The following is a 144,179-nucleotide window of genomic DNA, read 5'->3' as shown; positions in this document are numbered from 1 at the left end:
CTAAGGAGCAGGATGAGAGAGGGATTTCATAATCAGGTGGGATGTGAATGGAGCCTGCGGTGAGCTATAACAGAGGTAACCTTACCTTGTCTCCAAATGAGGATCTATATTTGCTTTAAGCCATGGGCGAGAATTCTTTAGAAGTCCTTACAGAAACCTTATGCAGTCTCAGAAACCCTGTCGAGTAGGGTTGCCAGATTCAACAAGTAAAACTACAGGACACCCAGTGTAAATTTGAGTTTCAGATAAACAACAGTTAAATATTAAGATTTTTTAATAGGAGAAATATTTTTAAATTTTTAATCATTTGCTATTTCTCTGAAATTCAGATTTAACTGGGCATCCTGTAATTTATTTGACAGCCCTGCCTCTAAGCTTCCTTAGAGGCCCCATGATGGCCATGGACCAGCAGGTGAGGACAGATAGGAGCATGGCGTGGATGCAGCCCCCTCTCGCGGCCACCATCACTCTCCCTTTCATAGACACAGCGCACATCACATCCTTCCGACAGGAAGGCACAGAGAGCTGAACAGGTTTGCATGGTAAGGCGTCGCTTCACCCAGGCAGCGTTACTGGCCAAGGACAAAGGTATGTGGCTCCAAGTTAAAGTAAGTCTCTGCTCATTTCTGGCCCTGGAAGTTCCTGAAGGTAATGTGTGGAACGCTCTAGAAGAAGTTTGGAATGGGGGTGGGGAGTGTCAGGCAACCTAGAGAAATGTTCTCCCAGCCCAGGTAATAAACGTATTCCTTTCCCCCAAAATACCGTTAAAGATGCTTTAAAAAAAAAAAACCTTAAAAAAAAAAAACCCTTTAAGCTGACCTCCTGCCAAAGTACACATCAATTATACAGCTTCAGTCAGGCGGATGCTCGAGGAAAGGGGGATAATGTTACACCCAGCTGGGCACTTTGTAGTTAGCACAAATGTAATATAAAGCACAGCAGAGTTCGTCAAGTGTCTGTCTGGATTTTCAGTTTTCATTAGTGCTATAATTAAAACCACATTTTCAGCTCTATTACCTGTAACAAGAAAGGAATGAGAAATGAGGTTGTCAAGGTCAGGCTTTTCCAGCTATTTATACTGAGGATCTGCAGGCCACAAGTTGTTGGATTTGGTGTAAACCAGAACGATGGCTGAATGTCGCACAAGGACCCATCCTGTGTGGCTTGAAAGGCACACTGATGAGGTCACTTCCTTTGAATGGCCACGGGGCTGCGTATGTCCACAGCGCATGAGAGCCTGGAGGGTGGGAGGTTGGGTGAATCCACTCTTGGCCACAGCCACCGGTCCCTGAATGGGTCTCTATCCCTTTGAGACCAAACTGGTCACACATCCTAAAACAGCCCCAAAGGCAGTCCTCGGACACTCTTGTTGAGGGCAAGAATCCTAAAAATCTAAGGCCATCTTCTTCTCACCTCGACTGTAAAGGTGCAAGAGGGCTGGATGGGAATGTAAATGTTAACCCTGCCCCCCCAGTCACTCCCCAACCTGCGCACACGCTCCGCAGAGGCCCGACTCTGTGCAGCAAATCCTGTTGGCCTGGCCTTCAAAACAGACCTAGAATCAGGCCACTTCTCACCACCACCTGGTCCACGGCACCACCATCTCTTCCCTGAATTCCAGCAAGAGTCTCCCTCCTAAAACCGCGGTGGGGTGGGGATGGTGGTGTGCTGAATTGGGCAATTGGGATTGACATGTATACACTGATGTGTATAAAATGGATGACTAATAAGAACCTGCAGTATAAAAAAACAAAAACAAAAACAAAACAAGAAAAAAAGAGTCTCCCTCCTTCTGCTTCACACTCCCCATGATGGTCTGAAAGTCTGTGTCCCCCCAAAATCCATATGTTGAAATACTGACCCCTAAGGTGATGGTATTTGGAGGTGGGGCATTTAGGAGGTGATAAGGTCATGAAGGCAGAGCCCTCATGAATGGGATTAGTGCTCTTATAAGAGAGGCCCCAGAGAGCTCCCTTGCCCCTTCCACCATGTGAGGACACAGTGAGAAGTCAACCATCTATGAACCAGAAGGTGGGTCTCACCAGATACCAAATCTGCCAGTGCCTGGATGTCGGACTTTCCAACCTCCAGAAATGCAAGAAATAAATTTCTATTGTCTACCAGCCGCCCAGTCTGGTGGTACTTTGTTATATAAGCCCAAATGGACGAAGACACTCCTCTCGCCCCCCCACCGCAAACACACACCTCATAAAAGCAGCCAGACCACGTCACTCCTGGACACAAAACCTTCCCGTGGTTTCCTGCTTGCTCAGAGAAGAAGCTGGAGCCCTCGCTGTGGCCCTCAAGGCCCCACTCCTCCTGGCCTTCTCCTACTTCTCCACCTGCACCACCCACTACTCTCTCCCCTTTCATTCTATTCCAGGCACACTCCTTCCTCAGGGCCTTTGCACTGGCTGTTCCCTCTGCCCGGAGTTCTCCTCCTGTTATCTGCATGACTTGCTCTTTATTCAAAAGCTAACTTTTCTCCCAGTGAGGCCTTCCCTGACCACTCTACTCCATAATGCAAACCACCAGCCTCCCACCCGCACTGCCAACCATGGCATTCCCTATTTCTTGTCTCACCTTTATTTTCCTCCTCGGCACTTATCACCAGATGGTCTATGACGCTTTTTAAATTTATTTGTTTTCTTTAAATGTCTGTCTCTCTTCACTTCCCAGAAGGTTAAATTTCTTGAGAATAGCAATTTTTGTCCGCCTTTGTTCACTGCCGTTTCCTCAGAATTAGAAAGAGCCTGGCACATAATAAACATTCAACAAATGTTTGTTGAATGGATAAATGAATGCAATCCAGAGATGACTCAAGCCAGCACCAAGTGGGTCCTCTTTGGGTGAGTGATTACTAGGTCCCTGAGGCCCACCCAGCTAAAAAAGTGGGCCTTTATTAGGGTCACTAAAAAGTGGGGTGCTCACATACCCCCTCCCCAACCAAAAGATGGGTCTCAGGCAAGTGCTTGTTCTCTGGACAAACCACACATTCTTAACCACAAGCACTGCCCTTGGGGAGCCGACTGGTAGTAACTTACAGTAGATGGGAGCTGGAATCCCCTCACCAAATGAGAAATAGAAAGTTCTCCAGCAATACTGCCCTCTTTGCATTCCAGCCTAGCCCAGGTTGGACCCAAGCATCAACTACGGGCTTTGATGGTTAATTTTATGTGATAACTTGCCTGGGCCACAGGGCTCAGACATGTGGTCAAGCATTATTCTAGATATTTCTGTGAGGGTACTTTGGATGTGATTAACATTTATATTGGTGGACTTTGAATAAACCACTCTCCCTGTGGTAATGTGGGTGGGCCTCATCCAATCAGTTGAAGACCTGACTAGAACAGAAGACTGACTTACCCTGAGCAAGAGGGAAGTTTGCACAGATGGCATTCACACTTGAACTACTATTCGGCTCATGCCCGGGTCTCCAGCCAACCAGCCCACTCTGCATATTAAAAAACAAAACAACCCTCTCTCCCTTTCTCTCAATCTCTCTCTCCATGTATATATATGGAGAGAACCCTGACTCATCTACTGCCTAAGCTGTTCAGAGGCAGTTCTCCTGGGGATCAACCGTCCTGCAGGAAACCACACTCTTCCAAGTGCCAGCTGCTCTGGAAGCATGAACTGCTGTCCCTGACAGGAATCCTTCCCTCCATCCATGCACAAAAGCTAACACAGCCCCAAGGCATTCCAGACAACACTAGCTGGTCACATCCCTAGCCCAGAGGGCAGCAGAGAATCCCATATAACAAAGACTGCTGCTCTGCTGCTCTGCTAAGAACTGCAAGGAATATTTCTTTATTTATGGTATCATTGTTGTGAACAACCTTAACAATGCAATAATATTCACATTTCATGCAAACATTACGCTGAACTTTGAGCAAACACATAGCTGTAACCTAAGAAGCTGAACAGAGAGTAAAGCGGTTAAGAAAGTGGGCCCTGGAGTCTGACTGCAAGACTCTAGTCCCTACTCTGCCAAGAGCCGGCTGAGTAAAATGTGTCTACTCCCTAGGCCTCAGTGCTCCCATCTTCAAAATGGGATGATAATAGCAATACCTATCTCACAAGGTTGACATAAGACCATTGAAATAAGTGGAAAAAAATGCAAATAGCACACGCATCTCCATGCCTGGCCCGTGACCCATGCTTCGTGAATGTTACTGTTATTATTGCTCCGGCATGATCCCAACCCTCAGAGTCTTCTAGAAGCCCAGTGTGGCACTTTGTTGAATGGGATTAAATCAGTTATGACCTGTGGGTTGCAAGTGAAGAACAGAAAATACTTGGGGAAGACCTGGAGCCTCAAAGAGCTGCTCTTGGAAATGTAATGAGTAAAAAGATGTTGCACAAAAGTGTAGGAGCTGTGAACTAGAAGACCTCTTAGAGCTCATCCTGCCCCAGGAGGACTCTCTTCTGCAAGAGTCCCAGGGGTGATCACACCACCACATTGATTCACTCCCACAACAAGAGGCTGAGCTCACTGCATTGCTAGGCTGACTGAATAGGAAAAAAACTCTACTCATATTCATGGAGCATGAGAATATATGATAAACAAGGAAACAAATGCACGTGTGCCACATATATACAATGGAATATTACTCAGTCATAAAAAGGAACGAAATTGAGTTATTTGCAGTGAGGTGGATGGACCTAGAGTCTGTCATACAGAGTGAGGTAAGTCAGAAAGAGAAAAACAAATACCATATGCTAACACATATATATGGAATTTTAAAAAGCGGTACTGATGAACCTAGTGGCAGGGCAGGAATAAAGGTGCAGACATAGAGAACAGACTTGAGGCCACGGGGGGAAGGGGAAGATGGGATGAAGTGAGAGAGTAGCATCGACATATATATACACTACCAAATGTAAAATGGATGGCTAGTGGGAAGTTGCTGCATAGCACAAGATCAACTCAATGCTTTGTGATGACTTAGAGGGGTGGGATAGGGAGGATGGGAGGGAGGCTCAAGAGGGAGGAGATATGGGGATAATGTATACATATAGCTTTGTTGTACAGCAGAAACTAACACAACATTGTGAAGCATTTATACTCCAATAAAGATGTGAAAAAAAAAAATGTATGTGTGCCAGAAAGGAAACAAACAGGGTGCTTTAACAGTTCAAACGAAGTGGGTGTGAAATGTCCAGAGTAGGAAAATCCATAGGAACAGTAGGTAGATTAGTGAATATGAGGGGCTGGGAGGAATGCGGGTGAGGAGTGACTTCCTAATGGTATGCAATTTCTTCTTAGGGTAATGGAAGCGTTCTGAAGTTAGGTAGTTATGACAATTGTACAATCTTGTGAATAGACTAAAACCTACTGGATTGTACACTTTAAATGGTGAGTTCTACACTATGTAAACTGTTATGTGAATCATAATGCAATTCAAATTTTTCTAATAAAAAAAAAAGCTGGGTGCGGAAGGACCTATTTTAGGTAGGGCAGACAAAGAAGAAGACCTCTCTGGGGAATCTATATGAAGCAAGGGACTGAGAAGTGGAAAGAAGCCAGCCATAGGAAGACGGGTGGATGGGCTCAATGAGCAGATAGAGCAGCAATGGAGGAGGACATTGAGTGTGGACCACTGAGCATGGTACATAAACTGTCCCGGATTCGGCCTGGACGGCAGGGAAGGAAGACAGAGAGAGAGAGAGAGAGAGAAGGTTGACAAGTCGAAAGAGGCTATATCCTACAAGGCCTTGGTCAGCACAGTAAGAAGGGGGCGGGGGGGTTCATCCCAAATGAGATCAAAAACCACTAAAGGTTTTTATGCAAAGAGTGTCCTGCTCCAGTTGCCATTTTTGGAAGATCACCTATAGCTCCCTGCACACACAGTATCAGTTATCCAGGGGCAGGACCAACACAAGGTATAATAAAGAGGAGAATTCTCACTGGGCGGGGCTGGTGCACTTTTAACAAAACTGTAACCAAAGGATACAAATTAGATGAGTTTATTCGTAAGAAGAAAGAAGTTAGAGAGGTAATATGAAAATTAAATGCACCTTATATCCTTTCCCATAAAATAATCTAGTAATAAAAGGTTACTCTCTTCCCACCACCTCACTGCTGCTTCTAGCAGCAATGGCAGTGCTATTATTAAGACATGAGCGCCCTCTACAGTTATGAGCCTAGATTGCTTTTTACTATTGAACGGACTAAGCTTGGGAAAATGTCTACTTTTATTAATAGTGTGACTGAAAGATTACCATCCCCAAAGCCCATACCACCCATGATAAGCTAGCTCCTCCAACACTTTCCTGAAAGTGAAAAATATAAAAAGGAAGTGAAATTGGCAGCTTTCTTGGACAGTCATAGTGTAAACAGAGATTTGACTCTCTCTGCCCTTTGGGGTAATAAGCTCCCTCCACAGACCAAAAGGAGGGTTTGTGTGTGTGTGTGTGTGTGTGTGTGTGTGTGTACACATATACACATATATTCTCACTGCCAACATTCCATCTCATTATGTAATTGCAAGGACAGAATATGTGTTTGAATGATCGTCTCGTGTTCATCAAAATACTTGGTAGCAAGTCAATGAAAAGCACTTGCCATAAAAAAACAGATCAAGGAGGTAAGGGACTGACTTCCCCTGGCCAGTGACAGTGGCAGGAGGCCAAGGGGAGAGCTGGCAACCACCAGGTGAACATGGTATGGACATGTTTGAAAATGCAATGGAAGTCTGAGAGGGTGGACTCGAGTGGGAAAGTGGAGAGATGAGTGGAGAACGAAGATCTGTGTAAAGTGGTAAAAAATAATACCCAGGGAATTCCCTGGTGGTCCAGTGGTTAGGACTCGACGCTTTCACTGCCGGGTTCGATCCCTGGTCGGGGAAATAAGATTCCACAAGCCGTGCGGCCATAAAAAATACATATAAACATTTTTTTGAATTTTTTAAAAATAAGAATATCCAAGGAAGGGATTTTTTAAAAAAAACAAAAAACAAAAACACCTAGAGAGAGGTACCATGCAACAGCTGGAGGGGGCGTGAGGAGAGGCTCTCTGTCCAGATTAATGCTGTTCAACTGGGGCTGAGCAACATGGAAAGTGGGAAATCAGAATTAGTGAAATGCTTTGATTGCTCCCTCCACGGTCTACTCCTCACCCCCAATATTCTTAGGCAAAGTTTATTCGGGAAGGAGAAAGAACGGGGAGATGTACTGGGCATCTAAACAGGGCATGCGAGTTCAGAACCCAACTCAGTTTATAAAGCTTCCAGGACACGGTAAGTACCAAGAAAGAAAGGGGGAGATGTCCCTAGGAGCCGGTAGAGACGTGGGCAAGGGGGCAGAAAAACAGACCCCTTCCCAGCGCTGCTTTCCGCTGACCAGCACGGCCTTTAAAAAATGAAATCTGTTCCCTAGACAAAATAGAGTCAAGCATTCCTGCGCGCTCCATCCTTTAAGCAGATTTAAATATTGGCCTGTCTTCTCCGTGTTTGTTTTGGTTCCCTCAGCCCACACTGGAGTCCACGGGCTCTTTCCCTCACTCATCATCTTGCCTCCCGCTGCTTTGGCCGAGAATGGAGTAATAATTCAGCAAGCTGTTCGGGGCTTCCCATCACGGGTTTTCACAGTCCCACATTCCAGTGGCGCTCGGCTCCCCGGCCAGCAAGCCGCGGGAGGGACCTTGCTGCAGTGCGCTCTCCTGACGAAGTGAAAGCAATTTGGGAAACAGAGTGAGGAAAGCGCTTAAAAAGGACATCAATTTGCCCTTATCGGCTCTCACAATTTCTTAGGAAGCTGGACTGTCTGTAGCTTACACTTCCATTGCCCCAGTGGGGAGGGGGTCAGAAGCAGCTTTTAAAAAAATATACAATCATATCTCAATAAAGCTGGGGGAAAAAGAAAAAGTGAAGATCATGTAGAGGCTGGTTGATAGATGGCTTAAAAATAAATGACTGAGGGCCTGGGCTTCCCTGGTGGCGCAGTGGTTGAGAGTCTGCCTGCTAATGCAGGGGACATGGGTTCGAGCCCCGGTCTGGGAAGATCCCACATGCCGCGGAACAACTAAGCCCGTGCGCCACAACTACTGAGCCTGCGCGTCTGGAGCCTGTGCTCCACAACAAGAGAGGCCGTGATAGTGAGAGGCCCGCGCACCGCGATGAAGAGTGGACCCCGCTTGCCGCAACTAGAGAAAGCCCTCGCACAGAAACGAAGACCCAACATAGCAATCAATCAATAAATAAATCTTAAAGTGTACAGTGGTTTTAAATAAATAAATAAATAAATAAATAAATAAATAAATGACTGATTCTCTTTTCCTGAGAGCAACGTGCCATGGCCTTTGGAGTGCTTCTTTCCTGTCCTTGCGAGCCTGCTGGAGTACCACCTTTTGGTTTATCACCCAGCACATCCTTCTCCCTTGGAGGACGCAGGAGCCTGATATTCATCGCCATTGGAGGATGTGTTTGTACCCAGAACTCTCCAGAATAAAAAGGTTTCCAAGTGCTTCACTATAGTGATTTAGTCACAAATGAATTTTGACATGTGAGAAAAACATGAGTATTTTGGAAGAAAAGGCAATCCTCCCCCCACCCCCCGTTAAAACAGAAAGAAGCAGCATCTGAGCTCTGTAATACACTATCCAAAAATCAACGTAATACCATTTTAACAAATAAGGGCCTAAATCAAGCTCGGCAGGGGCCTCAGGTCTGGTGATTTCCTGAAGAAGACTTAGTATCATAAAAAAAGCTTTTTCCCAATGTAATGTGGATTTTTTAAAAATGGACTTTTTGTTTATGGTTTATTTGGTTTTGGTGCCGGAAAAGAGACCAGGGACTCAGCTCTTTTCACAGGGCTAAGCTTTGAACTTTTGCATAATGAATGCAATAAGAGAACCGTGACTGCCTGAAAATCATGAAGAACAGGAAAGTAGGATGATCAAGAGAAGAGCTGCACCAATGTTCACTGCAGCACTATTTACAATAGCCAGGTCATGGAAGCAACCTAAATGCCCATCGACAGACAAATCGATAAAGAAGTTGTGGTACATATATACAATGGAATATTACTCAGCCATAAAAAGGAACGAAATTGAGTCATTTGTTGAGACGTGGATGGATCTAGAGACTGTCATACAGAGTGAAGTAAGTCAGAAAGAGAAAAACAAATATCGTATATTAACGCATGTATGTGGAACCTAGAAAAATGGTACAGATGAACCGGTTTGCAGGGCAGAAATTGAGACACAGATGTAGAGAACAAACATATGGACACCAAGGGGGGAAAGCCGTGGTGGGGTGGGGATGATGGTGTGATGAATTGGGCGATTGGGATTGACATGTGTATAAAACTGATGACTAAGAAGAACCTGCTGTATAAAAAAATAAATAAAATAAAATTTTAAAATTAAAAAAAAAACACTAATACTAAACTTTCTTTGGGTTATTTGTATGGAAATATGTTAATATAAATGTTTCAGACATTACATGAAATTCCTAAAAATCTTATACGTTCTGGTATAATGTTATAAGTCATAATTCTAGTTATTACTTTAAAATGTATATCTCAGAAATAACTAAATTTCCTTGTCAATTGCATTATTATGAACTTTCATCAGATCTTTAACCGTGGTCATTTTCAAGTCTTTTGTCATTTACAGACAGTTCTGGGTGTACTCTGATGCTTTTGCAAAAATGTTCCTATAAAAGGGTTTCATCTTCAGGGAATTCATGGAAAGACTGTGACAAGTACAGGTTTCTGGTAACTGACTATACTGCTGAACTGAATGAATAAGCATTTTCAGAACTCTAATGGAAAACTGATGAATTCATAAAAGTGCTAACAGAAGATCAAGATAAAAAAAAATTAATTACATGGGACTGAGTGAACTGATGAGGATGATTATAATTTTTGTGACTTTCTGTTTGAATAAAAAAAAAAAGAGAAGGGCTGCAGCCAGTACTCAGGAAGGCGGCCAATTCTCTAAAAATCACTCTGACAATAATTAACTGGCTGAAAGCCAATAGTACAGGATTATAGTAAACATTGATAGACACTAACCGTAACTACAGAATTGTGAAGGGTAAAAAAAATATGGTTAACAATCCTAAAAATGTTAGAATGGGCAAAATAAGAATGAACAAGGAAGCCACAAGGAAAACTATATCACATATAATATTTTGGCTACTAATTCCTAGCAATAACACTTACAATGATACAGCATTATCAAATTGACCAATAAATCTTTGAAACTACTACAAAGGTTTACTGAACAGGAAAGGTGACTGAATAGGAAATATTTTTTTGTGTAATATATATAGAGAGAAAAACAGAGAAAAGGTGAGAGAGGGGGTAACAGGAAGACTACCCACTGTGGGTAAGTTGATAAAGTTAAGCCCATAAAGGCACAAAGTTGAGGGGGAGATCCAAGCGACCCTCCACCTGCAAAGACCCATAAGCCACGCCTGAAATACCAGTCAGCCTTGTGGTTGTGGTTGTCTTAATTCACTTAGCAGGCAGTCAATATTTACTGATAATTCAGCTTTAGCAACAACAGTAGGAAGTGTCAGAAGTTTCACTGTTTCTTAAATTGAAAGCTCCAAAGGGCAGGAGCTCTGATTTCCTGGTTCACTTGTGTGGTAGCACAGTGCTGCAACAGATGAGGTTTTCAAGCATTGTCTTTATTTTCCCATCACTTTCTGTTTTTCAGCTTGTTTGCTTGAGGTATGTATTGATATGTACATATGTATGCATTTTGCAGATAATGAGAGCTAACATTTATTGTTCGCTGTGTGCCAGGCACCATCCTAAATGCTGTGCACACGTCAATTCATTTAACGCTCACAATAACCGTATAAAGGAGGGACTCTGAATGACCCCTCTCTTTGCCAGATGAAAAGACTGAGCTCCAGAGAGACTAATAAGTCTACTCCTCATATTCTCTATCTCAAGTTCCCATTCCACCTGCTGGCAGAAATTACACTTCTGGCTCTCAAGGACATTTAGCTATTTCAAGTTTAAAATCAGTCTGGAGTTTCTCCTCCCCCTCCTTTTCCCTGGGTGGTTTTCAAGCTCCTGGGGCTCGTGCAGCATCATGACACCTGGAGAAGGCATCCCGTCCCGTGTTGCCATTATCTGCCGTGCAACGGCTTCTGCTGAGATGTTCAGCCCCGTCTGGTCCTCGGCTCAGATGGATGACCCTGCAGGCCAGCATCTGCTGAGGAGGCTGAAATCCGATCTGGTCCCCAGCCACACAGCACATACTCTCACCACGGCTGGTCTCCTGACCAAGAGACCCCTTCAGGCCCACCTGCTCTCGCTCTGCTTCTTGGCGATCTCCCAAGCCCTTCTAGAGAGATGTGAAACCGTGTCTGCTCTCCTAAGGCATGCTCGGCCAGGAAGCCAGGCAGGCAGGCTGTGGAGGCCCTCTCTGTGTTGACACATTCTGTTGCCTTATCTACATATCCTCAGGGACGTCTCACCAGTGCAGTAGGAAAGCCTTGCTTTCTCAGACCCAACCCTGTACATAGTCACAAGTTCCCTCCTTCCTCATATCCCCTTACACATCTGAATGTCCCAGTATTGCTGACCCTCCCCCAGCACATAAAGCGAGTGGGAGGCAGCCGCTGCTCCTTTCTCTGGGAACACAGTGGCATCTGATCCTCTCATTTCTGCCCCTAACTATCAGCTCATAGGGGAAAAAACCTGACTCCTTATATATGCTTCGCAAATCTTACTTATACCCATAAAATGGCTTTTGAATATAAAGTGAAGGATCAGACACTTGTGTCCTCTGATTTCACACCAACAACCTTTCCCTAAATCGATAGCGACTAATTATGCAGTGTGCCCAGGCTCTGGGCAGGGCCTCAGTGTAAAACTGAGGAAGTTCAATGAAGCAGAGGGAGACGGGTACACACAAGTTAGGACCCCAAAATATCGTACCCCCAAAGAACCATTAGGAAAACAGTTTCATAAGTGATAGGGACTATTGAAGGCACCCATACACTCTAAAAGCAAATATCAAAACATCTCATTGAAATCAAAAGGCTACAGACTATATGATTTCATTTACATGACATTCTTGTAAAGGCAAAACTATAAGGACAAAGAAATGGATCATATCCATACAATGGACCAGTATTCAGCCATAAAAAGGAATGGAGTGCTGGTACATGCTACAAAGCGCATCAACATCCAAAACATTAGGTTAAGTGAAAGAAGCCAGACACAAAAGGTCACATACTGTATGATTCCATTTATATGAAATATCCAGAAGAGATAAATCCATAGAAACAGAATGCAGACTGGTAGTTGCCAGGGGATGGGGGAAGGAGCGAATGGGAGAGAACACTGCAAAGAGTTTTGCTTTGGAATAATGGAAATATTTTTGGAACTAAACAGAGATGGTAGTTGTACAGTATTATGAATATACTAAATGTCACTACATTGTTCACTTTAAAATAGTTAACTTAATATTATATGTATATCACAATAAATTGTTTTAAAAAAAGATCAGTGGTCAAGGGGGAGGCTTGACTACCAAGGAGCCCAGGGAAATTTGGGGGGCAGGGGGACTATGGAACTGTTCTGTATTGAGTGTTATGGTGGTTGCACAGCTGCCTACATTTGTCAAAACTTGCAGAACTGTATACCAAAAATGGTGCATTTTACTGTCTATAAATTATAGCTTAATTTTTTTAATGGGGCAAGAGAACTATTTAACATATAAAAGCTAAATAAATATTGTTTACTGAAATCTGCCATATATTATTTTGCTAAAGAATGACTCCTCTATAGAAAGGACCATAGAAAATCTTTTCTACAATTTCATTCTAATGAAATGAAAAATGCACTGGCTACTACAGGATGGAATTTATACTGGCAATTTTTCATCAGCATGTTATTCACTGTGTAAGAATTTGATGTGTATGAGCCTGTCAGAAAACTTTACTAAGATTTTTTTATAAATATGTAAATCTATCAGGAGTATATAACTCTCCAAATGAAGGACACTGCACATTTAAAAACTCTCATTGAAGCATGAGGTCTAGTACGTTCTCTGTGAAATAATGTAGCACAGAACTCCAAGGTCAGTTGTAGCAAGTTGGGTTAAACTATCCTTAACATAATTATTTCAAGCACAAGATTTTATTCACTTCTAAGATGCTCTGGCTATTCATCGCTGTACAACCATGGCAAAACTTAATTGGCTTAAAACCTAATTGTATCTCACACAGATTGTGTGTTGAATGGGCTCAGCTGGGCAGTTCTCACTTGGGATGTCACACAGTTGCACTGCAAAGTTGGCTATGGCTTCCACCTGCAGGCTCTGTTGGGCTAGATGTCCAATATGCCCCACTCCCATGCTGGTGGTTGATGCTACCTGTTGGCTGGGAGCCCAGCAGGGGTCTATACATGGCGTCCTCATGTGACTTGAGCTCCACACAGCACAGCAGCTGGGTTCCCAGAGAGAGTAAAAAAGAGCAAGAATTCCAAGAAACTCAGGCAGAAGCAGTAAGACCTCTTCTGACCCAGCCTTGGAAGTCATACAGTGTCCTTTCCACCTCATTCTACTGATCAGAAAGCAAGTCAAAGGGCCAACCCAGGTTCAAGGGGAGGGGGAACCACACAAGGGCATGAATACTGGGAGGCATGTTCATTGGTGGCCACCTTTGGAGACTGACTTGCAGAAGAGGCATCAGTATTTATGAGGATTCTGGAATGATATTTTCAACTATAAATTAACTTTTTGGCACTTTTTGATAAAAATTAAAGTGAATGTCAATTTTAGAAAGTATACATCTTGGCAACTAACTACTGTCTAGTTTATTCACTCAACAAATTTTTATTAAATGGCTACTCTGTGCCAATCACTGTGCAAGTCTTGAGGATATATGGATAAATTAAATACGGAACCTGTCCCTTTGGAGCTTAAAGTCTAGAGATTGTATCATGAAAACAAATAAAAAAACAAAAACAAAATTCCATAAAACCTATTGGAGTGCAAAAGAAAGAGAGTTGGTTCTCCCTAAAATGGGGTGAAGGAATGTCAGGAAATGCTTCAGAGAGAAAGGACCTATAGGGGAGTCTTGACAAATAAGGAAAAATCCCAAATTCCTTAGCATTTCTTTGGAAGAAGAGTGTGGATGGGATGGGAGGAGTGTGGGGAAGAAAGAGGGCATTCCAAATGGAGCAAGCCAGCAGAAACAAAGGCGAGGAGGTATAAGACACTTTTAGGGCACGGGAAGCAGTTGCATGCAGCTGAGATACAGGATGCAGGGGGAGCTTACAGACACAGGCATCAATCATGCACCATCTTATACAGGTGTGTTTACTTTGGTCCACAGATGGTTTGTTTTTCTTTTTCACTTTCATAGTGAATTACCACATGATGTTTTTTTAATTTTTAAAATTAGTTTCTAACATTTAATAAACAGAAAGCTGAACACACACACACAAAAAGTTGATTTGATTTGACTGTACTGTGCCCAAATTTCCACCTGGCAACAACTGGCTGGAGCCAAAGAGTGTCCCCTCAAAATGGGATTCGAACTCTCTAATTCACAACACCCCCACCTGGTCCCCACTGTCCCCTCCACTGTAGGTCTCTGGGTCTGAGATTCCCCCAAGAAAGTTAAGATGCATAGTTTAGGCAAGGGAGCCAATTAACAATCTTTTATGCTGTGCTCAAGGGTGGAAAAACGCACAACGTAGGAGCTGTGAGTTCAGTTTTATTTGGGGCTCACTGAGGACTATAGCATGAGAGACAGCCTCTCAGATGGGTCTGAGGAACTGCTCTGAAAAGGTTTGGGGGAGGTCAGTATATATATGATTTTGGTGAAGGGGGGATACGTGCAATCAAGCACGCATTTCAGCAGAAGTTTGCTGCTAGTCATGAGGGAGCAGATGTCCCTGTTAATGATTTTCGTGCTTTTCTAGATATGAGAAGATGCAAGAAGTTGGTTCATAAAATTTTCTCCTGAAAACATCTAGCTATCTGAAGGCCTGTTCTGCCAGTTTCTCCCGAAGCACAGAGTGCCTCATTCCTGATCTCCACCCTGAATTCCATTCAGGGTGTGCTGGAGGTCAGCAGCTGCAGTGGCTAATGACCTCATCTTTCTTGAGCTGGATGGCGAGTGATTTCCTTAGTTGAGACTCTCACGAGTGGGGAATAGTAAAGGGTATTCAGTAGGGAAGTGACATGATCAAATTTGCATCTTAAAATGATCCCTCTGGTATCAACAAAAGATCCAGGTGGAGAATGCACTGGTGAAGTGTATGAGCAAGAGAAGGAAGGCAGGTGGGAAACTGTCCATGTTACAGGTGAGAAGTGATAAGCTCGGATCCGGGGCAGTGGCAGTGGGGATTGAGAGAAGGGGGCCAAAACGAAAGGTAGTAAGGAGTTGAAAAGGCAACACTTGGCCGCCAATTAAATATGGGGTGAGACGGGGAGAGCTAGAATGACCCTCAGGTGTGTGGCTACAGTGAGATGGAGGAAAAGCAAGTTTGAGGAAGAGATCATAATTTCAGCCCTGTACCTCTTCAGCTTTACTGCCTGAGGGCCATCAAGGTGGAAGGCAACTAAGCACATGAGTCTGAACTCAGAAGAGGTAAGGGCCAGAGGTGGATATTAGGAATTCATGGACTTATTGGCAGTGGAAGGACCACTAAGGCAGCCAACGGTGAGTATGGGGAGTTAGAAGAAAGCCAAGGAAAGGACCCTGAGGAAGGCCGAGTTTCCAGGACAGAGGAGGAGGAATTGGAAAAGAGTAGCTAGGAGAACTGACAGCTGCAGAACTGAGGGAAGAGGGACTTTCACAAAGGGATGGGTCATCATAATCAAAGACCACAGAGAAGTCACCGGCGGTGTCCACTGCATGGGACAGGAGGATGTCATCAGGAGGGAACCTGCGCAGAGCACATCAGAAGAACTCCAGAGGTACAGGCTGGCATTCTGAGTGGGGCTGACTTGGAAGGTAATTCTCGAACGAGATACTGTGTTGTGTTTAGGATTCAGGGGAAAAAAACAGAAATTACTTTATAAGGACTCTGTCATGGGAGGAAGAGAGCATTTAGAATTGTTCCCTTTAACCAGGAGGAGTTTATATGGCCTTTCTATACCTTTTTCAATAATGCTCGTTAAGAAAGATTAGCAAACATCCTGCTGGTTCACTCTGTTCTTCATCAACTGGTTCAACTGAAGAACCATCATTTCTTTTCACCTAGTCAGTCCCTCAACCTGAAAACAAACTCCAGTACAAGGGCTCCAGATGTGTATTTCCTCTTGGGTTATAAACAAGTTTTACAATAAAAGATTGTTCTTGTATTTTTCTCTTTTGTTGTCAAGGGATTTTGCCAGTGGAAAGTTCTGTGATGACAAAATGCAAGGTGACTTGGGATTTATGCTCTTATCCTAAGAAATCTACCTAGCAAGGAAGAAAAATGTCTGGTTCCATTCTTAAAGGAGAGACATATTTTCTGATTTTGTATCTTCCTTCTGAAAGAACATTTTTTTCTTACTGAATTTTGCAAAGGATAATAGATTAAAAAGAAGTGAGGGCTTCCCTGGTGGCGCAGTGGTTAAGAATCCACCTGCTAATGCAGGGGACACGGGTTCGAGCCCTGGTCTGGGAAGATTCCACATGCCGTGGAGCAACTAAACCCGTGCGTCACAACTACTGAGCCTGCGCTCTAGAGCCCGTGCGCCACAACTACTGAAGCCCGCGCCTCGAGCCTGTGCTCCTCAACAAGAGAAGCCACCGCAATGAGAAGCCCGCGCACCGCAACGAAGAGTAGGCCCCACTCACGTCAACTAGAGAAAGCCGGTGCCCAGCAACAAAGACCCAATGCAGCCAAAAATAAATAAATTAATTAATTAAAAAAAAAAAAAAAAAAAGAAGTGAGACGGTAGAATCTCTGAATACGGACCTTTCTATTGAAAAACTAGGCTCTAAGGGTAAAAGTGATATGGAGCAAGTTTGGAGGGGCTGGGGAGGGGTATTTGTTTTGGTGTATGGGTGTGTGTGTGTTTGTGTGTGTGTGTTCACGTGTGTGTGTGTTGTGTGTGTTTTAACACTGGAAAGACTTGAGCTCTTCTATGGGCTCTGCGGAAGTCAATAGTGAGGAGCTGGCAGAAGAGAGGGAATAACTGGTGCTACAAGATTCCACAGAAGGGAAGGAGTCTGTCTTATATAGAAGGGATTCAAACTAGGGGAAAAGAGGCGAGCATTGCCTTGGCCACATAATGTTACAGGTGCAGACAAAGGAAGGCCAGGCCACGTGCTGAGCCGAGAAGCAGGGCTACTTCTAGAGGAGAGGGGTGAAGGCTGGGCGAGTAAGGGAGGCAGGAGGGATGAGTGAAAAGGTTGACAAGTGCCTACAAGGCCCCCATCAAGGTGGCCATATTTGCTTTCAACTTGCCCCATTTGGTAGAGTAATGCTTTTAAATGCCTTCTGCATAAACTGAATAAAAACAGAGTGAGAAAACAAAAGAGAGTAAGGAATGGAAAAGATGATATTTACTGTGCAATTAAGAAGAAGGTGGGTGGACTTCTCTGGTGGCACAGTGGTTAAGAATCCGCCTGCCAATGCAAGGGACATTGGTTCGAGCCCTGGTCCAGGAAGATCCCACATGCTGTGGAGGAGCTAAGCCAGTGCGCCACAACTACTGAGCCCATGCTCCGCAACAAGAGAAGCCACTGCAATGAGAAGCCTGCGCACCGCAACGAAGACCCAACACAGCCAAAAATAAATAAATTAATTTTTTAAAAAAAGAAGAGGGTGGGCTTATAATTATTTATTCACTTATTTATTCATTCAACAAATATTTACTGGGTGGCTCTTTCGAGCCAGATGTTGGTCTAGATGCTGTTCACAGTCATTGAGAGACAAAAATTCCTGCCTCAGAGAGCACACATTCTCGTCCTCTCCAGATATGCCAAGGTAGTCCTAGATCAAATTCCTAAAAAGTGTTAAGTTTTTGTACCAGCTTCCACTGCTATACAGAACATACCACGTGACAGCCTCTCTTCCTAATAAAGGGCCGCAGCACAAAGAACAAGTGTGAATCAGCTACAGTGGAGGGCAGGTTGGTTAATACTCATACAAATTAAAGTGGAAGGACATTTCAGAAAAAGAACGCCATGACTCAGTTCAGGATTTGGCCAGGACTCCAGATTTAACAGTCTCTGAACAAATTAGCGTTTTCTCATAATCCATCTGACACGTTATGTTCAGAATGTGATTTTCTGATTAAGGCGCTAGGCACGGAACTACTTCTGGATAAATCCGCAGACAGACGCTGTAAAGCACACGCAAGGTCCCCCAGGTGTTTGCTGCAGAAGCTGAAAGGGGCAAGGGATGTGGCCATATCCTTTCCGGTCAGGTTTCAGGATAAATAGATTTAAAGGATAGAACTGTAACCAGGATTTGGCCGTCTTGGGAAGGAGCATGGTGTTTGAACAACATCCTTCCCAGACTGAAAGTTGTTCAGACATGGATCGTCATTCCAGGCGCTTGGCACACTGGTTTACACTAGCATCCAAGTGCATAATTGCCAGGAACTGGCCAAATCCCCGGAGACACCAGTCACTTCTGAATGCTGAAAAATGTTTGTAATATACCGTAATGAATGTAAGCCTGACTCATTTAATCAGATCTGAGTCCCACACTGGGGATTTCTGCATGGGAGGAAGATGTTTTCTGAAATCTTACTTTTCTCGCCTGCTATCTCCCATTCCAGGAAGAACAGAACTATAATAGGGTTGGCCTTGCCAATTTCTGTTTTATATTTTAGATCATTAATATGGATGCTTATAACATACCTGTTTCCAACTCATTTTGAATTCACTTCGATGTGATGAAAATAATGCTCTTTCTCCTTATTTTAGATTCTATTTTTCTTTTTTGGACCTTTTTTCTTTTTCTTTTTAAATTTATTTATTTTCGGCTGTGTTGGGTCTTTGTTGCTGCACGCGGGCTTTCTCTAGTTGCGGCGAGCAGCGGTGCGCGGGCTTCTCATTGCCGTGGCTTCTCTTGTTGCGGAGCATGGGCTCTAAGTGTGCAGGCTTCAGTAGTTGTAGCGCACGGGCTCAATAGTCGTGGCTCGCAGGCTCTAGAGTGCAGGCTCAGTAGTTGTGGAGCACGGACTTAGTAGCTCCGTGGCATGTGAGATCTTCCCAGATCAGGGATCGAACCCGTGTCCCCTGCATTGGCAGGCGGATTCCTAACCACTGGGCCACCAGGGAAGTCCCTATTTTAGATTCTATTGAAAATGAACTAAGTATTACTGAAAGACAGAAATTTAAGACTCTTTTCCGTTCCTGGCAAATTTCTCAAACTGGTTTCCCAAAACCAATGAGAGAAGATGGGGGAAAGGTGCTAGTGACACTCCCCTGTGAGAAGCTGTCTGATTCAAGGCCTCTCTGGGCTGAAAGCAACTGGGACAGGTGAATAGCTCCGCTTCAGGAGCTGGCCAAACTTTCTCCTAACGTGACAATGGAAAATCCAGACAACTGTTCCAGGCTCTCTTCCCCAGCTTCTTTTTTGTAGAGGCTTGATTCCTCAAGTTCAGAAATCTGACTTCCCAAGGATTATTCCAGCCCCAGATAACTGATTCATAACCAAACAAACTCACTAGGAAACCCTCTGAGCTCAGAAGTCAATTCATTCATTTTCAAGCAGCGATTCCATTCCACATGCTACAGATGAGAAGATTGCAATTCAGGTCAGCTGATTAGGTGATTAGTCCAAGGTCACACAGATCATTGCAGAACTAGGACTTGAAGCCAGGTCTTTTGACTTCAAGGCCCTCTCCCTTCCTGCTAGAGCACCCCGCCTTCCTGGTGGGAACCCAGCATGCAAGGGCAACCAGAGGTTACAAAACGGCTTCCAAAGAGCAGAGGACACACTGATGGGGTACAAGCAGGCAACAGGGTAGGACAGGCTGTGTTGAGAAAGCTGGCCGTGGACAGCAGAACCCATGTGACTGAGGGTCAGGAGCCAGAATTCAGGTCCAGGGCAGGCCAGGGACAGGGGAAATGGCAAGAGATCATCAGGGCTCCATTCAGAACTAAGATATGATCGAAATAGAAACTGTCTCAGGAAGACAGCAAAAGCCAGATTAGCAAAATTGGGCCCAGGCCACGCCAGGCAGGCCCCCCACCGCAAGTATTAACCTCCAACTGAGTTTCACAGCCTTTTATTCCTGCTCCTTCTATCTCCCTGTGAAAAGAAGAAACCATCTAAAACTAGAGCAGAAACCAGCCTGTAGGTGGAGCCAAGTGGCTGCCAGCCGTGGGGCTGAGAGGAAAAGCAGGGGCAGCAAACTAGCGGTAGCTGCAATGCCACACCCAGCCTTTGGCGTTCAAAACCCTTTCCTCTATAGTCTATTTCTTGACTGTTCTAAAATGTGCTGTTGATTCTGTTTTACCTCTGGAAAACTTTCCTAAAGATGGCTGGAGAAAGAATGTCCATATAATTTACTACCCCACCCTGGACACTTTTGAAAGTAAAAGAGAGAGCTGTTAATAATTACGTCAGAGCAAGAAACAGTCATAAACCAGGACTAAGGTTTAAACCGGACATGAGGTCACCCCAGCTTGAGACTAAGCACTCGGGACTCAGACATACCTGAGCATAGCTGGCAGAGGGTGAGATAACCTTGTCAGGATTGCTTCCCGGAGAGGCCAGAGGACTCCTGGGAAGAAACTCACCCTAAAGGAAGAGAAAGTCAGAGTACACAAACTGGGTTCCATGACATCAAGACAGAGCCAGACGGGAGGGACAATTCTCAGTACTGCCCAGTGTGGGCCACCCCCAACACCCTGTGACCCAAGTTCCACGGCTGTAAACAGCCAGTGAAACTAAAAAGAGCTATTTCATTAAAATCTTCAGGGGACATTGAAGATGCAAGTGTTAGCAAAATCCTGTGCCAGCAATTTCAGCAGCTACAGAGAGGGTGCAGTTGGCACTGCAGATGGGGGGGACGCCAGTGGTCAGCGGTGGTCCCAGCACCTTCGGTGGGTGTCAGCATAGTTGCCGCTCCAGGTTTGGGCAGTGACCCAACAAGCAAGGGGCAGCAGGAGCGCCAAAGACAGCGGGTGCCTTGCTCTTGCCTTTCCGAGCATACGGGAGGTCATCCATGAGTACGCCCTGAACTAGCATGAGGAATAAGGAGGGGCTGTAATTTCATAGAGTAGATAGACTAGGAACCAGAGAAATATTATTTCATGAAGGATGGTTATTGTGACTTTAATTTTAGCCCCAAGCTGGGGATGCCTGGGAAACTTAAATACTATTTCTCCCATCACAGGGCGAGGTGCTCACTGATGAGGCCTAAATTTGGGAAGCTTCCTAAATTGAGGGCCGCTCTGTTCATATCAGTAGTTTATGGTCTAAAGTAGGCATGTACCCTCAAAATATAGACACTGCAATGACATGGACATTTATAAAATAATGCATAAAATATTTACACATGATAACATAGTACAAAAACATTTTCCAAAAATTCCTAAAAATTATGGAACTTTTGCTACCTCTTAAAGAAAGGCATCTACTGATTCTCTCTGACAGTCAACTGATTAGTGTTAGTCTCTTGACAATTTGAAATTAGCACCCACTGAATGGCTAAAATGAAAAAGACAGGCAATACTAAATGTTGGCCAAAATGTTGACTTAGAATTCTAACACAGCCCGTGGGAGTGTGAATTGGTACAACCTCTCTGGAAAACTGGCCATACTGAGGAAGGATGAACATATGCACTTCCACTCCTAGTATGTACTCAACAGCATTATGTACATATGTTTACCAAAAGACGTGGACAAGGATATTTTTAGCAGCACTATTCATAATAGCCCAGCCCTGGAAACTACCCAGTGCCTATCAACAGTAGATGAGATGAATAAATTATAGCACATTCATACAACAGAATACTGCCATGAGAATGAACAAGTACAACCCCACACAACAGCATGAATGAATCTCACAAACACAAAGTTGGGCAACAGAAGCCAGACACAAAAGATTCCATTTATAATCAGCTTGTAAGCAAGCAAAATTAAGCAATTGTTTCAGGAATCAAACCAGAGCTAACCTTTGGGGTGGCTAGTGGATGAAGGAGACTTCTGGGGGCTGGTAATGTTCCATTACTTGATCTGGGTGCTGGATACACGAGGATGCAATTTTATCAAGCTTATCATTGATCACTTTAGTATATTCTACCAGTCAAACTAGTCACTAAGGCCAGCCCATATTTAAGAGGAGTATTATACTCCGCCTCGTGACAGAGCATGGCAAAGTCACAGGACAGAAGAGTCTGTGGAATGAGCGAAGTTGTTACATCCATTCCCACTATAAAATACAGTAGCATTTTAAAATTTAAATAATATTTTAAATATATTTTACAATCTACTCCAGTTATCCAGTGCAAATTAGAACTCATCATCATTCTGGGGTAAAACAGAGACCTTAGGAAGGTAAAGAAGAAAATAAGAATACCAGCAACCAAAGCACACAAGACAAGGAAGGGTGCTCCAGTTGGGGTCACATGCATTCCCTGGACCATTAACTGTGACCAGAGGAATAGGGTACATTTATGGATCAGTCCTAGTCACATGCCCAACAAGACTGCATGAAATGAGACAGGAGCAACTCACCAAAGGAAGAAGCAATTGGAAGACAACATATGCCTACTGCAGATGTTATATACTGTAACCGATGGTCAGCACAAGAGAGATTTTTAAACTTGGCATGTCAAGAATGGGGAGGTATGATCTCTCCAAGTTGCAGTCAACTCTAAGATTCCAGTGTTCTCTCCCTAACACACATGTCAAATCCATTAGCATTAATGTTAAAATATTTTTAAAATATGGATCTATTTGTAAAACATACATCCAAGTACAACCTCTGATGGCAATCATGTTTCATTTCTCTTTGAGCATCTCTAAAGATACTCATCTGTCTATGAACATATGTTAACACTTTTCCCTCTGATGGTTTGGATAAATCCTCCACATTGTTTTGACCACACACATTTCTGTTAACAGCCGTGAGTCACACACCAAAAAATTAACTGAAGACTACAGGTGTGGCAGGCTGAACTTCAGCCCCCACTCCTCCTCTCCAGGGAGAATCTTGGGGATTAGAGAGAAACTAGGTTACTATGATGCCATTGAACCAGATAGTTCAGCCATGGCCCTTGTCAGTTTATGTGGGACCCCCATAATGACGGGACCAAGCCGAGCAGAGGAGAATGTTTTAGCATAATAAGGCCAGGATTCTTCCTTTGCAAGAAACAGAGTTAAAATCATGTTACTAGAAGAAATATACATTTCTCTCATAGACTATATCACAGGGGTGGGCAAACATTTTCTGTAAAGGACCAGAGAGTAAATATTGTAGGTTTTGCAGTCCATACAGTTCCTGCTGCAACTACTCAGCACTACCACTGTAATGCGAAAGTAGCCACAGATAATGCTTAAACAATCAGGGGGCTTCCCTGGTGGCACAGTGGTTAAGAATCCTCCTGCCAATACAGGGGACACGGGTTCAAGCCCTGGTCCGGAAGATCCCACATGCCGCGGAGCAACTAAACCCCTGCACCCCAACTACTGAGCCTGCGCTCTAGAGCCCGTGAGCCACAACTACTGAGCCCTCGTGCCACAACTACCGAAACCCACGCGCCTAGAGCCCGTGCTCCGCAACAAGAGAAGCCACCTCAATGAGAAGCCCGTGCACAGCAACGAAGACCCAATGCAGCCAAAAATTAATTAATTAATTAATTAAAAAAAAATACTTAAACAATGAGTGTGGCTGTCTTCTAATAAAACTTTATTTATAAAAACAGGCCTGTGAGATTTGGTCCATGAGCCATAGCTTGCCAAACCCTGGACTAGACAAAAAAGAAAAAAAAAGAAAACCCTATATCACAGAGGTGAGATGTATTTGTCTCTGGGTAGAGAGAAAGCCTAGACCGGTCCTGCTGGTGGAGAGAACACAAATTGTAATGCTCCCAGTTTACTCCAGCCCTCCACCTTCTACCCTCTTCCTACCATGGGACTGGAGCTCATCATCCCCTCTCTGCAGAATCAGCAGGAGCTAGAACAGATTGAGACTATGTTCACATCCAGCTGAGGCCAGAGGTGGCACAATTTGTACCATACTCGAAGGGGCTGGGATTTCATTAATTCCAAGGCAGGGAGGTATGTTCTGAGGAAATGGAAGGGACGTCTGATATTGAAGATTAAAGAGATTTGTGGAGACAACACTGGGAGAAGTGGAAAGAAGGAGAGAGTTAGGGAATGAGGGAGTATCAAACATCCTGAAGCCCACCCAGAGAGTACGTACCTGGAGCCCAGATCCCAGTCTTTCCTTGGACCCTCTCTCAATGCTTCAGCAAAGAGGCTCTTAAGCCTCCCACAAGGCCCTGCTTCATTGCCTACCTCTCTCAGCCTCACTCAATCAGCTTCTCCCATACTGGCCTCCCTACTGTTCCTTGAACACACCTAGCACGTTCCCACCCCAGGGACTTTGCACCTCCTTACTCTTCAGGCAGACTGAAAACTCTTCCTCTAAATATTCAAATGGTTCACTCTCTCTCTTCATTTGGGTGTTTCTCAAGTGACAGCTCAAAGATGCCTTCCCTGACTTTTCTATCTAGAATAGCATCCTCATCAGACTCCACTTGTTTTAATTTTTCTTCACAGCACATATCACTACCTGACAGTCTCCCCCAGCAGCATGTGAGCCCCATAAAGGCAGGGACTTTGTTTAGTTCACTCAGATATTCCTTGCACCTTGAATAGTACCTAGGACACAGATGATACTCAATAAATATTTTCTGAATAAATTAATGAACCAAGTTCAGTGATGATTGGACCTGTCTGATGGCTAATTTTAGGTGCAAACTTAGCTGGGCTATGGTGCCCAGATATTTGCTCAAAATGTATTCTAGATGTTTCTGTGAGGGTGTTTTTGGATGAGATTAACATTCCAGTTGGTGGACTTTGAGGAAAGCAGACTCCCCTCTATAATGTGGGTGGTCCTGATTGAATCAACTGAAGGCCTGAACAAAAAGGCAAGTGGGCATTTTGGAGCAGACGGCCTTTGGACTTCACCCGCAATATCAGGTAGTCCTGGTTCTACAGGAGATTGCATTTGAACTCCAACTACAACTTTTTACTGAGTCTCCAGCCCCCCCTAGTCTCCCCTATCAGCTTTTGACTTGCCAAGCTTAAAATAAATCTCTTCATGTACATATCCTATTGGTTCTTTTCTCTGGAGAACCCTGACTAATACAGTCTCTAAGTCAAACTGTGCTATCTTCTTTACTAAAGAATTCTTCCCATTAGCTCTCTACTCACTGGTTTCCACAACATGAGTCGGGGAGCTGAAAGCTCTGCATATTTTTGTCAGATCTGCAGGTAATATTGCTCCAGGTGACCTTCTTCCCCATGGCCAACTAAATGGGGACTGGAGAATGGGGGAGAGAATAATGAAACATATTTTTTAAAGATTATAGCCAATTACTTAGAAACTGGCACTTAAAACCATCTGGAGACTTTATCTCCTCTTCATAACATACTATTTCATTGATATTTCATTAACTGGAAGGTTGATCTACATCCTAACCTGTATATATCCTGGAATGGTAAGGAACATAAAATATCAAACATACTAGGTGTGTTTATATTCTGGATTTTTGGCGGTTCCCATAGTATTTATATGACTAGATTTGACCACAATTATAAAGTCTACAGCATGTGGTGTGTTTTCACAAGATGCTCCAGGTCAATGCTTCCCACCACGCCCTTAAAAAATAAAAAATAATTTTAAAAAACAAACAAAATTCCCTACCCTGGTACCATTTCGGATCCTGCCACGAGAAAGTACCGCTTTCCAGCATTCCCCACAGCGCTAGGGCGGCCTTTAGAAGATATCGCTCCGCCCCTCTCCCCGCCCCACCCCGCTCCCAACCGGGGGGTAGGAGGGCGCCCCCCAGCCAATCAACACTCAGCAGGGCCCTCCTCCGGCGCGTGTTTCAAAGGCCCCCTAGGAACCAATGAGCGGTTAGAGGCCGAACCAGGGCAACGGAGTAAGAAACAGGGAGAGTGTCCGATTGGTTCCAAGAAGAAGCCTCGCCCCACCTCATAGAAGGATGTACCAATGAGCTGAGCGGAGGGGCAGACGGTGCGGGGCGGAGGCTGAGACGCTGGTGCTGCCCGAGGGAGGAGGAGGTCGGTCTGCGTGTTGGGCGGCCAGTTATGAAGCCGGTGAGTGGGGTCGGGGATTGGAGGAACAGAGCCGCAGGGATGGGAGCGGTCCCGAGGCCAGTTATTGAGCCCGGGGACAGCCCCAGCCTGGTCGCGACACGACTCGCGCAGTAACCGTCCAGGGAAGGGGAGGTGGCGCTTCCCGGGACCTGCGAGAAGGATGGCAGCGAAGGAACAGGGTCGGAGGCGGGCGAGGGGAAGACGCACATTCGCTGTGCGCCTGTTGTGGGCTGTGAGCTGTCGCATGCGGGGTCTCCTAAGCCTCATGACAGCCCTGCCAGAGAGGGCTGAGCCCCGTTTTACGAAGGAACTGAGGCATAGAGAGCTTAAGTGTCTCCGTGCATCATTCAGCCTGATACCCCAGCCCCAAAGCATATCCTGGGATGCCCTGGGCCCCCTGGGGAGCAATCCTCTCCGCGGACGGGGAAATCTTCCTGAAAGATGATTAACACCCCCCGCATGTGGTGTGTCACCACGGCCACCATCCCACGGGGCCACCTGGCACTGCGTCCCTTTCCCTGGAGTTAAGAATCTCTGGGCTTGGGGAAGCGGAAACATCCAACTCTGTTAGGATTTGTAAAGCTGGCTGGGAGACCCTGAGTGAATGGGCCACACAAACTGAAACTCTGGAATCATCAAAACTGCCTTAAAGGAAAAGAAAGAAAAAACAGGCTTAAGGAGCTGAAGCCCCACCTGACTGACATCACCTACCACCAGAGCTGACAACCTGTTGAAGGGGCTCCATTTGAGTTGAGTTGATAATAATAATACGGATAGATCCAAAGCAACTCAAACCCATGGCCTAAATTGGCTCTGTAAAGTGATCTGGTAGTTACAAACAAGACCATTATAGAGTAGAATATAGCTTCAGAGCTAGAAAAGACATTAGGCAGTTACACTTGCTAATCCCCATATTTCCATGTGGAGGAACATCAGCTGTCCTTCACTCCTGGCCTCTTTCTACACTTGTCCACAGAAGGGGAAGAGTGAGTGATCTGATCTCTGAGTTTGGGAGGAACTGAACACAAGTAGCTCAACCCTTCCTTCCCTTCTCTTTGCAGAGAGTACCAGCCATCTGGGGTGCTCTCTGCCACAGGGGAGCCATGGGTTGTCCATCACTGCGTGTGCCTGGGTGGATAAGTCCAATTCTGGAGTGAAGAATTGACAAGCCCACTTGACCTCAGCTTTAAAGCCACATCCTCCATCCTCCATCTGACACGCAGTAATAAAACTGATATATTGATCTCCATTTGCCTCTCCATTGTCTCATCCCTCAGTTGGTTCCAACTAGGAAGTAGAAGAAAGGTGTGTTTTTTATTGGTCCTATAACACATCTTCCATGTAGCAGTGCTTCCCACGTGATTTTCAACTGCTTAGATCAGCACACAAAGTTCATCTCAGTCTCTCTAGTCCAGTGGTTCACAAAGTTAGGGACATGTTATTCTACCTATACTCCCCACTCACCCACCAACCAAATTGCTAGGCTGTTTGGGGGTTATTTATTGAGAAATGGGGTAGAGAAAACTACTTCTTTAGCTTCCTCTTCTCTGCTCTGATGTCACAGTTCCTGGATACAGTCAGCTCTCGGTGTCCGTGGGTGCGGAGGACCAACTGTCCCATGTTGGTCCGTTTTATGTAAGGGACTTGAGCATCTGGGGATTTTGGAACCCGCGGTGGGGGGAGAGGTCCTGGAACCAACCAATCCCCCCCCACCCCGCGGACACCAAGGGACTATACTGTACAAAGCCCTTTCTCTTTTTGCCTTAATTGCCTTAACTTCTCTATCTGCTTAAAAACCTCCTGCTCATCAGTCAAAACCCAACTAATGGATCTGTCCTCTGTGAAGCTTTCTCCAGCTCCCTAAGCAGTCAGTCACTCCCTTGTCTGCTCTGAAGGGCATAGTGCCATTTTAGCACTTCTAACTTTTTTGAATCTATTTACACATTGTCTCTCCAATTATACTGAAGGCAGGCTATTTATTTTATGGATCTTTGCATCTCCAGAGCTTGGCAAATGAAGGGGTCCAAGAAATGTTTGTGAATGAATGAATGAATAAATCTCCTTGCTTTATAGTTTTGGAAAACTGAGATCCAGTAGAAACTGACATCACTTGTCCAAGTTTATACAGTAAGTGGCAGAGCCAAGACCAGAAGACAGGTTTCTTGGTTCCCAATCCAACACTCTTTTCCACTACATGGGGCTGTAATTATTAATAGGACAGTAAACAGCAATAGCTTATTATTGATATCGCTGATCTCTCTGATATTCCAGGTTGAGTAAATTGCAAATATGCATCAGTTTGTCTTTAAGCAAGGATCAGCTATACTAAAACTATATGTAAATATTCTTTACAGTTATTTAACATAACTGATTTCTTTTGAAGCCTAGTTCAGTGCAAACAAGTGAGTTTGACTCATCAGACGAAGAGCCTATTGAAGATGAACAGACTCCAATTCAGATATCATGGTATGTTAACCTTTCTGATCAATGATGAGCTAAAATATTTGATGGGTACATAATAATCGTTGTAGAATTTAGTCTACATATTGAAAATGATTCTCTTCTGCTGATTATATAATTCTTATCTTTCTTATCTATGGTAGAATAAAGCTTTTTTGGGGGGGGGTAGGGGGAGTGGTGGGAGTTCCTTCCTTATACATTGAGAAAACCATAGTAGAAACAAGGAGTTAAGATTGGAATGATCTCCCATTTAGTACCAAAACCTTCTTATTCTTTTACGACAAAAGAATAGTGTACCAAACGTAGGATGAGATATCCTATGTTATCATTTATTCCAGTCCTAGAACTACTTGCCACAATAATGCATCTATCAGCAGACCCTGTTTAAGATAAAAGCCACATCACCATAGATACAATAACAAAAACAAATGTTTTTATATAAAATCAACTTCTGAATTTTGGCAGTGACTTACGGTTACAGCAGGTTCTCTACAATCCCTGTAAGTGTAATAATCTCTCTCTTTAAGCACTGACCCTGCCGTAGGAAGAGAAAAAAAGTGTTGTCCCTATAGTTCTTTTGTTCTGCCATCAAATAGCAATTAACTTTCATTTCCCCTTCTAAGCCCCCTTCGAACTCAAAAACTCATCTAATTTTCAAAGTCAGGTGGTATTTATACAATGCCCCATATTTTCCTCTAAATTCATCTTCTGTTTTGCAGACAAGGTGAGCCTCTGCCTGCTTTGTCCCCAAGTACTGCAAATTGGGAATAGGATTTCTTGAAATTATTTCATTTTAACCAAAATCCATTACAACAAAGAATAGTTAGCCTGTGGGTTTTATTCTATGAAATTGTGTCTGTTTAAGGAAGTCCTATAAAGAAATCTTAAAATAGTAATTTCAAATGAATGCTGGAGATGAAATTGTCAAATGGTCATTTTCCAGCTTATTTCCTAAGGTTACTAACACAAAATATCTCAGGTAACAAACCACAGGGTAACTTAAGTACACTTTATACTAGCTGTAAGCAACCTAGGCATTACTATCTTTAAGTTAGTTTAAGTTGGCTTGCCACTTTTAAGACTTAAATTGCAACAAAGCAAATGATAAGTTCCTATTTCAAAACTCCTAGTCTTTCTAAGCCTTTTTGTGACCAATACATTGATATTTAACTATGAATTTTTGTTTTGTGACTGCTGTAAAACTTTAAAACACCTTCATTTAGTGGCAGGCACACACGTTTGTATAAATGTCCATCTATAACTTTAAATTGAACTAAACTTGATAACGTTTTATTCCTTTCAGGCTACCCCTGTCACGAGTGAATTGTTCTCAATTTCTTGGTTTATGTGCTCTTCCAGGTAGGTGACACTATTGATATATTAGAAATTATTTTTTATATAATTCTCTGTACTGAGCAGTAAGAGAATTTCACAGACTATCAGCATAAGAACTCAGTTCTGGAAACCCTCTTGGTGGGCTGTAGATAAAGGCACATAGACCCACTCTTCAACCCTTCCACATCCACATTCACAGTTCTGCATTTCTGATTTACCTATTTTAATAAAATGTAACACAGGGGTACGATGTGAGGCTAAGGACTACAGCCAGGTACTTGTTACAGAAAGGACACAGAATAAAGAATCCTTGGATTAAGAGTTCCTTCAGCTGGGATCTATGAATCCCTGGAATTATATTCCTAAGAATATAAGAAATTTAAATTCCCATTCAGAATGGAATTGAAGCGTATAAATGATCACGTGTAATGACTTTCTACAGTAGCTATATATGTGTTTAATATACTTGTTATTTATGACCAGAAACTGACTCTTTCACTTGCCTTGTTACTACTTACAGGTTGTAAATTTAAAGATGTTAGAAGAAATATCCAAAAAGATACAGGTAGGTGTAATATGACAGAACCATCTTAATAGGTTCTTAAAAAATACTAAAAATCTCTTTGTCCAAAAGAACAAACGGTAGTCTCTTCTGAATTTTCCAAAAAAATGTTTGGTATTTCATAAAGTTTCAAGCTATAGACTTATTCTAATATGTGAAGAGGTATTTGTGAAGGGCAAAGAAGACTCATAATTTACTAAACATAGTGTTGCTTTTCACTGATTGTTGTAGTTCTATACATAAAAACTGCATTTGTGTTGTAATGTATAAGTTGGAGGGGGAAAAGTATGTAAATAGAAAGCTGACATTGCACTGCCCAGATCTTTGAACATACTGTTCTTTGCAGACTTGACTGTGTTACTGGAAATTAAGCCTGAGCTGGGAACCCAGAGGTAGTATTAAAATTGTCCATCCCACATAGAAAATTTACAGAACCAGTGTCTAGGTGGAAAAGATGGAATAGGGTCTGATCTCTGCATGCCCAAGGGTGTTCTTAGCCTCAAGTCTAATAATCCTACAAATATCCTGATAATCTGTCCCAATTTGGAATTTATATATTGTATGATACTAACAAATTTAGACTTTCAAAATATTTTATTCTGGTTGGCCTGGAATGTCTCAAGCCTAATAGTCCTACCAATGTCCTTATGATAAACCAATACAAAAATGTATATATTGTTTGATTCTGACCACTATAGATTTTATAAATCTTAAAATTCTGTCCTAGTTATCCTAGAATATCAATTTGCTAATATACTTTCTTTAATTTACCTACCAGAAAAGACTTAAAGGACTAATAGATTAGTTGACCCTTGCAGTATTTGTAAAGATTTTCTGCTCTAGAGATACCCACCATGGTAGGAAATTTCCATCTGGAGAACATTCAGTTATGAGCAAAATATCATTTAAATCATTGGTTCAAGAACCAATCTTGCACATTTTGGAAAGCCCTATTCATTTAGTCTCTTTTATAAAAGGAGTTTCCAATTTTTTACCAAACCTCTTTTTTCTTCCAATGAAATCTTAAATGGAATCCAATACACAAAATAGATGACAGTGTCTGAAGGGGGAGACCTAGACTCTCCCGGCAGCACTTCTGTGTCCGTCCTCAGAGTCTTTTCTGGGAAAGTTGAAATCTACTATAAAATAGAAATTATTCAATGCGTGCAAGAGGCAAATAGGAAATTACCTACTGTCTTAAAAATGGTTACGGATGTCAACTGCAAGTTAAACCCTTTTACAAGTACAAAAGCATAATAGTATTATCTAGAGCAGCACTGTCCAACAGAAACATATTGGGAGCCACAAATAGAAGCCATATATATACTTTTGACATTTTCTAGGGGCCACATTAAAAAAGTAAAAACAGGTAAAATTAATTTTAGTAACATACTTGATTTAACCTCATATAGGCTAAATAGTATCGTTTCAATGGGTTTTAAGTATAAAACAAATTATTGAGATAGGAGTTTTTTGGTACTTGGTCTTTGAAATCAGATACGTATTTTACATTTACAATACATCTCAATTTGGACTAGCCATATTTCGAGTACAGGTTTAGAGTTTCATGATAAAAAGTACTTTGTACTTAAATAGCTAAATGTCCTAGGATTTAGTGGGTGGGGAGAGAAAAAGGGGAATCAGATGAGTCAGAATTATTCATTATGAACCAAATGCTCTGTAGTGAATATTGCCCTAAGGAAGCTCCAGTGAACAGAATGGCCTGCAGTACTCTCGCTTGGTTCATGTCATTATACTGAAATTCGCTAAGTCACATAATTTTCATACAGCTAATGCTTTATTTCCTAGAAACCTAGTCCATAAAATTAAATACATAATGGTGCGGTACAGTGCAAATATAGGTGACAATACAAGAGCTCTGGCACCATGGCTATGCTGGAGATTTTATATACAGTGCTTAGGGTAAAACAAAATAACAGAGACTTGTACACAGCAAACACCATTGATTTGGTGAGAAGAAAATGGGAAAAAATGTGCTATCATTCCTTCATATTTTGAAATATTAGGTGTTTTACAGTTTATTTTAAAGCAGTATTATAAAAAAATATTTTTTTCAAAACAGCAATATAATGGATGTCTTAAAATCCAGTAAAAAAACATTTTGACTTATAAAGTCAGGTTTCATTTTAATAACCTTTTGGTTCAGATGTTTCGAATTACTATTTTGTGCTTAGTGACTTGGTTTTTACCCTAGTTTGAAGACAGATCAGTATTGTTTTAGATTATCAATGAGCACTTCAAAGGTTATCGTTTGTTTGGTTTAAGGAACTTAACTCCATATTTTCCCTCCTGACTGTATTTAAATTTGTAATGTTTTGTCCATGTGTGTCCTTGTGTATCTTGGTCTATTGGCAGAAGAACTAAAAAGCTATGGTATACAAGACATATTTGTTTTCTGCACCAGAGGGGAACTGTCAAAATATAGAGTTCCAAACCTTGTGGATCTCTACCATCAGTGTGGAATTATCACTCATCATCATCCGATTCCATTTGGAGGGACTCCTGACATAGCCAGCTGCTGTGACATAATGGAGGAGCTTGAAATCTGCCTTAAAAATAACCGAAAAACCTTAATACAGTATGTTTTCCTTTTCTCCGTATATTACATGAAAAATGTCCCAGTCAAAATGATTTCTCAAATTATTGTATCCTTATGCAGTTATTACCTACCTTATAGTTTGTTGCAAGGATCAAAAGGAGATAGTACATGAAAAGTACTAGCACCATGCCTGGCACAGAGCAAGCACTCAGATATTTGCCATTATTACTTTTGAAGAGTAAGGACAATAAATGAGTAGATTAGGAAATTTTTAGGATAGGGTAACAGGCTTTTTTTTTTTTCTTTCTTTCCTTTTGTCTTAGACCTTTACTCATAATTTTGGGACCTTCTCCTTCCCAAAAAGGTGAGGGCATCATTCTTGTTATGTAACACTGTACCTACTGGTCGGCCTTTCGGTTGTTTAGTTTCTTCCAACAGCAAGAAAGTCCATTTTTTAAAAATTAGCAGCAAAGGAATTATCCCTAAGCAATGAGCAATCCTAAAAACAGGACTTGAAAATTATATTTGATGATATGAATTTGCTACCTGAATGAAGGAGGGACTCTCATCGTTTGTCAGTGGCTGTAAATAAGCTGCTGGTATGAAAGTTTAAAACAAAAGAAAATGGATTAAGGGGAAAAAATGAGGAGAAAAGAAAAAAGTAGCTTGGAGAAAGGAAGAAGAAAGTGACAATCAGCAGTAGACAGTAGCATTGGAAAGACTCTAAGTGGTGCCATGGAAAGGAACATTAGTTACACCAGAAGTGAGACCCACAGAGCAGAGGGGAGCCGGCCACAAGGAGAAAACTATAGACTTATTCTAATATGTGAGGAGGTATTTGTGAAGAGCAAAGAGAACTCATCATTTACTAAACATAGGTCTTTGTGCGTATTGGGGTTTTTTTGTTTTTTTGGTTTTTGGGGTGTCTTTTTGTTTGTTTGTTTTTTGCATCCTAATCTTCTTAATCCTTTCTGGAGCAAGATAGAGCATTAAGTAGTGTAATAGCTCAAAAGCTCTAAGGTCATTGCTTTGAGCTAGAAAGTATACAGACTATACCAAATAACTGAGTAGTCTCAGGCACCTAGGAAAAGGGAAAGCTCAGCCAGCTTCTCTCTCCTTAGACCAAGAGCCCCGGGGCTTCATGCCAGTAGCTCATGTTCTGAAAGCAAACCAACGAGTACAAGGGTCTTTGGGGACACATATCTGTTTGTGACCAAACTAAACTCTGATATAGAGAACTATCACCTGCAAAGTAGGGGAAAAAGAACTAGAAGCCATCCTACATCCTACAGTTTCCAAACTTTATAGAAACACATCATCTCTCATCTAGTACTAACTGTAGAAGCAAAATTTTAGAATAAATACAGTTGCCTGTGCTAAATGTTCTGATAAATCTAAGTAAAATAGCATTAGGTGGTTAGATGGAGCTAGTGAAAAATATTTTACAATTTTTGAACCCATTTTCAAACCAATTCTGAGATTTTTTTTTTTCAAACGAATCTTTGAAAGCAGGCTCTACTGAAAGATTACTAGAGATCAGACTAGCTCAGGTTAGAAAAGCTGAACAAAATCTACTCTAGCAAGTTCTAGCAAACCAAATGCTCTGGTGTTTGAATACAAACAGAATGGAAAGGTGGATGGGCAATCTTGCATATGTCAAATGCTTCAGGCTCCCATAAAATAAAGCATCTGATGACTGGAAATTTTCATTGTCCTAGAGCTTTCAAAGGTGTTCCTACAGTGACTAATGTTTGTTTGGACAAAGACGATTTTCTATCCTTTCTACTATCTTTGGGTGCCCACACTGCTAGACAGCTCTAGAGTTTATCCCTCAGGAACAGGGTCTGGTACATTTTTTTCCCTGTTCTGTTGTCTGTCCTCCCTGGACATTTTTGTTCCTTTATAAAGTCAGTGAACACTGCTCGCCTATTTTGTTACATCATTTCCTGCGGCTGTTGTAACAAAGGACCACAAACTGGGTCGCTTAAAAAACAGAAGTTTATTCCCACCCAGTTCTAGTGGCTAGAAGTCCAAAATCAAGGTGTCAGCAGGGCTATCTTCAGTCAGAAACCCTGGATAGAGTCCTTCCTCACTTCTTCCTAGCTTCTGGTGGTGGCCGGCAATCCTTGGCATTCTTTGGCTTATGGCTGCATCACTCCCCTCTGCCTCTGTCATCACATGATTCTCCCTCTGTGTCTGTGTTTTCATATGGTGTTTCCTATTATAAGGACACCAGTCATATTGGATTAGGACCCACCCTAATGACCTCATCTTAACTTGATTATATCTGCAAAGACCCTATTTTCAAATAAGGTCACATGCACAGTACCAGCGATTAGGTACATATCTTTTGGGGGGGGGCACAGTTCAACCCATAACACCTACTGTGTATGAAACATTGTGAATATAAAATACACACTCTAGACACAGTCCCCACCCTCAAGGAACCCACAGCCAATGACACTATCATGTAAGTGTAATAATACTCAAAACAGGTGTATACGAGGCAGTACACAGGATGGCAGTGGTTCCTATGGGGGCACAGAGGCATTTCAGAAGTTGAAATTTGAGCTAGGTTTTGAAGGATGAGTAGGAATCAAACAGGGGAGGAAAGATAAAGCTAGCAAGATACAAAGTGGTAGGGCTTCCCTGGTGGCGCAGGGGTTGAGAATCTGCCTGCCAATGCAGGGGACACGGGTTTGGGCCCTGGTCTGGGAAGATCCCACATGCCGCGGAGCAACTGGGCCCGTGAGCCACAATTACTGAGCCTGCGCGTCTGGAGCCTGTGCTCCGCAACAAGAGAGGCCACGATAGTGAGAGGCCCGCGCACTGCGATGAAGAGTGGCCCCCGCTTGCCGCAACTAGAGAAAGCCCTCGCACAGAAGCAAAGACCCAACACAGCCATAAATTAATTAATTAATTAATTTAAAAAAAAAGATATAAAGCGGTAATCTTTTTTTTTTTTTTTTTTGGCTGCATTCGGTCTTCGTTGCTGCGCGCAGGCTTTCTGTAGTCGTGGTGAGCAGGGGCTACTCTTCATTGCGGTGCGCGGGCTTCTCATTGCAGTGGCTTCTCTTGTTGCGGAGCACGGGCTCTAGAGCGCAGGCTCAGTAGTTGTGGCGCACGGGCTTAGTTGCTCCACGCCACGTGGGATCTTCCCAGACCAGGGATCGAACCTATGTCCCCTGCATTGGCAGGCAGATTCTCAACCACTGCGCCACCAGGGAAGTCCCAAAAGTGGTACATCTTAATCTTGAAGAAAGCCACTAAAATGTTCTACCTCTCTCTACCTTTATACAGTAGAGCCTCGTCTCTGAAACAGGCCTACAGCTGGGACACTTTGTAGAAAGCAAGTTCATCAGTTATCCAGGGGTCAGTACCTGTTTGGTCCTCTGTTTCACATCCTATCACAAGACGTGTATCTACAGCTCCATCTACAAATACACCACAGTAACTGATGCTCATAATGAGTTGTCAGCACTGAATTAGGATCAGTACACCCTCTGAGAAAGGAAGTATGGAATACACTTCTTTAGGATCTTTGAAACTGATTAAAGTGAATGGTTTTATTGCTTAAGAATCAGTCCTTGTTTTTCTAGAAAATCCAGTTATACAGAACTGCTCATTTCTTCACAATGCTACATAATAGCAGCTAACGTTCATTTACTTCTTACTCTGTGCCAAGCTCTGTTGTGAGGTTTACAAATGTTATCTCATTCAGTCCTCACTGTGACATAGGTACTGTTGCTGGCCCCATCTTATAGGTGAAAAGGCTGAGGCCCAGAGAGGTTAAATAACTTAGGTTCACACATCTAATAAGTGACAGATTCAGGATTCAACCCCAGGCGGTGCGGCTCCAGAGCCCAGGCTTTAAACCTCTAGGATACACTGCCTCTTTACTCTTTCTAGATGAATGAAGAATTATCATACGGACCTGTCCCATAACCACTAAGGTTCTGTTTAGAGAAAAATTAAGTGGCAGTTGGTAAAAGTAGTCTGATTTCTATCAATTTAGTAACGTGTTCCACTCCTCAGATGTTTAAAGAGGTCAATAAAAAGGCCCTGCCTTCTTTGTTCCTTATAGGTGTACGGAATACCTCCCAACAAACAAATAAGCACACTTTGCTCTTGATTGATTTATTCGAAAATATTTATTAATCTCTGGGTATAAGGCACTGTGCTAGGCATTAGAGTAGAAATAGAAGGCAGAAAGAGCAAGTCTCTGGTTGTAATTGTTGGGATGGAATGAAAATGTACAAACTTCAAAACTGTACTTCCCTTTCAGCTGTTATGGAGGACTTGGGAGATCTTGTCTTGGTAAGAAATATATTTCTATTATTCAGTTTGTTTTTTTTTAACCTATAAGTATGAAAACTCGTGTTTCTGGGCCATATGCTCACTTTGTATGAAAATGAGACGAAACACAATATATGTCTGCTAAGACCCAAAGGATTATTTAAGGACCTAAATTTGGTGTTCCCTAGAAAGGCTGGGTGGGAGTCAGAGGTATTTTCAGCATTGTTTTGGAGGATTCTACAAAACATAATTTACAGGTCTTAGCACCTGCATTCTTGTGTTTTGTTTTGTTTTCTAATGTTCTCCCTTTGCAGGTGTTGTTAAGATATTGACAGTAACTTCTAAATAATATCCATGGGTAACATAAGCATAAAAACAAAGTTATATATGTTAACTTTAAACTTTTAAAAAATGTATTGGGGGGGAAAGAAAACAGCTAATGAAATACCACAGTGGGAGTAAGAGTTATTCCTTTTAGTGTTGGACAATATCAAAATAACAAAGTTTTGTGTTTTAAAGACATTATCAAAATGAAAAGACAACCCACAGAATGGGAAAAAAAATACTTACAAAACCATATATCTGATAAAGGACTTACCCAGACTATATAAAGAACTCTTACAACTCAATAGTAAAAAGACAATTAAAAAATTTAAAAATGGGCAAAGGATATGAATAGACATTTCTCCAAACAAAATATACAAATGACCAATAAGCGCATGGAAGAATGCTCAATATCTTAGTCCTCGGAGAAATGCAAATCCAAACCACAGAGAGATACCACCTAACACCCATTAGGATGGCTGTTACCCAAAACATGGAGAACAAGCTTTGGAGAGGATGTAGAGAAACTGGGAGCTAAATACACTGCTGGTGGGAGTGAAAAAGGTGCAGCTGCTTCGGAAAACAGCCAGGCAGTACTTCCTCAAACAGTTACACACAGAGTGACCATACGATCCAGCCATTTCACTCCTAGCCATACACCCCAAAGAAATGAAAACAGGTCCAGACAAAACCTGTGCACTAACACTTAGAGCCACATTATTCATAATAGCCAAAAAATGGAAACAACCTAAATGTCCATCAGCTGACAAATGGTTAAACAAAATGTGTAGCCATACAATGGAATATTATTCACCCATAAAAAGGAATGAAGTACTGATATGTGCCACAATGTGTACGAACCTTAAACACATGATGCTAAGTGAAAGAAGCTAGTCACAAAAGACCACGTATGATTCCATGTATATGAAATGTCTAGAACAGGCAAATCCATAAGGACAGAAAGTAAATTAGTGGTTGCTTAGGGGAGGGGTGATGGGTGATAGAGGGATGATAACAGAAGTATACAGGGTTTCTTTCTGAGGTGATGAAAATGTTCTAAAACTGACTGTGGTGATGGCTGCATTTAACTGTGAATACACTAAAGTCCACTAAATTGTGCACTTTAAACGAATGAATTGTATGTGAATTATAATAACTCAATAAAGCTGTTTAAAAAAAAAATGAAGCCAGCGTTAAATTTTAATTCAACCACAGTCATTTAAAATCATAATTTGTCAAAAACACATACTAAAAGGCCTCAGTCTTTTAATTCATTTCCCAAACTCAGTCTTCTCCACCAACAGAAGTCTGAATTAAGTATAAGCATATCATTAATTTATAATATACTATAAGAATATATATTACACGTAGTATACAACTTTTGTCTCATGTTCTGTTTAGTAGCTGCTTGTCTCCTCCTATACCTGTCTGACACAGTGTCACCGCAGCAAGCCATCGACAGCCTGAGGGAGCTGAGAGGGTCTGGAGCAATACAGACCATAAAGGTAAGGCGGGTGACCGTTCTCGTGAGGCTGTGGAGGGGGGCAGACCGTCACAGTGTTACACCTCATCCAAAGGGTAATGAAAATCCAAAGCATTCTATTTTTCATGTATCACCTGTTTATATTTTGATTTTTTTTAAATTTACATTTAAATATAACCTGGACGTCTGAAAAAGTTCAGTTTTTCAAACAAAATAATGAAAAATTTGAACTTTCCAGTTTACTCTTCCAAGATCCACTACTGTTCAGTGTTTGCCCATTCTGTTCTGGGAATGGATCCTCTCACCTGGAAAAATGAGGCAGTTACTATAAACTTGGTAGTTTCCTGGGTATATTTTTGACCAAAAAGATCTCATGACGATCCTATTACTGTATCACCAAAACATTTAACAAAGATAGATGAATGACTATAATAGAAAAAAATGTAAAACCATGCTAATTACCCTTTGCTGTGGATAACCTAAGTGACATCGTTCACATTTACTTTCTAACACCAAAACACTGCAGTAGCAAAGCCCCAAGGATGTTATTGATTTATAGCTCTGTAAAGCTAACTTGCCTTCCTTTCCCAATTACCCAGTCTCAACTTTAGGACTAAGTCTGAGGAGCGGGTTCTGAAAACAGAGAAGCAGCTCCCTTTATTATCTGTTTTTAACAAATGCTGCTTCAAATTCAACATGTTCCCAAGTGTCTCTGTGACACAAAACAAAATACATGATCAGACATATGTATATGCATGTTTTACATCTTTAATCGTAGAGAGAATTAAGCCCACATTAATATGGGCTGTCAATTTATCACCTCAGCATTCTGGGGCAAACGTGCTTTTTCCATCTCTGTGCTGATGTAAGTTAGCAGTATGCAATTTCAATTTCTGAACAGTAATACAAAATGAGATTCTTGGCAGAGTGAGAATATCCTCTGGGCAGCTATTAAAACTCCAAATGAATTATTTATTTAAAGATTTTATTTTGCTTATCTGTTAAGATTAGTGATTTTATTTTAATATTATCTACTATGAAAATTGTTCCAAATGGATTTTATCATCACAAAAAGCAGAAAACTAAGGCTTCTGTAAATTAAGAAATAGATTTTCTTGAATACGCTGCTGTTAATTGCTGCAGAAAGTGCCCTCTCCCCTGTATTTACTCCCCAGGGGAAAATGCATTAGCAAAAAGAATATCTTTGTGTGTTTTTAATCTTATTTCCTCCTGCCAGTAAAGGGAGAAAGGATTTTAAAGATTTATAAAACATTGCTGTTATTTCATGCTACCTCCTAATTTTTAGAGATTTTTAAAACAAGTTTTTCACACTATATGTAGCTTTATTGAAAGATAAAACTTCCTCAAGATATAAATACCTCCTTATGCAAAAGGATGTAGAACTGTTTTTATCAAGTATTTTTTTGATTCTCGATTCCGACTAGTATGACTACTCTGGTAATTAGCTTTCTACAATGTATTTCAATATATCTTTACTTTTTTCAGCAATATAATTATCTTCATGAGTTCCGGGACAAACTAGCTGCACACCTATTATCAAGAGATTCACTATCAAGATCTGTATCTAGATAAAAGAATTTCAAATAGCATATATATATGACGATGGCAGAAATTTGAGTTCTCTAATATTTGTATTGAAATGAAACTACTATTGTTATCAAATTGAATGTAATGAATGTAGATGTGTATGTGCAGATATTCTTAAAGCTCTTATTGACAAATTTCATTGTGTCTCTTTCATCTCTTATAGGAGATAGAAAAACTGCTATACAATTTTCCTTTTAAAAATGCACTAGCTGCTCTGATATATTTTACCTGGAGGCAATGCTGAAAAAAGCATATGGAAAAATACATATATTTTTTTTTACCACACTCTTACCTCATATTATCGGTAACTACTGGGTAGCATATGACATAGTAATACATATGAAAATTGGTATGAGTAGCCATGCTAAAATTATTTAAATAACTCTTACTTCTTTATTCCTTTGAAAATTTCTCCCACTGTTTTCTCTACTTCATAGACATACAGAATTGTGAGGGATCCTATGAATCATCTCGTCACCTCCCTCCCAATACCAGATCATCCCAACAGGTGTTTATCCAGCATTTGCTGGAATTTTCCAAGATGAGGAATTCATTGGTTCAGACAGCTGCTGTTTTTACAGCATTCATTTTTTCACCCTAGGAACTACACAGAATGAACTTAATCCCTCCTCCAAATTTATTTTATAAAAGCACTTATCTACAGATTAAGTCTCCAGTTCTCACACTCCTTCACTTCACTCTATGCTACTGAACATGTCTTTTTGTCTTTAAATTCCATGTTGAGCTACCGAAAATAGTCATTTGTAGACAAGGATCATACAGTGAGTCAAAGTTAAGAGACCTCAGTGGTTTTACTGCTGCAGAGTGCCATGGCTCTCTTGGCTACTGGAAGTCACAAAGGTGACCAACAGTCAGAGGCACTTCCACACAAGACAAAGCAAATTTCACTACATCAACCCTTAATTTTAAATAATCATATAATTACCAAAAGTCTTACTCTCTCACTCTTCTTGCTCTGATGGACTACTTTAATTTCATTAGAGAATAAAACAATTACTAGTGCTGTTTGGGAACTTCAGACCAGAGAGCCAGCATGTACCATAATATAAAATCAATGTTTTAATACTTTTATATACACCGTGCTTCTAGAACTTAAGGTTTTATAAGACTATTAAGGAAGGTGGGCGAATCGTATATCCCTAGGGATTTCTTACCCAAGGTAATAAATGCCAAAAGTTATAGCTAGAAAGTTATTTATTTTTTTTAAAGTACAGGCTGCAATAATAGACTGACCTTCCTCATGATTTTGGTATTGTAACCAAATACAGTTTAAAAATCACAATATTCCATTAAACTTTAAACAGTCGTTGAAATTGACATTACCAAATCTTGTATTAGCTTTCTCCCAGTATAAACATATAGCTTACTCATGAATACTTAAGAAAATGGAAGACAAATATTGGCATGGACTAATCAAATCCTTTAATAATCAACTGAATTTTCAAAGTGCATGCATCTCTTAATTTCCACTGCAAGTGCTTGTTAAGCGTTCCACATTTAAAATGCTTGACTAAACTATTTTAATACTAGGTATAAGGAAAAACATCAATTATTCCATAACAAAGAAACATGGGATGTCACTACTCAAATATAATTATCCAATTAAGTTTAATAACATGTAATTCCAACACTCTTGGAAAAGCATTTTCTCTGGTTAATCTGCAGGACAGCCCTCAAAACAATTGGGGAAGGGAGGCAGAGAGACCAGCCAGAATCCTGGTCATACACAAGCCAGTTAGTTGCTGAAATAGAATCAACACACAAACTCAACTGTTACCCACAAACTACACAAGGAAACATTTGAGGCAGTTTTTATTAAATATACAAAAGCAAAATCAAGCAAGCAAGCTCTAAGAAGGCAGGACAACATAAGGGCACTGTCTTTGGATGGTGTACAGCACCATTAAGGTTAACTTAGATTTTAAATCTAACAAACCATGAGCACAGATGGCTAACTATATTCTGTGTTTCCCTTAGTAGTTGTAAGATCTACCTAGTCATCAATTTATTATTTAAGAAATTTTTCTTCTCCAGAATATAAGAACATGATAACCAAAGAAATTTAGGAAAGCACTGTACGATGAACGTTAACTTATTCATTCTTTTCCATGTCAAGATGTTCTCTACATCTTCCACAATGTGCATTAATGAAACTAAAGTAGGGTAAAACCTTCACTCCAATCCCACAGATCACCTTAGGTGGTTAATACTATTTTCCAAGAACAAGCAGAACAAGCTACAGAGTTGTTTACTCCTTTTAGACATTTAGCTTTAAAACCATTAATTTTAATCAAAGTAAAATTGTTCTAAGAAAGCTATTCAACATATCCAGAACCCCATTTTCTCTCTTAGCATCGCCCCAGAGTATTAGTTCAGAACCATCTGCTAAGCTATAATACTAGTGCCAGAGACTCATTAGCTGCTGGTCTGACCACAGATCAATGACTGGTTTGAGCAAAAGAGCTTAAATTATTTGACATTACTATCTTTCCCCTTTGAAAAGAGTGTTGTTTTAAAATATTTCGGCTGTCAAAACTTCTGATTTACAATTATACTGTACAACTGATTATTGAAAGATGCACATTTTAAATAAGTAACTTAGATGAAAACTTTTAAATAGATTATTTTAATGGGCTTGATGCTGCTATGCTATTTCATATCTGAAATGAAAGCCCACCAGAAGAAATCCACAGAAGTCATTCTTTGTACTATGGCAATAATATTCCATGAACACTGTTCATAAATATATATAATTGGAGGAAAAGAGAAGTGTTGTATCAACGAAAATAATTTGCTAGTTTCAAAGTGTATCGATATCTCTTATTTCCTTTCTATGCAATTATCTGAAACATTTTCAAAATATGTTGTTGATCTGCAGAGAAGATGAGAGCTATTAACATTAAGTGGTCCTCAAGCTGGAAAATACTTAACAGGCTTTAAAAGACACATACTACAAACTGTCATGCACTCTGCTGCTTTGTGTAAGACCATTACCTGGGTATCTAAATTTGACTGGTAGGTCTGGCAATTCATGGTGTAATCCATGAGGCTTCTCAAATGCTTCAGTAATACCTGGTATGTGTCAAAAGTGGATCATCTGGTCATTTCCTATCACTACCCCCTTCCCATGAAAAGTAATTCAAACTTCAAACAAATTAGCAGTTTATGTACAGCCTGTGACCCAACTCTCCTCTATCCTGGGATAGGGAGTGGGTACTATCAGTTAAAATCATCAAACATTGTTAATAAAATTCAGATTCAGGCATTCAAGTAAGTTTCTACCCCTATACCTCCTTAACACTAATAGGACATGATGGCATGATATAGTATTGTTACTAAGAATAACTGCTAAATAGACTACATTTGTTATATAAGATTTTTAATGCAGGAGAATCTGTACCAACAGCAAGGAGTTGCTGATACAGATAAAAACCACAGTGTGTTACACTAATGGTTTCAGAGAGTTGGAATGCTCTTAAAGATAAATCAAAACACACAATAGCAAAAGTAATTGTAACAAGGGAAAAAAGAATTCCTAAATAAACAGCTGTGGCTACACAGGGTGCAGTCTGACTAAAGCTGGAAAGGATTACAAACCCAGGCTAACTACGTTTCAGCTGGGCATGCAGGAGAAGCAGAAATATGGCTAGGGCCACCCAAACCAGATTAATGGGGGGAACAAAGCAAACTCAGAGCAAGGGAAAGAACAAGTGGGATACTATCAAATGCAAGTATTATGTTTCTGCTTTCTCTTAGTAAGTGACTTAATTTCATAAAACACTGGAAAAGGTAAAGATGAGTAGATATTATGAGAGCATCCAGGTACCCAATCACATGCCTAGGAACTAACAATCTACCACTGAGATGGGTGAACCTCAATTGTCAGTCATTTTTGAGGAATCAGCTAAGGACTACATATCTAATTTCTGAAGCATGAGAAGGTGGCCTCCACAAATTACAAGCAGTAAACCTTGCATTAATCCTGGAGAGTATTGTGGAATACATTATTAAAAGTATGTTAACTTATAAAGGAAAGTGGTGTTTGCTAAGAGACAGCAAGGGCTCATGAAAATCCTTTGACAGGAATACAAAAGTAACTGCCCCAGGAAACCTATGTGAAGTACAGAAGACTTGGCCAAGTCTCTCATGATCAAAAGTTCTTGTGAACAAGAAAGAAAAATGAGTGCAAGCTGGTAGAATTGGGTGGATTAGAAACGGAATTACTGCTTATACTCAGATCATGAGTCTTCAGTGCCTAGCAAGGGCTCAGTAAACAATTTACTGCATGAACTGATGATCCCTCGAAGCGTGCTCCAGACTACAAAAGACAAGGTCTTTAAAGCGTCTCTCATTATGAAATGGTTGGACTCTCCTCACTCTTCTGGTTCTACATCCTCTTCTTCAACGTATTCACCCCCATTACCCAATCTCAAAACAGTAACAGCCATTCTCCCAAAGGTGGAGAGGCAGTTTTTCACTAGTAGAGAATTAAACAGTGCAGCGTCTAATTCAAGGGGTACTTAGAGTAAGACTTCCACAGACACATCCATAAACTCCCTTGATCATTATGTGGAATTTCTGCCTATGGTTTTCTTTCTTTGATCCTTGAAGAAACTTTGAACCACTTAAACTATTTTCATTTGCCTTAACTTCCTCATCCCAAATAAAGCACAAGAATGCTTACGGAAACAGGCAAGCCATAATTATAATTTACCTGCCTTACAAGCAGCAGCAAAAAAACCAAACTTACAAGTCATTTTACCTTAAAACATGCTGTTTCAAAAAGGAAAAAAATATTTTAAACATTTTAAGCTTCACAATAATTTTTTTTAACTGGTAAGAAAAATGATGGTGCTGTGCCACCAGCGTTTATGAATCTTGTCAAGTGACACAAGAAGGTAACGTGCTTAACCATTTAAAACTCTTCCTTTTTAGATCCAAGCATGGTATTAAAAAAAAAATGTAATACTCTACTATCTTTTTAAAAAATTGACAGTGATATGTCTTTATTTGGAATAAGCAAGTTTAAGAATAGCTATTGGTAATCTTTAAAACAATGCACTGAAAATAAGTCTTAATTTCAGAGTTTTATTGTATTGCACTAAAGGAACAGCAGGACGGTTATACAATGTTCTCTCTCATTCAGTTTTGAAAATCTAAAGTACTTGCAAACTCTTAAGAATATCTTTACCACCAGATCAGAACACTAAGTATAATAACCAATTTCTTAATAAGTAATGTCTCACAAATTAAAACACATTTAAAATAGCTTTAAATGCATTCTTCACAAGTAAGTCAGCATATATTTTTGTATCATGTTCACTTATGCTTAAGAATTAAAGCAAGTATATTACTCTGGTGGAAATATGGGAAATCTCTCATTCATGCAATATACAGGGATAATATTTCAAGTCAAAGGGAAAAAAAATCCCACTCATTTTTTTAATGCATCCATATATAATCACCTACATGATAGATGAGGAAACCCATGAAGTTTCCACAGGTCAGATATATATTTTCAATTTATCAGAAGCACCTGATATCTACAGCTAATTTATAATTAAGTGGCATTTCAATAAAACCAAAATGAGGCCTACAACTTCTATAAACAAAAGCTTCCAATGGACTAAGGACAGTCAATAATTAATGAAGTCATTCAAGGGATTATGGCTGTTCCTTAAGGAGTGCAAGTTCAAACCTGTCAACACCAGAGGTATCATTTTATATTAATTTATACGTGATTCCATTTAAATTCTTTATCCGAGTATAACATATGAAAACAGTCTTTCCACAAGCAAAAAATGTGGAAACATTTAAAAAATAAGGAGTCATTTTTTAAAGTAACTGATCAGATTCCATAGGCTACTCTTGGAAACAGGATCTTGCTGGATAGAATCCCTTCGTTTGGTGGCTTTTTGCATGCACTTAACTGGACCAGTTCTTCTGAGTGTTGTTCTAAGAGCTCACCAAAACATAGATCATGCTGAAAAGAAGAAAAAGGCTATTATTAACTCAAACATTCCTAATTATAAAAACTAAGAGCACCAAAAAGTTGAGTCTGCTTTATATAGCAAACTAGTTTGTGATATCACACCATCACAGAAAATGGAAAGACCAATGAATGACAAGTTCACAGTATGATTTTAATCTGCATTTATGGACTTTTGCCTAAGGTAGGATTGGCTCAGTGCATGTGCTGTAGTTGTCCCCTATTTCCTTTCCAATTTTAGCAAGAACGGCACAGCTGAAAGCTTAATGGGGATCAGGGCTTAGAGAAGCAATCCAACAGCACACTGCTCCAGAGCTATGTCTAAGAATAGGAGTGAGCATCTCCAAGGGCTCACTTCATGCCAGGCCTTCTGTTAGGTCCTAGGAAGTAGGGTAGGTACGATTATCCCCATTTTACAGAAAGGAATGATCAATCAAGGCACTTTCCCATTAGAGAAAGGCTCTAGGCAATAGCAGCAAGGTTAAAAAAGAAAAGGGGACCAACAAGCAAAATAAAAAGCAATAACCATTTGATCCTACATGAAGGGCAAGGTGGGAGAGGCATGGTTCAAAAGCATGTGTGTCTAAACGGAAATACAAAGCAAGGAGGTGTGCAAACTTGATAGACTATTTTTTGTTATCATTATTTAATTAATAGACTTTTTAAAAGAGCAGTTTTAGGTTTACAGAAAAATTGAGCTGCAAGTAAAGAGACCTCTCATGGACCTCCTGCTCCCAGCACACAGACAGACGTACAGACAGACACACACACACAGTTTCCCTTATTACATTAGTGTGGTATGCTTATTACAACTGAACCAATATTGATACATCATTATTAACTAGAGTCCAGTGTTTACATTAAGGTTCACTGGCTGTTGTACATTCTACAGGTTTTGACAAATGTATATTTGCTTGACAAACGTACCCACCCTTAGAGTATCATACAGAATAGTTTCACTGCCCTAAAAATTGTCTGTGCTCTGTCTATTCATCCCTCCCTCCCTGCTAATCCCTGGTCACCATTGATATTTTTACTGTCTCCAGAGTGTTGCCTTTTCCAGAATATCATATATTTGGAATCAGACAGTCTGTAGCCTTTTCAGACTGGCTTCTTTCACTTAGCAACATGCATTTAAGTTTCTTCCATGTATTTTCATGACTTGATAGATTTCTTTTAATCTCTGAATAATATTCCATTGTCTGGATGGACCACAGATTAAATATGATGCTTATCCATTACTATTGCTTTTTTTTTTTTTTGGCCCCGTTGCCTGGCATGCGGGATCTTAGTTCCCCGACCAGGGATCAAACCGGTGCTCCCTGCAGTGGAAGCGCAGGCTTAACCACTGGACTGCCAGGGAAGTCTCTACTATTGCTTTTTAAAGAAAGACAATGGGCTTCATTGTAAGGGCTGGGCTCACAGAGGTTCACAGACAGCCTGGGAGGGGGCCCAATGGGTCAGTGGTCTTGGTGCTCGGCCTGAGGACAGATGATGGAGACAGAGTGAACTTGTGGGCTCTCGCGATCTGGGCGATTGTTTCCATTCTCCTCGTGCAGACAGCTGGCTGTCCCTGGCTCTTCTCAGAAAGGCCTTTCAGGTGGGGGGTGATACCCTCCTCCATCAATAGGCCTGGGACTTAGTTTGCTGCTCTTATGGGGGCTCCTGGCTGATATGACCCCCAGACTGGGTGTCTGCCCTTCTCTTTCTCCTCAGCCAAGGCACTGTGTTGGCTGGGCCTCCCGCCTGGACTCGTGTGTGTGTGCATGTGTGTTGATAGACAATTTAAAACAAATGAATGATGTAGTGCCACCATCTCCTGGTGAACATTTTCCCACAACTCTACATCTCCAATTTTATCATTTATTCAAGCATTCATTTATTTTCCTTCTTTCAACAAGTATGTTTTAAGTGCCTACTATATGCCAGCACTGTTCCAGACACTTATTATAGAAACTAAAAACTGAAAATTAACAGAAATTAAAAGGACACATGGAATTTCACTTTTCAGAACTTTTTCACTATCTTTGTTTCATGTATGAACGTCTCTAGGTGTACTACCGGACACTCATTTTTCACAAATATAACGTCTAAAAGCATAAAAATACATTTTCCATAAATTTAAGTCTAGCACTTCACCCTTTTCCATAATGGAAACTAGTATGATGTAAACAAGAAATAAGCAAGTTTTCAAGTAACAGAAAGGAGAGGGAAGAGAAACTTAATTACTGCCAAAATTTCATCTAATACAACTAATTTTCTTCATATTTTGACAATCAGGTGGCAATTCCTCTCCAGTTGAATATTTATCAATAAAAAATGGGAAAAGTGTATTTATAAAGCTTAAAGAAAAATTATAACTCCACACTTGCCCGTGTCCATTTCTAGTTTTAATAAGCAGCTGTTTTCCCCCACCTACAGTACACCTAGAACAGTGCCTCCCAACCAGGGCTGATTCTGCCCCACAGAGGGCATGTGGCAAACGTCTAGAGACATTTCTGGTTATTATGACTGGGGCAGAGGGAAGCTACGGCATCCAGTGGGCAGAGGCCGGGGACGCTGCCAAACATCCTACAGTGCACAGGACAGCTCCTCACAGCAAAGATTCATCCTGCCCAAAATACCAACAGTGCCAAGGTCAAGAAACCCTGACCTAGAGGAATGATGATATGAGTCCATCACAGTACAAAGGGAGGAAAATCAATAACTGCAGCATCGGGACTTCCCTGGTGGTCCAGTGGTTAAGAATCTGCCTTCCAATGCAGGGGGTGCGGGTTCAATCCCTGGTCGGGGAACTAAGATCCCACATGCCTTGGGGCAACTAAGCCCGCGCGCCACAACTACTAAGCCTGTGCGCCTCACATAGAGAGCCCGCTTGCCACAAACTACAGCGCCCTTGCGCTTTGGAGCCCGTGCGCCACAGCTAGAGAGAAGCCCACGTGCCATAACGAAGATCCTGTGTGCCACAACTAAGACCCGATGCAGCCAAAAAAATAAATAGAAAATAAAAAAAATAAATAACTGCAGCATCCTATATGATAGAACTTTTCTTTCCTTCATCCCATTCGGATCATGCAAACCAGAAAATAAAGGGTAGAGCATACAGTTTATGAAGAATGATAAAGAAAAATTAAACATAATCTTGAGACAGACACTGAAGCCAAGCAGAAACTTTTTTGCAAACGCACACAGCCATATCCTCTTGCTCTGCCATGGAGAATGAGGACTGTCCTTCACTGACTGTCTGAGACTTTGGAAGCAGCATCCCTGACACGACTTTCTGCCTCTGACTGCACATCAGTTGGCTGCCTTGACAAGTACCAGCTTATTCAATGTGTGTGAATTTGCTGGTGTGCACTGTGCCGTTACCAGTACCACCGTTCAAGACACGAGTTACTCTTCAAGTGGATTTTAAGGTATTCAGACCATAACGTCTGCAAATGTTTCTGGCAGCAAAGTGAAATCATATTCTCGTTTTGTTTTTTAAACTTACCCATATAGGTAGTAAAAAAATGCTAGAAGATAAAAAGCTAATTTGCACCATCCTTCTTTCTGACAATATGCTAGAATATCTGCATTCATGATGGTTGTAGGGTCATAGAGTCCTGGTCCACTCATCACTGGTCTACTCATATACCTGTAATAAACACAGTTGATTAGCCACTCAGAATGGAAGCTAACCTTCAGGATGGAAAGGAGCATTCTCCTTCTCAAATAATATTTGTTACAATGAGAGGTGGTCCACATTGGGAAGCATACTTTTAGTTCTAGGTGGAGTTCTTTCCTTTTATCACCTTAATTTTAAAACTGGAGCCCCTACAGAGAACAAGGTGGTTAAACAAGTCATATCTGGTCTCCTCTACACTTTCAGAAATCCAAGAAAATTAAGAATAACTGTAAAAAGGAAATACAATTTTTTCTTTCAACTTTTCATTTTAACATAAAGAACACTTCACCAAGATATTCCAAATGTTCACATTTACCACACAGCTTTGTCCTTCTCTTTTCTGTTCTCTCTCTAAATACACGTACATTTTTTTCTGAGCCATTTCAGAGCCAGTTACAGATGTGAAACCACTTTACTCCTAAATACTTCTTCCGTATGTATGTCCTAAAATTAAGGGCAATAAGATTTTGACATGCCTATCTAAAACAAAACACTCTAATGCTATATAGATCAGATATAACATTTAGAAGTTATGAAATATGAATCTTTTATAAATAACCAAATTTAAATTCACAAAGTAAACATGGAGGAAGAAGTTAGACACACACTGTACAATTTGATTTATATGAAGTTCAAAGATGGACAAAACTAATCTAAGCTGCAAGAGATCACTGGTTCTCCTGTGAAAGTACAGGGCTAACTGATTGGAATGGGACACAAGGGACTCTTCTGGGGGCTAGAAGTGCTGTATATCTTGATCTGGGCGGTAGTTTCACAAGTGTATACATATGTAAAAATCCACTGAGCTGTACACTTTAGACGTGCACACATTATCGTATGTAAGTTATACCTCACTTTTTAAAAAACCCTTTAAAGAATAATAACATAAGCTCCATAAGAGGTATTAAAACAGTTATTTGTGCATCCATGTGGTTTTAAAAATAAATGCCAACTACTTTTGTTTAGGTGACTAGCATGTAAGATAACCATATCAACCACAGTATAATTAAAATTTAATTAGGAAAAGTATTAGAAGTGTATCTAAATATTACCTCCAAATATGATATGCCAAGAGGGGCATATTGAGACCCAGTGTAAGCCACTCTGCTGCACAAAGAAACATGACACAGAAGAAAGCATGGATGAGGTACTCTGGAAGGACAAGCTGGAAGAAAAACACAAGCCAGTTATCAAAATGCCTTGGCATTAAATCAACTGCTAATTTGGAAAGCAGGTGGCAACTAAGTTTCAATAATGAAAAATCACTGTTTTCCTAGAATCAGAAATGAAAGATGCTACTGAGCTTTATTTCCATATTAAGCTTTTGAACAAAAGCAAGATTATATGCCAACTGACCAGAGGATATAGCTTGCACTAAAAGAATAAGATATAACTTAAAATTTAAAACCCAAACTCTTAGAGCAACAGGTTAAATTATACAAAGTTACCACCCAGATTGTTCACAGTTATTTGCTAATCACTCAGAATATTCTTTCTTTCCACCATTCAAGAATGATGAAAATACAAAAATGAAATATCTGATCACATGCAACATGATATAAAAAAATCCACAAAAACAAAACTCCCCTTTAGAAGTTTACACATTAATGTTTTTAAGCCTTTAAACAGAAACCAGGGATGTTACATATACAATATTTAGCAAACCACATCACATTACCACAAAAGTAATTTTTCAATGGAAAGCCAACAGCCAATAATCTCAGCACAGTCGGGGGGAAAGAACATTAATATGCACAGATGCAAACGATGTGCTTTCTGCAATGTAGGAGGGAAAAGACTAAGATCTGAACCATGAAATTGGACTTCTCCCGGTTCCTGAGCTCCCATTCCTACAAGGCCTTCTATTTCTTTCAGCCTGCTTTCTCCATTGAAGGACTACAAACACAGCAGACCAGTAGGAGCTCAGAACTCAAAAACAAAATACATCTTTTGATAGCAGGTAATATTAAGTGAGGAAAAATGAGTTCAAGCAAAACACTTTTTATAAAATGACCAAGAGTTCATGCTTTAAATTATCTTTCTCATCCTACAGATTTCAGCCTAATGACTCTGTTAAATATAAATACCAAAACCTTTCATTTCAAGTTTCAGCCAAAGAGCTTCCTACAAGTCACAGCTGCAAAGCCAGTTTCTCAAATGTGCTGCACTGTCCCATCAGATCTTTCCTGAGGGGAAACTATAGCTGTAGAAATAATATATTACTTATTCAAGTCGACTTTCTAGTACTCCCAAATTACTTTTCCCATTCAAAGCTGTAAAGCAAAGTTTTTAATTAATACTATTTTAAATAAAATTCCAGTAAAACCAATTAATCTATACCACTAACCAGATATTTTCTACAAATTTAAGTAATATAATAACAAGATAAACTCTGCACATATATATAAACATGTAAATAACATGGACCGTTAAGCCAGCATTTAATTAAGATCAAAGTTAAACATCTGCAAGAAAACAAGAAAATATCCATAGGAAAATCTTTGGAACACAAAGACTACAACCAGGACAAACCAAGAAAAATATATAATACATTTTATTAGGAGTTCCACTGAAGCTGCTGTTTATAATACTAGTTTAAATTACAAGATTTTTCTTTAAAATATAATGAGCCTATTTCGGCCCTCTAAAACCAAGTGATCTAACAATACAAATCATCATCCAAGTTTTCCAGACTAGGGTATGGGGAGAAAATGATCTTGAAAGCATGATCCCTACTGCTCTTAAACAATATTCTTTAATAAGAGTGATTATAAAGATAATCTGCAACTCTACCAGTTTTAATATGAAACAAATGCCACACTCCCTCCCTTCTCCTCAAAACAGTCCAGATACTTTTACTATGCATCTCTCATAAAGACCAGTCCTCTTCAATCATTCTTTAATCATGAAATTTCCCCATTAGTGGCACAAAATGATTCCATTTAGGAACCCACATTTACACAAAAACTAGTATCCATAAACACCTCATGCAAATATGGCTGAAATGATAGTACTTAAACATGCAAATCATAATATTCTGTAGTTAAGGTTCACATTTTTAAATATAATGGTATTTGTCTTCCCCCATACTTTGGCAGAACTGTCAAAACAAATTTTCAATAGGGAAAACTGTCAGATGCACTGCTATTAAGCCAATTATCGGCACCCTATCCAAAACACAACTTGTGCTGGTGTAGAAACTTCCTTCCAATCCACTAATCCACTGCAGCATTAGGATGTCCCAAGCACAAAGTAAGAATTTCTTTCCATTAAAAAAAAGCCAAAAATCACACTCTATATTTTAAAATGAAATTAGTCCCTCTCAAAGTTTATAGTAAATTAGGAAAATACAAGAATCTGAACCTAAAAAAATCAGGCTGTCTGGGTTTGAATTCTGACTCTATGTTAGCTGTGTGACCCTGGGCAAAGTGCCTGAACCTCACTAAGCCTCAGTTTACTCTCCTATTCATGAGTATAATATACTCACCTCTTAGGATTGTCATGAAAACTGAATGAAAAAACCCAGGTAAAGATGCTTAGCACAGAGCCTGGCACCCAGGAAAGCCCTCATCTGATTTCGGCTATTATCATCTTCATCATCATTTGGTTATTTGAAGTAATGAAAAGCCAAAGCAGATAGAATACTATTAATAAACAGCCATCAAAAGGAGAAATTTCAGTTTCTTAATTTCTTGGTAACAATTAGTTTAAACAGTAAGTTAAGATGTTTTACAATGAACATTATTACCTTCCAGTGAGAAAGCAAATTCATCTCATATTTTGCTTCATAAGAGTAGAGAAACAGTAAGTTAATACTTTTAATTGTACCTACATCAAGTCTTACTGTAGCAGTTCTTTAAAGACAAATCAGGAATCTATTCCATCATGGCTATTTATCTAGGAAACAATGATAAAAGTAGCAAACCAACTTTATAGACCCTTTCCAAACAAAATCCCTCTAGCATGCTAGTGCTTTACAGTTTTACACAACTAAAGTCTATATATGTTTTCATCTTCGTTAAGTAATTTTTAAAGATGAATTATTACATTCTATTTCTTGAAGACATACTCACTGCTTTCTTACAAAAAACCTTTCAGTTTCTGACCAGTTAGGCAAAAATCAAATCTACAGGCTACAGGAGAATCTTCCTGTAAACTAAATGAAGTCAAATATATATATAAAACCCCTAAGCACAATGGGGCCACATTATAACTAAATCCAGAAGAGCTCAGAACTTAGTGTAAGACAGGTCTGTTTTAGAAACTTAGAGTGGATATATACTAGAAGTAACTATGTAGACATTTGTATACAAATTGTTATCCACAAAATTCTGACAGCATGAATCCAAAGGTAAGCCTTACTGCAAGATTCCAGAGCCTAAGAACAGAGCTATCCACCTAAAAGGCTCTGAATAAACAGCTGCTGAAAGAATAAATTCCAGAATAGACAAAACCAAAGATAAAAATAGATATGGTACTAAAGACTCCACCTACAGACTACCTCAGAGTAAGTTACAACAAAAGAATAATCTCACCTATTAAAGTCACTTCATGTTAACCAACTTTCAAACACTGCACCTGATAATTTAATATCGAAGTGCCTATGGCTGTAACATTTTTTTAAATGCATGAGCATTTAACAGCTTTCCCTACTTGACTGGGCCAGCAAGCAAACATTTGCATAAAATATGAAATTTCATGAAATCATAAACCTCAACAGGCATATGAACAAGCACACTGAACAGAACAGTTTACAAATACAAATGCCCTAACCCTCCCCATGAAATGAATGTAGCATTAAAACATTAAACTAAAAAGCAGTACACACCTTTAACGCAATTTTGACTCTTTTAATCTTTTTGACCTTTTCAACTGTCTTTGGCCGACAATGTAAAAAGCAGATTGGAAGAATGTTAGTATGACAGCTGACAAGATCACCAGCAGATTAATAATAGAATAGTCAAGCAGGACAGGAAAAAGAATATTTTTTAAAATTCTGCCTACTTCAAAAAGTACAAATTTATCATGCTACTGAGAATATTGGCCATTTTCAAATTATATCAAGTTAAAAGCAAAAACAGTTTAAAAATCTAGAGAAATAGCCTATATTATAACTTACAGGATTCAGGGTATTACACTGGTCTATAGGATTCTTGTAATCAGTCTTCAGCTCATCAAATGCTATAATCTAAAATAAAAATAAAGTAGTTAGGATCGCTCACTTTAATAAAAAGCAGCAATAAACCTGCCCCATCAAACATAACTGAATAAAGTTAATAGGACAAAAGCAGAAGTGTAGCAACTTTATATGTACCAGTTTACAGTAAACTCAGTATATGGTAATTAATAAATAACTAGAATCACATTCAAAGAACTGAAAACACTTGTATATTGTTATCACTAAAATGATCTGATATCACTGTGATAAATATCTTCAATTTTTAATTTTTTCAATGCCTCCACTAAAGTTATTTTCTCTGCTTGAAATAGTCTTTCCCCCAGCCATAACTATTTACGGAAGCTCCTCTTTATCCTAAAAAAACACTCTTCCTATGTCAATTCCTCCCTGTAGGTCTCCCTAACTCCCTTGGGCAGAAATAATTGCACGCCCGTCTAATCTCCACATAGCACAAGGCTTTATAACACTATCAGGCTGGCATTTCTCATACTGGAGGAGAGGATTTAAGTTCAGGTTTGTGTCCCCCACTAGACTGTGTGCCCCCCACTAGACTGTGTGCCCCTCAGGGTGAAGTGTTTTTAATCATCTGTGCATGTCCCTCCCTTGTCACAGTGTTCAGCGGGACACTAGAAATGGACTTGTATGCTTCAATTTGTTCCCATTTATACCTAAACACATACATTGCACGGTCCTGCTTCGATTTGGAAGTTCAAGAAATAGCCTCAGAATAAAGGAACACTAAGAGATTATTAAACTTCACAGCCAGGATCACCACATACAGTACTGCAGTTTCTGCACAGAACAAAAGGCCAGGTGGAGGCACAATGCCAGGCACGCTTCTGCTGCCAAGCACCCTGGCATGGGCTCTGCACCAGGGGCTATTCAGGAGGGAGGACTTCTCTAATCCTCTGCCTCAAGAGGCATCTTATTCTAATTCGCCTTAAGGCACCACATAGGCAAGAGCAGGCCTGTTTAAGGGCAATGCAAAAATGATCAATCGGACCTCCTTTCATGTCCTCTGTATATTCCTACCACATGCAGGTCCTTTCATTTGGTCACCAAACTAGACTGAAGAAGGGTAAAGCCCAGGTAAGGCCAGCTTCTCATGGTGTGATGAGTGAAACAGTTATAAATATGATAAGGGGAGAAAGATCTCATCCACTTAAAATGCATTGCAAGGACTTCCCTGCGGTCCAGGGGTTAAGACTCCGTGCTTCCACTGCAAGGGACACAGGTTCCATCCCTGGTCGGGGAACTAAGATCCCGCATGCCATGTGGCGTGGCCAATAAATAATAAATAAATAAAATGCATGGCAAGAGTAAATCAACTATACTTTAATATAAGTAAATAAATAAAAATTTTATATCATACCATTAAAAAAAAAAACAGCAAGAATCAAGAATGTTTCTGTCCACACTGAGAAGAAATGTGGCTTTAACATTTAAGGTCACTGAACACAGAACTTCAAAGTCAAAATGCACTAAAAATCAAATAGGGGTGACACACCCCTTTTTATGTCAAAATAAGAAGCCAAAGGCCCCAAGTTTATGGGAGAGCTATTTTAGTTGCTGCCACCAGTCACCCAGGGGACAAAGAATTTAATCTGCCCTTCCTCTGGTGGGTTAGGACTAGTATTTTTATATGTGAGACAGTGCTACTCAATATTACCAGCAATCACTGAAGTCATATATTTCTAGCTTTTAATATACTGGCTTACCCTGTTAAAATTCTTAGCTTCATAAAAAGATGAGTTTTTTTAAATTTCTAGAATTTTATAAAATTACCAACCTGGCCTAATAAAAATTGTAATGAAAGCAGAAATAGAAGGGAAATAATTAAACATTAAAATGTAAGTTCCATGAGAGCAAAGATTTTTGCTGTGTTCACTGCTATGTCCCAGGGCTTAAAATAGTGCCTGGCACCTATATAAGTGTTCAATCAATATTTACTGAATGGGACTTCCCCGGTGGTCCAGTGGTTAAGAATCCGCCTTCCAATGCAGGGGATGCGGGTTCGATCCCTGGTCAGGGAACTAAGATCCCATGTGCCCCGGGCTTCAACTACTGAGCCTGCACGCTCTAGAGCCTATATGCCACAACTACTGAGCCCACACGCTTCAACGAAAGACCCCGCATGCCGAAATGAAGATCCCACCGGCCGCAACTAAGACCTGACGCAGCCAAATAAATTTAAAAATATATATATTTACTGAATGAAAGGGGGGAAAAAGGAAAAAATAGTCCTATGCTTAAAAAAAAAGTACAGAACTCACCAAAAGGCATTGTCCTTTGTTAATGACCCCTAACACATATGTGTTAAAAATGTAAATGTACAATTAGAAGATGCTAATTTCTGATTATTTATGGATATAATCAGTCAATCACCTGACATTAGCTGTGATATATTCCCAATGCATTTTAGTAATAACATTTAAGACAAGGACTGTGATCTCAAATACAATTACTTCCCTATAACAAGATCCAATTTACTAGCAGAGGATGAAACTTGTGCTTTAACTTTTTTCCTACTGGACGGTTTCCGGTTTCTTCAGGTGATTTCAAAGGATCTTTTAATGAGTATGTTACTGAATGGGTTTCTGTTTGAGTGCTATAAGCTAGAGTTGTCAAAACTCTTCTGAAAAGATTCTTAAACTAGTGGTTTTCAAATCTTCTGTGACTGTGGGTCTGGACAAGGACGTTCACAAAGTTTTCCACAAAAGTGCAAAAACAAAACAAACAAACAAACAAAAATCCCTAAAGGTAGCAAACTACACAATTCAGGATACCTTCAAATTCGATGCACATATCTGGGGAATGACTTCTGCATTTTTAGCTTTCAAACAAATCTATGCTCCCAACTCTATTCTCCAAAAAGCATCAATCACATGAATTAGGACTAAACTGACAGACGTAACCATCAGCATAAAAAAATCCTCCATACAACAATTAACATAAACTGGATTTTCTGAATTTATACTTGAAATTTCCAGATGAGTCTTCTGACGGATACTTAAAACGACCTAAGAAAATAAACCGGGGACTTCCCTGGTGGCGCAGTGGTTAAGAATCCACCTGCCTAATGCAGGGGACACAGGTTGAAGCCCTGGTCTGGGAAGATCCCACATACTACGGAGCAACTAAGCCTGTGCTCCACGACTACTGAGCCCGCGTGCCTAGAACCCATGCTCTGCAACAAGAGAAGCCACCTCAATGAGAAGCCCGCGCACCGCAACGGAGAGTAGCCCCGGCTCGCTGCAACTAGAGAAAGCCCGCGCGCAGCAACAAAGACCCAATGCAGCCAAAAATAAATTATTTTAAAAAAATTAAAAATAAAAAAATAAAAGTTTAAAAAAAAGAAAAGAAACTGAAGGTTACATAGTTAACAGAAAAATTAAAACTATATCTTTATTTAGAATTTTCTATTTTTTCCCAAAGGATGCACAATCCTCTGAAATACTAGAAATCCCTAAGGATATAAGCTCTCCACTAATCTGTGGAGTACAAACAAATTTTTAATTCTGTAACAGGACTTAAAATCATCTACTTCACCCAAACACATATTCATTTAAATTACCCATTTTTTTCTTTAAAGTGCAGTTCAGGTTTTCTTAGCAAAACACAATCTAGTCCAAAATGTAAGCCATCCACAGCTCTCTTCTAAGAATCCTCATCAGCTCAGAAAACAGAGTGTCCATCAAGCAGGAAGTGATTAAGTCCTCATCTACAAATGGCAGGGAACCACACATTTCAGTTTCATCAGAGGCTTACTAAGGCAGAGCTAGTTTGCATCCCCAATTATCTTTACTTATTGTCTTTATTCCACCAAAGAAGAGCCCAAAATGCTCTTCAAGTTATGGTTTCCTACTGACAAAGCATTTTGAGGGAGCAGCCTACATAAGCATTCCCCCACTACACAAGCAGTTGGGTTTCAAATAATTATAAATGTAATTACACTCCTTGGCAAAAGGGAATGGATTTGAGAAATTTTTTTTTTTTGCACAAGACACTGCTGCCACGTAAATCACTCTGCCCCTGTATGCTCCATAACAAATCTCTGCTATGGGAATGATGAAACCTGACTGAAAATTTACATGAGCACGAACATGCCCAATCATTCAAACTAAGACCAATATTCCAGAAGGTACTAGAATACGGAGGGCAGAGCAAAAATAAGATAAATTTTTAATGAATGCTGATGTCCAAAAGGCTGCTTCTAATTTTGTGTTAGAGAAACAGGAATCCTTAAAAATCTCTTGTATTTCACAGGGAACTTAACTTGTTCCTTACAGGGACCAGTAAGGATGTGCTTCTGTCCTGTAACATGATGTGAGTAAAAGAGAAAAAAAAAAAAAATTATCCTAGAGAAGCGTAAGGTTTCTGAGCATTTTCAAAATCAAATTAAAACTACCTCTACTAAATCAAGCTACTCCGAACACAGAGGTGGCTAGGAAGTCTCTCGAGACACTCTTGTCAGTCAAAGTATGATTTAGGGGGAAAGTTCGGAGATAACGGTCAACAAAGTAATCAATTCAACCGGCATCAAAGTTCACCAGGAGACAATGCCGGGGGCGGGGGGGTGATTCTACCTGAAGAGCACCCAACAAGTGCCTGAAAAGTAGAGCTGGAAATTTATCTAAAGTAGGTTATAACTACCCAATTTGGGCCACACTCCTGTGGACACCAGAAAACAAAGGCAATCTGCATTAAATAATAATATTTCGGCAAACTTCATTCCGGCTCAGCACGTAGCACGCCCCTCTGCGCCCTCGACATCTCCCGAGGGACGCGGGAACGCGGGGATGCGGCGCCGGCCAGCGAAGCGCTGTCCCGCAGGGCCCGCTAGGACCGCGGCCGCCCCACCCGGCGAGGGAGGAGTAGCGGCGCGCGCGGCCTGCGCCGGGACACAGCGCGCGCAGCCAGCCAGCCGCCGGACGCCTCGGCTCCTCCGGGACCTGCAGGCCCCGGTTCGCAGACCGAGGGCGCGCAGGGCCCTGGCCGCGCGGCCGGCACCGCCCCGGCCTGGCCCCATTCCCGGGCGTGCGGACCTCCGAGGGCCGTGGCCGCCCCGACCACGGGCCCGGGGCGAAAAAAGGCTGCGCCGCCACCTCGCCCTTCTTTCCCCGGCCCCGGCTACTCACATGCCAAATGGCGAAGAAGATGAGTGCGGCGGTGAGCAGCAGCGCCAGCATGTAGCAGAAGGCCGCGAACGTGAACGCCATGGCCGGGGAGGAGGAGCAGGGTGCAGCTCCGGTGCCAGCGGAGAAAGGCGGCGCAGGGCCCTCTGGGTAAAACCATTCACTTCCCGCGACCACAGCCCACACCGCCGCCGCTGCCGCCGCCGGGGCGCCAGCCCTCCCAGCGCGCCTGCGCACCAGCCCCGGTGCAAGGCGCCCTCCGGTGGCCGGAGTCCGCCATGCACTTGTATTGTCTGTATAGAGGATTAATTTATTTTGCCTACTTCGCTCCTTTATTCTTTGAACAATTATTCATTGACTGAGTGCCAGTATGTTCCAGGTATTGTGCTTCTCCTTTGAGATACAAAGGTGAGTAAAATAGTACTAGCACGGAAAGAAGTTAGTATAGTGCCGGAAATGAATACGTAAATAAATCATTACAGCATTATTACCCTGTTAACGGAAGTCTGCAGAATGTTATGAAAGGTCAGAGCAGGGCGCCGAGCCCACCCTGGAGCGTTCAGGGAAGGATTCCTGGAATAGATGTTTCTTAAACTGAGGCTTACATGATGAGTAGAAGTTGTCCAGGCAAAGAGACGGTAGGATCAGCCGTCCAAGCAGAGGGTTCAACGTGAGCAAAGGCACAGAGATGAAAGAAAGAAAAAAATTTCGGTGTCTTAGGTGAAACCACCTAAGCAGTTCTAAATTAGTGGACAAGACAGTGCTGAGAGTTAGGGATCATCAAGGGTTTAGATCATAGAAGGCCTTATATGCCTGGTTAAGGAGCTCAGACTTCATATCCCATAAGCCCATGTTTTTCAATCCCTTTTGCTCTCCACACACAATTAGACTTTTTCATTACAACACAGCAGAACATCATACACACGTGGAATTATAGAGACATGGACATCTGGATACAGAGACAAAGAAATACAGATATAACAAACAAAAATTTCACAAAACTAAATATCCACGAGTACTTGCCATTCTATTCTTTTCTGCTGTCTTGTTTTTGGAGGGTTTTTTGTTTTGTTTAGTTTTTTTGTTTGTTTCTTTTTAAATTATTCTTAGGTGGTTTTTATTTGTTTTTTTAACATCTTTATTGGGGTATAATTGCTTTACAATGGGGTGTTAGTTTCTGCTGTACAACAAAGTGAATCAGCTATACATATACATATATCCCCATATCTCCTCCCTCTTGCGCCTGCCTCCCACCCTCCCTATCCCACCCCTCTAGGTGGACACAAAGCACCAAGCTGATCTCCCTGTGCTATGTTGCTGCTTCCCACTAGCTATCTGTTTTACATTTGGTAGTGTATATATGTGCATGCCACTCTCTCACTTCATCCCAGCTCACCCTTCCCCCTCCGGGTGTCCTCAAATCCATTCTCTACGTCAGCATCGTTATTCTTGTCCTGCCCCTAGGTTCTTCAGAAACTTTTTTTTTTTTTTAGATTCTATATATATGTGTTAGCATACGGTATTTGTTTTTCTCTTTCTGACTTACTTCACTCTGTATGACAGACTATGTCCATCCACCTCACTACAAATAACTCAATTTTGTTTCTTTTTATGGCTGAGTAATATTCCATTGTATATATGTGCCACATCTTATTGATCCATTCATCTGTCAATGGACACTTAGGTTGCTTCCATGTCCTGGCTATTGTAAATAGAGCTGCAATGAACATTGTGGTACATGACTCTTTTTGAATTATGGGTTTCTCAGGGTATATGCCCAGTAGTGGGATTGCTGGTATGGTCGTATGGTAGGTCTATTTTTAGTTTCTTAAGGAACCTCCATACTGTTCTCCATAGTGGCTGTATCAATTAACATTCCCACCAACAGTGCAAGCGGGTTCCCTTTTCTCCACACCCTCTCCAGCATTTATTGTTTGTAGATTTTTTGATGATGGCCATTCTGACTGGTCTGAGGTGATACCTCATTGTAGTTTTGATTTGCATTTCTCTAATGATTAGTGATGTTGAGCATCCTTTCATGTGTTTGTTGGCAATCTGTATATCTTCTTTGGAGAAATGTCTATTTAGGTCTTCTGCCCATTTTTGGACTGGGTTGTTTGTTTTTTTGATATTGAGCTGCATGAGCTGCTTGTATATTTTGGAGATTAATCCTTCATCAATTGCTTCATTTGCAAATATTTTCTCCCATTCTGAGGGTTGTCTTTTCATCTTGTTTATGGTTTCCTTTGCTGTGCAAAAGCTTTTAAGTTTCATTAGGTCCCATTTGTTTATTTTTGTTTTTATTTCTATTTCTCTAAGAGGTGGGTCAAAAAGGATCTTGCTGTGATTTATGTCATAGAGTGTTCTGCCTGTGTTCTCCTCTAATAAGAGTTTTATAGTGTCTGGCCTTACATTTAGGTCTTTAATCCATTTTGAGTTTATTTTTGTGTATGGTGTTAGGGAGTGTTCTAAATTCATTCTTTTACATGTAGCTGTCCAGTTTACCCAGCACCACTTATTGAAGAGGCTGTCTTTTCTCTATTGTATATTCTTGCCTCCTTTATCAAAAATAAAGTGACCATATATGTGTGGGTTTATGTCTGAGCTTTCTGTTCTGTTCCATTGATCTATATTTTTGTTTTTGTGCCAGTATCATACTGTCTTGATTACTGTAGCTTTGTAGTATAGTCTGAAGTCAGGGAGCCTGATTCCTCCAGCTCCGTTTTTCTTTCTCAAGATTGCTTTGGCTATTTGGGGTCTTTTGTGTTTGCATACAAATTGTGAAATTTTTTGTTGTAGTTCTGTGAAAAATGCCATTGGTAGTTTGATAGGGATTGCATTGAATCTGTAGATTGCTTTGGGTAGTATAGTCATTTTCACAATACTGATTCTTCCAATCCAAGAACGTGATATATCTCTCCATCTGTTTGTATCATCTTTAATTTCTTTCATCAGTGTCTTGAAGTTTTCTGCATACAGGTCTTTTGTCTCCTTAGGTAGGTTTATTCCTAAGTACTTTATTCTTTTTGCTGCAGTGGTAAATGGGAGTGTTTCCTTAATTTCTCTTTCATATTTTTCATCATTAGTGTATAGGAATGCAAGAGATTTCTGTGCATTAATTTTGTATCCTGCTACTTTACAAAATTCATTGATTAGCTCTAATAGTTTTCTGGTAGCATCTTTAGGATTCTCTATGTATAGTATCATGTCATCTGCAAACAGTGACAGTTTTACTTCTTTTCTGATTTGAATTCCTTTTATTTCTTTTTCTTCTCTGATTGCTGTGGCTAAAACTTCCAAAACTATGTTTAATAATAGTGGTGAGAGTGGACAGCCTTGTCTTGTTCCTGATCTTAGTGGAAATGGTTTCCATTTTCACCATTGAGAATGATGTTGGCTGTGGGTTTGTCATATATGGCCTTTATTATGTTGAGGTAAGTTCCCTCTATGCCTACTTTCTGCAGGGTTTTTATCATAAATGGGTGTTGAATTTTGTCAAAAGCTTTTTCTGCATCTACTGAGATAATCCTATGGTTTTTCTCCTTCAATTTGTTAATGTGGTGTATCACATTGATTGATTTGCGTATATTGAAGAATCCTTGCATTTCTAGGATAAACCCCACTTGATCATGGTGTTTGATCCTTTTAATGTGCTGTTGGATTCTGTTTGCTAGTATTTTGTTGAGGATTTTTGCATCTATGTTCATCAGTGATATTGGCCTGTAGTTTTCTTTCTTTGTGACATCTTTGTCTGGTTTTGGTACCAGGGTGATTGTGGCCTCGTAGAATGAGTTTGGGAGTGTTCCTCCCTCTGCTATATTTTGGAAGAGTTTGAGAAAGATAGGTGTTAGCTCTTCTCTAAATGTTTGATAGAATTTGCCTGTGAAGCCATATGGTCCTGGGCTTTTGTTTGTTGGCAGACTTTTAATCACAGTTTCAATTTCAGTGCTTGTGATTGATCTCTTTATATTTTCTATTTCTTCCTGGTTCAGCCTCGGAAAGTTGTGCTTTTCTAAGAATTTGTCCATTTCTTCCAGGTTATCCATTTTATTGGCATATAGTTGCTTGTGGTAATCTCTCATAATCCTTTGTATGTCTGCATGTCCATTGTTACTTCTCCTTTTTCATTTCTAATTCTATTGATTTGAGTCTTCTCCCTTGTTTTCCTGATGAATCTGGCTAATGGTTTATCAATTTTGTTTATCTTCTCAAAGAACCAGCTTTTAGTTTTATTGATCTTTGCTATTGTTTCCTTCATTTCTTCTTCATTTATTTCTGATGTGATCTTTATGATTTCTTTCCTTCTGCTAACTTTTTGGGGTTTTTTTGTTCTTCTTTCTCTAGTTGCTTTAGGTGTAAGGTTCGGTTGTTTATTTGAGATGTTTCCTGTTTCTTGAGGTAGGATTGTATTGCTATAAACTTCACTCTTAGAACTGCTTTGGCTGCATCCCATAGGTTTTGGGTCGTCATGTTTTCATTGTCTTTTGTTCCTAGGTATTTTTTTATTTCCTCTTTGATTTCTTCAGTGATCTCTTGGTTATTTAATAGTGTATTGTTTAACCTCCATGTGTTTGTATTTTTTACAGATTTTTCCCTGTAATTGATATCTAGTCTCATAGCATTGTGGTCAGAAAAGATACCTGATATGATTTCAATTTTCTTATATTTACCAAGGCTTGATTTGTGACCCAAGATATGATCTATCCTGGAGAATGTTCCATGAGCCCTTGAGAAGAAAGTGTATTCTGTTGTTTTTGGATGGAATGTGCTATAAATATCAATTAAGTCCATCTTGTTTAATGTATCATTTAAAGCGTTTGTCCTTATTTTTATTCATTTTGGATGATCTGTCCATTGGTGAAAGTGGCATGTTAAAGTCCCCTACTATGATTGTGTTACTGTCGATTTCCCCTTTTATGGCTGTTAGCATTTGCCTTATGTATTGAGGTTCTCCTATGTTGGGTGCATAAATGTTTACAATTGTTTATATCTTCTTCTTGGATTGATCCCTTGATCATTATGGAGTGTCCTTCTTTGTCTCTTGTAATAGTCTTTATGTTAAAGTCTATTTTGTCTGATATGAGAATTGTTACTCCAGCTTTCTTTTGATTTCCATTTGCAAGGAATCTCTTTTTCCATTCCCTCGCTTTCAGTTTGTATGTGTCCCTAGGTCTGAAGTGGTCTCTTGTAGACAGCATATATACGGGTCTTGTTTTTGTATCCATTCAGCCAGTTTATGTCTTTTGGTTGGAGCATTTAATCCATTTACATTTAAGGTAGTTATCGATATGTATGTTCCTATTACCATTTTCTTAATTGTTTTGAGTTTGTTATTGTAGGTCTTTTCCTTCTCTTGTGTTTCCTGCATAAAGAAGTTCCTTTAGCATTTGTTGTAAAGCTGGTTTGGTGGTGCTGAATTGTCTTAGCTTTCACTTGTCTGTAAAGGTTTTAATTCCTCCATCAAATCTGAATGAGATCCTTGCTGGGTAGAATAATCTTGGTTGTAGTTTTTTTCCCTTTCATCACTTTAAATGTGTCCTGCCACTCCCTTCTGGCTTGCAGAGTTTCTGCTGAAAGATCAGCTGTTAACCTTATGGTGATTCCCTTGTATGTTTTTTGTTGCTTTTCCCTGCTGTCTTGTTTTTAATGTTGGTTGTCACCCACAAAATTGGCTCACCACCTGCTAAATGATCGCTGCTGATGGAAATGGATATCACTGAAGGCTTTTAAGCAAGAGAGGGACATGTTTAGCTTTGTGCTAAAGATCGCTCACACCAGCAAACTGTATAGAGAATGGTTTAGAAGCAGTCTATCCAGTGCTGTCTGACAGAACTTTCTGCAATGGTGGAAATTGTCTTTATCAGCACTGTTCAATATAGTAGCCAAGAGCCACTTGTGACTATTGAGCACTTGCAATGTGGCTAGTATGACTGAGAAATTGACCTTTAAATTCTACTTATTTTAATTAATTAAAATTTAAAGAGCCAGGGCTTCCCTGGTGGCGCAGTGATTAAGAATCTGCCTGCTAATGCAGGGGACATGGGTTTGAGCCCTGGCCCAGGAAGATCCCACATGCCGCGGAGCAACTAAGCCCATGCGCCACAACTACTGAGCCTGTGCTCTAAAGCCCGCATGCCACAACTACTGAGCCCACTTGCCACAACTACTGAAGCCCGCATGCCTAGAACCCATGCTCCGCAACAAGAGAAGCCACCGCAATGAGAAGCCCGCACACTGCAACAAAGAGTAGACCCGCTCGCCGCAACCAGAGAAAGCCCGCACACAGCACGAAGACCCAATGCAGCCAAAAATTAAAATAAATAAAATAAATAAATTTATTAAAAAAAATTTAAAGAGCCACATGTGGCTAGTGGCTACCATATTGGATAGCCATGAGGATTATGTGGCACCTTTATGCAAATTACAAAGGTACTCTCTCCAGATAAACAGAGCTCCTGTACCAGTGCACAAGAATGCAGGCGATACTTCAGCCCCACTAACCTCCTTGGCCAGCCACCTTTTGCAGTATACAAACTGCTCAACTGGACGCGATGACCCCCATTAGAGAAGCATGAGACTGGAAGCAAGGAGCCCATAGCAATGATCCAGGCAAAAGTTGCTGTGGCTCTGACTAAAGCTGTGGAAGCTGGGAGAGAAAGGAGTGAATATATTTGATAATATTTAGGAGATAAGCTCAGTAGGACTTGATTGACTGTATGCAGTGGTGAGAGGAAGGAAGGCATCAAAGAAGACATATACAGTGCTACTGGCCACAGAAGCATGGCAAAATACAGCATTGGGCAATATTGTCCAGGGGAACTCATGATCTAATGAGGGCAGAGGCAGTTTCCTGATGTTGGGGGAAACAAGAGTTTACGTGGAATTGTCCAAGCCAAACCATGAGATCCAGCCACCTTCTTATAAATGAATCCCATCTACACTTTGGAAAATAATGTTTCATCACCATATACCTCGAGGTCCTACCTTTTGGCAAAAAGTTCCTCTCCAGCTTCACTTGTGTAAAAAATTAATAAACAGAAACCTGAATTAAATAGGGCTGGGAGACCAGCAAGGGAGCTCTCATGCCCTGTGATAACAGCAGAGCCCAAAAGGAAGATGAAAGACTCCTCCTCTTTCCTGGCAAGGACTCAGCCAATTAAAAGCCGTGGGCTCTTTGTTTGCCATAGTCCTCCCAACTTCCTTTTCCCCTCTATAGAAGTGTTCTTCTTCCCTTGCCATTTGGGGGACTTGCATGTGGATGCAGATCCCAAATCGCAATTCTCTACTGATCTGGAATAAACCCATCTTTGCTGGAGAAACATCTGGCAATCTATTTCAGGTCAATACTTGAAATGTATCTTTCCCTTGCCTGGTAACTATGTCCAGCACCTTATCACACAAAGGGGAACTGTCTCCCGAGGACTCACCCTCAGTTCTAGAAGGGACGACTCACCTGAGAAAGTAGAAAAAATGGGCGAGAGAAATTTTAAACTTCATTCAAGGGTAGCATTTTAGGTGTCTCGACAAAGGTTTATTCTACGTCAGATAGAATGCTGACTGATTCGCTCAGAAACTGGGGCAGTGTGAAGCTCCCTTTACATTTTACCAGAGCACACAGGTAAATTTTAGACCTGTGTAGTCTAATACAGGAGCCGTTAGTCACGCGTGGCTGTTTAAATTGATTAAAATTAAATAAAATTAAAAATTTGGTTCCTCAGCTACACTAGCCATATTTCAAGTGCTCAATAGCCTCATGTGGCTTCTGGCTACCCTATTGGACAACGTAGATAAAGACTATTTCCATCATCGCAGAAAGTTCTGTTGGACAGCACTGCTTCAGACAATATTACACAACTATAATCAGTTAGAAAATACACCGATTTTAATGAGGGCAAATGGCCAATTAGATGAACCAACCATAGACAAGGCAGTCGTCGAGGAAAAGAATGGGTTTACTTGACATTTTGGAGGACCATTATGAGCAGAAAGTGCAAACAATTCTCAGTATTTTTAAGAAGTTGCATTAACCCTTTTTAGCCCATGGGAGTAATCTTGTAGTAGATGGTGAATTAAGTTCCTGCTTCTAGTTACATATGTGGATGGGGCTGGATGATATTGCAAAGAAAGATTAATCCTATGCTCGCTCACTCACTCCCTCTCCCCCCCTTCACTTCTTCCCCCACTCAAATTTCCTTTGTTCAAGTTGTCTTTCCATCAGTTTGCCTCTACTCCCATGCCCTCAGCCCAGACAGCTAGGCGGAGATCAGCCACCAGAGAGCTGGAAAACAAAGCCCACAAATACAAAGCATGTAGTCTAAGAATTGGATCCAAAAAGTTCAGATACACACCTGAGAGGACTTTCCAGCCCCTTAGACTAGATGAAGAAAGCCAGTGCTGAGGAAGAGGGAAGAGGAGGCGCTGAGCAGTCAGGAGAACGTGAGCTCAAGCAAGCTGCAAGCTTCCCTGGGAACCAGCACCGCCTTGCCAAGCTCCAGCGAGCGCCTGGCAGCTGAGCTCAATTTGCCTTTCCGTTGGTGTCTGTTGAGAACTGCCATTCGACAGCAGGTCGTCTTCACACATCCATCTTCCAAGTGGGAGTGACGCTCACCACTCCGCTCGGCACCACATTCGGTCCCTGCCGAGGAGACGTTCCTCCTTCTTTGGCCCAGGAGGCTCGTAAACCACGCACCCTCTCCGTGGAGAGGGAATGAATAGGCTCCTCAAAGACACGGTGGTAACATAAAGGGAGAGTCCCAACACTACTGTGAATTTGTCCTCAACCAACTCAAGGTCTCCCACAGGCATGGAACATGTCATCCAGATGGAACAAGAGGGGAACATGTCATCCAGATGACATACACCATAAGGAACCTATGATGTTTTGGGAGGACCTGGGCCCTTACGTTGAGTAATGAGTACAGAAAATGGTAGGCCGGAGGTTCCCAATATTCCAGAAGAGGTTTGCATATCTGGGGGAAAATCAATTTCACCCGGTGATTGCGGGTGGCACATGGATCTGGAAATGTGTCTGAGATGTAAGCCTTGGAAAGAATAGCCGTGGAGCTGAGAAGAATGGGAGGTATAGCAGAAAGTATTGGTTGACCCTCACGCCACTCCCACTTCTTTCTTGTTGGCAGAGTTCAGAGTTTGTTCAAGGGTTCATGACCCTCATCCCATGTGCTTCAAGGAGGAGCCCTTCCCCAGCCCAGGGTTTTAGGAAAAGGCAGCTCCTGCCTTCCAGAGTGATGTCTGACTCCCAGCTGCTCTGTATGGGGCAGAGCTGATGGCTGTTTGTGTTATTTTCTGTTTACCACATACATTTCTAAATCATTGGGTTAAGGCTGCATACAACTTTTTTTTTTTGTGACTGCTCCATATCTTAGTTCCCCGACCAGGGAGCCAACCCACACCCCCTGCAGTGGAAGCCCGGAGTCTTAACCACTGGACCACCAGGGAAGTCCCTATATACAAATAGCATCAGGCTGTCCAGCAGGATGTGGTTTCTCACATCAGGTGGCTGTGTTATCCACCTTGCCCTTTGCCCTAGGAGTGCCTGTTATACAACCATTAGGAGAGGAATCAATGTACAAAAATGACTCAACAATCTCATGTGTGCAAAATATCTCTTTACTGGTATTCTTTTTTTAATGTGTGCCTTTTTTATATAAAGCCACATGAAGGTAAAATTTTTAAATGGTGAAAAACACAGATCTTAAGTGTATAAGGAGTTTCAGTACATGCACGCACGCATGTAACAACGACCCGCAAACAAGATAGAGAACTTGGCCATCACCCCACAAAGTTCCCTCATGGCCCACCCCCAGAGGCAACTACCGTCCTGCTTCCTAGTAACACAGATTAGCTTCATCTGTTCTTGAACTTCATTAAATGGAATCCTGTGATATGTATTCTTTGTGTCTGGCTGTTTGGGCTCAGCATAATATTTGGGGGTTTTCTTTGAGACTGTTCCACAGTTCTTTTTTTTTTGGCTGCATTGGGTCTTTGCTGCTGTGCGTGGGCTTTCTCTAGCTGTGGCGAGTGGGGGCTACTCTTCATTGCGGTGTGTGGGCTTCTCATTGCAGTGGCTTCTCTTGTTGCAGAGCACATGCTCTAGGTGCGTGGGCTTCAGTAGTTGTGGCACGTGGGCTCAGTAGTTGTGGCTCGTGGGATCTAGAGCGCAGGCTCAGTAGTTGTGGCGCACAGGCTTAGTTGCTCTGCGGCATGTGGGATCTGCCCGGACCATGGCTCGAACCTGTGTCCCCTGCATTGGCAGGCGATTCTTAACCACTGCGCCACCAGGGAAGTCCCAAGTTTACAACTTTAAAAGAACTCATTTTCCTCCAGTTCTATTGCACCAGCTCCATTTGTTTCTCAGAGAGAGCCCCAGGTGAGTAGAACAGTAACGAGATTCCACCTCTCACATCCAAGATTATAAGGACTCTCCTTTGGAAGCTGGGCCGCATCCTGGCCAGGCCAGGCCGGGGCAGGTGTCAGCTTGGACACGCACCACGTTGCAGTGCACTGGGCTGTTTGCAGTGCTGTGGGCAGGGCTGAAGGAAACTAACAAGGGGGCGTGCAGTACACTGCAGCCGGAAATAGCCAGGAGCCGCTACCACCCCCAGGCCAAAAAGGTGGTAATAGGAACTGAATCTGAATTCATAATGAGAGTGGCTATGAGGCAGGAAGGACTAAGATGATTCATGAGTAAAGGGAAGTCTAACTGGTTTTGAGCAAGCCAAAGTGGTGAGATTGAGAAAAGGCTAATAGAGTCCATGGTCAGGCAGTTCAACTGCAGCAACAGTGGAATAGGCAGAGAAGTGCTTTATTACCCTAATGGAAGAGGATCAACAAACTTCTGCATTTGACGTGAAAACCAGAAAATTCAGTCTTGCAGGTCGAGCTAGGTGCTTCCAGTTCCTGGGCCATATTCCAGTCTCAATGACACTCACCTCTTCAACCATCCCTGGGTCAGGTACTTCTGACTGGGAGCAGTTGGGAGGAATCTCACGATTAATCCCATGACTAGAGATGGACTAAAATGAATACCCAGCAGCTTCAACAAGGAATGTGTGCCACCAATATGGAAAAAAAAAAAATTTGATACCACTTCACTGAGAAAAATAAAAGAACTAACTGAAAGAGCTTCCTTGATTGAAGTTTAAAACGATGTCATTTTCTCCCAAATTAATTTATGTTACCATGATTGTAATCAAAATGAGATTTTGAACATTATTTTAAAATTCACCTTAAAGAATACTTGAAAATACCAAATAAATATTTGAAAACAAAGGAAGATGAAAAGAAATTAGCTTTATGAGATTTGAAAACATTTTACAAAGCAGTAATAATTATAAGTATGATTGAGGCACAAAAATCAACAAACATATCAATATCTTAGAATAATTATTCCAGAAAAAGACCCAATTCCACATAATAATTGAATGCTTTTTAAAGAAGGCATCCCAAATTATTGGAAAAAATATTTTTCGTGATGTTAAAACCTTTGTCGAGGTATATTAATAATTTAAATTCTCTCTTGATACCATATAATTAGGTAAATTCAAGGTTAGCCATTTAAAATAAAGGAACGCATAGATCAGAACGTCAGATCTCCGGGCGTGGCTGTACTTTTTAAACTAAAACCAGTCTGTTACATCTTACACGCACACACACAAAAACCCACCCAATCAACAGAGTCAATTACAAAATAAATAAAAATTTCAATATATAGAAAAACACCAAAATAAAGAAGAAAACTGAAATACTCTCAGTTTAAAAAAAAAGACAAAGGATGAATAAGTACACTGAAAACTCTCTAAAAATGAACTCTAAAACCCCCAGTTGATAAATGGACAAAGGGTAGGATCACACAGTTTACAGTTGTAGTTGATTAACAAACATATGAGAAAATAAACTCTAGTATCAAAGAAAAAGCCAATTTAAAAATAAAGATTACCATTTTGGTAAATCAAATTAGGTAGTACTTTAAATAAATGAAAGTATTTGGTATCGGCAAGGCTCCCTTGTCCATAGCTTCTCAGTATAATAACCCTGTTGAAAATAATCCAAAACATGGAAAAGCCTTTTGCACAAAAATATCTCTAGCAACAGTATTGGAAACCACCAAAATACCCAACAATAAAAGAATTGTTATGTAAACCGTGACATATGCACTCAGAAAAATATTATAAAATTATCTAATTATGTTTATAAATAGTTCCTTTTTAAATGGAGAATGTATAATTACATTACTCATGAAATTGGATACATACCATATACAATTATCTTTTTAAAATACATGGGAAATGATTGAAAGGAAACTAATATATATTAAAATGCTTTTTCCAGCTTTATTGAGATATTATTGACTTATATGTAAGTTTAAGGTGTACAACATGATGATTTGATACACATACATTGCAAAGTGATTATCACAGTAAGGTTAGTTAACACCTTTATCACCTCACATAATTACCATTTTTTTGGTGTGGTGATAACATTTAAGATTTACTCTCTTAACAGTACAACAATATATCAAAACATTCAAGTACATAATACAGTACTGTTAATTACAGTCACCGTGCTGTACATTAGATCCCCAGAACTTAGTCATCTTATAGCTGGTAGCTGGTATCCTTTGATCAGCATCTCCCCGTTCCCCCCCACCCCACCCCACCCCCAGCCCTTGGCAACTAACTTTCTACTCTCTATTTCTATGAGTTCAGCTGTTGTAGATTCCACACATAAGTGAGATCATACAGTATTTGTCTTTCTCTGTCTGACTTGCTTCACTTAGCATAATGCCCTCAAGGTCCATTCATATTGTTGCAAAAGATAGAATTTCCTTCTTTTTTATGGCTGAATAATATTACTCTGTGTGTGTGTTTGTGTGTGTGACATTTTCTTTATCCATTCATCCATCAATGGACACTTAGGTGGTTTCCATGTCTTGGCTGTTATAAATAATGCTGCAATGAACATGGGGATGTAGATATCTCTTTAGGAAAGTAATTTCATTCCCTTTGGATAAATACACAGAAGTAGGATTGCTGAATCTTACAGTAGTTCTACTTTTAATTTTTTGAGGAACCTCCATACTGTTTTCCATAGTAGCTATACCCATTTACATTTCCACCACCACTACACAAGGGTTCCCTTTTTTCCACTTCCTTGACAATGCTTGTTATCTCTGTCTTTTTGATGATAGCCATTCTAACAGGTACAAGGTCATATCTCATTGTGGTTTTGATCTACATTTACCAGATGATTAGTAATGTTGAGCATCTTTTCTTGTACCTATTGGCCATTTGTGTGTCTTCTTTGGAGAAATGTCTTTCAAGTCCTTTGCCCAATTTTTAATAGAATTGTTTGAGGTTTTTTGCTACTGAGTTGTATGAGTTCCTTATATTGGTTATTAATATATATATTGGTTATTAATCCCTTCTCAGATAGATGGTTTGCAAATATTTTCTCCCATTCTGTAGGTTGCCATTTCATTTTGCTGATTGTTTCTTTTGCTGTGCAGAAGCTTTTCACTTGATGTAGTTCCTCTTGTTTATTTTTGCTTTTGTTGCTTGCACTTTTGGTGCCATATCCAAAAAATTGTTGCCAAGAGCCAATGTCAAGGAGCTTTTTCTCTATGTTTTCTTCTAGGAGTTTTATAGTTTCAGGTCTTACATTTAAGTCTTTAATCCATTTTGAGTTAATTTTGTGAGTGGTGTAAGATAGGGGTCCAATTTCATTCTTCTGCATGTGAATATCCAGTTTTCCCAACACCATTTATTGAAGAAACTATCCTGTCCTCACTGAGTATTTTTGGCTCTCTTGTCAAATATTAGTTGACTATATATGCATGGGTTTATTTCTGGGCTCTTGATTCTGTTCCATTGGTCTATGTGTCTGTTTTTATGCTGGTACTATACTATTTTGAATACTATGGCTTAGTGATAAAGTTTGAAATAAGGAATGTGATGCCACCAACTTTGTTCTTCTTTCTCAGGATTGCTTTGGCTCTTTGGAATCTTCTGTAGTTCTATATGAGTTTCAGGATTGTTTTTATTTCTATTTCTATGAAAAATACCGTTGGAATTTTGATAGAGATTGCATTAAATCCATAGATGTCTTTGGGTAGTATGGACATTTTAACAATATTAATTCCTCTGATCCATGAACATGGGATATGTTTCCACTTACTTGTGTCTTCTTCAGTTTCTTTCATCAATGTCTTAATAGTTTTTCAGTGGACAGCTCTTTTACCCCCTTGGTTAAATTTATTCCTAAGTATTTTATTGTTTTTGATGCTACTGTAAATGGGGTTGTTTTCTTTTTTTTAGATAATTTATTTTTAGTGAATTGAAATGCAACTGAATTTTGTATCTTGGTTTTGTATCCTGCAATTTTACTGAATTCCTTCATTAGTTCTAACAGTTTTTTTGTAGAGTCTTTAGGGTTTTCTATGTTTAAGTTCATATCATCTGCAAACAGAGACAATTTTACTTCTTCCTTTCCAATTTGGATGCCTTTTATTTCTTTTTCTTGCCTAATTGCTCTGGCTAGAACAATCAGTCTCAAACAGTCAGCTAGGCTCTTCCAAATAAGGCAACTGCTTAAGTACGTATAACCAGTCAAATAATTTCCTTGTTTTGCTTCAGCCTCTATTCTATAAAAGCCTTTCCCTTAGAAAGCTCCTAATCACTTTCAGTTTCATGCTGCCTGATTTGAATCACCATTTGCTCAAATAAACTCTTGTCAATTTTAACGTGCCTCTGTTTATCTTTTAATGGGAATATGGAATCCACTTCATATTCCTCACTGGGAACTGATCTGGAGTTTGTTCTAGACTTACAGGGTTCCAGGTTTACAGGTGGTCAAGGATATCACTTCCAGGCAGCCTGGGAACAATGGCAAACTTTGGAGATCTCAGAAAAAGAGAGGTACTTGCACGTTAAGAGATAATGCAGATGAAACTGGAGAAGAGCCACCAATCCTTGGTTCCTGGGCTTACATGAGATGATAAGGGCAATTCAAGGGAGAAAGAAAGCATTAGAATAGCCTTGCCACCTTTTAGGAAATCTCCAGATAGAAGTTAACCCGTTGGCATTTGTAGTCTTATAGCTCTAGTTTAGTTGATCATAGAGCAAGGACAACAACCTCCTATTAATCAACACCTCCTATTACATCTATCTAAGTAAAACATGCCACACAGAACAGAACATTCACGATTTAAAAGCTCATATCTAGGGACTTCCCTGCTGGTGCAGTGGTTAAGAATCCGCCTGCCAATGCAGGGAACATGGGTTTGATCCCTGGTCTGGGAAGATCCCACATGCCACGGAGCAACTAAGCCCATGTGCCACAACTACTGAGCCTGTGCTCTAGAGCCCGTGAGCCACAACTACTGAGCCCACGTGCCACAACAACTGAAGCCCACATGCCTAGAGCCCATGCTCCGCAACAAGAGAAGCCACCACAATGAGAAGCCCGTGCATCGCAACGAAGAGTAGCCCCCGCACACCGCAACTAGAGAAAGCCCGCGCACCCAGAGAAGACCCAATGCACCCAAAAAATAAATAAATAAAATAAAATAAAAGCTCATATCTACAAACTACATGAAGAGCTAGTACTGAAAGTATGTCATGGTGAGATTTTGTTTGGAGATTCTTCTCTAGAATAGAAAACAGGTTTAAAGAGAAAATATCAATATGTATACAAATACAAATATTGCTGGCAACTATGATTGTGTATGTATCATATAAATTAAGCCTATACCTAATTTGTACCAAATAAATAATGGGAAATAATTTTCCTCAAACTGAAGAATATGAATCTCCAGATTCAAATGGTCCATCAGATATCTAGCACAATGAATGAAACCAGATCCATACCAAGTCTCATCACAGAGACATTTCACAACACCAGAAATAAGAAGATCCCAAAAGCTTCCTGAGAGGAGAAAAATGTAATTTATGAAAGAATTGGAGTCCAACAGGCATCAGACTTCTTAACAGCACATTGAAGGTAGAAGGTGGAGGAGCAATGACCTTAAAATTCTGAGGGAAATTGATTTCCATCCTAGAATTTAATACCCAGAAAAGAGATGGCACTCTAAATTCAAATAATTTGAGGGGGTTTTGAAAAAGGGCTATTACTAAAGAGTGGGAAGGGATGCTGGAGTCCTCAGAGCTTTGCTGTTCCCATCACCAGGCCCAAGGATGAAGAGGAGGTGGGGGTTACCAGGATTCAGAAAAAGCAGATCATGTAGAGAGAACTACCTTGAGTGCAGGAATGACTTTCAGTGGAGGGCCATAACCTGCGGAAGAAGCCCTAATGGAGTGATGGAGGGAATAAATACCCTCTCCTCACCCCCTATCCTTCTTAGAGATTGGCTGAAATCAAAAATAAACCAGAAGGCAAAGGAGCCAGTTGATATAGTTTCTAAACATCAGCCTCCTTGAGGGCAGAGACAAGGGTGGAGAAGGGCAGAGAGTGGGTCTGGAGAAGCAAACCAAAAATATCTGGCACACCAGCCAAACCACAGATTAACTGTGAGTATGGAGGAAAAACATTTTCAGAAACACAAAAGCTCTCCTCCCATGTGCCATGAGCCTCAACGTAATAAGTTAACAAGACAGGGAACACATGGGATCCAACCGAGGGGCTCCAACTAAGGAGCAAGAGGGGGAAACTTCAGGATGACATCTGGCTTCATACCTATAGAGCATCCAGTGTGTGTGCAGATTTAGAGGGAAGATGGGAGGCAGGGAAGTAGGGCACCAAGGAGAAAAAGGGAACTGACAGCTTTTCCTATGTGCTGAAGTATTGGGAAGAATTGCTCTAGACATTTTATTAATCTCTTGGGGTATTTGGGCAAAAAATAGCAATGAATACATTAAAAACTAAGAAAATGGGGGAAAATGATACTTATTAATCCAGTAAAACAAAATTTGTAGAAAGAGTAATCATGAAGAAACCCCCAAAAGACATCTAAAAATCTGAAAGATGACCCCTAGGAAAGAATCATTGTTTGAATACTTGTCCCACTCTTGGAACCACAGCCAGTTGGTGTTAAATAAAGAAGCAATGACATCCAGAAGCAAGTAACCTACTCACCAGCAGTACGGGATGGATGCTCAAAGAAAGAAACCCCTCCAGGAGAACAGAGTCAGCTTGCCCTGGGCAGGTGCATTAGCTAACATCTTTCCTGGTCCTTCTTCCCCATCCCCACGCCAGGGGGATAAGTGAGAGTGGCAGTGCAAGGGGACTGAGGACGGGCGCTCCCCACCACCGCCAGCCACAAGTTTAGCCTGTGCTGATGGGGAGAAAAGGTTTGAATCAAATCTGAGACGGAATTTTTAAGAGGAACAGAACTGAATCTTAGTAACAGAAAAGGCACTTTTAACAACTAAGCGACTGACGTGTTATGGAAATATATCATTAAGGAAGCTTTCTAACCAGAGGGAAAAAGAGAGGCTTGACAAGGAACAGAGGTAACAGTTTTAAAAAAAACAACCAAAAAGTTGTTATAATATTCCGTTTGAGAATCCTTCATCAGACCAGTTACATAAATTAGAAAAATATCAGATGGTGGTTAAGAGCTACGCAGAGAATGAGAACAGATGGGATGTGGGGATCAATGTGTTGCCACCTTAGGAAGGATGATAGGAAAGCCTCTGAGCGGCACCATTTAAGCTCAGTTCAGAATAAAGGAGCCAGCCACAGGAATATTGCAGGGCATGGGATGAGGGGTGTGCAGAGGGGAGAGTGGGCAATCTTCCCAGGAAGAAGCTACAGCTAGTGAGAAAGACTGAGCTTGCTGTTGGAGGAACAAAAATAAGGCAGCTTGGCTCAGGTGTAGTGGGCTAGAATAGGACAAAATGAGATCAGAGAGGTATGCAGGGCTAGATCTAGATGGCAGAACGAGAGAGTTGTACCGTCCCTGACGGCAGCAAGGCAAAGACACGTGTTTCTTGCAGGCCCTGCTCAAAATGCCAGACTGGAGAAACAAAGGGAGGGTAACAGAGTTGACTGCTAGAAGCCAAGACCTGGGAGGGACGGTTGTAAAGTCACCAGCCATAGGGGGCACGACCTGAGTCAAGGGTCTTGCAGCCAAAGCCCCCACTGGGGGAATTGGCAAGGAACCCATGAAATCATTCCATGGGGGAAAAGAGTTGGTATTTGACACTGGCCACGCCAGAGGACACCAACTCCAGGTTACATCTGTACCAGGTTAATAAGTCTTTTCCTGCTCCCTTATGTTGCCCCTTTCCTCCAATCCCCAAGGGCCCAAAGACAACTAGAGAATGGAGGAGCAAAGCAGGGCAATAATGCGGGACAGGCCACACCCCACGTCGCACGGTGGGTTTCCCAGCCTGAAACAAGCTTGAAGGAGGTGGAGTAGAGGAAAGGGAGATGGGAGGGAGGGAGCTTTAAAGAAAGTAAGATGTTGAAGTTCTGACATTAGACTAGACTGGAATTTGTATTACCTGAAAAACTGCACATAATTCCATAATTCTTAAGAGCGACCAGAAAAGCTATGGAGCCGGAGAATTCCTCCAGAGACAAGAAAAGAGATAACCAAAAATGGCACTGGATTTCTCGGAGTGGTAGACCTTTTCTACCTTTTGCTTAGAGTTAGGCGCTTAGTTGGCATTTCTGGAGCCATACTGCCATCAAGCAGAGATTGTTTCTGTCAGAGCAGTTACCAGGTCTCAAGGGATGGAGACAGCCACAGGGCTGGAAGGAACTGGCCCTGTGGGGACTGCCGGCAGTGGGGGGTGGGTGTTTTGTCCTGAGGGTGCACCTGGGCGATGGGCTCCTGGCCGTAAAGTGTGTGTGTGTGTGTGTGTTTTAAGATGCTATATTTAGTCCAACAAACAGCAGACTTCATGGTTTAAATGGCATTTGAGATGCTTTTTGAAGATCACTGATTTTGGCAGGCGGCAGCAGCTTGGGGAAAAGGTGTTTCTGTTGGTGGGGGATAGGGCCAGGGCATGTTTGTATAAAAGCTGGGCTGGAGATAGTGTAAATGTAGGGAATAGGGGCAGATGAAACCAGAGGTAGCACTGGGGTTAGGTACTTTACGCAAGTGAACAGACATGTCCATATTGACTTAAGTAATGGAGGGAGGGTTTCTAGTAAGGACAGACACGCAGAGGAACCCAGAAAAAGCTGACCAACCAACCAGGCCTCAGAAAGAGGGGGACTCTGAAGAGTGGCCCTGGATCAAAGGAGGCTCTAGGAACCTAGAAGCCAGGAGGGTGGCCCTTCAATTCAGGGCTCCATCTTTAACATGATTCAGCTGCTCACTGCACACCTGCTTCATTCTATACCTCCCCAGCTGCCATCTTCTTTCCCTCTGCTCTGTAGGTTGCACTTGGCCTCTTCTCCATCTAATAGCGTTCTTCCAAGTTCAGCTCCCACTGCTAACGGCCTCATTCAAGAGAATGAGATCATCGTCCCAATATCAGGAATTGAACTATAATTGAATTGTACCTCTTTATAAAGTAACAAGACTGACACTGGGAAAGCAATTGGCCCAGCTCAGTGTTTGGTACCAGTTAGGCAACATCTTAGAGGCTGGTGGCCCTTGGGAGAGATCCTGTGTGTACTGACGATGGGGAGGGAGCTGCAGACAGGAAAGTACAGCCATGTGGGACAAATCATGGCTGCCTAAAGGCTTGCCCCTTCAGCAAGGAGCAGTGGCAGGGGTATTTCTACCTAACAAAGGTCTGTGGTGTATTGGGATCTGCCATTCATTACAGGTAAGGAATAGGTCACAATACTGCAGGACTTAATTCCAGGGTAACAGAATCTATACTCAACTGTGTAGGTAACAGTGTCTAGAAACCACCGCCCCCCCCCCTCGGTGACACACACACACACACACACACACACACACACACACACACACACACACACACACACACACGGCCTTCCCCCTGCTTTGTCAGGGCACCACAAGGTGGCTTTTGGATGCAACCTAGACATTCTGCTTTTTCTTTCCTGTAATTGGAAAAGAGGGTTACCTCAGCAGGGAGCTTTCATGTAGCCTAGGGGCAGATCTCAAGCAAAGGATGAGAGAACTCCCTGATGCTCAGCGATAAGATCTTTCATCTAAATGGCTTCCCAACATAGCTAAAAATACACCCCACAAGGAGAGAGTATCCACTCAGGGTGCGCCCTCATGCAAATGAGAGTGGGCCCTCACTGAGGGTAAGTGATTAGAAATGCTTTTTGCTGCTGAAAACTGAAAAGGACAAAAAGACAGTGAAGGTGAAAAAATTTAGGAGCTGGCCGTTTGAGTAGCTAAATGGCTAAATTTGAGAAATAAGGAAGATGTTTCTTCTGGCCAATTCTCCTTGTGAGATTCTTGAATTAGGAAGGCAAAAATAGCTCCTTTCACAACTGTAAACAAACTGTGACTACTACATAGTCAATCACAAGAAGTATATGGTAAAGTCTAAATACTATGTAAGTACTGTTGATTTGTATTCATTCAATAGATACCCACGACACACAAACCATGGACAGTAGTCTGTGATATAGGCAGAATGGGTCTTTAACGGACGTTTAATAAATGGTGATAAACTATATTCAATAAAAGATCCTTCAATTTAATTTGATTTCTTACAAAATACACAGATCCTCTAACTTAGTCTTCCCTTTGAAAGCAAGGGTTCATCATTTGAAATAATGCCCTCTGCCCCTACAAACAAACCATTTTAGTATCAGACCAAGTTTTAGAAATTTTTATAATCTCGTTATATTTTCCCTCCCCCCTTCCTACTTTTGCCAAGTGATCCGCTTACTTTGCCTCTTGGTTTTTCCAGATAAAGTAAACAACTGAATCTGTGTGGTTCACACAGATGCCACAATTGAGCCAGGCAGGTAACAGTAACTCCAAAAGGGAAAGAAGGCGAGTAAACAATGAAAAGCTAGAAGTCCTTTCATGTTAACATTTTATTTAAACCAGTACAAGCACCATGCTTAACAGAAGACTGTCCAAAATAAACATGCAATACGAACTCGCACAGACTGAAACCACAGCTTCAGAAGTTGTGCCAGCTGTTGATTTTGTTAAACGATGACAGGAAACTGTTAAAATTCACAAGACTAAACCATTAATGTTTCAAGCCTCCTGAATGAGATTACATTGGACCACCTAAATCAGTGGGAACTACCCTGGCATGTTAGTGATCTCAAACAATATTCAAGTAATTACACATGTATGAACTATACTCCAAAAAGCAAGAAAACACAGTTTCTATCACAACCTTAATGTAGTTGTTTTAAATATCATAGGAAGATGATCACTGATTTGAGATGTCAAATGGCATAATAAGAAACAAGTTTCTCAAGAATATTCAACTTGGGAGCACTGATGTTAAGTGGCCTAAAAGAGTTACATTTTTCCAGAAATACAAAATAAGATTTGTCCAGAAATGTTGAGACACTTCTTCACATAAGTTGTAAAGGCTCAAATTCTGTAGATTCCAGTATTATCAGTCTATTGAACAAACAGGGAAAGCAACCGTACTAAGAATATTTGAATTGATAGATTACGAGTTACTCTCTACTTCCACCAAATATCAGCATTGAAACTCTTATGAAAATATCTTTTCATCACTAGTCCACGTTATGGATTAATGACATTGCTCGTGTTTTAAGGTAGTCCAGACATATTTTTAAGAACGCCTTCCTTACTATCTATATGAGTGGGGAACAAAGACAGCCAAATTTAATTTGGCAATAAACTCCTTTAACTGGAAAATTTTTAAAGTGTCAGACCAGGATACAGTTTATGGCTACGTTCGACTCCTGAAAATAGGAGACAAAAAGGGAGAGAAAAGTGCTGACGTTTTGCTACAAAGATCATTTAGTAATGACAATACAAAATTCAGCAACACCCTCTTAAACAAGAGTATGTTTAACTGCACTAGGCATTTAGTAAACTTTTTAGAAATAGACAATTTGAACATTTATTTTAGAAGTCAATTGAACAAAAACAGCCAGTCAAACAACTTTTTTCCTAACATAATTGCTTCAATACCAGAACAAAGTGAATACTATTCAAAACTCTTTGACATTTTGGAATTTCAGCATAGTAACCTGAGAACAGTTTTCTTCATATGTCATTTATGTTGCCACAAAAACCATATAAAAACATGCTGTGATTACGAGTCAGTTCTATTTTGACAACATTAGATGCTATGCAGAACTTATACAAGGCCAACAATTTCAAAACTAATGGTGACTTAGAAGACCATGAAGGAGGTTCCCAGGAAAAAAGCTGCTGCCAAAAAGGAAAGATTAAGTTTGAAGGCTGAATGGGAATGGCTGTACCAGAAATGGAATGTAAAAACTGGAATTACAAAATCTGGAGTTACTATCAGGGAGAAGGCAGAAAAAGAGATTAAATAGGAAATATACTTAGAACAATGCAAAATTTGGTTAGATGAAAGGGAAATATATATAAAAAACAGAGAACACTCTAGGACAAGGAATCTATAACTCTCCCTATAGGACCAAGGAAGTGAAAAAAATGTTCTACTGATCCCCTAACCTCATCTATTGTCTTGCAAAAATATATGTTATCGATAAGGAGTCAGACAAGCTCAGAAAAGCATGGTTTATCACAGCTCTTTGTCCCTGTTAGAGAACAGGGGAACTGAGAGTTCTGTGTATGGAGGTCAATATTATCTGACATTATGGAGGACCTTCCAATTAAATTAAAAAAACAACAACAAAAAAAACACCTAAAATGTGAAAGACAAAATAAGGAACCTCACTAAAAAATACATTCTTGCAGCCCTAGATTCTCTTATTGCTGTGAGCCTGATGAAACAAAATCTCATTTCCTTCATTCAAAAACATTAGAAGAAGTGTCCAGTCACTTGGATTACATCTGCATTTCTGTAGAATTATAAGCATTATTCTCCAATATCAAAATAGCTGTTTAAAGAATTCTTAAACTTCCTGGGTGAAGTTCTCTCTCTCTGGAAATTGGAATAAAGAACCTTTCCCATTCCTTAACCAAAACAAATACCCCCTCTAGCACTTCCTCATCTCCAACTAACTTCCTATTGCTTCCTGTTTTTTAGATTAGTGAAGCCAAACAGTGTTGCAATAGAAGATTCAATATTGTGAAAATTCCAACTATCTTCACCTCTTTATTAAAGTTGGCACAGAAACCTTAAAAAAATGCAAAGCACATATGAATGGGAGATACGCCAACATAAAAAAAAAAAGCCTTTGCTAGTTCTGAAATGATTAAGATATTCTTAACATAAGAATTCACTCACCAAATCTGGGTAGTCTTTAGAGTCTCAAGACCTTTTGTCAAATTAATGTCAAGATAATCTTAAACAGTTACTCATATGTTTTTAAAGTACACTATATATCAGAATCCTTGCTTTAAAAATGCCAAGGATGCCATCATCTAACAAGACAGGTGTCCAGTTTAGAATATCTTCTCACATTTAGGATGTAAGATGAGATTTCTATTGATGTGTTAATGTTATTAACTATGGCCAAGGTTTTAAGATAACCATTTTTTTTTCCTATGGCACAAAACTAATCACAAATATGCCCCAAATTATAACTCTCAACTGCCATATATTCACCAATGCAAGTAGATAGCTGGAATTTTTAAAATATCAAGTTGATTTTATTACAAATTTCAGATACACATATTAGAAAATTGTTTTACTTGGACCCTTTACAAAAGTATTAATTTCACCAAATCTGGAATACTGGCAGTGTAAAAGTCTTAAACTAAACTTAAAGCTAACAAATCAAAGGCACAGTATTAACACATGTAAAATAACTAGTATTCACAGGACAACATTAAGAGGTGCTTTATAAATAAAGTGTTATTAACCTAGATTCAAAACTATCTAGAAATGACACAACCAGGAATGAGGCCTTTAATTAGTTACAATCCATCAATTTCTAAGACTAAAATGCTATTTTCCATAAGAAGAGAACCTAATAGTCATAACTTTATTATAAAATCTAACTTCCAGACCTTAAGAACAAGCGATTGATGAAAAGTTTCTGGACTTGATTAAAAGGATACAGAAAATTAAGAAGGCATGGAATTGATGAAAAAAATGCTTGTAATGCAGATTATACTATAGTAAGTTATTATTCATGGCTCAAAATTGGGTCACTCAAGTCTTTTATCCCAAATTGATTTCAAAGATTTGACAAGTGATAATATGCTATTTTCATATATAAACTAATATCCAGTATTTGTCAAAAGGAGGCAACTGTTGTCTATCACAATCTAATACCCACTTTCCAATGGTGTCTGTAAATAGTAACAAATTCTAAACCGTAAGTTATAGAAATTAGTCACAAGAGTGCAAAAAGTCCCTGGAGAGAAAGTAGTCCACCTAACAATTACAAATATAAGGAAACACTTTACAAAGTTTCATTACTATGAAGATGATTTCCCCTTTGTTCAAACTTTGAACAAATGAAGAATTTTTCTTTACTGCAGGTAACAAACTGTAAATAACAGTGCATTTTTAGGCATAAATAAGTATTTATGTCTGGTTCCAGTATGGTCAGGTTAATACATAAATACTTTAGAAACACAGAAGTTCACATTAGTGGAAAAATCCAAGTTTCTCACGTAACCATTCTTCAGTTAGGTCTTCGGTATTTCTTATTTCAAATACCTTAAGAAAAAAATCAAATATTTTGTATAATTGAGTATTAAATACCAAATTCTCCTTCCTTTCATGTTGGTCATGACTTAATCTGTGTAAATTAGATATACCTTTATGTTTCTTTAAGTGCTAGGGCCTCAGTTACCAAAGTTTAGCAATCAAGACAGCATAAAATCAAAACTCTTAAAAGCACAAATCTACAAATGTTCTAAAAGAGTAGTTTTGTAAATATTACCCACTAAAAGAGAGAGCCAAGTATACACACTTAAAATCAATCCAGTTAGGAACTGGCAGGACCTGTGCTGATCCTCCACAGGTGGAGGAAATACCAGCTGTTTTTATAAGTACAGATTAGTGGTCCACAGCCACAAATCTCTAGCCAGAATCTGAACACACACAGGCCCAAAGTATAACGGCTATAAAAAGACAATGTAATACAGCAGAAAGGATGGGATTTGAGGCCAGATGAAAGTTTGAATCCTAGCCCTGAAATGTACTAATATACAACCCTAGGCAAGTCATTCATCCTCTGAACCTCAGTTTTCCCAGCTAAGAACAGGAGTTTCACCATCAACTTACAGAGTTGTGGTGAGGATTCAATCAGATTATTTGTAAAAGTAACTTGTAAATTGTAATGCCTTAATGCCAGCACTTTAGGGCGTGCCTAGGATTAGAACAGACATGAGCCTGTTAACAGAGCTCCTTCCCAACCACCCAATCCCCTTAGAGCAACTCTAGCATGTTCCCGTGGTACACATGAGGGTAAGTAGTGTCTATAAGTGGGTGGTATCAATGACAATCATGTGGGCTAAAGGGAAAAAGCAGAGGGCACTTAAAAACATCACCTGGGTTGATAATTAAGCACCCAAGGGGAAAACCCTGATGCTCTCCTTAAAATAAAACCTGAAAGGAAATATTATTTAATACCATTCCAGTGATGTAAAAGTCTATTTCAAAACGTTAAATGTATATACTTTTTCAACTCAAACTAATACATGGAAGTTAAATAAAGTTGGAAAGCAAGTACCACTCTTACCTTTAACCTTCAAAAATGCCATAAAACAATGGGAACATGTTAAATCTTGAAGCAGGTGTCTCATATGAAACAGAATGTTCTAACTTAATAAAGCTAATACATATTCTTAAAAATTTAATTTTAGATTTGGAAACAATACAGTTAACTGCATAGTATGGAATTCCTGCACAGAATTTGGTTCATTTAGTCTATGGTAAAGGGCTCAGAGAAGCTTCAAATGCTGCATTTATCTACTAGAAATTACATCATGGAAGATGAAAAATTCTCAATAGATTGAGTAGTTTTCTAAAGCTGCCTATATTTTGAATATGAGTTCTTGTAATCAACTTATAATTTTCATTCCAAAAACACACTTTTGGTTAAAGACTTCTATCATTCTATTTCCAACTAATAAAAAGCTCTAGTTTACTGCTCTGTTCTAAATAACTTTCATCTACATAAAGAAATACTTAACTCTTCAGATTACTTGGATATTGCTCTATTTACAAAGGGAAGAAATTGTCTCAACAAGTTCGTCAAATATAAATACCACCTTGGTGAGTTCAGCTGTTTGGACTAGCTTATTCTTACTCCCAGCATACATCATCTGTTGTTCAGGCTTACATCCTGGAAGAGAGAGATCAGAGTAGAAATGAGACTTAAATTTTGAAAAAGTGATGAGTTTTCATTATTTACTTTATAAAAATGACACATTTAGGATCTCCTATGCTATCAAGTTTACAAAAGCTTCCATCTAAATGTGTAAAGGCTGTATTTTGAGAGTCTTACACTGCATACTGCCTGCACAAAGAGAAACAGCTATATTACTAATGAACAAGGCTTTAGGTCAACAAAAATAAATGAGGCTAGATCTCTACAGATCTTGACTTTTAAAGCCTTGCAAATACTTTAAAACTTTTCAGCACTTAGTTTTGACGGTAAATATCAAGATCAATTTTACAGAGGCCTAATATATATAGGTTTTGGGATGTTGTTGGGTCAGTAGTGTCAGGAGATTGACTCTGAAAAAAGGTTACGCTCTGTTTACATATTAATTAAAAAATAGACTGCAGTATATTTTAAGTGCTACATAAATGATACAAATAATAAAGTTCAGGGAGGAGTTCAGTGAGCAGAAACTTTATTGTGGGCTTGAATGGTGGTGGCAGTGGGAGTTCTGGTGATAATGGATACTTTAAATACCAATAAGCAATTTTAATATCCAATGTAGGGCTTCCCTGGTGGCGCAGTGGTTGAGAATCTGCCTGCCAATGCAGGGGACACGGGTTCGAGCCCTGGTCTGGGAGGATCCCACATGCCGCGGAGCGACTAGGCCCGTGAGCCACAATTGCTGAGCCTGCGCGTCTGGAGCCTGTGCTCCGCAACAAGAGAGGCCGCTACAGTGAGAGGCCCGCGCACCGCGATGAAGAGTGGCCCCCACTTGCCGCAACTAGAGAAAGCCCTCGCACAGAAACAAAGACCCAACACAGCCATAAATGAATGAATAAATAAATAAATGAATAAATTTTAAAAAAATTAAAAAAAAAAAATCCAATGTAAGCTACTCTGGGACTATTCTCAAGATTATAGGCACATCATTCGTAACTACTATTTTAAAGATAAACACCAAATATATATCATAATCATACACATAGTTCACATACTTATAAATAAAATTAAAATACAGAAGAAAATGTACTTTTGATATTTTAAAATGTCATTACATTTCTACTTCCTTAAAACGTCTGTACAATTTGACCTAACAACACTTCTAGGAATCTATCCTAAGAAAAGCAAGTTCTAAGAGATGATGCTTTACAGTAACTTCTTTTTAGGGATGCATTTATGTGTGTATGTGCGTGCGCATATACTGCAATTTAGGTTATTCAACACTTTTCCTCCTTAAAACGAGCATAAACTATGTCTAGTATAAAAATGGTTTAATTTGATCAGAACCAAATATGCACTATTTAAAGAAATTCACTTACCAACAGGACTGGAGAAAATAAAGCACAGAGGGTATGAAACTCTTCCATCATCATGTTGATACTTATAACTATATACAATGAAGGTTTTTCTCAAGTTAAGGAAACTAAAATTACTGCTCTGTTTGAGACAAGTACTTATCAACAAATTTCTGAAAGAAAACACGCACCAGGGGAGCTAGTGGGTGGTAAATTTCTATCCTATCCATTTAGGCCACACCTTCATTATTCATTATCTTTCCACAAAATTATAAATGGGCCCCCCAAAAAAGTTATAACATCTTATACTCTCTCACAAATAAATTTATTAAAAGTATAGATTTAATATGGATTTTTTCCTTCTCAATTTTTATTATAAACATGTAATAATAAAAGGAACTTTTTAAAAATAATATTAATTTTTTGGTTCTTTTCCAATATGAGCATATATTTTATTGAATAATTTGGTCATGATCATGGTGTAGAAGAAAATTTTGTAAAATATGTCTTTTAAAAGTTGAACAAATGAACTTCATAAATAAAATTGTGACCACTTAAAAAAACAAATCTTTCTAAAGCACTATGAGAAAAGGATATCGAGGTTGTCGTTCAGGTAGTTCATCTTTAAGTTCATCTGGTGAAATGCCCTGGAACCATAAAGAAAACAACTTTTAAACATTTTCTTACCCATAAATTCTTAAGAGATATACCAAGCACCTATTCTACTAATAGGTATAAATTCATAACCTTATACCATAAGATTTTATTTTACTAAATTGTACATAAGCTGAGGTTATTAAAACCTCAGTGCGATGAAAGCCTACTCCAGCCCACTCAGTTTAGCTCTGTGTATTAACTAAACATGGGGCTGAGAGGCAGAGTAGTCTATGCTCATGTTCCAATTGTCAGGAAATACTGAGTGAGATAAGCCAACTCCTCAGAGCAACAACAATATCTGATTTAGGGGAAAAAAGTTAATTTCTTTTCGCTCTAAATTAGTTACTTAACTTGACAAAACTAAATATTTAGGTTAAAGGGCTTTAGTTTTTAATTACTGGCCAACCAATTTAGAAGCAAGTTATAAAGTTGACTCAGTTTTTACCAGACATATAGACCTAACTTCTACTACTTATTACCCTGGATTTCATTAATGTTTTATGAAAGGTGATTATATTAGCAAGACAATGCACTACACAACAATTAGCATATGCTTTTCATGCATAATGATCATGTCTAAAGGTTTAGAACTCGCTTTAGAAGTAACTGTAACTAATATAACATTTTTTGGGCAATAATAATTGCTTAATGATAAAACTATATTTAGCTGATCCAACAAACCTCAAGCTCTTCATCCAGCACCACCAGGCGTTTATCCTTATCAATTTTCACTAAAATAAAAATATAATATGAGTAAACTGTGATTCTAATGTGACTTGATCTACCCAACCTGCAGAGTCCTAGCCCTTTTTCTGGCATCCAAAATTAAAACAGGAAGAAACACAAGCATAAAACACAAGCTTGACTCTACAAGCAGTCAGCATTTAAAAGCTTTTACCCAGAATTCCCAGCACCTAATTTGCTAATTTAGAACTTTATGGCAACTCCTTACATTTACTGTGTATGTGAAGAACTTCATAACTCAAATGCACTTCCTAGATGATAAGAAAAGGTCTGAAAAGGTCACTGTTACTGACATTGGTTTATTGCACGTGGTTAGAATTGCAAGCAAAACGTGGAGCAAGGGTCAGGACAGAACAACCGCCAGATTCCCAGCTTCTCCAGAGTCAGGATTTCATGGTGCAGTATGAGTATTCTGAGAAAGTGAATTACCAAATAGTAGTGATATCTCTATTAAAATACATGCAACAGAGCCCAAAGCCAAACTGAAATATGTTTAGATAATCTATGCCTGTATTCTTTTCCATTACTCTGAAAAGTTATCCAATTTTTTATTTTGCACTAATTTCAAAGTAAATCCTGTGAGACACAATATGATCTCAAATAGCTTTACTCTTTGTGGCAAAATGGCACTGACACACATTGTCACTTTTAAGAACTGTATGCCTACGTTGTAGTATTTGTTTGTAAAAGAACCATAATTCAACAAGCTGTTACCACCTCATTAATTCACATCTGCCAGATGCATCTCTGTTAACAGTATACAGAGTTTTACATTCTCACCCCCTCATCCTTCCTTTATCTTTCTAAATCACTACCCACATATTAAATATTACCTAAGAATATAAAAGAAATCTGCATAACATCACATACAGTTCACAGTGGAAGAGGCAATATACAAATCATTCTTTCTACTGTCAAAAGTCAGTGACACTTAAAAGTACTCTCCATGAAACTACAGTTCAAGTCTAGAATTGAATTAAGACTTCACATCACTTTGAACACAATGCTGAACTGTAACACTTTAGGTGTAGGCAAAGGTGTCTCTTTGAGGATGAATGGCCAGGCTATTTTTAGTCCCCTGAGAAGTTAAAGGATGGAGTTGAATGGGTCACTACAAATGACCAAGTGGGGGGGGAATTAAAAAGTGGGGGAGGGGATTAAAACTGGAGGAGGTAACTTTCTAAAGGTTCAGGTTATTCGATGTAGCTATAGGATAAAGCCAAACTCCAAACTAAGACCATGTAATGGAGACAATCGCTTTTAGCTTACTTATAATGGCAGCATTGTTCGTCTCTTTGCGAAAACGAAACTTTCTCAGCTTTTCCACTAAATCTTCAGCAACATCACAAACTACCAAAGACTCACTCTAGAAAAGAAAAAAATCATGTTATCAAATGCCATGACTTCAATATACATATGTACATGTTAAGCTTATAAAACCTAATACTTTTAAGAAGGTATACTGACACCTACAAATGTCATAATTATGTGAAAGTATTAATGTGAAACACATGAACACTTAAACAGCTTTTAAATCTACCAAGCTTTGTATCTACATTATTAAATTATACACATTTGTTCATCTTACATGTAGGGTATACTTTCTCTTTGGCTACTAAATATCTCAAAGAACTAGACACATAATAATGTGGAATTTCATCAGAACTGTAGAGGAAGGGAAGAATAAGGGAAAAGTCAAGGATCATTGCTGTTAGAAAGTATAATATTTTTGCACTATGCAGCAAGAACAGGAAAATCATCTTATTACACTTGGAGTTAATAAGGCCTTAGTTCATTTTTGAGTCTCACAACTATGAAAAAATAAAAAGAAGCAAAAGTATGAAAAATAAACCATAAAAGACCGATTACATTTTATATCTTAATTAAATGACTACAGGGATCAAAAAAAAAGGAGCTATTAAGAATTATGAAAGCAAAACCAGATGAAACAAATATAAACACTCAAAGAACCTTTTATAAATTATGAAAAAATATTAGAAACTCTTCTCCAGAAATCTGGCAAGGAAATTATCAAAAGCACTCTTCTTTTAGTGGTACAAATGCACTATTGATTGCAAGCATGTGGATGGAAATCTTTTTCTTTAATGTGTAAACTTTGAACACATACAAAAGTAGAGAATAGTATAGTGAAATCCTATGCGCTTAACACTCAGCTTCAACCATTATCAACACATAGCTAATCTTATTTCATCCAAAACCCTCAATACTGCCCCCATGGACCATCATATAGGAAAGGCCCAAAATCATTTTAACTATAAATATTTTAATATTAATAAAATGACAGTATGTGCCATTAAAAACATAAGGACAATAACATTATCTCACCTAAAAAAAAACTAATAATAATTCCAGTGAATTATTCAAGCAGAGTTCAAAGTTCAAATTTCCCTATTGTTTTAATTTTTTTTTTTCTTTTTTAACAGTGAGTTTGATTGAGTCAGGTTCCAAACAAGGTCCACATTCTTTGGTCTCTTCATATATGGGTCTCCCCCCACCACCCACTTTTTCAGAAAATTAAAAGAGTTTCGAGACCAATGCCAAATACGTGTCTCATTACAATCCGAAAGAATTAAGGCTTCAAATTTTAAGTTAAAAGGAAAATTTAATGAAAGCCTGCTTTTTCATACTGTGTTGGTTAAATAAGAGCATATGTTACAACAGTAAATAGCTATCAATTTTAAGTTGTCCTTTAAATTCATAACACTGGTAACATATAAGTTATGATATAACATAGGATGTGCTATTTATACAATTAGAAAGTACATCCCACCAATACATATTATCCAATAAATTAGGCTCCTGTAGGAGTCATGTATGTCCATCCTTTTACTTCTCTTTAGAGAAAGAAATGCTAAGTCATATGGAGCTTCCTGAAAGCAGTATTCAAGCCTAGTCTATTTTTTCCTATCTTTCAAGAAAGAGATATAAATCAGAAAACTAGAATTTCCAATCTTTCATCAACCAAAGATAGAACCCATTAGTAGAAACTAATAAATACTTTAGATTTTTGTAGGCAAAGAGCAATTTGTCATGAGTCTTATCTTACAGTTCTGATACCCAGAGCTGCTTGTGCAATCCTGACACTCTAAGAATAGTAAACCAAGTGAAAAACATGCTGTGATTTAATCTATATTGCTTTTTTTTTTCATTTTTCACCCCTCCCAATACCTTAATAAGGCCAAAAATTCCTTCCTACAAGAAAAAGGACCACGGCTCAGCCAACTCTAATGCTTCCAGTCAATAGAAGCATTTAAAAAATCAGTATAACACCCTGAAAACAACACTATATGGTAAATATTAACATACAAAGTGGAGAGAGTTGAACTCAAGTGGTCATTTATTGGATAATCCACACAATGAACATTTAATGAGTGTCAGCACGTGCTAAGTGCTAGGGATACAACGATATAAAATAAATAGATTAAAACTATGGGCCTCTCAAGGAGCTTATAAAGTCTATTAGAAAACAGATGTATATCAAAATCATCAGGTAAAAAAATATACACTTGTTTGTACCTAGGATAAGAGCTAGAAAGGACAGAAACTTGATGCTATGAGAACTTATGACTAATGGACAACAGCATGGTTACAGGAGACTTGCCTGAAAAAGGCATCTAAAGGACCAAAATTGCCTATGTAAAGACCCTTTGATTAAAGTGAGCACAGCACATCTAAGATAACGAAAGGCCAGTGTGACTCAAGCACAGAGAACGAGCTGTAACACATACAAGAGGAGGCTGGCAGGGGCTGGACCACATAGGGCCCAGTGGGTCATACTTAGTATTTTGGTCTCTATCCTGTGAGCAAAGGGAAGCCACTAAGGTGTTTTAAGTAGGTGGTGACAGGGAAAGTAATCAGATTGCATGCAGGAAACAGGCAGAGCACCTGGATGAACAGACCAAGACTAGTTAACTGACAAGGCTAGTCCAGGTGAGAGATGAAAAGTAGCTTAGACAGACTGATGAGGATAAAGAGAAGTAGGTGACTTCTGTTAATAATTGTTAACGTGTATTAAACGCTATGAGAAAACACTGTGCTATGTACTTTACATGGATCTCTCTTCATCCTCAAAACAATCCCATTAGATGAGTATTATATTATGCCCAAAACTAAGATTTAGAGAGGTTAAGTATATTCCCCAAAGTTACGCAACCAGGGGAGCCAGGATTCAAGCCAGACAGCCTGACTTTAGCCCACACTTAACCACCACAAAGGAGCTGGTGACAGACAATACTGGGAGGGGTTGATCAGTAAAAAAGGTGACTCCTAAGCTTTTTGGCTTGTGTAAGACTTAAACAGTGCTACCTTTCACTAAGTTAAGGAACACTGAGGAACTCCAGGTTTGAGGGAAAAGAGATGAGTTCTATTTTGGACAAACTGAGGGGGCTTTGAGGCACTCAAGTGGGGAAAAGCTTCCCAGGGGATGTTAACTAAATAGTAGGATATAAATATCTGTACTGGATCTCAGAAGCAAGGTCTGCACTACAAATTCACAAGTCATCTACATATAGGAAAGTGATAATTGAAGCTCTGAGTGTAGGTAAGAAACGAAGGAGAAAAAAATACAGCATGTTAAATGAAGCATTAGGATGGAGCCTAGGACTCCTACTTGTGATGTACAGGGAAGGAGAAATGCATGGGACACAGACAGACCAACAACAGGAGACGACATAGGAGAAAAACCAGTTCTGTATCCTAGAAGCCAAGGGGGAAGCACGAGAGAAGAAAATGCTTCAAAGAGAGGAGCTTGATCAACACCCAGAATGCAGATGAAAGGTCAGGAAACATGAGAATAGAAGAGTGAGTCCCTTCGATTTAGTGACCAAGACAAGATCTATTCGATGGAAGTGGGTTGAGCAATGAGTGGGAGATCAGAGACTAGAACAGTGGGAGTTTTGTGTTTTGCTTGTAATTAAAGACACGAGAAGCATATTTTAAAACCCGATGGGAAAGATCCAGGAGATCCTCGTTGGGCAATTAATTTAATTCTCCACTTTATTTTTGAGCGCGGGGTCGAACCCATACGAGACGGAAGCCAGAACCCCCAGACCACGCAAAACTAAGCTTTTGACAGTTACTTTACGGCCAAGGGCCAAAGCACTGGGTCAAAAGATTTCCAACTGCCATAACTCAAAGAAAGCAAGGATAAGGGGAAATCCTTAGAGGCAGGCCAGGGGAAGGAGGAAAAGGAAACTAAGGCGAGGCCGAGAGAATGGAGTCAGAATTCGAGCCCTCCCCCGCAAAGGCGGCCAGGCCGAAAGTGCTCGGCGTCCGCCGGCCCTTTGGGCCTGGCCCGGGCCCTTGGGGAAAAAGCCGGCGTTTGGGGGAGCCCTCGGCTGGGCCAGACCCCCGGCCCCTCCGACCCTTCAGCGCAGCAGCAGCTAGAGCCCTCCATCCAGAAGGACCCGGTGAGAATCACCCACCCCCGCTGGCCGCACCCTAGTCGCCAAGCCCGCTGGGCGGTTCGACCCCGGGCCCGGCAGGAGGATGCTGCTCTTAGGCGAGGCGGCAGCGTCCGCGGGCGGAGGCCAAAACTCAGACTGTGGGTACCCACTAGCAGCCGGGCCGGAAGCGGCCGCCGACCCACCCCGGGAGCTGCCCGCCGAGACCGGTTCTGGCAAACAGGAAAGCCCAGCGGGCTGGCCCAGCCCTCCGGCCGGCCCCCACCCTCCCCGGCAGCAACTCACCATTTTCCTTCCGGCCGTCAGCAGCCTTTCGCCTTCCCTCGGGTCCCTTTAAGAATGGCACGACGGCCGCCTCCCTTCCTGCCCGGAGCCTGGCAGAGCCGCCCCCACCAAGCTACGCGGCAGCGTCAGGCCGGCACGTGACGGCGGACGGCGGGCTGCGCGGCTCAAAATTAGCCGAAACGCGAACGCCCGCTTGTTCTTCAACCACTGTAGGGGAGGATGCCCTGTCTGATTGGGAGTGGGCGACCGTGCCAAAATACACTTAAAGCCAGTTTTTGCTTCCTTTTAACTTTCCTCAAGCTCTGAGATCAATTTCCTGGTGACATGATTAAGTCAACGATTTCAGTGGTAAATGTGTGCGTTAACCCTGGCTTCCCTCCCACCCTCTCCGGAACCCTACCCCCGACTCCCACCAGCTTCTGGGACTTGGTTAATACATTTCTTTTCTCAATGGTGTTTATTTATTGAAGTATGATTGAATGATGATTGATGTCTAGATGAGTGCTCTCATGAGCCGTTGTCTAATCGCGCATTAAGAAGTTTCTGTAGGAGGTGCCGACTTATTGGAGCAAGTTTACTTTTGAATGTGGTGGGGAAAGTAGTTTAGAAGAAGTAAGGTTCGAACTCAGAATTCATACAGGTGCCTTCAATGAAAGAAGCTGCCTGAGGCAAGATCTCACGGTGTTTACAGCTTATCCCCAACTGATGCCCCGTCCATAGTAGATGCTCAATTCATATTTGCCGAAAGAGTGAAAGAAGCAAAGAAAAAGAAAATTCCAGAACATGCTCCCACTTCCATCCTTCTTCATTAGTATTAGACTGAATTATTAGTATTTTTAAAGTGTGTGTTTAATATTAACTTTAACGAATTGTTAGCATGTTAATAAGTAGCATTAAATCAGAGTTCAAAATATATAAATTAGGGGCTTCCCTGGTGGCGCAGTGGTTGAGAATCTGCCTGCCAATGCAGGGGACACGGGTTCGAGCCCTGGTCTGGGAGGATCCCACATGCCGTGGAGCAACTGGGCCCGTGAGCCACAACTACTGAGCCTGCGCGTCTGGAGCCTGTGCTCCCAACAAGAGAGGCCACGATAGTGAGAGGCCCGCGCACCGCGATAAAGAGTGGCCCCCGCTTGCCACAACTGGAGAAAGCCCTCGCACAGAAACGAAGATCCAACACAGCCATAAATAAATAAATAAACAAATACTTAATATATATATATATATATATAAATTAATTTGATACAATACCTATGTTTTCTCATAAATTAGAAAACTAGAAGGATTAGCTATAAGAAATTCCACAGCTCAACTACATTCTCTTAGTGATCTGCCCCCCCTGCCCCAATACTTTTTACTAGGACAAGGGAACTGGTAAATTTGACATGTAGTACCATATAAGAAATTGTGGAAGAGAAAATGATTTTTACCGGTCCATGAACAGTTATATTAGACTTTAACAAAGATTCTCCCCCACCCTCATCTTTTCCCATCTCTTCTCTCCACCTACAGGAGGAATTGGAGAAAAAAAGTGAGAAAATTAACATTTAGATACATGACATTTCGCCTGGTAAATAGTAAAGCCATTGTTTTCCTCTTTCATGTTGTTCTTTTAATGTTTCCCAAATGTTAATGGCTATGAAATGGGCTGGTCTCATGTTAGACCCAGAGAGGTTGGGCAGAGTAGTACACTGACAAGAAAAGGACAATGATGAAAATGTGATTTATTTTATTATGTGGGAGGTGTAAAATGAATATAGACAATGTACAGAAATTTTACTTGAACTCAGTCTGTAGAATATTCTTTGAACCAGGAAAAAAAAATACATCTATTTTAAATGAGGTTTGGGAATGCTGTTTGGGCTTGGGTTATTCCGAGGGGGAAAAGTTCAAACTGTTTTCTAGCACTTTTCTGCCTGGGTAGCCCCTGTTAAAAACTCAAGAACCTATAAATACTAAGCTGTGTTGAGGGCACTGAAATGTGTTTTATCTCAGGGAAGCATTTGACATCAAGACAAGATCAGGGTCGAAAGGAAAGGAGTATTCTAATTAAAAATCGAGGGAAGATCAGAATTAGAATAATCTTTTCTGGCCTGAATTTTTCTAAGTCCTCCATTCTCTGTATTGGCAGCCATGCTAAAATGTTTCTATTATGTACATATTCTTACTTATTCATTCATGCAACAAATAGTTATTGAGGACCCATTGGCTCTGTCCTGGTGCCAAGATCCAAAACAGACTAAAATCTCTACCATCCTAGAACTAACAATCTAATGGGGGGGAGGAGGTAACAGACAATAGCACAGTAAATTAGTAAATATTATAAGTTAGAAGGTGATCAGTGCTGGGGGAAAGAATTGGAAAAGGGAGATTGGGAGTGCAGGGTATGAGGGATTTTTATTTTAAATAGGGAAGTCATGCTAGTCTTCACTAGGAAGGTCATGTCTGAACAAAGATTTGAAACTGTGGGGATTAAGCATGTTGATATCTGGAGGAACATCCCACACAGAGGGAATAGCACTGCAAAGACCCTGAGGCAGAAGCATGCATGTTATTACAGGCGACAAAACAGCAGTCAAATGACTGGAGTGAGTTGTAGGTGTGGTCAGAGGGATTAGAGGGCTGGATTCTGTACAGCCTTGTAAATAATCACAAGGACATGCCATTGGAGAGACTGAGCAGGGGAGTGACGTGACCTGTTATGCATTTTAGCAGAATCATTCTTTTTAACAATTTTTAAAAATTAATTTATATTTTTAATCTATTTTTGGCTGCATTGGGTCTTCGTTGCTGTGCACGGGCTTTCTCTAGTTGCGGTGAGCTGGGACTACTCTTCGTTGCGGTGGCTTCTCTTGTTGCAGAGCATGGGCTCTAAGCACACGGGCTTCAGTAGGTGTGGCACGAGGGCTTCAGTAGGTGTGGCACGCGGGCTCAGTAGTTGTGGCTCGCGGGCTCTAGAGCGCAGGCTCAGTAGTTGTGGCGCACGGGCTTAGTTGCTCCGTGGCATGTGGGATCTTCCCGGACCAGAGCTCGAACCCGTGTCCCCTGCGTTGGCAGGCGGATTCTTAAGCACTGCACCACCAGGGAAGCCCCTAGCAGAATCATTCTGACTTCAGTGTCCTTCTAAAAGGATCCTTCTGTTGTGTTTGTAGGGATAAAGTGACTTCCAGAGCCAGCCAAGATGGAGTAAGTAAGTTGCAGTCTTTCTCTCCCATTGATTACAGCTAAAAGCTCTGGAGAGAATATGAAAAACAACTATCAGAGGACTCTGAAGAGTAAATAATAGCAAAATAGCTAGTGGATTGAGAAAGGAAGTGTTTTGATCACCTCTTCTTCATCCTGTTTGTGAGGGAGGGATTCTCGCCCTAGGATTATGGAGATGGCTGAACACACAACACCCAGTACTGGACAGTTGAAACTGACAGTTTTTTAGTCACATACACTCACAGTCTGGGGGAGGGGAACACCAAATGCCATGCCCTGGGGAACAGAGTGAACAACTAGAGGCTGTGGGAGGCAGGCTTTGTAGCATCAAGAGGGTGAGGTGCCCCCTGATCCTGCGGGAGGATGTGACTGGCTTATTTGAATAATTCCACAAGCTGGAAGGAAACTGAAACCTGGTACTCAGGGATAAGCAGGCACTGTGCCTGGTCCCCTTGATAAGGAGGGTTGTTTGGCTAGGGGACCTTGTCTGTGGGAGAGGAGTGGGGATAGAAACTCGCAGTTAGGTCATTCCCGATTTCACCAGATATCAAGACAACACATAATATTACACCTTAATTTTAGGCCTTACACAGCAGGAACTCAGAACTTGACAAATGACTGGTATTGTGCTGGTAAGTTTTCTAGTTCTTTTTCCTCGTTTACTGCCTGACTTGAGAGTGGTCTGAATCAGTGAAGCAGCGACAGCAAAACCTCCAAAAGGAACCCTTCCTTCTAGCCTGGGGATGGTGAAAAGGGGCCCCTGGGAAAGGAGAGTGTGGAAGGAAACTCCCCTTTTTTTCTCCTAGCCCTGCCCTGAGGGCAACACCAATCAACTTGGCACTGTTACAGCAGGGCAGGGGCTCAAGCACCTAAAACCCTGAGAGAAAATCCATTTTTCTGCATAGAGAAATTTGAAAAAAGGTCCCTGTTATACAAAAATTGATGGCGATATCCCAGTTATTTTTTTTCTCCCTTTTCTCTTGTCACTTTACCTGAAGGACAGGCTCAGTCACGCAGACTGACACGGAGGTGTAGAGGGCAAATATTCTGGAAGCTCCCCATCTTTCAGGCCAGAAGAACGGGGAAAGGGGCCTCTGGGAGTCAGAGGGTGTAGAGGAAATCCTGAAGAGGAGAGACTGGGATTGACACTGGGCACATACCCAAGTTCCACATGTGCAGAACACACCCACAGGAGCATTGCAAAGACTTTGAGAGCTTAACTACAATATAAACCACTGCCAAGACTCAGATTAAGCCCAGAGTGGCTCATGTGAAGGACAGACCCAAACAGCATAGTAAAGACGTTGAAGATTGAGCTGCCATTCTGTATCCTGGTTGTGGTGATAGGAACTGTACACTGGACATAATGAATTTTTCTGTATTTAAATTAAAACTTAAATTTTTAAAAAGTAAAAAAAAAAAGAAGAAGAACCAAGTGTGGGAAAAAGAGAAGCAAGGAAACCAGCCAGGAGACTATTGTAGTAATCCAGGGAGTACATGGCCTGGACCAAGGTGGAAACAGTGATTTGGTGAGAAGTACTCAGAACTAATAAGAATTTTCTGTATAAGGGTTTCTCAACTTCAGAAATATTGACATATGGAGTTAGATAATTCCCAGTGGTGGGTAGGCTGCGCTGGGCATTGGGGAGTGTTTGGCAGCAACCCTGTCCTCTACCCACTAGACACTAGTAGCCCCTCAACCAAAATGTGGCCAGACATTGTCAAATGGTGTCAGGGCCCAAAGGTGAGGATTCACCCCTAGGTGAGAATGGCTGTTCTAGGTGAATGCCTTAAGCTTTGGGCCACAGACTAAGCACCACATTAGTCATCAGTGTCGGCTCAGTTGGAGTAGGCATCAGGTGGGCTCCTAACACTTAGTACATACAGATGACAGAAGCCCAACATCGAAGACCGTGAAAGTTTTTTTTTACTAGAGGGACTTGGAGGTTCGATGGGCTACAAAAGGTTAGGTTCTGCCAAAGGACTATAAGATTTTTCACAATTCCTGTCATCTATGAGATCATACCCAAATTGCACATTCATTCAATTCTGTTGTGCAGTGATTGTCTCAAAGTTTGAAACTCAAAGTCATGATGCTTATCATATTCCTCTTGGTGTCTCCAAAACAGAGATAAATTTGACCTTCCAGGAAATAATGTGGGAGATAGAAAGTCCATATAAAATGAATGAAGGGGCTTCCCTGGTGGCGCAGTGGTTGAGAATCTGCCTGCCAATGCAGGGGACACGGGTTCGAGCCCTGGTCTGGGAAGATCCCACATGCTGCGGGGCAACTGGGCCCGTGAGCCACAACTACTGAGCCTGCGCGTCTGGAGCCTGTGCTCCACAACAACAGAGGCCGTGACAGTGAGAGGCCCGTGCACCGCGATGAAGAGTGGCCCCCGCTCGCCACAACTAGAGAAAGCCCTCGCCCAGAAACGAAGACCCAACACAGCCAAAAATAAATAAATAAAAAATAAATTAATTAAAAAAAAAATGAATGAAGGGATTGGAAGCTCCAAGAAAAATGTATAAAAGAAATAATTTTTAAAAACATGTTGATATTTTTAGCATTTCTAATGAGACCTTCTCCTTGGTCACCCAGAAGTATCTATTAGCCTCAAAAGGATAAACAGAACCGTGATGTCAGGAATGCAAAAGAAAGCAAGCAGCTTTTGACTACTAAAATAGGATTTTTGAATCCGAAGAAACACAGTAGTCTTGAAAAAGCCAGACACTACCAAGGGAGGAAGGTTTTATAAAATTGTAAAGCTCCATTAACATTTGAAACTCCAGACCCTGGCAAAATTAAAAGTGGCATTTGATATACGCCATATGGTAGAGAACACTGAGGCTATGACCTAAGGAAAGTACCTGCTGAGGGTAGGAAGGAGAGAAAGTCTCGCTTCTGATCTGGAGCAGCGTGGGAAGAAGAAGGGGCTTGGGGAAGTGTGACAGGCAGCCGTAGCCAGCCTGTTGTGGCAGGGCTCCCAGGCTGAAGTTTCAGATTGGGGGGCGGGGAAGGGGTGTAGGAAAGCAGGAGGAGATTGCAATGGGCGGTCCACTTTTCCTATGAGAAAGGAGGAGAGGCCTTGCATTTAGCTTTGCGCCTCCTTGAATATGACTCAGGAGCAACAGTGTTCAATGGCAGAGGGGGCCTAGTGGCATCTTGAGGTTCTCAGTGGCCTGCAGGGTACAAGTTGGAGGAGGTGCACATTCATAGTTCCCTAAGGAAGTACCACTGGAAATGGTGAATGGTCTGGTGAACCAGCTGAGCTAGTGCTTGAGGGCTTTACAACCAGAGATAAATGGCTAGAACCCTGGATCTCAGGAGTGGTTGCTAGCCCGTGGCCACAAAAGGCCAGATGAAACCTGCATCACCTTACTGAGGACTCAAAGGTGGGCAGAGTGAGGCCTTGTTTTCCCAACCCTACCGTGAGATCCCACGAATACCCTGTACAATTGAATACCATCTTAGGGAGAAGCAAGAGAAGAGGGAGGAGAGACTAAGAATTTTCCTGAAAGAGACCAGCTACTCAAAAGGGGCAGTTAAACTTGAAGAGACTAAGATAACTTTAACTGATAAGTTAAAGCTCCCATTGTCCTCTCCCTTTCACCCTTCCACTGTTCAGTGGGGTGGTTATTCTAGAGCAAAATTACATCAGTTATAGATAATAAAGAAGAGCCATTCTTTCCTTTTATGTGAGAGTTACCCTTTTTTTAGCCTAATATAAGTATTTTGTGCTTCCAGTTTACCTTCTGGAGAAAACCCCCTCCCACTATACCTCTCCCTCTTCTGTAAACAGATGTTGAGTGGCTACAAGACATAAGCTAGGTGCTGGTGTCACACACATCAATTAGGTGTCATTCTTGCCCACAGGGAGCTGGGGACCTGTAGGCCAGATGGACTAGTGAGCAGATGCTTTCACCAGGGTCAGGGGGACCCCATATAGATCCACATTGGGTGCTATGGGAGAGGCATCTCCCCAAGAGTTGGGAAGTGTCCAGGAAGGCTTCCCAGAGAAGGGAACTTCAGAGCTGAGTCTTAAGAATGGCTAAAAGTTCGCCAGGAGAAGGAAGAGGAAAGAAGAAGGGCTTTTCAGGCAAAGGGAGGAGCACATGTACAGAGCTGTGATGACTAATTTGATGTGTTGACTTCTCCACGAATTGCTCAGATTAAACATTACTTCTGGGTGTGTCTGTGAGGGTGTCTCTGGATGAGAAGAGCACTGAATCAGTGCACTTGGCAAAGTAGATATCCCTCCCCAATGTGGGTGGGCATCATCCAATCCGTTGAGGGCCTGAAGAGAACAAAAGGCAGAGGAAGGATATCGCCCCCCCATCCCGCCCCCTTTTTCTTCCTGATTGCCTGCTTGAGCTGGCACAGCGGTCTTCTGCCCTTGCACTGGGATTTATACCATTGACTCCCCTGGTTCTCAGGGCTTCAGACTTGGACAGGAATTACTCCACCAGCTTCACTGGCCCTCCAGCTTATAGACAGCTGAGCTGACTGTGGGAATCCCTCTCTCCCTCTCCCTCTCTCCCTCCCTCTCTGGAGAACCCTGACTAATACAATGGCCAATTCTGAAATCTGCAAATAGTTTCTTTCACTGATTTCAAAATTCATTTCCCCCCAACACTTTAACTTCTCTGAAATCAGGATGCACCTAGCAATCGTGGCATCTTACAGTTTTGTTCTTGGTGATACATAAAGTAAAGGTGAGGCTTAAAGCACCCTAAAGTGAATGAAGTTTAAGTTTGGGGGCCACTTGCTTGCATAGGCCCCTTCCAAGGCCTTACAGTTAATTTTGTATTTGTGATTTTGTATTCACCCTCCTAGAATGGGCCCCCAAAATGGTATGTGCTTCAGGCCTCACATACCTGCATCTCTAATGTATTTTAGAAGACTGGTAATTCAATAGGTCTAAGATTTATATTTGGAAGGGATGAGGGAAGGGGAACAGGGATGAGTGGTGAGAGATTGGAGATTTAGGGTCTAATTTCAGTGAATGACAGCTACATCCACTCATCTGGTAGAAGAAGCCAGAAACTTCAACTCCTGCTACTCTCATGCCCTATGTCCAATGCATCATTAGGTCCTGTATACTTCTTCTGTGACAAGAGTTCTCTCCTTCAAACTCTGTTTCCTCCTTCTGTAAGTAATAGAGCCTTCTAGTTTTAGCTGGACACACAGCCACCCTGAACAAAGACTGTATTTTCCAGCCTCCCTTCCAGTTAAATTTTGGCCAACAGAATGTGTCGTATATCCTTAGAGTTTCCTTAAATTGAAATGGTGTTTCATTCTTCCTCTTTTTCCTCCCTCTTGCTAGCAGGAATCTGGACATGGTGGCTGGAGCTGCAGCAGGTATCTTGGACCATGAGGTGACCTTAGGAATGGGGGCTACATATAGTAGAGCAAAATAGAAGCCTGGGTCCCTTGCACTGTGAAGCACTATATCAGTCCTGCATTACCTACTTCTGGGCTTTCACCTGAAAGAGAAATAAACTTCTATCTCAAGTAAGATACTGTTATTTATTTATTTATTTATTTATTTATTTAGTCACTCACAGTTTAAATCACTTCTAACTAATAATCCACTTCGCTGCAAGTCCTCATCACTTTCCTAATCAGAGTTACCAATATTTCTTCTCTGGACTTTTGAAAGAATCTATTAATCGGTATCTCCATATTCACTTATATCCATCCCAGCCTCCTTCCAAGTTTTCTACACAATAGCTAAAGTGATTGATTTAAAATGCAAATAGAATGTCGCTCCCTATATTAGTCTGCCTGGGCTGCCATAATAGAATACCACAGACTGGGTGGCTAAAACAATAGAAATTTTCTCATAGTTCTGGAGGCCAGAAGCCCAACATCAAGGTGCCAGCAGTCTTTCTGGAGAGAATTCTCTTCCGTGGTTTTTAGACAGCTGCTTTCTTGCTGTGTCCTCATATGGCCTTTTCTCTGTACACACGTGCACACAGAGAGCAATCTCTGGTGTCGTGTCTATTTTTTTTTTTTAAATAAGTACACCAGTCCTACTAGATTAGGATCCCACCCTTATGACTACACTTAACCTTCATTATTTACTTAAAGGCCCTATTTTCAAATACAGTGACATTGCGGGGTTAAGGCCTCAACATACGAATTTTGACGGGGGGGGACACAATTCAGTCCATAAAACTCTCTTCTTCAGTCTTATCAGTGGCTTCTCATTGCTCTTAGGTTGTTTGAGTAGTTAAAATGGCAAGACTCATGTATGATCTGGGCCCTACCTACGTCTCCATTTTCATCTCATAGCATGTTCCTCCTCCCTCTCCATGCTGGCCTTTCATTTTCTCAGGTATGCTATGATTTTCCCACCACAGGGCCTTTGCACATGCTGTAGCTTCTGTCCTAAATGCTTTTTGTCCCATCCTGTCCCTTTGCCTGGTAAACCTCTCTCCATCAGCTCTCAGGTCAACCATCTGTTCTTTAGGGAAGCCTTCCTTGATCTTCCTTATATTCCCCATTTCCCCATGTACCTATTTTTAATAGCACTTATAATTTTGCCTTTATATTTTGTTCAAGATTCTTTGGTTAATGTTTGTCTTTTCCATGAGATGATAAACTTCATGAGAACAGAGATGTGTTACTTTTTGCTTATTATTGTATCCCTATTGCTTTCTACAGTGTCTGGCACATATCTCACCCTCAATAAACATTTTCTGAATGAATAAGTAAGAGGTAAGTGGGAGCTGGGTCATGGAGAGATGGGTATGCTAAATAAGGAACTTGGAACTTCATTCTCAAGGATATATAGCATGACAACCAAGAATTTTTGGCAGTGAAGTGAAATAAGACATGTGTTTAAAAATATATATGTGTGTTAAAAAAAAATGTTTGCCAGAACTGTGTAGAATGTACTAGAAAGAATCTATGTTGGAAATAAAGTTACAAGTTTCAATGGTTGTAGCAGTTATCCAAGTGGAAAATAAGGGCTTGTGTTAAATTTGTGTCAGTTCCTGTTCTTTTTTCTGAGAATTCTTTGGTGTGAGTCGGGTTGGGTCTATTTCTCCACTGCTGGTTTGGGATTTGGCTTTAATAGCCTGGCTAGTGAAATATCCTTGTTCATCTGTTTTCCATCTTCCAATATGTTGCTGCTGTTATTTTATTTCCTGTTCTTCTTGTTTTTGTTGATTTATTTTTAAAATCCCTTTGATGTAGTTTTAGTGGAGTTTGGGAGAGAGCAAACTTATAGGCATATGTTTAATATACCACTTTTACTTGGAACTCCTTACATTTTTGTTTTCATTATGAAAATTCTTTACTGTTTATTGAAATAAAATTGCCTTTCTGGGCTTCCCTGGTGGCGCAGTGGTTAAGAATCCGCCTGCCAATGCAGGCGACACGGGTTCGAGCCCTGGTCTGGGAAGATCCCACATGCCGCGGAGCAACTAAGCCCGTGAGCCACAACTACTGAGCTTGCGCGTCTGGAGCCTGTGCTCCGCAACAAAAGAGGCCGCGACAGTGAGAGGCCCGTGAACCGCGATGAAGAGTGGCCCCCGCTCGCCGCAACTGGAGAAAGCCCTCACACAGAAACAAAGACCCAACACAGCCAAAAATAAATAAATAAATAAATTTATTTTTAAAAAAAAATTGCCTTTCACATTAGCCAAGATTTTGTCAAGTGACAATATAAAATGATGACAAAACCGAGGATAAAAGGGAGGGAACATAAAATGGTACAACATTTCTGGAGAACGGTGTTTCTTCAAAGGCTTAAGACATACATACCTTTTGAACCAAAAGTTCCACCTCTAGAAATTTATCCCAAGGAAATGATTTAGCTTTAAGATGTCACTGCAGTGTTGTTTGTAATAATAAAAAAAATGTCCAACAATTGAGGGCCGATTAAATAAACTATATACGTTCACAAATCCTATATGTAGCCATTAAAAATTACGTTGGACAAGAGAAGCCTCCGCAATGAGAAGCCCGCGCACCGCAACGAAGAGTAGCCCCCACTCGCCGCAACTAGAGAAAGCCCGTGCGCAGCAACGAAGACCCAATGCAGCCAAAAATAAACAAATTAATTAATTTAAAAAATTATGTTGTTGAACCAAGCTTCTCACACAGCACTACTCCAGAGAATACCCAATACATTGTCATTCACCAAAGGATAGGTGAAGCCACAGGACAAATTTAGCTCATCTTCCTCCAGCAGTAATTTTACTGGTGATTTAGGAGTGTGGAGGGACTACTAGTTATCTATCTCTAGGTCCTTTGTCCCTTTCTTCCGTGGTAACAAATCCTTGATCTGTAGCGGGGGATGCTGCGTTTCCCTGACTCCGTGGCAGCTAGGTGTGGCCTTGGGACCAAACGCACACCCATGAGATCTCAGTGGAAGTGTTGACAGAGACGGGTATAACTTTAGTTGGTATCTGCGATACCTCAACCACGGATTCAACCAACCACAGACCGTGTAGTATTATAGTATTTACTACTGAAAAATATCCACCTATAAGTGGACCTTGTGCAGTTCAAACCTGCGTTGTTCAAGGGTCAACTGTATATATGTATATGTATATATATGCACATATATACACATACACATAATACATATTTAAAATTATTATTAAAGTGAAAATTAATACAAAAAACATTCAAATATCTAATTCTAATTTGAGGGGTATAGGGGAGGAAAAAGAGAAAGGGATATGGGGGGACAGTTGATTTATTTCTGAGAATCTTGACACCCAATGCTAATTTTCCTCTAGCATTAAATCCAACTTGAAAAGGCTGACAAGGCTCCTATAAACTGCTTGTGAGACTCTTTTTGGTGTTTCGTACAGTGCCTATTTGTAAGTTTTGTAGATAAAACAAGAGTAGGTGTGGGGTTATTTTACTTTGTAGAACTTAAGATGCCGGCCGCCCTCTTCCTCCCACAACCACCTCAGATCTAATAGGCAGGATCTCAGGATTTTGACTCTGTGACGTGGATTTCGGACTGTGCCTCCTCTCTCTGGCATCAGAAAACACTACCTGAGTTTTGGGCGGGGTTGGCACCAACATCTATTCAGACTCTGCCGCAGACAAGCGCGGACCGCTGGGACAAACCACGAAATAAGACGCTCGTTGGACACCAAGCCCGTGAGCCGGGGGCGGTGCGAGTCGGGGCCCTGCCCCTCTGCGAAGCCAATAACTCTGGACGGGAGCGGGAGGGGCGGGGCGAGCCCTGCAGGCCGCCTCGTGATTGGCACGCAGGCTCCCGCAGCCCGCGAGGCTACCCTTATCTAGTCTGCCGGAGCTCCAGGCTAGTGCGGATCTACAAAGTTTGTCCGCTCCGGGGCACCGTAGTGGATTTTACCCTGGCCGAGAGGGCCCGGCTGGGCTAGACTGGGCTCGGCGGCTGGAGCCCGGCTCAGCTTAGGAGACCCTGATGGCTGCGGTGTTTCTAGTAACGCTCTACGAGTACTCGCCGCTTTTCTACATCGCGGTGGTCTTTACCTGCTTCATCGTGACCACTGGCCTGGTGTTGGGATGGTAAGTGCCCCAGGGCCAGGGGCAAGGGACGACGGGGCGGACAGCCAGGGAGTGGGGTCGCGGCGGGCAACAGGGGGCAGAGGAGCTGGGTGGCTGCTGGATTGGGGCACCTGGGACTGTCGGAGAGCCGGTGCCGAGGACTCCGACTGGCTCCGGGAGGAAAACAAGGTGGACACCGCACCTGCATCACTGCTCCGCATCGTCGTCCGCTCCCCGTCGCTGCGCGCATCTGGAGGTGGTGCCGGATTGAGGTATTTCACCCAGCTTGGTTTCTAGACGATAAAGCAACCAGTAAGGGCCAGGTCTTGGTGTTAGGATAGAGAGGTTGTACAACAGGCTTCTGTCCGGAATTGGGGCCTACTGTGTGCCCGGAGTGAACCCGTCATCCGCGGTACAGTCCACAGACGTGGACAGTAAACCGAGTTGATCGTTGTTGTTCTGACCTGAACTGAGCACTTGGCCTCAGATCTTCCAGTGTAAGTTATAACTGACTGAACTCTGTTACCGTTTGAGAATTTAATGGTTTCTACACACATTTCACACCTTTTGAAGGAATATTTAGATCGATAGAACCATAAAGACATAATTTTAGAGCTGGAAGAGACCTTAGAGATAAGTTACACTAAGGGGTAAGGGCACTTTACCTATTGGAGACAAGGAGAGTAGACTGTTAGCTCATCCCTGAGCAATTCTAGCTCAGAAATTCTAAAATTTCTCTCTTGAGGAGATGCCATTGTATCATGTTTAGGGAAGCCTTAAAAATACAGCTATTTGAAACCATCTTACAGGCCCCATCCATTGAGGAGAGAGACATGAGCTGGATTTTGAAGAATGAGTATTTTGAAAAATAAATGGAGTTAAAGGTGTATAGTAGAGAATAGAAAGCATTTCAGAGAATACATGAGCAGAGGGTCAGAGAAGACATGCTAGCGAATAGAGCAGGCTGTGTAAAATGAGTTTAAAAATACCCTTTGAGCACATATATGTGATTAGGTTAAAGAAAGGACACAGCCCTGGTCAATTTCTGAAAATATGCCATCTTTAGGAACTAAGTAAAGTTTTAATGTTTTCACACTGCTTTCCACCCTATCAGCAGTAGATCATAAATTCCTTGTTGGTTGGTGGGGGAAGAATAAGACCAGTTTTACACAATTTGTTATTCTTGACCCATCAGACTTTCTTGCTATTGTTCATTTCAAGAAAGTTTGTAATTGGAGTTAGGAAGATGTTGCCTAAGTGAGAAAAGCTGTCTTAACACAGGATTTTTTTTTTTTAATTTATTTATTTATTTTTGGCTGTGTTGGGTCTTCGTTTCTGTGCGAGGGCTTTCTCTAGTTGCGGCAAGCGGGGGCCACTCTTCATCGCAGCGCGTGGGCCTCTCACTATCGCGGCCTCTCTTGTTGCGGAGCACAGGCTCCAGACGCACAGGCTCAGTAGTTGTGGCGCACGGGCCTAGTTGCTCCGCGGCATGTGGGATCTTCCCAGACCAGGGCTCGAACCTGTGTCCCCTGCATTGGCAGGCAGATTCTTAACCACTGCGCCACCAGGGAAGCCCCAACACAGGATTTTTATTGACTATAATGTTAGTGTTATTGTCTTCAAGAGTGTTAATTTTCCTCCATTAAGGAAAATAAGTAACTAGTTGATAATTACATTATATCCTTAAATTTTAATTTTCAATAGGCCTAATTATTTTAAAATTAATTTTCAGTTGGCCTAATTCAACTAATTAGGTATCTCAGATGTCCGTCTTTAGTACTGGTAAGAGGAAAATGAGTGAAGACCATATTGATAATGATGGTGGCATCTGTGGGTGAAGGGTAGTTAGGAACCTCATGTTTGTGGTGGTTAAGAGACAGACTTTGGGGTCAGACAGACTTAGGCTCAAATCCTGGCTCTGCCAAATTTGGCTTGGTTTGAAAACTTAATGATTATCTAAACACTCCATTTAAGTATGACTTTTACAAGGGTGGAAACCCAGGTAATTGTAGAACTTTCAAAAGTCTGAACTAAGCACTGCTGAGGACACAAGACCATGTAAGCGCCACTCACTTCCATCCTAATTTGGGCCTAACCAGTTATCTTGAGCCTAACCCACCCATTCTCTCCATCTGGGCTAGCTTTGCCCATCTAGATAACCTTTTTACTAGTGTTTATTTGCTGCCCTAAGCCACGGCTGCAGATTCATTGAGTAGAAACAATGAAAACCATCTAGATCTCATCAAATCAACTATCTAATAGTTCTCTAGGCAGAAGGTAAACCCATTCATCCACTATGCTTTTTCACTATGCTTGTCATTTTTTTTAACCTCCCCAAATATAATTTCAGTTGGTCATCTGTTTTCTCTGTCATGGTTCTTACCTCGGTACTGCTGTGCGTTTCTTTCCACTTTTCCCCTGTCCACTTGCACTGTGTGGGAATGGTGAAAGAACAGGAGTACCTGGTGTTGGAATCCCAGTGGCAATAGCAGAGAATCATGCAGCTGGAAGTATGGTATCTCTATTTAACTATGGGATGGTTTCTGTGAGCTCTAATAGCTCACATTTATTAAGCTCTTGCTATTTACCAGGCACTGTGCAGAAAGGAGACCAAAATGCCATATACATCCTTTAATAGTTTCAAATAATCAGGGAACCTGACTCTGCAGCTACTCTCTGCTTCCTCTGGACTGCAGATTATTAAGCTATCATCTCTAGGCTTCATACCACCCTTATATACTCTGCTTTGTGAATCTGGGGCAGAACCTCTAAACCACGTTTCTTCTTTACTGGCTTGCTGCCTCAATGAGGCTTTGCCTATAGGGGAAGGGGAGTGGAAGGCTAGAGGAGGGCAAAAGGACTAGCTGCTTCCTGTTTGATTCTTGTCCTCCTCTGCCTCACCATAGTGATGGTGCCTCACCCTGGCATGAACAGTTGGTCGCAGTTTATAGTTTTCCACTCTCTTAGAACCAGCCTCATTGTACCCCCTCAAAGATTTCAGTATCCCTTCCTCAGATCTGAGTTCCACGTGCATGGGGGTCTTTCCTCCAAATTTCTAAGCTGTAGCAATCCTCTTTGCTCTGTTCCTTGTCCTAGATGTGATAGTTGCTTCCCACTGTTACTACTTCTTTGATGCTCAGTGTCCCCTTTTTGCCTTTGCAGTTCTTCAACATCTGGTTAGCAATATTTTTACATTAAATTATCTGTTAAAATACTGGTGTGGTTTTGGTCTCTTGACTGGACTGATATATAAGAAATCGTTACTCAGAATGGGATCCTGGGTTGGTGGGGGGGACCTTCAAAGATGGGATTTGCGTTTGGTCATTTCTTCAGCTACTTGCCAATGGGAAATAAGATGCTAGTAATCCATGGCATGTGTTGGCCTCATAATTGATCGATTTACTACCTTTGTGTGATTGTGGTTAAACGATTTCTGAAGTGCGTGCCTTGGGGGACCAAGCGCCTTAACCCTTACAGAGAGGAAATGACAAGCTCATGTCTTTCAACTCTCAGATCAAGTCTTAGAGAATCAAGAGTTTTTATGGTTTTATAGCACTTTACTTCATATAGCCACAAAGCTAAAAATTGAACACAGTTTTATATGTGCTGGTGTTAGAATTACATAGCCTTGTCAATGTCTCATTTAGGACACTGACTAGAAAAGAGTAGCCCCTGAAACTAGGAATGGCAAGATCTAAATGGACAGAGCTGAGAATCCTGAAACCCCAGTCATTCTGAGCTTTCCTTCTTGGTGGAAGCAGCCCGCTTTCCGTGTCTCAGAAAACTAGCCTTCTCTTGCTTGAAGATCCTGTAATGACCTCCCCCAGGGCAGTTGCTTTGCAAAGGGTGTTTATACTCAAGACCTACCTCTATTACCTTTTGCCACGAGGCCCAGATCTCTTCATGTTCCTCAGGACAGGGACAAAACTCTGACCTAGTTGGAAATAGCCTAGCCTCTAAAAGAATTACAAAAGTTTGCTAATTTATATCATTGCGAATTTGGGTAGTATGTGTGAGAATGGAGTGTGAGTAGGTTAGGCCAAGGGGGATAGAATGTAACAATAGAGCGGATTACATTTATTTATCTGGGTGTATTCTCAAAAAACTTCTGACTCTAAAGTGTTAACTCATACTTGATTGACTGAAACTTGGACTCAGAGGTGCTCTATATTTAATAAGGTTGGACTTCCTGTTAACTGTTTGCTTCCTTTTGCTGGTCTACATTCCTGCAGCACTGGCATCACCCTGGCAGTGACAGTTGGCCTGAGTAGCAGCAGTTTATTTTAGTTTACAGTTTTTCCTCATACCTAGAAACAGCCTTATTGCACTCCTTCAGAAATATGAGCACCAGCTGGCCAGCACTCCTACTGGAAAAGTCTGGGTCCAGCTCTGGGGGATTCCTTCTCCCAGCTTCTAAACTGTTATAATCCCCACTCTCCCTTTTGTTTCCTTAGCCTTCGGAGGGATAACTGCTTCTTGCTAGGGTACCTCAGTGTCCCCTTCTTGCCTTTTCAGTCCTCCAGTACTTTAATAGTTCTTTATATTAAAATCTTTGTGTCGAAATAGCTGTCTCCTGCCAACCCTTCCTGATACACTGACCTTGACTATTTCTCATCTTACTTGTCGAATGCAGTAGGTTGTGTGTGTGTGATGAGGTACAGATTCCTTCTTCGGGAAAGAATATAACGTTATTTTGTATTTGCTTAGGGTACAAAATATATGACCCTTCTATTGGCAAGAAATTTCTTGGAACAATCTAGAAGAAAACACAAAGCTCTTAGAAATGGCATTTCAAACCTTAATAGGGCCTTGAGATAACTTATTCTAACCCTTCTTTTTACAATTAAAGGCACAGAATTTTAGAGATTGAGTAATTTACTCGAAGTCTGTTAGCACATCAGTTTGCGCAGAAACAACCCTCCTTCTCTACCAAGGATTCCCCCAAGAATGTTTTTTATATCCTGATCCAGTCTCAGTATCCAACTAGCCAAGTGAGGCCAACTTGGGGAGATTGCACAGGAGAGAAGCTTCCCCCCCCATCCCCGCCCCCGCCCAGATTAACAGCTGCCTGTGTGTTTTCTAATTGGCTTTAGAACTCAAGGCTGAAGGGGTGATAAAAGTTGTTTACTGCTGAGCTTGACACTTTAGCCTCAAAGTAAATTTTTTTCAGGAGGGACTCGGTGAGACTCCAACAAGGAAAGGAGGTCAGTTCTTCTGATTCAGCTGCTGGGTGGAAGCTTAGGAAGTGTGTGCAGGGTAAGACAGTGTACAGACAATATGAAAAAGTGTGGACAGAATTGGAAGTCCCCAGGTTACTGCTGTGCTGGAAGTTTAAGCAGTATGAACAAGTGCAACAAACACTTCAGAAATGGGAAAAAAACAGAATTATAGAAAATTCCAGGAGGATTAAGTATGAAATTTTAACAGTAAAGAGGATGAAAAATTCTCTTAATGGAAAAGAAAGGGGTGGGAGGCTGAGTTTATATAAAAGAGAAAGTAATAATGTTAAGAAACGTTTATTTAGTTGGTATTCTATTGCTAACAGTTGCCAAAATGACTTTGAGTAGAAAAAGATAAAAATGGAATTTGATTGAAAAGAAAATTGCTCAATTTTCTATTTTACTGTTTCTTCTAATGTCATATCAGCCATGATCTGATACACAGGGCATCAGTGTCTTTATTCATGCTTTTGACTAAAAATGTGAAAAAGGCCAGATGTAGGATGGTGGCCAGAAGCACATCACAGAGTCTATTTACTAACATTTTATAGAACCATTTGGCAGCACCAATTATGGATTGCTCTTTAGACAGTCTCTAGCATTTAACCTTATTCCAAATCATTTCTGCATATTGGCTTTTGAGTAATACATTAAAGATAGAAATATTGGTCCACATCAAATACATTTAAACTGTGAAAGTTTTTTTTGTGCAAAAAAGGATTTTGTGCAAAAGAGCAAGTTCACGATGGGTCAGGTATGTGAAAAGGTTTAGGGTTATTCTAGGCTGAAAGCTCAACGTGAGTCATCAGTATGTCAGCTGACATGATCTTAGACGACATTAAGCATGATGTTTAGGACAAGAGGTGTGGTCAGGCTATGATGTCACTCTGCTACACAGTGAACTCTATCCCCCTTACACCCTGTTTTCCCTTCAAAGCATGAGGATATCAAGGGAACAAGGCTGGCAAAGTCAAATAAGGACCCAGAGCCCTGACTGAGTGCTGGCTGCACTAGCCATGCTTGGCTGACTACTCTAAGAGGACAAGAATACAAAAATGTCTGAGATGGTAATTCAGAAGTGTAGCAGTGTTAGGCCATAATTCACATAAGGCAGTAATGAAAAGCCAAAGAGCAAAAACATTAACCTTAAAGGAAAAGGTTAATAACTTTTGTGTTAAAATTAAGAACCCTGTTCATCAAAAGATACCATTATGGGACTTCCCTGGTGGCGCAGTGGTTAAGAATCTGCCTGCCAGTGCAGGGGACATGGGTTCGAGCCCTGGTCTGGGAAGATCCCACATGCCTCGGAGTAACTAAGCCCATGCGCCACAACTACTGAGCCTGTGCTGTAGAGCCTGCGAGCCACAACTACTGAGCCCTCGTGCCACAACTACTGAAGGCCGTGTGCCTAGAGCCCGTGCTCTGAAATAAAGAGAAGCCACCGCAATGAGAAGCCCACGCACCGCAACGAAGACCCAACACAGCCAAAAATAAATCACACACAAAAAAAGCATTCTCCATTTATGTAAAAAAACAAACAAACAAACAAAAAACCATACTATTATGTACGTGAAAAGGCAAGGTGTAGAAGAGCTGAACATGTATCCAATAAAGGGCTTGTATTCAGAACAGATAAAGAATTTTCTGTAAATAAGAAAAATAAAGACAGATCAGTAGAAAAACAGGGAAGGGATTTCAAAGGGCTTTCACAAAAGAGGATATCCAAGTAGCAATAAACATAAAAAGTGCTCAACCTCATTAGTATTCAGGAAAATAGAAATTAGAACCATAATGCAGTGCCACCACACGCCTACCAGGATGGCTAATAATGTTTTGACAAGGATATGGAGCAAGGGGAACCCTCATTCATTGCTGGTGGAGTGTAAATTGATACTACCACATAGAGCAGTTGTTAAGATTATCCACCAAAGCTGAAGAAGCACAGACCTTATGGCCAAGAAATTCCATTCCTAACAGAAATGCATGTACATGTATGTGCGTTGAAAGCCTCTTATGAAAATGTTCATATAAACATTATTCATAATGGCCAAGATGTGAGGACAACTTAAATGTCCATTAAGAATATAATGAGTAAGCAGATTATGGCATGTTTGTACAATAGAATACTATACAGCCACAAAAATGCTTTAAGTATAGATACAAGAATGAATCTTCAACATAATGTGATAAAATAGGAAATAAAAGTATACACCACATGCTTCCACTTATATGAAAGTTCAAAAGCAGGTAAACTAAATTATAGTAATTGACATCAAGATAGAGAAGGAAGGGGTAGTACATGGGAGGTGACACAGGGAGACTTTCTGAGGGTATTATTTTGGTTCTTAACCTGAATAACAATTATTTTGTTATTCAGAAAAGTACTTTGTGTACTTTTTTATATGTATGTTATCCTTCACAGTAAAAAGGTTATATAATACAAAAAGGCCAAAGATTGAGCAAGATTCATAACAACAATTTTAAAAGATGTTAAATCGAGGACCTTAGGATATTAGAAAATGTAGACCCAAGATTAAGCATGAGGCAGAGAAATTAAAAATCGAGAGAGAGGAATTTCTTTTAATAACAGATGTGCTTTGCCAGCTGTTGATGTAATGCTGGGCCAATTATTTGTTTCACTCTGAGGTGTATCCAAAGCCACAGAGCAGATATGGTATATCCTCCTACAATATTGATTTTATGTAAGGATTTGGAGAAATAATATTTTTATATTAAAACCAAATTCATTATGAAGTATAAAAAGCATTTTACCAAGGAATTTTATGCTCACAATGGGCTGCTTCCAGATATTTCCCCAAAGCCTTGCCTTTTGTGGTTTCTGGCTTCTATACCTTAAAGCAGCAGTCCCCAACCTTTTTGGCACCAGGGACGGGTTTTGTGGAAGACAATTTTTCCACGGACGGGGAGGCGTGGGGTGATGGCTCAGGCGGTAATGCGAGCGATGGGGAGCGGCAGATGAAGCTTCTTTCGCTCACCCGCGGCTCACCTCCTGCTGTGTGGCCCAGTTCCTAACAGGCCTCTGACCGGTACCAGGGGTTGGGGACCCCTGCCTTAAAGGATTCTTTAATTGAAATTTTTAGGTACATTATAATGTACCTGAAATACAGTACTTGAACCTACAGTAGAAATGAACACCATGAGATCTAACTTCTAGCTTTTACTGCTGGTACTGTGGGTATAAAGAGTAAGGCAGTATGGGTAAAGAAAGAAAAGAGTGGGGTGAGGTAGGGAGAATTAAATAATGAGGAAAGGGCCAGGGAATATAATGAGGAGTATGCATAGAGTGGTGTTTTTTTCTTTGCTTTTTTTCACTCCAAGGGACGAAGGAAAGAAAGGGAAGGTGTTATGGCTGTAACAGGAAGGTTATATCTTGTGTCCTACCACTCCGTATGCCTGACTTGACCTCTAAAGGGCATGGGGCAATGGTGAGCAGTGAAGACAAAAGCTGTGGGGTAATTGATTCTGAGAATCAAAGAGGAGAAGTTACTGGATTTGTGTTTTCTCTCTGCCAACCCCTAAGTCCACTCCATCATCAACGTTATCATTGTAGGCACTTACATAGTGCCAAGCCCTGTTATAGACATTTACAGGTGGGGAAACAGTTACATAGAGGTTGAGTGATTGCTCAAGGATACATGGCTGTTAAGTATCTTGTTTCTGACTTTAGGAAGAAAGCAGTTTTTAATTAAGTATGATGTTAGCTATACTTTTTTATTTTTTTTTATTGCCTCCCTTTATCAGGTTGAGTAAGTTCTTTTTTTACATTCCTAGTTTGCCAACAGTTTTTATCAGGACTAGACATTGGATTTTAGCAAGCACTTTTTCTGCATGTATTGAGAAGATTGTATGGTTTTTCTTTTTTAGTTTGTTAATATGGTGAATTACATTACATTTTTAATGTAATGCTAAGCCAGCCTTGCATTCCCGAGATAAACTTCGCTGGGTCTCAACATATTTTTATATACTGTTGGATTTAATTTGCCAAAATTTTGTTAAGAATTTTTACATTTATGTTCCTGAGTGGTATTGTAATTTTCTTGTATTGTCTCTTCCCCTCCACTGCAGACTTCAGTCACATGTATGTTAGACTGCTTGAACTTGTCCCTCAGCTCACTGATGTTTTGTTTTTTTGTTCAGTCTTTTTTTCCTTTGTGTTTCATATTGGATACTTTCTGCTGCTATGTCTTCAAATTTACTAATCTTTTGTTCTGTAATATCTAACCTGCTACTAATCCCATCCAGTGTATTTTTCACCCAAAACATTGTATTTTTCATCTTCAGAAATGGATTGGGGTCTTTCTTATATCATCCATGTCTCTATATTATATGCTTGATCTTTACTTATTTTCTTGACATATAGAATATAGTTATAAAAATTATTTTGGTATCCTTATCTACTAATTCTAGTATCTGTACCATTTCTCTGCTCATTATGGGTTATATTTTCCTGCTTCTTTGCATGCCTGTTAATTTTTTATTGGATGCTAAACATTGTGAATTTTACCTTATTGGGTGCTGGACGTTTTTGTATTCATACAAATATTCCTGAACTTTGTTTTGGGATCCAGTTAACTTACCTGGAATGCTTTGATCTGTTAGAGGCTTGCTTTTCAGCTTTTTAAAGCAGGAACAGAACAGCCTTATCCAACTGTTCTATAAAACTAAAATCATTTAGAGTGAAATTTTATTTCATTTGTTAATTTTATTGGCTTTCTCTTGGCATTAGATTTATTCATGTGTTTTGAAATTTTAGTTTGCAACCTAAATTTTAGTGGAAGTCCCCTGCCCCCCTCCTTTGTCCTCATCCTTGCTGTTTAACCAGATTTCTAGACCCCCTCATCAGTGAGTAGGTCTTATAATGAAAGTTCTGTCCCATATTGATATAAGCCTAACCCAGCCCCTGGATTCAAGTTGTGAACCTGGCTCTGGCCCTTGTCTTGAGTGGACAACCTGTAAGGCCTCTTACCGTGTGAAGGCTTAGTTGCCACTGCCTGCTGCCAGACTCAGAACCCACCAAACCATGGCATCAACCTTACTCATTACTTTGTATTTCTTTTCCTTTTCAGATCCATAAAGATTTGTCTTTTAACCCAGCTGTCTCTTTTTTATTACAATTTATTATTAAAATTTTCAAACATACAGAAAACTTAAAAGAATTACGTAGTGAACACACATATGCCCATCACTTAAGTTCTACAATCAACATTTCACTGTAATGTCTTTATTACATATCTGTCCATCCATCCATTCCTCTATCTACCCATCAATCCATGTTAATTTCTTGATTACTTCAAAGTAAGTTATACTCTTCATCCATAAGTACTAAAGCATTGCATAGTTTTAGCTAGAGTTGAATATTTGTTTTTCTTTGTAGTTATTTTTTTTTCTTTTGAAGTAAGATTTATATACAGTGAAATGTACAAATCTTAAGTGTTACCAACACATCATCTGTACAACTCAAACCTCAGTCAAGGTAAGAACATTACCATCACCAGAGAAAGTTTCTTTGTGCCCTTTCCCAGTCAGTCCATACTCCTGCACCCCTAGAAGAACCATTGTTCTGTATTTTATTTCTACCATAAATTAGTTTTGCTTGCTCTAGAATTTCCTATTGTGGAGTCATAGAGCATGTAATCTTTTATGTAAGGCTTCTTTTGCACAGTATGTTGTTTTTGAGATTTAGCCATGTGGTTGTGGTAATAATTTACTCCTTCTCATTGCTGAGCAGTACTATTGCTTTGTTTAAACACACCTGCTGTTTGTTTACTCATTTCAGTGCGGTCCTTCTGATTTCTCTTTTTATTTTTTTTTCGTCTATCACTGCTAAGTGTGTGGAGAGAAGAGAGTGCATTAAAGTATGAATCTAACTGTGCTATCTTAACCTAAAGTCCCCTGGTTTAACTAATGTGTTTTCATTTTAAGTTGTTTTGTTTAAACTGAGTAAACTCAGCTGCTTTCTACTTTTATAAGGAATTGAGTTTATCCCTTCCATTTTCCCTCTAAGTCTGTTCATTATCACATTTTTACATGAAATTTAAAAGTAGAGAATATGTTATATTAATGAAGGGCTATATTTGGTGTTTAAAAGTTCTCTTGTCCCATAAATAATATCAAATAGTCTGCACATTAAATATGTATTTGCTTTTCATTTCATTTAAAAAATTCAGTAATTCTGTCTTTTTGCTACTGTATTTATTAGGTACATTTTATCTATAATCATGGCACTCCTTTGTAATCAACAATAATTAACAGTAGAACTCTCTGTTTTCAAGAGTATGTTGATTCAGCCAGCCAAACAATATATTGCAATTCTATGAGACCTCTAATATCTCTTAATTTTGGATTAATTCTGCAATATAATGTAAAATTTTGAGTAACTGAATCTATTTTTCTGATACTTATGTTAAAAGGAATAACTAATAAAACACAACATTCTTTACACATAAAGTTTCAATATTTATTAAAATTATATCTTATTTTATTTTTACCTTTCTTAGGTTTGGTTGGGATGTTCCAGTAATTCTGAGAAATTCGGAAGAGACCCAGTTCAACACAAGAGTTTTCAAAAAGCAAATGAGACAAGTCAAGAATCCTTTTGGCTTAGAGATCACCAATCCATCTTCAGCTTCAATTACAAGTTGGTGGCTATTTTCCAAAGATTTTTCTCTCTTTCTATGCCCCTTTCTTAGCCCTTTAATTTTCTTTCTCTACTGCTTTCTCTTTCTCAGACTTAACAAACATTTATTGAGCCCCTATTCTGTTCCAGGAGCTATGCTACATACCAGAGATAGAAAGACTGATAATTCAGAAACCTTGCTCCTAAGGAGCTTATCAACTAGTAAATAGAGGCATTTGTATGAGAAAAAATAAAGTATCACAGGTGTTAATAAGAAGTCTGTTAGGACACTGTGCCATTTTCATGGTTCTTCAGTGCAGTGAGAAAAGTAAGGCAGTGTAGTATAAGTATAGCTAATGTAAGGTTGCTACCCTTCTGAAGAACAGCCATCTTTTCATCTGAAATTATGGTATTTTGATATTAAATGGTAATAATAAATGGTGGTTATTTCTGTACTTGGGGAAATAAATTGTCTGCAAGATTATCTAGGAACCACTGGAGTAAAAGAAAGAAGGAAAAGGGTTAAGTTTGGGGAAGCATATACAGGAAAAGCTTCATAAAGAGGAACGTGCTGTGTGTGTGTCTCTCTCTGTCTTATTTTTCTCCCCCCTGCCCACCCCCCAGCTTTTTTTTTGGTGAGTAGAGTTTTGAGATAAGTCGGTGTTTATCTTTTGGGATTGGGAGAAATTCTAGGTAGAGAGAGAAGCACGAGCACAGCAATGAGATATAAACAGAATAATACATTAGAGAAACAATAAGTAGTTTGTTATGTATAAAACATAGGGTGGGACAGGTAAGAGAGAAGAATCAAGGAAAATTCAAGTTCTTTGCATGGGTCCTCCATAGACAGATCCTATTGCCAAGGTAAGGAGTGCAGGAGGAACAACAGGTTTTGGAAGAAAGGTAATGAATTCAGTTTTGAAATTGTGGACTTTGGAATGCTTCTGTGACAGTTAAGTAGAGATATAGAGTAGGCAGTTCTCCACACAGTTCTGTAGCTCAACAACAATTTCTGGTCTAAGACCCTATCATTTTTCACACTTGCTCACATTTCTGGTACCTTCTAAACAAACAACCCCAAACTTCTTCAACTTGTCATCTTTTTCTAGCCACTGTCCTCTTTCTCTTCCTCCCTTCCCAGCCAGGCTTCTTAAAAGTGGTTTGCGTTTGTCTTCTCCTCTTAGCTCGTTCCCTTTTATGCCTCAGATGATTGCAGTCTGATTTTTGCCTGTATCCCTGTACTGAGATGGCCTTCTCCAAGGTCACTAATTACCGCTTCGGCCCCCACCTCTGATCCCCCCAAGTCCTAAAATCCAGGGGACGCATTTCCAGCCTGAGTCAGTGCTCTCTCTGCAGTGTTTAGCAGAGTTGGCCAGGCCTTCCTTCTTGACATCCTCTCCCTTGGCCCCTGTGACCTTCTTGTCTAGTCATCTTCCAGCCTCTAACTTCTAGAATCAGTTGTCATCAGTGTACATAGTCTATAGGGATTATCAACCTTAAGTAAATCTTTTTTTAAAATTAATTAATTTATTTGTTTTTTATTTTTGGCTGCGTTGGGTCTTCATTGTTGTGAGGGGGCTTTCTCTAGTTGCAGTGAGCGGGGGCTACTCTTCGTTGAGAAGCGCGGGCTTCTCATTGCTGTGGCTTCTCTTGCTGCGGAGCACAGGCTCTAGGCGCGCAGGCTTCAGAGTTGTGGCACGCGGGCTCAGTAGTTGTGGCTCACAGGCTCTAGAGCGCAGGCTCAGTAGTTGTGGCACATGAGCTTAGTTGCTCTGCGGCATACGGGATCTTCCCAGACCGGGGCTTGAACCTGTGTCCCCTGCATTGGCAGGCGGATTCTTAACCACTGTGCCACCAGGGAAGTCCAACCTTAAGTAAATCTTGATTTACATTGAAAAAGTGCAAAATTTCTTTTTCTTATTCCTTACCTATATATATTGTATGATTACCCTATGACTTAAAGGGAACTAAGGACCTCTTTTCCCCCTCATGATGGATAAGGGGTTCGTTCTGACATTTTGCACTTAAGAATAACAAATTTCAAGATAGGACAGAGAAAACTAACTTGTTGAGAAAGCATGCCTGATTAAGATGTGCAGAACTGTGGTGGTTTCCTGATCGCTAACCTCTATGGACACGTACTTAGACCTGCTATAATGTCACATCTGGCTCTTGAGCAGGACTGCCAATAAAAAAAATCCACCAGCACAAAGCTGTCCTTCCTGCAGCACAGTTCCACAAGCCTGGAAACACTGAAAAAGAAGAACTGTTACATCATGAGCAAACAAATACAGGACACTTGTGAGCTAGAATGTGTGAGGAAATCCATCAGTCTGTCTTTCATGCAGAAAAAGTCTCAAATAGAGACCGCCCTGTAAATGTTAGAAGCAAATGAAAAGATACCCAGTAAGTAGAAGACCTCTCTGCTATGTCCAACACACTAGATGCTAACAGTAGCATTACTGAAGTACGTGAAAAAAATTTTAAGTGTGCAGACTTGTAGCATGCTTACTGAAGTATTTTAATTTTTCAAATACTAATGCATATCATTCTTTTTTAAAAAATTTGTTTGTTTTATTTATTTATTTTTGGCTGCGTTGGGTCTTCGTTGCTACGCGTGGGCTTTCTCTCACTGCGGCAAGCGGGGACTACTCTTTGTTGTGGTGCACAGGCTTCTCATTGTGGTGGCTTCTCTTGTTGCGGAGCATGGGCTCTAAGCGTGAGGGCTTCAGTAGTTGCAGCACGTGGGCTCAGTAGTTGTGGCTTGTGGCTTAGTTGCTCCATGGCATGTGGGATCTTCCCAGACCAGGGATTGAACCCATGTCCCCTGCATTGGCAGGCGGATTCTTAACCACTATGCCACCATGGAAGTCCCTCTTTTTTTAATTGAAGTATAGTTGATTTACCATGTTGTATTAATTACTGCTGTACAGCAAGGTGATTCAGTTATACATATATATACATTTTTAAAAATATTTTTTTCCATTATGGTTTATCATAGGATATTGAATATAGTTCTCTGTGCTACACAGTAGGTTTATCCATTCTATGTATAAAAGCTTACATCTGCTAACCGCAACCTCCCACTCCATCCCTCCCCCAACCCCCTCCCCCTTGGCAATCACCAGTCTGTTCTCTATGTCCGTGATTCTGTTTCTGTTTCATAGATAGGTTCATTTGTGTCGTATTTTAGATTCCACATATAAGTGATATCATATGGTATTTGTCTTTCTCTTTCTGACTTACTTCACTTAGTATCATAATCTCTAGGTCCATCCATGTTGCTGCAAATGGCATTATTTCGTTCTTTTTTATGGCTGAGTAGTATTCCGTCATATATATGTACATCTTCTTTATCCATTCATCTGTTGATGGACATTTAGGTTGTTTCCATGTCTCAGCTATTGTGAATAGTGCTGCTGTGAACATAAGGGTGCATGTATCTTTTTTTTTTTTGCATGTATCTTTTTGAATTACAGGTTTGTCTGGATATATGCCCAGAAGTGGGATTGCTACATCATATGGTAATTCTGTTCTTAGTTTTCTGAGGAACCTCCATACTGTTTTCCATGGTGCTTGCAGCAACTTACATTCCCATCAGCAGTGTAAGAGGATTCCCTTTTCTCCACACCCTCTCTAGCATTTGTTATTTGTAGACTTTTTAATGATGGCTGTTCTGACTGGTGTGAGGTGGTACCTCATCGTAGTTTTGCAATGCATGTCATTCTTTTTTTTTTTTTTTTCCCCACCCCACCGCAGTTTTCCCCCCTTGGTGTCCATATGTCCATTCTCTACATCTGTGTCTCAACTTCTGCCCTGCAGACCAGCTCATCTGTACCATTTTTCTAGGTTCCACATACATGCATTAATATACGATATTTGTTTTTCTCTTTCTGACTTACTTCACTCTGTATGACAGTCTCTAGATCCATCCACTTCTCAACAAATGACTCAATTTCGTTCCTTTTTATGGCTGAGTAATATTCCATTGTATATATGTACCACAACTTCTTTATCCATTCGTCTGTTGATGGGCATTTAGGTTGCTTCCATGACCTGGCTATTGTAAATACTGCTGCAATGAACATTCGGGTGCATGTGTCTTTTTGAATTACGGTTTTCTCTGGGTATATGCCCAGTAGTGGGATTGCTGGGTCATATGGTAATTCTATTTTTAGTTTTCTAAGGAACCTCCATATTGTTCTCCATAGTGGCTGTATCAATTTACATTCCCACCAACAGTGCAAGAGGGTTCCCTTTTCTCCACACCCTCTCCAGCATTTGTTGTTTGTAGATTTTCTGATGATGCCCATTCTAACAGGAGTGAGGTGATACCTCATTGTAGTTTTGATTTGCATTTCTCTAATAATTAGTGATGTTGAGCATCTTTTCATGTGCTTCGTGGCCGTCTGTATGTCTTCTTTGGAGAAATGTCTATTTAGGTCTTCTGCCCATTTTTGGATTGGGCTGTTTGTTTCTTTAATATTGAGCTGAATGAGCTGTTTATATATTTTGGAGATTAATCCTTTGTCCGCTGATTCGTTTGCAAATATTTTCTCCCATTCTGAGGGTTGTCTTTTCATCTTGTTTATGGTTTCCTTTGCTGTGCAAAAGCTTTGAAGTTTCATTAGGTCCCATTTGTTTATTTTTGTTTTTATTTCCATTACTCTAGGAGGTGGATCAAAAAAGATCTTGCTGTGATTTATGTCAAAGAGTGTTCTTCCTATGTTTTCCTCTAAGAGTTTGATAGTGTCCAGTCTTATATTTAGGTCTCTAATCCATTCTGAGTTTATTTTTGTGTATGGTGTTAGGGAGTATTCTAATTTCATTCTTTTACATGTAGCTGTCCAGTTTTCCCAGCACCACTTATTGAAGAGACTGTCTTTTCTCCATTGTATATCTTTGCCTCCTTTGTCATAGATTAGTTGACCATAGGTGCGTGGGTTAATCTCTGGGCTTTCTATCTTGTTCCATTGATCTATGTTTCTGTTTTTGTGCCAGTACCATATTGTCTTGATTACTGTAGCTTTGTAGTATAGTCTGAAGTCAGGGAGTCTGATTCCTCCAGCTCCGTTTTTTTCCCTCAAGACTGCTTTGGCTATTCGGGGTCTTTTGTGTCTCCATACAGATTTTAAGATGATTTGTTCTAGCTCCGTAAAAAATGCCATTGGTAATTTGATAGGGATTGCATTGAATCTGTAGATTGCTTTGGGTAGTATACTCATTTTCACAATGTTGATTCTTCCAATCCAAGAACGTGATATATCTCTCCATCTGTTGGTATCATCTTTAATTTCTTTCATCAGTGTCTTATAGTTTTCTGCATACAGGTCTTTTGTCTCCCTAGGTAGGTTTATTCCTAGGTATTTTATTCTTTTTGTTGCAATGGTAAATGGGAGTGTTTCCATAATTTCTCTTTCAGATTTTTCATCATTAGTGTATAGGAATGCAAGAGATTTCTGTGCATTAATTTTGTATCCTGCAACTTTACCATATTCATTAATTAGCTCTAGCAGTTTTCTGGTGGCAGTTTTAGGATTCTCTATGTATAGTATCATGTCATCCGCAAACAGTGACAGTTTTACTTCTTCTTTCCCAATTTGTATTCCTTTTATTTCTTTTTCTTCTCTGATTGCCGTGGCTAGGACTTCCAGAACTATGTTGAATAATAGTGGTGAGAGTGGACATCCTTGTCTCGTTCCTGATCTTAGAGGAAATGCTTTCAGTTTTTCACCATTGAGAATGATGTTTGCTGTGGGTTTGTCATATATGGCCTTTATTATGTTGAGGTAGGTTCCCTCTATGCCCACTTTCTGGAGAGTTTTTATCATAAATGGGTGTTGAATTTTGTCAAAAGCTTTTTCTGCATCTATTGAGATGATCATATGGTTTTTATTCTTCAATTTGTTAATATGGTGTATCACATTGATTGATTTGTGTATATTGAAGAATCCTTGCATCCCTGGGATAAATCCCACTTGATCGTGGTGTATGATCCTTTTAATGTGTTGTTGGATTCTGTTTGCTAGTATTTTGTTGAGGATTTTTGCATCTATATTCATCAGTGATATTGGTCTGTAATTTTCTTTTTTTGTAGTGTCTTTGTCTGGTTTTGGTATCAGGGTGATGGTGGCCTCATAGAACGAGTTTGGGAGTGTTCCTTCCTCTGCAATTTTTTGGAAGAGTTTGAGAAGGATAGGTGTTAGCTCTTCTCTAAATGTTTGATAGAATTCACCTGTGAAGCCATCTGGTCCTGGACTTTTGTTTGTTGGAAGATTTTTAATCACAGTTTCAATTTCATTACTTGTGATTGGTCTGTTCATATTTTCTGTTTCTTCCTGGTTCAATCTTGGAAGGTTATACCTTTCTAAAAATTTGTCCATTTCTTCCAGGTTGTCCATTTTATTGGCATAAAGTTGCTTGTAGTAGTCTCTTAGGATGCTTTGTATTTCTGCGGTGTCTGTTGTAACTTCTCCTTTTTCATTTCTGATTTTATTGATTTGAGTCCTCTCCCTATTTTTCTTGATGAGTCTGGCTAATGGCTTATCAATTTTGTTTATCTTCTCAAAGAACCAACTTTTAGTTTTATTGATCTTTGCTATTGTTTTCTTTGTTTCTATTTCATTTATTTCTGCTCTGATCTTTATGATTTCTTTCCTTCTGCTAACTTTGGGTTTTGTTTGTTCTTCTTTCTCTAGTTTCTTTAGGTGTAAGGTTAGATTGTTTACTTGAGATTTTTCTTGTTTCTTTAGGTAGGCTTGTATAGCTATAAGCTTCCCTCTTAGAACTGCTTTCGCTGCATCCCATAGGTTTTGGGTCGTCGTGTTTTCATTGTCATTTGTCTCTAGGTATTTTTTGATTTCCTCTTTGATTTCTTCAGTGATCTCTTGGTTATTTAGTAACGTATTGTTTAGCCTCCATGTGTTTGTCTTTTTTACGTTTTTTTCCCTGTAATTCATTTCTAATCTCATAGCGTTGTGGTCAGAAAAGATGCTTGATATGATTTCAATTTTCTTAAATTTACTGAGGCTTGATTTGTGACCCAAGATGTGATCTATCCTGGAGAATGTTCCGTGCGCACTTGAGAAGAACGTGTAATCTGCTGTTTTTGGATGGAATGTCCTATATATATCAATTAAATCTCTCTGGTCTATTGTGTCATTTAAAGCTTCTGTTTCCTTATTTATTTTCATTTTGGATGATCTGTCCATTGGTGTAAGTGAGGTGTTAAAGTCCCCCACTATGATTGTGTTACTGTCAATTTCCTCTTTTATAGCTGTTAGCAGTTGCCTTATGTATTGAGGTGCTCCTATGTTGGGTGCATATATATTTATAATTGTTATATCTTCTTCTTAGATTGATCCCTTGATCATTATGTAGTGTCCTTCCTTGTCTCTTGTAACATTCTTTATTTTTAAGTCTATTTTATCTGATATGAGTATAGCTACTCCAGCTTTCTTTTGATTTCCATTTGCATGGAATATCTTTTTCCATCCCCTCACTTTCAGTCTGTATGTGTCCCTAGGTCTAACGTGGGTCTCTTGTAGACAGCATATATATGGGTCTTGTTTTTGTATCCATTCAGCCAGTCTATGTCTTTTGGTTGGGGCATTTAATCCATTCACGTTTAAGGTAATTATCAATATGTATGTTCCTATGACCATTTTCTTAATTGTTTTGCGTTTGTTTTTGTAGGTCCTTTTCTTCTCTTGTGTTTCCCACTTAGAGAAGTTCCTTTAGCATTTGTTGTAGAGCTGGTGTGGTGGTGCTGAATTCTCTTAGCTTTTGCTTGTCTCTAAAGCTTTTGATTTCTCCATCAAATCTAAATGAGATCCTTGCCGGGTAGAGTAATCTTGGTTGTAGGTTCTTCCCTTTCATCACTTTAAGTATATCATGCCACTCCCTTCTGGCTTGCAGAGTTTCTGCTGAGAAATCAGCTGTTAACCTTATGGGAGTTCCCTTGTATGTTATTTGTCGTTTTTCCCTTGCTGCTTTCAATAATTTTTCTTTGTCTTTAATTTTTGCCACTTTGATTACTATGTGTCTCGGCGTGTTTCTCCTTGGGTTTATCCTGTATGGGACTCTCTGTGCTTCCTGGACTTGGGTGGCTATTTCCTTTCCCATGTTAGGGAAGTTTTCGACTATAATCTCTTCAAATATTTTCTCAGGTCCTTTCTCTCTCTCTTCTCCTTCTGGGACCCCTATAATGCGAATGTTGTTGCGTTTAATGTTGTCCCAGAGGTCTCTTAGGCTGTCTTCATTTCTTTTCATTCTTTTTTCTTTAGTCTGTTCCGCAGCAGTGAATTCCACCATTCTGTCTTCCAGGTCACTTATCCGTTCTTCTGCCTCAGTTATTCTGCTATTGATTCCTTCTAGTGTAGTTTTTCATTTCAGTTATTGTATTGGTCATCTCTGTTTGTTTGTTCTTTAATTCTTCTAGGTCTTTGTTAATCATTTCTTGCATCTTCTCAATCTTTGCCTCCATTCTTATTCCGAGGTCCTGGATCATCTTCACTATCATTATTCGGAATTCTTTCTCTGGAAGGTTGCCTATCTCCACTTCATTTAGTTGTTTTTCTGGGGTTTTTTCTTGTTCCTTCATCTGGTACATAGCCCTCTGCCTTTTCATCTTGTCTATCTTTCTGTAACTGTGGTTTTTGTTCCACAGGCTGCAGGATTGTAGTTTTTCTTGCTTCTGCTGTCTGCCCTCTGGTGGTTGAGGCTATCTAAGAGGCTTGATGGGAGGCTCTCTGCATGTCATTCTTTATCTATCTTCTATGGGGAAATAAGAAGAACGTTTTGCTGGGAATTGTACTCAGTAGAATAAAATTCATTTGTTTAAACTGTGGAATGGTGGATGTCATTAAAGGTGTCTAACCATAACATTGAAATAATATTCTGAGCAATAATTGTGAGATTGTAAAAGGTTATTTCATGTGATGTGTAGATAGGTAATTTAAAAATGCAAGTCTTTATTTTCACTGCGTACCTAAGATGCCTGGCACATAGAGGAGGAAGGGTGAACATCTGGAGACCTGATTTACTTGAAAATAAAGCAGAGAATCAGTTTTAATCTTAGTTGTTTAGCTCTATTTACTAGGCGTGGGTTGTTGGGATTGCTTTGTTGTTATTTAATGTATGTGGGTTTATGATGCTTCCATGTCCCCAGGGTAGAAGCTTTAATGACATTAAAAGTAAATACTCAGGGACTTTCCTGTTGGCTCAGTGGTTAAGAGTCCGCCTGCCATTAGCCTGACACTTGGTATTTTTCTTTGTCTATAATTGAGTAATTAAGAGACTGAGAAGCTGAGCAGAAAACAGTGACTGAGAGGCTGAGAAGTTAAACAGAGCTTTTGAAATTTCTTAGGACAGGTGGAACCAAAATACTGAGTCCCATTCTTCCAAAGAATAGAGAATTTGACAAGTATCAGATGATTTTTGTTAGGGATTTCTGAAGAACTATACTTTAGGAATAATGATAAAAAAGAGCATTACACACACACACACACACACACACACACACACACACACACCATTAGTTCCAGAAGGAAAGTTGAGAGAGAATGTTGTAACAGTAATACTTTAAAATACAATAACCAAGAATTTTCCAAAACAGATAAAGGATCTGATGCCACAGACTCAAGAAACACTACAAACCCCAAGCAGAATAAATACAAAGAAAATCATTATAAGCACATCATAATAAAACTGCTGAAAAACAAAAAACAAAACAACAAAAAGAAAAAAAAAAAAAGAATCTGCCTGCCAATGCAGGGGACACGGGTTCGAGCCCTGGTCTGGGAAGATGGCGCGGAACAGCTAAGCCCGTGCGCCACAACTACTGAGCCTGTGCTTTAGAGCCCGCGAGCCACAACTACTGAACCCATGTGCCACAACTACTGAAGCCTGCGCGCCTAGAGCCCGTGCTCTGCAACAAGAGAAGCCACCGCAGTAAGCCCGCGCACCGCAATGAAGACTAGCCCCCGCTCACCGCAACTAGAGAAAGCCTGTGCACAGCAACGAGGACCCCCACACAGCCAAATAAATAAATAAAATAAATAAATTCATAAAAAAAAAAAGTAAGTACTCAGGATATATTAGTTGAGTTGAATTGACTTAAAGGGAACTAAGGACCTTTTTTTCCCCCAGTGGTGGATAAGGGGTTCATTCTGACATTTTGCACTTAGAAAGAACAAATTTCAAGATAGGACAGAGAAAACTAACGTGTTTAGAAAACATTCCTGATTAAAATGTGCAGAACCGTGGTGGTTCAGGAATTCTGCTGTCCTTTTGTAAGCAACTGCCTTGTGCACGATGACACACATAGCATTTTTGGAGGAATTTGTGAACCTCTCTTCCCTACAACCTAAAATTTTCAGCTCCCAGTACTCCCTCCGGTTTTATTATCCTCATGCATGATCTCCTTGTATATAGTTCTTCTTTCTCAGGGCTTCTTCAAGGTTTGTGGCTTTTCTGCCCTAGGGTTTCTCCTTTTTTAATGGCTCAACTCATTTGACTGTAGTCCTTTTTTTTTCCAGTTTTTTGCAAGGCTATCTCTTGTGCTGTGCTTTACTTGGCTGTTACAGCTAAGCACGTAAGGGCAGGTTGAGAGAAATCACATCCATGCTGCCTCGCTTAATTTGGCTTCTGAATTTTCTGGTTTATGGCTGTGTCCCAGTTTTGTTAATGATCTGTTATTGATCTGTTAGATCAATAGATCTAAGATGCCATTGTGTTCACAATGAATTATAGAAGATTAAGAAAATGTAAGAATGGGAATTCTATTTGCAAAGAAGTGGGAAGAACTAAAGGGAGACATTCTCTTGTCAGTCTATTAATGGAAAAGTTTATGAAAGATTGTAGGGAGTAGAATTTTATAGATTCTGTAGTTCTTTTTGTTAACTTATTAATTTCAGAGACCTATTATGTTAAAGTATGAGTAATATCCAGTGGTGAGTAGACTCTGACACTCCCTATTGTAGTCAGATGTACAAAGTCTGTACACAAGTCTTGTATGCATCTCTGAATCCCTGGAACTCTGAGTCTTTTTACAAAGCAAACACACTGGGTAGGTTTCTATGTTCTGTAAGTTGAGTTTTTTTATTTTTTTTTTTTGACGTTTATCCTTCCATTGTTCTTTTTTTAGTGTAAGTAAACCCATATATATAGATATTCTCTCCTTTGAGATAAACAGTAACATACTATATATACTTCCCTCCACCTTGCTTTTTTCATTTAACAATATATTCTGAAGATTGTTCCACAATAGTACATGCAGATATTTTGATATGGCTCAATTCTTTTCTAAGAGTTACAGTACTTCATTATAAAGTATTCCAGAATGGCCATCATCAAAAAATCTACAAACAGTAAATGCTGGAGAGGGTGTGGAGAAAAGGGAACCCTCTTGCACTGTTGGCGGGAATGTAAATTGATACAGCCACTATGGAGAACAGTACAGAGGTTCCTTAAAAAACTGAAAATAGAACTATCATACGACGCAGCAATCCCACTACTGGGCATATACCCTGAGAAAACCATAATTCAAAAAGAGTCATGTACCACAATGTTCATTGCAGCACTATTTACAGTAGCCAGGACATGGAAGCAACCTAAGTGTCCATCGACAGATGAATGGATAAAGAAGATGTGGTACATATATACAATGGAATACTGCTCAGCCATAAAAAGAAATGAAATTGAGTTATTTGTAGTGAGGTAGATGGACCTAGAGACTGTCATACAGAGTGAAGTAAGTCAGAAAGAGAAAAACAAATACCGTATGCTAACACATACATACGGAATCTAAAAAAAAATGGTTCTGAAGAACCTAGGAGCAGGACAGGAATAAAGACACAGACATAGAGAATGGACTTGAGGACATGGAGAGGGGGAAGGGTAAGCTGGGACGAAGTGAGAGAGTGGCATGGACAGATATACACTACCAAATGTAAAATAGATAGCTAGTGGGAAGCAGCCGCATAGCACAGGGAGATCAGCTCAGTGCTTTGTGACCACCTAGAGGGGTGGGAGAGGGAGGGTGGGAGGGAGACACAAGAGGGAGGATATACAGGGATATATGTATATGTATAGCTGATTCACTTTGTTGTAAAGCAGAAACTAACACACCATTGTAAAGCAGTTATCCTCCAATAAAGATGTTAAAAAAAAAAAAGTATTCCATATTTTATTCATTTAATTCCTTACTGATAGATATTTGGGTGGGTTCCAGCATTTTGATATAACTAGTGCTCTAAACATACATCTTTTCACATTTTTTTGCATTTTTGCCAGTAATGCAATAATATTAAATCATTTTCTGGGTTCCTTTTTTTTATATGCCTTTTATATTTTTTCCTGTCCTATCTACTTCCAACTTTTTTTCCTTGCCTCATGTTTTGTGGTTCTTTAGTGACATAGAGGAAAGTTTGTGTGATTTTAATATATATATATACATATACATATATATATAAAATTTGCATTAATAGAGTGTTCTTCAGCTATTCAATAGTTAATCAAGAAAAATAGCTAACTGAATTTTCCATTCTTGAATTAATACCTGATGTTGGGCATTATTTAAAAATTTGAAATCAAATTCTGTTCCAATTACCTATGTGAAATTCCTGCCAATTAAGATTTTTGCTTAACAATGATTAGAAATTGCTCTATGTTGCTGCTACTGTACATGTTCGGAATCTGAGACTCTGTGTACATACTACTGAATAGTGAGAAGAAAAGTGCAAAGCTCAATTTTTGGTGTCCTATAGAACAGCGGTCCCCAACCTTTTTGGCACCAGGGACCTGTTTCATGGAAGACAGTTTTTCCACGGAAGCGGGGGTCGGGAGGGATGGTTCAGGCGGTAATGCGAGCGATGGGGAGCGGCAGATGAAGCTTCTGTCTCTCGCCTGCTGCTCATCTCCGGCTGTGCGGCCCGGTTCCTAACAGGCTACGGCGGACCGGTAGTGGTCCGCAGCCCGGGGTTGGGGACCCCTGCTGTAGAGCATCTGCTTGTGTTTGTGTATCTCCTTCCAACTCATACTCTTGATCAACTTTTAAAAAATACATAATGTATCAATAAAAATTCCTATTTGCAAACAACAGAAATCACTCCAAGGACATTGAGTAGCTTACAGAATTGCCAGTAGGTTTGGAGAGCCAGAATCAGAGACCAAGGCTGTTCAGCCAGGAACAATGACCAAAATCATGCCCTTTTGCTCTGGTAAGTATGCCGTGGCCACTGAGCACTAGATGTTGCAGCTTGCACTGCCAGCAGTATGAGACATTGGATGCTGCTGCCCTTGAACTTAATATTGCTACAACTGCAGTGAGCAAGGGAAAAAATCATATAGGTGGCACATAGTAAGTCCTATGTAAGTGTTAGGTAAATAGGCAAAACTATGTAAGATAATTTGAATGTCTGCTTATAACTTATATATCCACTTAATCAGGTTTACTTAAATTGTAATATATTTTATTATGCTGAAAGCAAACAAATGAATGAGGGCATCACTATTAAACCCTCCATGTTTTGGAATCTCCACTCTTTCCTTAGGATATTTTGCATATTACATGGGACATTAACTGTGTGACAAGGGTATATCAGTGTTGTCAATGAGTATGTTAATGTTAGTAAGGCTCAATTTCTTTTTAATATTTTTCCTACTCCACTGATCATCTTCTGGACCGCATGGGTTGTATGCATCCGATTTTAGAGCCAGCTCTATTACTTCTTGTAGTTAGGATTATATATACTGTTAGAGTGGTAGGTTATCAAGAGTGAACTGTATTTCAGTTTTTTAAATTTATGTGGGAAGAGTCTTGAAGTCATCAAAAAAAATCTTTATAACTTCCAAGAATAAATATAAAATAATGTAAATTAGAGTTTACTGACAGCGCTTCAAAATTGTGTAGACATTGAAGTTTTTATATCTTTTGTTTTAGAGACCATTTCCTTCATTTATAGGCACATATCCTTTAATGAGTTCCTTTAACTGCCGTCAGCCTGGCCAGCATCCAAAAGGAAGCTTTTGTTACTGGCTATGTATAATAGTAGTAGAAATAGCATTAGGTAATTTTCTTCTCTTTGTCTCATTTGTTTTCCACAGCTGGCATAACTTTGACAACAGATTGCCTTGAAGATAGCCTCCTTACTTGCTACTGGGGGTGCAGTGTTCAAAAATTATATGAAGCTCTGCAAAAGCACTTTTATTGCTTCCGAATAAGCACTCCTCAAGCATTAGAAGATGCTCTGTATAGTGAATATCTCTATCAAGAGCAGTATTTGTATCCTTTTATCTGATATATCCTTTAGCACATGAAAATTTTAGACATTAGACTTTTTATGGATAAAATAGTGTTGCTAAGTTATTATTTATCCCCTTTGGTATATTGTTGTATTTTTGCTTATAGTGGCAATTTATCTTTACATCTTCAAAAAGTATTAAAAAGGACAGCAAAGAAGAATTATATTGCCAGTTACCAAAAGATACTAAAATTGAAGACTTTGGTACAGTGCCCAGATCTCGCTATCCATTGGTAGCGCTGTTGACCCTAGCTGATGAAGATAACCGAGAAATTTATGATATTGTAAGTAATTTTAAAATTCTGGAAACATTACTTTTAAGTGATTTGGATGATGGGTCTTAATTATTTGGTGAAATAGAAAAAGGTTTATTTTAATTTCTGAGGATATACATTTGGCCTGGACACATTTTTTTTTTTGGAAAATGAATACATGGGAAGTACACCTGTATGCGTTTTATACGTGTAATGCTCCTTCAGAGCATGACTTGTTTTTTTCCATATGGATTGCAAGAATATGATTTTATTTAGAAAATGAAAGATAGAGTTGAATTACATTAATTTCATCATCCTATATTCTGTCATTTTTGCCACATAGAAAAAGGTCTGTTAGGAAGCATGTTTATTCCTAGCATTTTTAGCACTGAATAAATAAGCACTGTAATGATCTGAAGGGCTTGATTTTAAGACAGTATCCACTCTTTTCTTTGCATGCTTGCAGTCATCTTGTTTCTATCATAGCCCCTGCTGCACCTACATCTTATATGTGTTTGGTCCCTATATTTTCAGTAATTATTGTAATCTCCTTTTCTCATTATGTGCTAATTATTTCTTTAGTCTGGTAGTTTATCCCAATTAGGAAGATAAAAGCATGTTAGAGATCTACAAGGCCCTGAGCCTGACATTCCTATAAGTATGGTAGAAGCTTGTACGTGAAATAAACTTTTGGTGAAATCCTATCATGATAAGAATGGCTTTATATACAATTTACTACTTTTCTGAAGTGCATGAAATAGATATGTTGATGCATAAAGATATGGTAACATTTTTATGACACTTTGTAATATACAAAGTACATTCGCTACCATTAACATATTTATTCCTTCCAACAACTTTGTGTGTTAGGGCATCTGTCTTATAAACACTGAAAGAGACTAAAGAAAACTCCCAGGCATTCAGGAAATAAGAGATGGAACCAGGGCTCGATTCTGAGCCTTTGTAGTCCTGTGGCAGTATGCTTTGTTTTTAACAGGAGTATCTCACCAAAACCAGCACACACTGAGCTTTGGAAGGTGCACACCCTGATTGGGAGATCTAGACCCTGCTCAATAAGTTATGCCTCTGTAGTTTTTTGGGGAGCAGGGTTAATTTTATCAAATTGAAGTTCCATTGAGCTGAAGTCAGTTTGTTTTTTCCAAATAAAAGTCATACTAACAGCAGTGTATTTCCAGAACCTAACAGAGTGCCTGAAACACAATAGGTGCTCAGTAAATTTGATAAGTGAAAAAAAAAGTCATACCAAGCAATGTTAGTGAGCCACATAGAGCCTCACAGCCAAGCTCCTGAATAGTCCATAGGAGAGCTCTTCTGGCTGTCTCCCTTCTCCCTCCCTTTGGCCCTCCCACTCTTTTCAGCTGAAGATAAATAAGACCTATTAAGTTGGTGTTTGATATGTCCAGCCTTTCTGTCCTTCACTCTGCCTACCTGGGCAAGATAGCCCTTCTCTCACCACTGTGTCCCCCATCTCTTCTAAGCTCCCCTACTTCTTTCCTTTCATTCGAGACAGAAAGGGTCAGATCTGTCACCTTCCTCTCAGCTTCCCCTGTGGTTCCTTTCCCTCTTGCTGCTGGTGCTCTTTGTCAACTTGAGTACTCAGACTCTTCCTTATTTTCTAACTTTCCTCCTCAGTCTAAACAGAGAAGGAGTGTGAGAGAGTGTGTGTGTGTGTGTGTGTGTGTATGTATGTGTGTGTGTGTGTGTGTTTGGTGTTGGGGGCTGTAAAATACATAAAGTTGACCATTTTAACCACTTTTCAGTGTACAGTTCAGAGGCATTCTAAACAGGGAAAGATTTGCTCTCAGGTCCCTGATGCAACTGGAATGAAGTCTACTGGCCCAGCTGTGGTTGGGGGAGGCTTATTCCCACAGGGCAGACAAAGTACCTGGTTCTCAGGTCCTTTGTATACACCTCCCTGCCTGGGTCCTTCTCTGTATCTTCTGTTCTTATCAGTAGGTTCCCTTCTTTTTTTCCTGTTAATCCTTGCTTCTCGCTCTCTTATCTCTCAGGTGGGGCCTAACATTGGCACTAAAGCATATTAGTATATTTTGTATGAATGTTCTCTGTTCTTAATTTTAAAAGCAAATTGGGCATTTGGTTTTTCAGTATTTTATCTGGGGTCAGAAATTCTAAATCTAAAAAAGAAATTTTTTAACTCTCTCACTCCTATCGTAACAGTAATAAATTACATTCAGATTGTGTAGTTAGGAACCAGTTTGTTATTTTAGGTAGATAAGGAAAGTAGGGATTGTCACTGCAAGATCTTGAGTTAAATTTTTTTTCATTTTTACTAAATTATACTAGTTTGTTTTCTGTACTACTCAAATGATACATGTTTGTGGCAGGAAATAGAAGTAGAAAATCTAGATAAGCCAAAAGGGAAAAAAGGAAAATCACCTGTATTCTATCATCCAAAGATAACCACTGTGAATATTTGTATCTTTCTAGACCTCTATGTATGTAATTTTGGAACAAAAATAGGATCAAATTGTCCATACTATTTTGGGATCTGCTTTCATTTAATAGTATGTTTTAAACATCTTTTCCATATCAAATGTAAATCTACAACTATATATATATTCATAACTAGCATGATAGTAGCTTCAGAGGCTTTTAATGTTAAATTAAATGGCAGGATTGTTAGTAGTAGGTGATAACATTACTATCTTTTACCAATCCTGTCGTTTTGATTTAGTATTAAAAGCCTCTGAAGTCACTGCCAAATTAATAAATCCTTATGAGGCTGTAAAGGATATTGTATGTTTACAGCCATAATAGGGTTGTTGTTTTTTTTTTAACTTTCTTTATGGACATAATTTCAAAAATTTGCAAAAATAAAAAAGTAGAAGAACATCCATATACCCTTTACCCTGATCTCCTATTGTTAATTGTTAACATTTGCACCATTTTCACTATTTGCCCACATATATATTTATGGGTGTATGTGTATATATATTTTTTAATGAATTGAGAATAAGTTGTATACATGATGATTCTTTACACCCAAGCACTTCAGTGTGTATTTCCTAATAATAGGGATATTCTCTTGTGTAACTACAATATGGTTATCTACTTTATAAATCTAACATTGGTATAATATTTTATCTAATCTATTATAATATATATTCCAATTTGTCAGTCTGTCTAACAGTATTCTTTACAACATGTTTTCCCCTCCAGTACAGATTCTAGTCTAGAGTCAGATGTTGTATATGTCATGTATCTTTAACCTCCTTTAATCTGAGACATTTCCATAGCCTTTCTTTTGTCTTTTATGACATTAGCATTTTTGAAGAATAGAGTCACATGCACACACTGTTTTTGTAAAGTAGAGCATTTCTCATTTTGTCTGATGTTTCATCATGATTAGATTGGAGTTGAGCATTCTCAGCCAGTGTACAACGCAGGTGATTATGTGTGCGTTTCAGGGCATCGCCTATAGAAGAATGGGAGGTTCTTTACCCTCATTGGTGATGTAAATTTTGATTTCTCAGTCAAGGTGTTATCCAATTTTCCACTGTTGCCTTTTTTTCCCTCCCTTGCAAGTAATAAGCAGTGTGTAGGGAGGCACTTTAAGACCATACAAATATCCTGTTCTTTAGTAAAATTTCCCCCTGGATTTAATATCCATTAATGATTCTTACCAGATTTCATCTTTACCATGATGGTTGCAAAATGATTATTTTCCAACTCCAGCCCTCCAGTCAGCCCTCAGCATTCTATTACAAGCAAGAGTCCTCCGATTTACCTCTTTGTTTATCTATTTGTTATCCTCATGGCCTCATGAATTCCTTTTTCCCCCTGTGGTTTATAATTCATTACTGAATATGATTATTTTGGTCCTCAAACTGCCCTTTCCTTATTTCCTGCCCCAAACTGAGGATTTATAGTCAAAAACTGTGTCCATAAATTACTCAGATTAGTTCTCTCAAAAGTCAAAAAACTATATAAAGTGGTATACTCAGATGTTTCTTTCATCCCTTACCCCCATTCTCATACACCCCATTTCTTGTACAGATAATCAAGTTCATTGTTTTCTGGTTTATCCTTCCTATGTTTGTTATTGTAATGATAAGAAAATACAGATATCTTTCTATTTCTTCTTATTTTTCCTTCTTTCTTACACAAAAGGTAGCACCCTATATATACTATACATGTTCTTGCTTTTTTCACTTACAGCTGCCTAGCACTTTACTGTATGTAGGGTATCCATGTATGACAGTTATTCAGCCAGTCTCCTGTGGTTGGACATTCAGGTAGTTTCCAGTATTCTGCAATAACAGATAATCTTGCACTGAATAACCTGTGTGTCCGTATTTTAACGTTGTTGAGGTTATGTGGTTGAAGGCTAAGTAAATACATTTCTTTCTGTTATATACTGCCAAATTCCCCTCCATTGGAATTGTACCTTTGGAGTTGTATTTTTTTTTTTTAACACATTTCCACCAGCAGTATATGAGAGTGATGATTTCTCCATAGAGTGTACTGACAAGCTTTTCAATTTTTGTTAACCTGATGGGAAAGAAATTATATCTCAGTCAAGTTTTAATTTGCATTTATCATATTGTGAGTGAAATTGAACATCTTTTAATATGGCTAAAGATCATGTTTTTATCTTTTTGTATATTATCTGTTCATGTCTTTTGCCCATTTCTCTATAGGATTTTTATTCACGTTTTCTTCAATTTTTAAAAGTTCTTTATAAATTAGAGATATTAACCCCTAGTCTGTGATATACATCGTGAATATATATTTCAGCTTGTCATATGTCTTTTGGCTTTACTTTTAGTGCTTTTTGTCATGCAAATTTTACATTTTTATGTAGTTAGGTTTGTCAAATTTATCTGCCTCTGGGTTTGGGTCATAGTTTGAAAGTCTTTTTCTACACTAAAACTAAAAAGAAATTCACATGTTTTTCCTAGTACTTGTATAGTTTTATTTTTCACAATTAGATCTCTTATGCTTTTGGAGTTTATTCTTATGTATGGAATGAGGAATGCATCTAATTTTATATTTTTCCAAACAGCTATCCAGTTGCCCCAATACTTTTTATTATTAAGAAGGCTCTCTTTGTTTAGTGATTTGAGATGCTACCTTTGTCATATTTGTATATATAGTTATGTCTGTTTCTGGACTGTTTATTCTGTTCCATCCATCTGTCTATTCATGTGCCAGTACCACACTGTTTTAATTTTAGAGGCTTTGTAGTATGCTTTAATATCTGACCGAGCTTAGTCCCTCTCATAGCTTTCTTTTCAATATTTCCCTAGCTATTCTTTTTTTTTTAAATTAATTTATTTTATTTATTCATTTTTGGCTGCATCGGGTCTTCGTTGCTGCACGTGGGCTTTCTCTAGTTGAAACGAGGGGGGGCTACTCTTCATTGTGGTGCGCGGGCTTCTCATTGAAGTGGATTCTCTTGTTGCATAGCACAGTCTCTAGGCACGTGGGCTGCAGTAGTTGTGGTGTGCGGGCTCAGTAGTTGTGGCTCGTGGGCTCTAGAGCGCAGGCTCAGTAGTTGTGGCTTGTGGGCTCAGTAATTGTGGCGCATGGACTTAGCTGCTCTGTGGCATGTGGGATCTTCCTGGACCAGGGCTCGAACCCATGTCCCCCACATTAGCAGGAGGATTCTTAACCACTGCGCCACCAGGGAAGCCCCTTTCCTAGCTGTTCTTATGTTTTATTTTTCCATATGAAAATTTTAGTCAACTTATACAGCTGTATAAAAACTAATTGCTATTTTTGTTGAGATGACATTGAATTTGTAAATTTGAGTATAAATAAAATAATTCTGGCAAAAATATGTAACTGGGTCCTCTTTTGTGACTGTGATTTAAGGAACTTATTGTAAGTTTTCTAATTTATCAACCTTTTATTTTTATTTGAGAAGTATTTTTCACATATCTGTGAAATAATGTAAGGAGGTATGTACTGACTGTTGTTCAATTTTTATCTTAGATTTCCATGGTGTCAGTAATTCATATTCCTGATAAGACTTATAAACTCTCCTGTAGAATATTATATCAATATTTACTCCTGGCTCAAGGTCAATTTCATGATCTTAAGGTAAGTTGTACCCTCTAGTCTTTATCCTGTGTCTTTTTTGTTTGCAGAGTTTCAAAGAATGACTATCTATAAAGAGATAATATTTTTCAGTTAGTTATCATAGAAGTTAGCTATTATTTGTTATTGGATTTGCTAGCTCATAAATTTTTAGCACGTCTTATGACCCCCGGATTTGAAGCGTAATTGTCATTTGTAATATCTTTACATTTGTTTCTTTGATTTTCAGCAACTTTTCATGTCGGCAAATAATAATTCCACTCCCTCCAGCAGTTCCTCTCCAGAGGAAAAAAACACAGACCAAAGTTTGCTGGAAAAGGCTGGACTATCTGAAAGTGAAGTGGAGCCTCCAGAAGAGAATAGCAAGGACTGCGTGGTTTGCCAGAATGGGACTGTGAACTGGGTGCTCTTGCCATGTAGACACACGTGCTTGTGTGATGGCTGTGTTAAGTATTTTCAGCAGTGCCCAATGTGCAGGCAATTTGTTCGGGAATCTTTTGCACTTTGCAGTCAAAAAGAGCAAGGTAAAGACAAACTGAAAAGTCTCTGAGGATGTTGTTACAACTGAGAAGTACACTTCCCACTGAAGATGCAGTGTTCTTGTTTTCTTGGAATTAATCATAACATGGAATCTACAGTGTTAACCGTCAGTGAAAATTCTATTTTAACTTCATATTTGTATGGTACATGGATGGTGAAAATTAATTATTCCTTGCTGTTCAGTATGGCAAATACTGGAATCCCATTCTGGGTCAATGCATAAAAATTCATTCAACCTCTTGAGAAGAATGTAAACATTTCGCCTTTTATCAGCTAGAGGATTTCACGTAATGTTGATTAGAAAAATTCTGAAAAGCAATCCATCTAAAATTCGAGGAGGTAAAAGTCTTAAGATTTCTGAATGTTTTTCCTTTGACAAAATCTAGAATGCAGTTGGGTAAAAATGAAATCCTTCTTAAAATAATTGTATGTTCCCTGGTTTACAAAAGAGTTGGAAAGGGCTTCTAACTTTAAATCCTTTCCTGAAATATCCATTTTTATAAATATCCAGCTGTTCGGTTTCTAATTTTCCTTATAATTATAGTCACATAAACACAAGTCTTAATTTTTAAATATAGCTTCTTAAATCATAAATGCAAGAAACAATTCTTGACTGTTCTCAGTGTATCATAGACTTAAATGATACTCATTTATAGGAAGCAGATATACAAAACATGGATAATAAAATTTATTGGATAATTAAATGTATTGTCCAATATGATTAGAGTAGCTGGATGTGACCTACGAGGGAAGATCTGCGAGGCTCTCAATGCCTTACCTTAGAGTTCCTCCTGCACACGAACCCATCCAAAACTGAAGGGGTTTAGAGCCAGAAAAATCACTAAAAGAAACAAGTGACTTTTTTTCTAGGGTGTTTTTTATTCTAAGTAAACCCCGTGTCCTTCTGAATAGTAAATCACTTTGTTCATCCCTTGTCACATCCTCTTAAGAGTTGAGTAACCTGATAGTCAAAAAAGCCCCATTCCCCACTTTTCCCAAGATGACTAAGAAGAAAAAAGTAAATCAGAGCTTCCTGTTTCTTCAGTGGAAATTACCTTTAACTCACTAAGAAATTAGATCATGGCAAATAAACTGTGACATGCAGGGAGATTTCCAAGCCTCATTTGTCCTGTTTGTATTAAGAATAATGCTTTGGGGCTTCCCTGGTGGCGCAGTGGTTGAGAGTCTGCCTGCCGATGCAGGGGACACGGGTTCAAGCCCGGGTCTGGGAAGATCCCACATGCCGCGGAGCAGCTGGGCCCGTGAGCCACAATTACTGAGCCTGCGCGTCTGGAGCCTGTGCTCCGCAACAAGAGAGGCCGCGATAGTGAGAGGCCCGCGCACCGCGATGAAGAGTGGCCCCCGCTTGCCACAATTAAGAGAAAGCCCTCACACAGAAACGAAGACCCAACACAGCCATAAATAAATAAATAAATAAATAAAAATTAAAAAAAAAAGAATAATGCCTTATCTTTGTATCAGTGTGTTTATGTAATATTATTTCATTCCCATCAAATATAGCACTTTCAAAAAGACATTACCTATTCTCCATTTTATAAACCAAATCAAATTTCATCTATGTTCAATAGCTATGTAATAAATACCTTCGAGGGGCCAGATACCTTTTGGGAGTCTGGGCTACAAAGAATCAGACAAGGCTCCTGACCTCAAAGTATCTGTCCCTAACAGAAGCATTGATGGCTTATTAGAAGTACATCCCTATCTTAGTAATTCCTAAGGCCCTGTTCTAATTCTATCCCTGGAAGCAGGGCGGTCAAAAGCTACAGTCCCTGCTGCAGTTGGCTAGCTGTATAGCAGTTCATCTGGGAAATTCACTTTGTAGGTCAGTTGGGGGAATACTCAGGGATCATTTTGCCCATCCTATCCATCCAGCTTCCCTTTACAGATCTGTTTGTACCTAAACTGTCCTAGATACATGGTTGCTTTCTCATCTGAGATAGATTCCACCTGCAATCTTATTCCATTTTTCATAACTTTTTTTATTGTAGTAAAATATACATAACATAAAATTTACCATTTTAACCATTCTTAAGTATACAATTTGGTGGCATTAAGTACTTTCACATTGTTATGTGACCACCACCAGTATCCGTCTTCAGAATTTTTCCATCATCCCAGACTGAAACTCTATACCCATCAAACAGTAACTCCCCATTACCCCTCCCTTCAGCCCCTGGGCAACCACCATTCTACTTTCTGTCTCTATGAATTTGACTATTCTAGGTACTTCATATACATGGAATCATACAATATTTGTCCTTTTGTGTCTGGCTTATTTCATTGAGTATAATGTTTTCAAGGTTCCTCTGTGTTGCAGCATGTATCAGAATTTCCTGCCTTTTTTAAGGCTGAATAATATTCCATTATATGTATATACCACATTTTGTTTATCCATTCACCCATTATTTTTCATAACTCTTAAAGATGATTTGCCCTTAGCTCCCCTTGCTGCAACTAAAGGAATTGTTTTTCCTGACCTCAGTAGTAATAAATATGAGGAATTTGGTAAGTAATCAAGTAAAAACAAGTACAGTGTCTCTTAGAGGCTTATGGCAGAATTGGCCAATAGCAGTGAATAAGGGACATCTTGTGAAAACATCTACAAAAGCATTTTATTTAATTTATCTTATGGATCATTAGATAAAACATTTGCTTTATGTAGAGTAGTTGGTACTTTCCAAAAATCTCAACCAGGGATACATTAAGCAGACCTGATAGGTGAGTAGCCACCTCCTCCTTCAGTGACCCTTTCTTCCCAACTTGGTACCTATGAGGGTTCTTAATGTCGAAACCAGCTCTAGG

General features: G+C 40.1%; 4 protein-coding genes and 1 long non-coding RNA gene across 6 annotated transcripts; 3 read left to right on the top strand and 2 right to left on the bottom strand.

The window, feature by feature from the left end:
- The first annotated feature begins 26,067 nt into the window (after window positions 1–26,067).
- Window positions 26,068–40,999, top strand: CDKN3 (cyclin dependent kinase inhibitor 3). The gene is made up of 8 exons (XM_082386763.1): window positions 26,068–26,232; window positions 28,616–28,698; window positions 29,996–30,051; window positions 30,548–30,592; window positions 32,966–33,188; window positions 37,435–37,466; window positions 39,171–39,274; window positions 40,759–40,999. The coding sequence occupies exons 1-8, from the start codon at window positions 26,224–26,226 to the stop codon at window positions 40,843–40,845; spliced, it is 639 nt and encodes a 212-aa protein (XP_082242889.1). The 5' UTR covers window positions 26,068–26,223; the 3' UTR covers window positions 40,846–40,999.
- Window positions 41,000–45,955: 4,956 nt separating this feature from the next.
- Window positions 45,956–61,066, bottom strand: CNIH1 (cornichon family member 1). The gene is made up of 5 exons (XM_082386752.1): window positions 60,855–61,066; window positions 55,657–55,725; window positions 51,590–51,702; window positions 50,364–50,507; window positions 45,956–46,864 (listed from the first exon to the last, which is right to left on the bottom strand). The coding sequence occupies exons 1-5, from the start codon at window positions 60,933–60,935 to the stop codon at window positions 46,837–46,839; spliced, it is 435 nt and encodes a 144-aa protein (XP_082242878.1). The 5' UTR covers window positions 60,936–61,066; the 3' UTR covers window positions 45,956–46,836.
- A 63-nt stretch (window positions 61,067–61,129) lies between these two features.
- Window positions 61,130–84,166, top strand: LOC309626219. Its single transcript, XR_014243041.1, has 2 exons — window positions 61,130–61,259; window positions 69,055–84,166. It is a non-coding gene; the product is annotated as an uncharacterized lncRNA (long non-coding RNA).
- Window positions 81,795–96,036, bottom strand: GMFB (glia maturation factor beta). Of its 2 annotated transcripts, none has more exons than XM_082386753.1 (7): window positions 95,614–96,036; window positions 91,175–91,271; window positions 89,843–89,892; window positions 89,102–89,151; window positions 88,529–88,614; window positions 87,094–87,167; window positions 81,795–85,534 (listed from the first exon to the last, which is right to left on the bottom strand). In XM_082386753.1, exons 1-7 carry the CDS (start codon window positions 95,614–95,616, stop codon window positions 85,463–85,465), a joined length of 432 nt encoding a protein of 143 aa, XP_082242879.1. In that variant the 5' UTR covers window positions 95,617–96,036; the 3' UTR covers window positions 81,795–85,462. The 2 variants fall into 2 exon arrangements, with proteins under 2 accessions (XP_082242879.1, XP_082242880.1); XM_082386754.1 differs by having other exon boundaries at window positions 88,529–88,611; window positions 95,614–96,019.
- An 11,862-nt stretch (window positions 96,037–107,898) lies between these two features.
- CGRRF1 (cell growth regulator with ring finger domain 1) lies at window positions 107,899–142,891 on the top strand. Its single transcript, XM_082386673.1, has 6 exons — window positions 107,899–108,340; window positions 120,057–120,196; window positions 134,282–134,459; window positions 134,615–134,762; window positions 140,712–140,819; window positions 141,046–142,891. Exons 1-6 carry the CDS (start codon window positions 108,237–108,239, stop codon window positions 141,364–141,366), a joined length of 999 nt encoding a protein of 332 aa, XP_082242799.1. The 5' UTR covers window positions 107,899–108,236; the 3' UTR covers window positions 141,367–142,891.
- The last annotated feature ends 1,288 nt before the right edge of the window (window positions 142,892–144,179 follow it).

The sequence above is a fragment of the Balaenoptera borealis genome (genome assembly GCF_965194805.1).
Source record: "Balaenoptera borealis genome assembly, chromosome: 3".
Taxonomy (NCBI): Eukaryota; Metazoa; Chordata; class Mammalia; order Artiodactyla; family Balaenopteridae; genus Balaenoptera; species Balaenoptera borealis.
This window is presented reverse-complemented; position numbering and strand designations above follow the sequence as displayed.

Excerpts from the sequence above, each read along its gene's own strand:
- GMFB (XM_082386753.1), bottom strand. Across the intron at positions 88,615-89,101 it reads CTACCTGAACGACAACCTCG|AACCTTCATTGTATATAGTT; the intron begins ATATCCTTTTCT and ends TAACTTGAGAAA. Across the intron at positions 85,535-87,093 it reads AAACAGCTGAACTCACCAAG|GTATTTGAAATAAGAAATAC; the intron begins GTGGTATTTATA and ends TTTTTTCTTAAG.
- CDKN3 (XM_082386763.1), top strand. Across the intron at positions 30,593-32,965 it reads AAATATCCAAAAAGATACAG|AAGAACTAAAAAGCTATGGT; the intron begins GTAGGTGTAATA and ends GTCTATTGGCAG. Across the intron at positions 39,275-40,758 it reads GAGCAATACAGACCATAAAG|CAATATAATTATCTTCATGA; the intron begins GTAAGGCGGGTG and ends TACTTTTTTCAG.
- CNIH1 (XM_082386752.1), bottom strand. The coding sequence starts at position 60,935 with ATGGCGTTCACGTTCGCGGCCTTCTGCTACATGCTGGCGCTGCTGCTC. Across the intron at positions 51,703-55,656 it reads AGTGTAATACCCTGAATCCT|CTTGTCCTTCCAGAGTACCT; the intron begins GTAAGTTATAAT and ends TTTTTCTTCCAG. Across the intron at positions 46,865-50,363 it reads TTTTTTTACTACCTATATGG|CATGATCTATGTTTTGGTGA; the intron begins GTAAGTTTAAAA and ends TCTTCTTTTCAG.
- CGRRF1 (XM_082386673.1), top strand. The coding sequence starts at position 108,237 with ATGGCTGCGGTGTTTCTAGTAACGCTCTACGAGTACTCGCCGCTTTTC. Across the intron at positions 120,197-134,281 it reads ATCTTCAGCTTCAATTACAA|CTGGCATAACTTTGACAACA; the intron begins GTTGGTGGCTAT and ends TGTTTTCCACAG. Across the intron at positions 134,460-134,614 it reads CTCTATCAAGAGCAGTATTT|TATTAAAAAGGACAGCAAAG; the intron begins GTATCCTTTTAT and ends ATCTTCAAAAAG.